Below are 144,179 nucleotides of genomic sequence, written 5' to 3' on the forward strand. Positions count from 1 at the left end.
TCTTCGTTGTTACAACAGGTATTAAAACATCCAGAGCCCTAGTGAGCCAAGAGCAGAAGAGATCATATCCCTCCTCTACGTTGTTAAATGGGCCCAGAGGTTCCATTGACAGGAGATGGTAAAAGTCATCCAGCCTGAGTTTACTCCAGGGTCTCCTGGGTACCTGCTTGGCTGGAGAGATGGAAATGTTGGAAGTCATAGGGCAGTAGATGGAAACCAAAGAATGGTCAGACCACTCTACAGGAGCCACCGACGTGACTTTAGCCTCGGTCAAGTTGGTAAAAAAAGGGTCAAGAATATGTCCCCCGGAATGAGTAGGCTGAGAGACCAGCTGTGAAAGTTGTAAGGCCTCTAAGTCCGTAAGAATACTACGCGCTGTCAGACAGGATGGGGCATCAAAATGCAAATTTAAATCGCCCAGAATGGAAAAAATTGGCACAGGCAGTGACCAAGGTGGCAACAGTGTCCGGGAAAGCATTCCTGAACGCTACATCACTGCCCGGCGGACGATACACCACCATCCCAGAGAATGTAAATTCTGGGCTGACAGAGACTTTAAATGAGGCGCTTTCGCAGCCAGCGATCTTAAGAATGGTCCACACACAGGAAAAGCTGGATCTCACTATCAGAGCTATACCCCCACCTCTAGATAGCCTATTCGCAGTATACATGGAGTAGCCGAGAGGGCAGACTAGATTGGGAATGGCAGTGTCGGCTTCCTGAAGCCATGTTTCGGTTAAAGTCAAAATATCCGGGGCTTCATTTTCAATTAGGTCATACACATTCTGTTGATGTCTAAGAATCGACCTGACATTAAGATTCAAAATCCGCAAAAAAGGCGGTAACCCTCTATTACGCCGAACGGCAGAGGGAAGAAGCCGAGAGAGAAGCAGCGGTGGATCAAGTGCCAAACCATTACAGGGACAGCGGTAAGGGCCGCATAAAGGATGAACAGGCTGTAGAGTGCAATGACCGCTCACCTTGCCGATGGAATACAAGCGCTCCCTGGAATAAGTAAGCATGGCAGCGGTATTGGATAGACGAAGGCAGCCCAGAGCCCGCCACGTCCAGCGCGTCCTTAGCGCGGACGGGCGCAGACGGGCAGGACTCTGGCACGACTCCGGCCACGCGAGGACACGCCCGCTGCGCGATCCCGCTGCGCTAGGGGAGGAGCATTAAATACGCGTTCCCCCGCTGGCGCATGCGCAATGCAGCGCTGTCCGATGTAATGGGCCACTCACCCCAGAGCAAGATGTCCGCCACCCCGAGAACCAACCCGCCAAGCGGCGGTGCAGGGACACAATTATTGTGCAGGTAAGGGGCTGAAGTAGAGCGAGGGTCAAGCGACCTAAAAACAAAACAAATTAAACAATTTCAGGCAATTTTAAAAGTAGCAGAGCAGCAAGCACCGTCACGCTCCTGTCTGCAATGAGCTCCGTGTCAGGGGAGAGAGAACGGGGACTCGCGTTAAATACGCGTTCCCCCGCTGGCGCATGCGCAATGCAGCGCTGTCCGATGTAATGGGCCACTCACCCCAGAGCAAGATGTCCGCCACCCCGAGAACCAACCCGCCAAGCGGCGGTGCAGGGACACAATTATTGTGCAGGTAAGGGGCTGAAGTAGAGCGAGGGTCAAGCGACCTAAAAACAAAACAAATTAAACAATTTCAGGCAATTTTAAAAGTAGCAGAGCAGCAAGCGCCGTCACGCTCCTGTCTGCAATGAGCTCCGTGTCAGGGGAGAGAGAACGGGGACTCGCGTTAAATACGCGTTCCCCCGCTGGCGCATGCGCAATGCAGCGCTGTCCGATGTAATGGGCCACTCACCCCAGAGCAAGATGTCCGCCACCCCGAGAACCAACCCGCCAAGCGGCGGTGCAGGGACACAATTATTGTGCAGGTAAGGGGCTGAAGTAGAGCGAGGGTCAAGCGACCTAAAAACAAAACAAATTAAACAATTTCAGGCAATTTTAAAAGTAGCAGAGCAGCAAGCGCCGTCACGCTCCTGTCTGCAATGAGCTCCGTGTCATCACACTTGCGATACAACTCCAGCAATGCGCCACCTTTACGGCACAGATACATCACGCATCTGTGCTGTTTTTGCCCCATGATGCGCCGCATTGTAAATGCAGCACACCATAGGTGACGGAACAGCGGCACAGAATGACTAACACATCCCTGGTGATGCGCCAGTCATCATAAATGTATCCCTATGCTTCTTATCTTGTTAGAGATGAACCGCCATATGTATCATCAAAGTTATTTGCATTTCCTAAATAGCGAACTTTAAGGAATAAATAGCGATTCTTTACCATTCCTAGTTTGCGATGAGCTATTTGCTAATTAGCCGAATGTAGCCCAATGAAGCCCAATGTAGCCCAATGTAGCCCAAAGATGGCCGCCAGACACACAAAAAAACAAATGTAGCCCAAATATCAGCCAGATGTAGCCCAACTATAGCCCAGTGACAGAATGACCAATCAGCTTCGCAAACCTCCGTTACGCGAAGCGGAGCGCTGTTACAGATATATATCTTTTTTTGAACGTTAATTTCTCAAAATCCACTGGAGCACATATATTGAGACCTAGCAAAGGCACATCGGGCTACCAGTCCCTAATATTTTGCCAAGTTTCGTGCAAATCCATTCAGCCGTTCAATTATTATTTTTATTTTTTTTTTTTGCCCCGCGGGGCCCTTTTAAAACCTCCACATCAAACCTAGGGGGTCAGCGAGGATCTACTATGCCCCCTTATAGTTATTTCCCCCTTTGTTTTGACCTCCTCTTGTCTCTCGATCCTACCGAGAGACAAGATGGCGGCCGCTACGGACTGTTTGGAATGTTGACAGACGCCGGAGAACCAATCAGCTTCGCTTCACAAAGCTCCGTTGCGCGAAAAGTCCGCGAACCAGAGCGCTGCCTGGTCCGCGCTTACAGATATATATCTTTTTTTAAACGTTAATTTCTCAAAATCCACTGGAGCACATATATTGAGACCTACAAAAGGCACATCGGGCTACCAGTCCCTACAATTTTGCCAAGTTTCGTGCAAATCCATTCAGCCGTTCGGGCTAAAAGTGAGGCCAACCGCCCTATGGAAAACTCAATGTTAAAAACACGTTTTGGGACCCCCCTTTTTTCTCGGCCCCCACTGGACGAACCCCACCCAAATTTTCAAGGGCTGCTCAGAAACAAAATGTGACATTTTCCTGAAAATTTCAGCCAATTCCGTCCACAAACGCCAACGTTATTAGACATAGAATTTTCAAAAAACCCATAGAGAAAAAATCCTAACTATATATACCTACTGGCGACCGCCAGTAGGTAATATATATATATATAGCCAAAATGGCCACCAAAATCATGTTGAAAACTTTAAAATTCAAATCTGTCATCATTTGATGTACATATTCATACTTATTGACATGTATTAACATTTATTAATATATATGATATTGTTCTTTGTCAGGAAAGCTCATCAGAAAGACTTATTAGCCCAGCAACTCCTACACGCAAACATTATGGGTCTGGGTATAGTGTTTTAGACCATACCCTGAAGAATTTCAAAGAGTAAGAATGCATTCCTATGAATATTAAACTAGAATTGTTAATGATGGTTCTGGTATTGAGCAGACGAACAATGCAGTATGGCATGAATCATATTTTAACAAGTGTGACAATCTAAAGCTGCAACATGATCAGAAAATGAAACATGGTGATGCGTAACTATATGTTAGCCTAGTTAAAGCAATTTTAGCAATTGCAATTCCAAATAAAATCCCTGGAAAAGCATGTTTCTTTTGCAACAAATCAGATACATTTGTATTGCATAAAGTGAAAACAGATGATGTGTATGCTGATGTTCCTCAGTGTGGCTAGTTAGTTCATGATACAGCACTTATTGCACATTTGGCTATGGGTGATATGCAAGTACAAGATGCTGAATTTTGCAGAGTACGTAGCACCAGTTACGTTACATGAGGACACACATTCATTTTTGTTAGGCACGGGGAGATTAAGTGATTTGCCCAGAATCACAGGATGTTTGGCGTCGTTACCAAGACTCGAACCCAGACCCCCAGATCCGAGGTCGAGCGCCTTAGCCGTTAGGCCAACTCCTCTATACATTTAAAAGGTAAAAGAACCGTGCCAGCAAAGTAGTCTCTTGTGGGCATGTCTGCGTTGTGCTGTGGGCGTGGGCGTGACTAACGCCGGGGGCGTGTGGTACGGCCATCACATCGTGGGCTGTGGGCGTGCGCCCTGGGTTTGACAAATGCTGGGGGCATGTGTCTGCCCTTCATGCCATGTGAGTCGTACATACAAGCGCCAATTACGTTTCTGCGCAGCATCAAGGGGCACGCTGGGGGCATGACACGCTGGGGGCGTGAGAAACGCTGGGGGCATGTGTCCGTCCTTCATGCCATGTGAACGCAATTGCGCCGCATCAAGAGGCACGCTGGGGGCATGAGAAACGCTGGGGGCGTGTGCTACGTTCCGCCCTTCATGCCATGTGGGTCGTACATTAATCAGAAGATCGTCTGCTGTGGCCGTGTGCTGGGGGCGTGACAAACGCGTTCACCTGGAGGTCTGGTAAGTAACGTTACTGCAGCCTCTCCTGCACGCTGTTACTGAACTCTACCATCAACCAGGGCTCTAGCCGGGCTCAGGCGGCGGATCAGTACACTAATTACATGCGCCTGGTAACATCAACCAGGGCTGCAGCTGGGCCTCAAGCGGGGGAACACGCACCTGCTAACATCAAACAGGCCTGCATCTGTGGAAAAGTAAATTTTGCCATGTTCTGTGTCCCTACGCCTCATCCATCATATGTTATGTGTGCATGACCAATATGCATATGTTGTTCCCCATGTCCGATTAATGACGCAATTACAGTTGTGTCCACCTCTAGTATGTCATTTTCCAGTCCTCGTGAATACTACGAATATCAGGCCTATGTAAAGTTATGTTGCCACGTTTCCCAGTGTGCACGTTATTCCATTATAAAGTCCCCGTTTCCAGGCCTCAAAAGGGCCCGGACATCAGATTCAGCTCCTGTCTCCTGAAAGCCTCGCTGAGGAGCGATACAGCCCCCACCTGTATCCTCGACCCTTCACTTACTTCCTGCCTCGCAGTGCCTGGTGCAGCTTGGCTCTGCCTCTGAGTCTGCCAAAAGTATGTTATAGTTCCAGTTATCAGTTCAGTCCTTCTTCTCTGCATTCCTAAGCTACTGAACTGCATCAATAGTTTCCGTCATTGTCTAGCCTTCTCGTCTCCATGTTAGAGAAATACTGTATTTAATGGTCATTTAGTATTCTTCATCACGCACTACATGTAGAATAATGCATGGTCCAGTCTTAGAGTCAAGTTAGCTTTTCCCCTCATGACTCCTAGTTTATATCAACATGTTCCCTAAACATCAGATACCAGATAGGGTTTAGGTACATGTCGCTCCGACCCTCCAGACTCTAGTCTCTGCTCCTAGCACAGAGTTCGTAGCCCCCAGCTTCTCCTAGTAATACGTCATTGCCAGTTTTCGCGCACCATTAGGTTAGAGGTCCCGGCTCCTTAGGTAGCCCCCTCCTATGTTTCCGCCCATTCATGACATATTCTGTTACGTTTGCATCACATGTCTATGTATACTCCCAGTTACACCTCTTTTTATTGTTATCTCTCGCGACTGCTACGCGTCACGCCTTCTGCTCCACCCACTGCTACGCCTACTGCAATGTAATGCTATGTGTTTGCGCTATGTATATAAGTCAATGTATTGTTATTAAATGTTAGCGCGCTCATCCCAGATCAAGCCCCGGCAGCTGCTGGGCCCCAGTTGTCCTGCTGGGCCCTGTCACCTCTGTTCCTATGCAGGTTGTCCTGATCCTGTCCTTATGCTGTAATAAACCTGCAGAAGCTCCTACTACCTCGAATCTTGACTCTTATTTATTGAGCTATCTGTTATGCTATATGCCTAGTCAAAAATAGGGTATTATTTATTTATTTACCACATAATGGCGCCCGAACAGGGACTTGCCCTTTCCCCACGCGTCGGTGAAGCCACGCCGACCCCCTGACCCTCTGCAGTCGTGACGGAACCATACCGTGCACTGGCAGATATTTCTGCTCAAGTATCCCTCAGGCCCACGGAGGAGACGGAGGAGGCGGTCCAGCATCCGAACGAGACGGTGGAGGAACGCGGCGAGTCCCGACCAGAGCCCAAGCCGAGAGTCCAAGGTCCGAGGTATCCGGAGGCCCACCTGTAACTGAAGTCCGAAGTTCGTCGTCCGTCGTCCAGTCCAGTCCGAGGCCTTCCGTTCCGTGCTGCCCGGTGAGTACCATTGCTGGGGTAGTATCTAGACAGGACCAATCTAAATTGACTCCTGGTCCGTGGGTTGGTGGTGCCCAGACTCACAAACGAAGTGTTCACCTAGGTGGATACGGGTCTTGATGCGTCCCTTTATGGGACCGGTATGTTCCGTACTGTTACAGCAGTGCATCCAGTAACTCTAGTCTGTTCCGTTCTCGAGAAAATCTGTTCTATTTCTGTTCTCAGTATTCCAGGTAATAATCTGTTCGAACTGTTATTTATAATGTTCTTTATGTATTTTACTGTTGTGGTATGAGTGCGACGTGATTTTGTGTTTTCATTGTGTATTGTATTGTGTCCAGATTACAGTTCAGTCATGCCGCTCTTTTCCAAGTTACGTCAGTTAAAAACTAGAAAGGGTCTGTTAGAGAAAGCGGTTCCTGTCCCGCCCAGGGACAGTCCAGGTCATTTTATGTATCAGAAACATGGCATAAGCGCCATATTGTATCTAGATTTATGGGTAGAGTATACCAAACAGTTAGAAGAAAAGTACAGATGGCCCGTATCGGGTACATGGGATGCCGAATGTATCATGCGAGTAGAAGAAGCATTATGGAAAAAGAAAGCCAGACAGTCACAGAAAGATGCCATCGAGTTATGGCGTAAAGAAGCGCATAGAAGAACCGAAAAGGAAGTCAGAAAGTCGGAGTTAAGTAGAGAATCCCAGGAACGAGCCCAAGAAAGAGAATTAATCGAGATAGGTGAACAAGTCAAAGCCGAACAGTCAGACAGACAGAGGCATGCCCTTATTAAGGGTATGTATCCTCTCCTTGCCGAAGGTGTGCCAAAAGCGACCCCGGAGGCATCTAGTAATTTCCCGCCACCATTAGTTCCGACCAAGCTACGTCACAAACCGACCGCAGCTGATATTTTTATTCCGTCCTATCTGGACGACACAGTCCCAGAATATGCAAATCCTGTTCGCGCTCCGCCAGTTCCTGTAAATCAGGCACTTCCTGCTCCTTCAGACACCGGGGTGCCCTTAACAGCTCCCCCGGTCCAGTCCGCCATACAAGTCCAGCCCACGTTACAACTACCGACCCTGTCAGCACGAAGAATGTCAGTCGACGATTCTAGTCTAGGGGCCGCAGGAGGAGGTCCTCCTCAAACCCCGCCGCCACACAAGCGTTTAACATTAGCCGAATTACATGCACAAGCATCACAGCGTACGCCTAGATATCAGTCTGTTGCAGAAATAAGAAAATCCCTTGCCGAATGTTGCTATGATCCAGTCCCAGGCGAGGATAATATGGTTTTATATTCATTCCGCGTAAGAAAAGTGACCGAGTATCTAGTCACCTTACCGAATATGAAAGAAGATCTAGACAGAATATATCGTTTCATCCGTACAGGGGATGATCCAGAAAGTATTGGCGAGATTATGTCTCAAAGGAAAGCCGAGATTCAGCTCATGATATTAAAGTTCCTGATCAATTGTCTAATAAGAGAACAAGATTACCCGTCTAAAGATCCCGCCGAAATGAGAATCCTGACAAGGTGGAGTGATAATATAGCCGAGGGTAAGCACAAGACCGTCGGTGCCATGGAGAGTATGTACAAAAAAATTCGTAAAGAAATAATAAGGTTACACGAACAGCGTAAAGCAGCACAAGTAAGCGAGAAAGAAAGTATCTCTGATCCTGAAGAGGAAGACGAGAATTCCGCCAGAATAGCGTATGTAGGAAAATCCAGATTTCCAGATCGCCATTTACGTCTAGAACACAAGTCTATTTTTCATCATTCAGCACCAGAACAAGGTTCTCTAGAACAAGTATTTCAAGCTACCGATCACATTCTGAAATCACGAATCGGTTATAGTGAATTAAGTACCATGCATGAACAAGAACTAGCCCGATCAGCAGTCCGATGGATTACTGATTCTACCACTTTTCCAGACGAAATAGTGGCAAAATGTTTCTGAAACTGCCCCCAGCCGAGCAACGACTGGTGGGTATGTATATGATCCAGTACCTCATTACTCTGTATGAGGGTCAACATTCTGATCCAGGCCTGTTACACGATGTCCTGAACGAGTTACTCCAGTATAGATGGAGAGGTCTAGGTACCGATTTAATTAGTGTCATTCTAGAACAGCGCCACAAATATAGAACGTTCCTGAACCCGCATTTTGTTCATGTCTCACCCCCAGAAAATAAGCCATTCTACATAGACAGACAGAATCCGTTACGAGAAGCCCACCCAGTCAGAGGGACGGGTGGCGAAATGCAACGAGTGTTTGTATACACTCCGATTTCAAAGATGGAACTTCTTGAAATGAAGAAATTAATTCCCTGTCATGACAAAGATCCAGCAGGGTTCCATAGAGAATTAAAGGACATGCTCCGTATGGGAGAATACACTTACCCAGATATCATTAAAATGTTAAAAGTCCTGCTGCCCGCAGGGGTCTATGAAAAGTTAAAGGAAAAAGAATGGGAGGTGGGAGAGAAAAAGATCGATTGGACAGCTCTAGAAGCTGAAGACAAGGCACGAGTACCAGGTACCGGTCTTGGAGATAAATGTAAAGAATTACCAGAATTATTGATTCAAGTTTTACCCAGATTATTGACAACGAGAAAAGAAGACTGGGATGCAATCTCAGCCTGTAAACAGAAACAAGATGAAGATATTAGTGATTTTTATTCTAGATTTGAAAAATGTTTCAGTATCAATAGTGGTCTCAAGACAAGTAGTGAGTCATACCCTCACCTTTTCGTAACTAAATTAGTCGAGAATTCAAGTCCACAAATTAAAAACCGAGTTTTGAAAGTCGAAAGCACCTGGCAAGCAAATACCCCGTCCCAGATGCTCCAGATGCTCCAGTATCACCAGAATAGAATCAGGGAAGAGCAAGAACACGAGAGAAAACGTATGAAAGACACGAAAATGAAAGTGCTAGTTGCACAATCTGTTCCTCAAGACAGTCAGAAGAGGGGTCCGAATCAAGCCAGTCATCCTGCAGCTCCCGTTAAAGGGAACTGCAATTATTGTAAACAGCCAGGTCATTTTATAAACGAGTGTGCAGTTCTGAAACATAACATAGCTACTGGTAAGACTAAAGAAAGACCACGTCCGCTTAGACAAGAACAAGTTTCACAGACTCCTCAGTCACAGAATGCACAACAGACAGTTACAGTACCGCAGCCTATTGCTGCAACACAGCACGTTACATCGCAGATGTACCAGTATGCACAGTCCGAGTATCCAGAGTACCAGCCATATTCATGAAACAGCCTAGAGAGGGAGGTAGGCTTGCCTCTCATCGAGATACCTGTAGATCAAGAAGGTCCCTATGTTCACAGTCAAGTATTAGGGAAAGACAGAAAGTTTTTGATCGATACAGGGGCAAGTAGGACCACAATTAGTCACGCCGAAGTTCCAGGGGCTCCGCTCTCAGGCTCAAGAAATGTTTCCCTTGGATTTTCAGGAAAGCCAATAGTTAATGAGATATCAAAGCCAGTCACTCTAGAAGTAGGTCCATTGTCCCGCACTACTGATCTGTTACTCACTAAGTCATGTCCAGAAAATCTATTAGGCATTAAGACACTGAAAGAATTAGGTGCAGTTATTTGCTGTTCCCCAGAGGGAATACGTCTGTTCCTACGTGACTTTAAGGGTCACTATGTATTACGAGATTTTGATTCCAGATTGTCTAATGTTCCGCAGCACTTATGGGCGCAAGGTCCAACTGATGTAGGTTATATGCGAATCACACCCCATCGTGTGACTCTCAAACCAGGCGTAGTGTTACCCCGAATCAGACAGTACAGATTGCCACCTGAGGCTGTAGCAGCCTTATCCAAAATTATTGACGAGCTCATGGCCCAGGGAGTAGTTGTAGAAACTGACTCCAATGTATGCAATTCTCCGATCATTCCAGTCATGAAACGTACTGATCCAAATGCACCCCCAGTATATCGATTAGTGATTGATTTACGAGAGCTTAACAAATGTATTATTCCTCAGTACCCAGTTGTCCCAGACATTTCTTCCCTGTTAACTGCCATTGATTCCGAAGCCACGTTTTTCACTGTCATTGACCTCAAGAATGCATTTTTCAGTGTTCCAATTCATCCAGATAGCCAGTTTCTTTTCGGATTTTGTTTAAATGGAAGGAGCTATATGTTCACACGCGCTCCTCAAGGTTTTACAGAAAGTCCTAGTATTTACAGTCAAGCACTTAAGAGACAACTAGACAACATTCACATGCCAACTGACACTGCCCTGCTCCAGTATGTCGATGATCTACTGATCACAGCCCGTTCTGAACGTGCCTGCGAGCGAGCATCACTTACAGTCCTGTATTTTCTAGCCGAGATGGGGCACAAGGTGTCACCTTCGAAGCTTCAATTCTGTGTCCAGCAAGTGGTATACTTAGGACACTTGCTGTCCAAGAGGGGTAGGCAGTTGACACCCGACCGTATCCAGTTAATAGCGAGTCTTCCCCAGCCCAGAACCCAGAAGGAGGTACGTGCTTTTATCGGCCTTACTTCTTATTGTAGACAATGGATTCCCCAGTATGCATTTCTAGCCAAGCCACTGATACAGTTAACGACACAGGAGGCAGCCGTATCGACTGTCCTCCCTTGGACATCTGAACATACACTTAGTTTCAACGAGTTAAAGAAAGCCCTATGTCAAGCTCCAGTTCTAGCTACACCGAACTACAGTAAGCCTTTTACACTTTTCGTTACTGAACGTGAAGGTACAGCATTATCTGTTCTCACACAAGATCAAGCAGGACAATACAAGCCCTGTGCTTATTTTTCGAGCACATTAGATCCAGTCGCCCAGGCGTTGCCTGCGTGCCTCAAGTCAGTTGCAGCCACAGCACTAGCTATCAGACAAAGTGATTCCATAGTTTTAGGACACTCCCTGACAGTACAAGTTCCACACTCCGTAGAAGTTCTTTTGAACCGAACACAAACTCAGCACTTGACAATTGCACGTTTAACAGGTTATGAATTGACACTGTTCCAGCCACACATAGAAATTAGACGCTGCAACGTCCTGAATCCTGCTACACTGTTACCATCAGTTAATTCAAATCCAGACACACATGACTGTGTGGAAGTAGTTAACATTACGACAAAGCCAAGACAAGACCTGACAGACATTCCGTTACCAGATCCTGACCTGACACTTTATGTGGATGGTTCATGTATGAGAACTAGTACAGGAGAACTAGTCGCCGCGTATGCAGTGACTACTGACACCGACGTTATTGAAACACACCGTATTGATACCCTGTCCGCTCAAGCAGCAGAGCTAGTCGCTCTGACACAAGCCTGTATACACGCCAAGAACTTGAAAGTTAATGTTTACACAGATTCACGTTACGCATTCGGAGTTGTACACGACTTCGGAGTGCTCTGGCAGGAGAGAGGTTTCATGACTTCTCATGGAACCAAGATTCAGCATGGTCTCCTTATTCAAGCCCTGTTAGATGCCATACATTTACCGACATCCATTGCTATCATGAAATGCAAAGCACATACGAAAGTTACAGACATTATTTCCCAAGGTAATGATCTAGCAGACCGCACAGCCAAGCTTACAGCACAGACTCCAGACATTCCAGTTAATCAGACACATACTCCAGATCCGACTACATGCATGACAGTTAAGGACCCTACTCAAGACGTCATAGACATACAGTTACATGCTACTCCCGATGAAATCAAGAAATGGTCTGAACAAGGAGGGGTCCAGACAGATCAAGGATGGTTAACGAAGGGTAGAGCCACATGGTTTCTCCCCGATTCTATGGTTCAAGTCATTATCAATACCGCACATAGTCCAGCACATTTAGGAGAAAAAGCTATGTTAGACAGTATCCAGAACATTTGGTTCAACAAGCATTTACGAGCTGCAGCCAAGCAGAAAGTCCGTACCTGTATGATATGTTGTCAGTTTAACCCAGGTAAAAGTGTCCCGGTGGAACAAGGTGGTTTCCAGCCCCCTGACCACCCTTTTGAGGTCCTCCAGATGGATTATATTCAGATGGAGCGATGTCGAGGTTTCAAGTATGTCCTTGTAGTTGTATGCGCTTTGTCCAGATGGACAGAAGCATATCCAGTCCCAGATTACACAGCCGCGACCACTGCCAAGCAGTTGGTTCGTGAATTTTTCCCTAGATACGGACTCCCTAGAGTCGTATATTCTGATAACGGTCAGCCATTCTCCTCAGAGTTAATGAAGCACGTTTCCCTTTTGTTAGGGTACCAGTGGAAGTTCCATTGTGTACGCCATCCTGAAGCAGCCGGTCTCGTAGAGAGACATAATCAGACTCTGAAAATCCGCATTGCCAAAGTCTGTAAAGAAAAAGGTGTGGACTGGTTAGTAGCTCTGCCAGTCGCTTTGTTTTATATGCGCATGGTCGCACATTCCAGATCAGGTCTGTCCCCGTATGAGGTCGTATTCGGCCGCCCCCCTAACATGTGGGGTACTCCTAGACCCCGAAGTATTACCGATGTTTCATGTAATATGCTGACAGATTACCTAGCTTCCTTGATGTCTGCCCTCAACTCATGTCGTTCACAGGTTGCTGCCGCCTTTCCAGACAATACCGAGGTGGCACCACATGAAATCGTTCCAGGCTCCCTAGTGATGGTCCGGAATTTCGATAGATCAAGTCCGCTGGAACCACGTTGGAAGGAGCCACGTCAGGTCCTCTTGACCACCCGTACTGCCGTCAAGTTGGAAGGCAGAAAAGGATGGGTCCACCTGTCTCATGTTAAACTTTTCAAAGGACTGAAATCCGTTTCTAAAAACATTTTCCAGGATTTGAAAGACTGCCAAAACATTGTTTTAAAGGACTGTCCCGCACAAGACATTATTACAACCCCTCCCTTGTTAGAGAAAACTCCGCAACAGGAGTATAAGTTAAAGCTCAGGTCTAGTAAAATAAGTCAGTCAGTTTGATTGTATAAGTCCTCCCCTAGGTGAAACGGTTAGACTGTTTCTGACATGTATAAAATAGACCCCCATAGTGAGAGAGTCAGTCTAAACGCAAACCGATGTATCGTTTTTCTGAGTTTCGTATTATTCATCAGCATAATGATTTCCTGCACCAGCTATGCATTCTATCTGTATTTTCCAGTTCCTCATGTAAATATGTCTGCTAATGCTACAGTAGAGCACACGTTTGGTGATCTGCCTCCTCACGAATATTCTTACCGCCTTGCTATGCGCAACAACACATTTATCCGTATGTTACATTATTCACACCAGACCAGCAATGCCACTAATTGTTGGGTGTGTGGTCGACTCCCCCCTTTCCAGACACCGAAGGGAGTTCTGCCACTTTTTCCTTATCCATTCTCACATAATGGTTCGTGTGGAGCATGGTCCACGATAACGTCATCCTCAACAGATATGTCTTTTCTTAACAGTACATGTTTTCCAGACAAGCAAGGTTTCCCCCACAGAACAGGTTTAGATCTAGAAAATGAAGTTTATAATTTAGGTAATTATTCGTCGAATTTCATGGTCCTGAATGTTCAGTCTGATACTACTCCAGACTTACCTGCTATTTCAGTACTACCAGTCAAAGGCGAATTATGTGTCCGTAGTTATGGTTCCGTACACGTAGGACATAGTGATTGTACTACTGTTATCCAGTATAGTGACAGTGGGAAATCTGTTTTCAAAGCTTCACGTCATTCTTATTTTATTTGTGGTCAAACTGCATATGTTCGTCTGCCCCTCGATTGGGAGGGAACCTGTTACATTGCTTTCCTACTGCCACCTGTTTTCCTAGCCCCATCTGATTATCACAGGAACACACATCTAGTACACATTAGACATAGAAGGGAGTCCCCAATTGTCGATTATACTGAAACTACTCTAGAACAGTATACAGATTTCAATAAAGGTTTTTTCTTCTTTGTAGGACCTGTCCAGAATAGTAAACTGATCCGTAGGTTAACAAGAACCCTTGAAGCTGTAGTAAATGAGACTGCCTCTGCTCTAGGTAACCTAACCGAAGAACAATCTGCTATGAGATTTGTCGTTTTGCAAAATCGTCTCGTCCTTGACGTCATACTGGCCGATAGGGGCGGGGCCTGTAGAGTCATCGGATCTAGTTGCTGCATTTTCATTCCAAATAACGCGCCGTCTGTTTATTCCGCTATAACCAGACTCCATAAAATTGCCCATCTGTTACATCAAGATCCAGGCACCTGGACATGGTCCGGTTGGTTCTGGAATATAATTTCCGCATGGGGATGGAAAGTCCTGTCCTTTCTAGGTATTGCAGTAGCGATCATATTCAGCTGCTGCCTCTGTATACAATGTGGCCCTGCGATTTGCGGCATTTGTGCTACCTCTTGTATTCTTAGTCCCAAGCCCCGTTCTAAATCCCGTTCCAAGACAATTCGAGACGAGCAAATGGTACTGTATGAAATGATAGATGGTATCATGAAAATTGATGTTTCCTGATGGAAACGTAGTGACAAGGAGGGAATGTGGAAAAGTAAATTTTGCCATGTTCTGTGTCCCTACGCCTCATCCATCATATGTTATGTGTGCATGACCAATATGCATATGTTGTTCCCCATGTCCGATTAATGACGCAATTACAGTTGTGTCCACCTCTAGTATGTCATTTTCCAGTCCTCGTGAATACTACGAATATCAGGCCTATGTAAAGTTATGTTGCCACGTTTCCCAGTGTGCACGTTATTCCATTATAAAGTCCCCGTTTCCAGGCCTCAAAAGGGCCCGGACATCAGATTCAGCTCCTGTCTCCTGAAAGCCTCGCTGAGGAGCGATACAGCCCCCACCTGTATCCTCGACCCTTCACTTACTTCCTGCCTCGCAGTGCCTGGTGCAGCTTGGCTCTGCCTCTGAGTCTGCCAAAAGTATGTTATAGTTCCAGTTATCAGTTCAGTCCTTCTTCTCTGCATTCCTAAGCTACTGAACTGCATCAATAGTTTCCGTCATTGTCTAGCCTTCTCGTCTCCATGTTAGAGAAATACTGTATTTAATGGTCATTTAGTATTCTTCATCACGCACTACATGTAGAATAATGCATGGTCCAGTCTTAGAGTCAAGTTAGCTTTTCCCCTCATGACTCCTAGTTTATATCAACATGTTCCCTAAACATCAGATACCAGATAGGGTTTAGGTACATGTCGCTCCGACCCTCCAGACTCTAGTCTCTGCTCCTAGCACAGAGTTCGTAGCCCCCAGCTTCTCCTAGTAATACGTCATTGCCAGTTTTCGCGCACCATTAGGTTAGAGGTCCCGGCTCCTTAGGTAGCCCCCTCCTATGTTTCCGCCCATTCATGACATATTCTGTTACGTTTGCATCACATGTCTATGTATACTCCCAGTTACACCTCTTTTTATTGTTATCTCTCGCGACTGCTACGCGTCACGCCTTCTGCTCCACCCACTGCTACGCCTACTGCAATGTAATGCTATGTGTTTGCGCTATGTATATAAGTCAATGTATTGTTATTAAATGTTAGCGCGCTCATCCCAGATCAAGCCCCGGCAGCTGCTGGGCCCCAGTTGTCCTGCTGGGCCCTGTCACCTCTGTTCCTATGCAGGTTGTCCTGATCCTGTCCTTATGCTGTAATAAACCTGCAGAAGCTCCTACTACCTCGAATCTTGACTCTTATTTATTGAGCTATCTGTTATGCTATATGCCTAGTCAAAAATAGGGTATTATTTATTTATTTACCACACATCTGGGCCTCAAGCGGGGGAACACGCAAATGAGCGTGCCTGCGGGGACAATTACTGCAGCCTCTCCTACTCTCTGTCACCCAACTCTCTCATTAAACGGATTTACCCGCGGCTGATAATTCTCTCATTCAACGACATTACACGCGCCTGCTAACATCAACCAGGGCTGTAGCTGGGCTCAGGCGGCGGATCACTACACCAATTACATGCGCCTGCTAACATCAACCAGGGCTGCAGCTGGGCCTTCTCCGTCCCTATTCTAATGAAACAAAAAATGTTGTCTACCATGAGATTTTTAAATAAATTGCCTTTGCCAAATACACACATTTACACACATTCTATTTCATACCCGGACAACGTCGGGACGGGCTGCTAGTATCATCATAAATGTCTAGCTGGACCCTATAACAGAGCACAGAGTGCACAGAAAATAAAAACAAATGACCTAGTGCGACCTCAGTAGAAGGAATAGCTGTAGCTGAGCTTGTATCTTAGCTAAAGGATTCACGAGTGGGAGATGTTAAAACAATTTTCAAACTCTGTGACTTAGTAAACCTTTACACAAACAGAGTAAAGCAGCTCAATTCCACTGCAGGTAAGGCTAGCTCACCAAGATTAAAAGAGAGAATTCTCCGAAAAACAAGATGTTTGAAGGCATACAATGATTGAAGAGATGTCCTGTTAGCTTTTGAAGATGACAAAGGAGCTGCATTAGTATTTGCCTGTGACAAGTCAGATTCTGATGCCATAAATATTGCTAATGCAGCAAGCATTGTTAGAAGGGACCGGATGCAGAAATCTGAAAACGTCTACCTAATGTTTGAGGATTATTGTAGAAACTGATTAGTTCCGGAATCACTTCTTGCCCTTGTTAAAATGATACCTGATGGATCCGACATAAGAGATCAGTATTCCTGTGAAACAGCCACTACCAATATAGCGTTGTCAATATCTGAAGTGCTGATGTTTAACTGTGAAAAGTATTTAATACAGACTCTTCTTTATTTCCTAGACATAACAGCAACAAAGAAATTCCTCTGTCTATATACATTGTTCTTTCTATCTAAACGGGAACTCAAGAACTTATAGACAAATGTCAAAAACTAGGTATTTGTATTTGATATGATAGGCTTTTGCAAATACCTGCTAAGGAAATACCATTTGCTCACTGTATGAAAGTGAACAATTTGTGTGTCCACCAAAACTGAAGTTGCTAGTAATCACCAGTAGAAATATTGATAACAAAGATCATAACCCAAGTTCCATAACAGCTAAAGACTCCTTCCATGGAACAGCAATGACTTTGACACAACAACCAGAACAAGAACTAGAAGGAATTGATTGTTGTATTGTGGTGCTTAATCATATTATGGCAAAGTCAAAACAGATTTCAAATCTTCCAGTACTGAATACAAATATTTAACCAGCTTCAATGAACAACATGGATTAGTTGACCTCCAAAGTGATCTAATTGACGCTGCAAACACCTATGAATATTATTGACTTTAAAGAGTGATGCGCAATATTGAGAGTGGAAATATTTCTTCTGATGAAAGCATATTTTTTTGGCAGCATATCATGCATCATTGCTACCATCTGTCAATAGACCACCGTCAACTACTGCATTGTTGCTGCTCTTCACAGAAGTGCTAATTTTAAATCCATGGTCTTGCATTGAATGAAAGTCATTAAAGAGTCTGTTCATTATCTCAATCCAGGACACACACTTATTATTTCAATAGAGCAAGCATTCTTCGCAAAATAATTAGTTGGGATGTACCACATCCATATGATGAAGATAAACATGTTGTGATGATGGGGGAACTTCATGTCAAAACGACTTCCTTTAAAGTACTTGGAGATTGACTTTCAAAGTGAATGTTAGTGCAAGGCTACATCACTACCAAAGGTATAGCTGATGCTATATTGAAGGTTTCCCCCTTAACTGCTGCACATCATGCTTATCAAATTACTGTTTACTGTGCTGTACATATTACAGAGGAAGGCTTATTAAAGTTATCTTGAATCTAGACAGTCCCATGAAGAAATAAGGGTGTTTTCTAACTGCATTATTTGTAAATCGAACAAGCACTCTCACTTCCAATTGTGGGCAATTGTTATGGATCTGCAGATACTTGCACTTGAATTTGCTCTTTCAATTAGAGAGAGTAACATTATTTATATTTTCAAGTTCTTAATCAGATGGCTCCAAGGCTGTTATACAAATCATATTCATTATTCCCAATGGTTGTCTGTCCAAATTTATGACATGATGACACTAGTAGAACGCCACCCACAAATACACTCAGAGTTTCATAGAAGGAAAGTTTGTTGTCAATAAAAGTAACCATGCATTCTCCTCAGTTGCTGTTGATCAAAATCATGATCAGAAAAATGCTATCATCAAGGGGAAGGGAGATGCTGTAGGCCTCACTTATAATCCAGGAGTTCTCAGAAGATGGATGATATCTGGGCCAAACATTTCCAGAGTTGTAATTGAATTGGAAAAAGACAATCATGAATGTAAAAAAAACAACCTTTGCCACCATGGACACATACCAAGGGTAGAAAATGCTTTTGCAAAATATGTCAAATCTCTACTGTACACAAAGGAGGAAGATGGTAATCCATTTATGGAGGAGAACAGGGATCTATTCAGTCTGGACTGCAAGAAAGGTATGCCTGCTACAGTTACAGCCCATGAAGTTGGTAGCGATAAATACTTTTTATTTGATTTCATAAAAAATCATAAAAGGGTGGGAAACCACCATACAGGAAATGTACATTTTGAAGAAAAACGCATAGAGGTACGTACTCAGCAATTCCGTTAAAAAAATATATATAAAACATACAGACGATACCATAAGTGGATTTCAAAACTGATTATGCTAAAACGTATTAATTTAGTTAATGTTTTCTTTTTTTTCCAGTTCTGTTGCCGCAGTTTTCAGGAAATTTATCGCTGTATGCGACAGTTGGATTAGTGGTCCTCCAAGGCATTGGATGATGGCTATTCTACATTACCTTATTTGTTCCTTCCTAAAGGCTTCTCCAAGGACAGTTTTTCGAGTTTCTGCCAGGAAGGGGCAGATGCATAGTGAATGTAGAAAAGACTCATCCCCTCCTCCACATAAGCGACTTTCCTTGGATTGCCAGGGGTATTTCCATTTTGGTGTCAGGTCTTTTGATGGAAAGACCCCAGCCGCAGTAACGTTAGGTAATGTTTTTTCTGCTTAGAAAAGTGGTCTAGCAGATATGGTTGGGGTTTCAGCCGCTGATAACCTTGGATCACGGCCCAGGAATATTTTTTTTTTTAAAAGGCTGTTTTGTCTATTAGAAAAGAGGTGCTTTTGATTGCCTTGTTGACTACAGTTTTTAAACTGGAATAGGTGGGAAGAGTGAGCCAGGCCTCTTCTAGCTGCAATGCTGCAAGAGAATCCTTCAGAACTCTGAACGTCGAGTTATTTAGCCTGGCTTGGGTTTCAATTTCCACCCAGCAGTGATGCGCAAGGGTGTTGTCCTCTGCATCCCTGATACTCCAGTAATATTTGGCTAATGCCCCTTGTCTGTCAGGAATCCGGTTTCTTAGTCCATACTCTAGTCGGATTTGCCATTGTGGAATGTATCGGGGGTTGATTGTACTGTATTTAGGGAGGTGGCATCTTTAAGGCTTATCATTTCTGAGCTGTACGAGATGGAAGGTAGTAATTTTGCTGAAATGGCTTTAAGCAAGTGACCTGTAGAACAACCTGTACGTTTTTTCTTTAGAACTCTGAAGTCAAGTCAAGTCAAAAAGGCTTTATTTCGATAAAACTTATCATAAAAGCTGCAAATAAATCACAAATACATCAGATTTTTTAGGGAAAAAAAAAAGAAATAAGAATAAACATAAACTTACAACAAATTTTCCTTCGGAAAAGAGAATTAGTTTAAAAGGTTTAAGAGTCTTTTAAAAAGAAATTCATTTAGCAGTCAATTTAAAAATAGAATTAAACAAGTAATTTTAGCCTTTTGGATCTAATGGTCCAGGCCCATGAACTCTGAAGGCAAACTGCAGTTGTTTAGATTTGGTAGGGCCTTGTCTCAAATGTGGTTTAAATTAAGTTTGTGGTCTATTTGTATGAGTCTACCTGGGACAGAGGTTGCTTGTCCAAGTGCCAGAGGATTTTAAAAATTTACCTTTGTCTTGACTCGTTTGGCGAAACACATCACCTTTGTTTTTTCATGGTTGATGGTTAATTGGGACGAGATGGTATAAGCTCCGAGTTTGGTAATGAGTCGCTGCAATCTTACAGGTGTTTGTGCGAGGATCACTCTATCGTCTGCATATTGCAAACTGGGTGTGGGAACTTTGCCCAATTTTGGGGGGTCAGATTGAATTGACCGTAGTTGTTTATCAAGGTCGGCAGTGTAGATGTTAAAGAGGCAGGGTGCCAGCACACACCCTTGTTTTAACCCATTAAGAATTTGAAACTCTTTGGTTATGCTGTGCCCGTCTCCTTTCCTGACCTGATCCCACACCTGGGAATACAAATTGATTATGGCGTCCAGGAGTTTAGTTGGTGCTCCCCAGTTTTGCATTTTTGACATTAACTTGGCTCCCGGGACTTTATCGAAGGCTGCTTTGAGGTCTATGAAGCATGCGTAAAGAGGCCTGGATTTTGCGAGAGCTTGATTGGGAAGCAGGGTGACCGCGGAGATATTCGTGAATGTGCCCATCCCTGCCCTGAATCCAGTTTGTGTGTAGGGAATGAGGTACATCTTCTGACCCAGTTCTCCAAGTCAACCAACAAGTTGGGTGCATACATTTTTGCCTCCTCATCAATTAGAGCTATCAGACGGTGGTTGGAGGGGTCACCCGACTTGTGTATTGGATTTAAAACACTGCCCCTCCAAGAGTTTGGGATGGTACAGGATGCTAGGATGGAAGAGAAAAGTGGCGTGAGGAGGCCGGACCAGAATGAATGATCGTGCCGAAACAAGGCGTTTGGCAACACGTTAGGTCCTGGAGCTCCCTCGGATCTCAGTTTTTTAATGATTCCTAGAAGTTGTTCTTTCCGGATTTGCGGGAAGTATTCAAGTGCTTCTGGGTTTGGGGTTCTTGACACGACCTGCAACGGTTGCCCCCTTGCCTGATTCAGAACCACAAGTTGCCGGACAGACAATTGACGTTTTATTGTATAGGGAATCGATGTGGGCTCTCCAGGAGTCCTCCATTATGTCTGAGTTGTAATGCCGGTTCTTGCCGTTGCTTAACTGGTTGATTATTTCCCAATTGAGCCTAGAATCCCTTTGTTTGCAGGAATGGTGGAGTTTGATCCACAGTTGTTCTTGGAATGTTTTTCCTGCCACCTCAGTGTCTCTTTTTAGATCTTTTCTAGTTGTGGTGATTAATAGCAAGAGATCCTGGCAGGGGGCAGAGCTCTGAGTGCGTAGTCTTCTGAGGTGTTTGTTCAATTGTTGCTTTTGGATCCTGAGAGTTTTTGTGAACCAATCAGCATGTTGATGTCTTCTTACTTTTTTGCCTGTATCCTGGTTCCAATTTTTTTGATTTAGTTCTAGGGTGAAGCGCTCTCATGCCTGTGTGTTTATGTGTTCGATTTGGAATCTTTCCAGGTGGTGGGTGCATGACCCCATTATGTTGCTGATCGAATCTGTTTTCCATGCAAGGTGTTTTAAATACTAGCATTTCGTTTGTTGAGATAAAACTTTAGCTGGCACAAGATTAATGATGTTACTTAACAATGTGAAGGATTGCGGTTGGTGGTCGCTTTCTGTCCTATCCATTATTTGGAAGTTTGTGATCGATGGGAAAAGGTCCTGATCAGTGAAAGTATAGCCTATGGTTGAAGCTGTTTTTTGTGTGATCCTAGTGTATACAGCAGGGCTGTCTGTCGGGCTGCTCCCATGTAGCATGCTCATTGAAAGATCAACCAAACTGGCCGCACATCTCTTTCCAAGGATGTCACGTTGTTTTGGGGCCTGTGTACGCTCCTCAGGGTTTTTGTTACCATTTTGCAGTAAGTTCATATTAAAATAACCTGACAGGATGATGTTTGCGTCCTGATGGGCAAGATTTAATGTTGCCAGTGTTAGTAGTAAGTGGTCAACTCTTGTCCTTTTTCGCTTGAACACAGGGTGAATATAGATGTTAAGAATAAGCAGACAAGTGAGGAGCGGGGCTTCCAGTTTGACGCATTGCAACCAAGAGAACTCAAGGTCTCTTGTAAAAACTTGCCATGGAATATCGATTGAAATGAAAATTGAAAGGCCTCCTTTGGCTCTCCCTAGGTTGGCGACTTTTTTGTCCGGCCTCAGAAATTCCTTCCATCCGATTATGGGTGTGGTCCTGATCAGTGAAAGTATAGCCTATGGTTGAAGCTGTTTTTTGTGTGATCCTAGTGTATACAGCAGGGCTGTCTGTCGGGCTGCTACCATGTAGCATGCTCATTGAAAGATCAACCAAACTGGCCGCACATCTCTTTCCAATGATGTCACGTTGTTTTGGGGCCTGTGTATGCTCCTCAGGGTTTTTGTTACCATTTTGCAGTAAGTTCATATTAAAATAACCTGACAGGATGATGTTTGCGTCCTGATGGGCAAGATTTAATGTTGCCAGTGTTAGTAGTAAGTGGTCAACTCTTGTCCTTTTTCGCTTGAACACAGGGTGAATATAGATGTTAAGAATAAGCAGACAAGTGAGGAGCGGGGCTTCCAGTTTGACGCATTGCAACCAAGAGAACTCAAGGTCTCTTGTAAAAACTTGCCATGGAATATCGATTGAAATGAAAATTGAAAGGCCTCCTTTGGCTCTCCCTAGGTTGGCGACTTTTTTGTCCGGCCTCAGAAATTCCTTCCATCCGATTATGGGTGTGGTGTTTGTCATCCAGGTTTCCTAAAAGAGAAGAATATTATACTTTGAGATGAATTCCATGAAGCCTGATCTTCTAGTTTAATACTAAGGCCGATGTTGCAGCCCAGGAGTAAGTTGGTGGCTCCATGAGTTTTTATTCATGCCATGTTTAGGGGTGATCCAGCCAAGATTAGATCCCGAAATCCGGGGGGGCTTAGTGGCCTCTGGATTAGCAAAGGAGATGGTGATTTTCTTAGTTGTGGACTCTTTCCTCTTTTGAGGGGTTTGGTGGTCTGGGCCTTTAGCTCCCTTTAACAGACCCACTGGTTGGTTGGGTGGTTGGAGCAGGTTGGGGTAGCAAAGGGGGGTCAGTCTTTTTTAACTTAATGCCCACTTTGCAAATTGGTCCCTTGCTGCCAGATTTGTTAAATAAGAGGAGTGGCTGAGAACGAAGCTGTGGTTGTTTCTTGGCCCATGAAGTGCGAGTTCTGTTTGAACGCTATACTAACAATGTCACTAGTGGTTATGTGGCTCAAAGGGGGCAGTGCTTGAAAGAGTTTAAGCAGGATGCTTCTGTTTAAGATGTCATGGTTTCCCCTTGAGACATAGTGAGGTATGAAGTCCAATTTATTGGTGTTTGAAGAGGAGTCCCACTGCGACACTAGATGTGCAAACCTTACTGATGCTTATTCGGCCGGTATTGGTGATTGTTGAAGGTGTGGTTGGAGTAGCGTCTGTGTTGTTTTGTGTTAATCGTTTATTGACCTTTATCAAAGTTGATTTATTGCTTCCCGAGTTTACATTACGGGTTAAATCTGGGTGCCAGTTTTCTTTCCTCTCGTTGTCAGTAACTGAGTATACTGCACGTGGGCTAATTGTACTTATTTCTTTCATAACTTTCCTTGGTGCCGTTGGGGGGTTCTCAGATTGTGTTGCATGGGTGGATGAAAGGTGTTTCACTTTCCCAAACTGTGGTAGTTCCCTTTTGGTGTTGTTTAGACAGCTGGTAAAAGTAGGTAGGGTGGTTCAGTTGATCCTTATTTGTAATTGTGTCCGGAGGAAGAAAGGCCGCATCATGGTCCCTCTGTTTTGGTCCCTGTTCGGTGTTGACGGGAAATAAGTTGATTGCTTGTCTGTGGGTGCCTTCTGTTTCTTGTTTTTCTTAGACGTTTTCTCTCCCGATTGGTTAATATCTTGGTTGCTGTTAATAGCTGACCTAATGCTAGTTCACCATTATCAGTTGATTGAGGAGCTGAAATGTTTAGATTGACCATGGTTTTTGCTGGACTCGATGCTGTAAAGTCTGTTCCACCCCCTGAACGTGGATTGCTAGGATGTTTAGGAGGTCCACTTGGGTGTCCAGCTTGGTAAGACATTACTTTGGCGATTGTGTCCTTTGTTTGTAACAAAAGCTGCCAGGCTGATGGAGCTGGAAAACTGCCTGGTTCAGTTGGAGATACCTGGGAGTGGTGTTTCCAGATTTTTAGAAGACCCGGGGTCCTGCTGAGTTGTTTCCTTGTTTGGGAGGATTGCAGCGAGTAGGTTGAACCATGCATATCAGGGAAAAGAAACCGCTCCTCCTGTAGATTTGCCTGGCGTGGGGTCTGGCCCTTTCGTTGTTCTGCTTGCGCTTCCGACAAAAACGAGGAGAAACCAGGCTTGTCATGATTGTTTTTGTTGGTATTGAGAAAGACAAACTCCTGAACTTCGATGTTTTGAGCGCCCTGAAGTGTTGTCTCGTTCCCTATTGAATTCCTGAATAACTTTGAGATATTTGTGGTCGTCTGGTTGGCAGGGGCCGCTTAATTAACCCTTTGGCGTCTGTCATTACCTGGTGAGGATGAGTATAGTACTGTTGATTGAGATGATCGACAGAAGCAGGGGTGCTGTATTTGTGCCTCAAAGACTTGGTTGTTTTGCTTTTGTCTGAGCTTTAACACAATGAGAGCTTTGGATGATAAGAGTTGGAGGCTTAGAACAGCGATGGTTGCTTCGAATGGGGTTTTCATCGATGAGGTGACTGGGAACTTCTCCTCCCACACTCCCAGCTCGTAGTTTTTTCCCCACTGGGAGTGCACGTGGTGGCCTCGCTCACTGAGGATGAGCTAATACTGGTGTCATCTCTTATTTTGAGGGCCCTGGGGTCAATACAGTGTCGATTAGCCAAGGTGGATTTTGTTACAACTTTTAGAAAGTCCGAGATCAGTGCCCGTTTGCTGCTGTTTGGTGCTGAGTGGTGCCTGAGTGGGACAGCAGAAATAACTTTGGTGCTGCCACCCCGTTTTGCTGCTGCAGTCACCACTGTAGGTGTTTTTGGAATGGCTTTTGGCCAGTTGCTTGCGGTTGTTACCTTTGTTGGCGTTGAGTCTGTTGAGGCTCCCGGTTCTAGTCATCTGTGTTTTTCATCTTTAACAGAAGGACAGGGGCCTGGGGAATTCATACCTAGAAGATCTTTGGCTGTAGCCTGTTTGACCTTCTCCTTGTCCTTTGGTGGAGGTGCACTTCTGACTTTCCCCAACCGCATCCCCCGTTAAACAACCCCAAAAAGGGAGGATGAGTATAACTGCGATTGGGGTGGGGTGGAGGGGTGATTCAAAGTTGCGTGGAGCAGCTGTGTTCCCGTCTCAGGGTAGCAGTAAGAAGGGGGAGGAGGAGTGAGAGAGCCGGGCTTGCTGGAGGTTGCAACCTAACCCAGCCTAGCAAGGCCACCTCCGTAAAACTCTCCTGGGCACTTCACTCTGCGGCCTCCCACTAAGGGGGGGCGCGCTCTCACACTCGCACACTTGAGTCCCACCAGTGCACCTGCCTGCTTGCCTGCTTCATTGCACCCCCGTCCGGTCCTTGCTCCGGTCTGCACCTACGGTCTGGAATCGCTGTTGACGCTCAGTACCACATGGTTTTCTGGAGTCTCCCACTGATCTGCTACGTGGGGACAGCTGCTGGCTACAGGCTACGGGAGGAACGGGTAATCGAGAACCGCGAGCAGTTCGGCGTGTCGACCGCCGACTGCTGCCGCTGTTGCTGCGAATCAGTCTGAGCAAAAACGCGGAATGAATGGTGCAGGTAGAGACCATGGGGTAGGCTAAGTTGGTAGGTCGCAATATAACTGCAATTTTCATGAGGTGTTGTAAATGTGTTCGAAGCCAATAACAGATACAATACCAAGGAACAAATATCAACCAAAGACAAACTATCCTCATTTAAACGTCACTGCAATCTGCTAGATTATATATTGGATGTCAGGCAGCAAATGGAAAATTGAAAGAATTTTTCAAGCACAAGAATCAGTCTTTTCCATTGTCTATGTCTGTGACTGGACAACTCATACAAGGAAAGAAGTCCCAGCTATTACACTTCATGGCTGGAAGTGCTACCATACACAAAACTGCTCCAGAGGTGAATGTAAGTATATATGAAATGGTGTACCAATAGTCATATGCTACCTCCCAATTCCTGTAAAACATTTGAGGATTTCACTTCAAAAGTTTTTATACCCTACATAGAAACTCAAGCAAGGAGTGTGAAATTATTGGATCTTGTGTGGGAAATATATATTACTGTAAGCATCAAGCAAAGTGTTAGAGAAAAAAGAGGTGAGGGTCTTCAAAGCATGCTGAATCTTGTAGTGTAGTTCCTATATTCCCAATAGGCTCTGTGCATTGGAATAATATAAACAGCAGTGTAGACGTAGGACTGAGGTCGACTAGGTCTCTACTGACTATATTAGACTTAATTAGTTTTGCCAGCTAGCTCAGAGGTCACTAGAAACTTTCTCGAATAAACAAGGAGGAGTTTAACTTCCCTGGATAGACAAGAAGGGATTAGCTTCTAACAACCATAAAACATGACAACTTTGCTCCCTCAGAATAAGAGTGTATCTCTAGAGTCGTGTGAAAACAATAGACAGCTATTTTACTCAGTCAATTGTGCATACTTAGTTTCACCAGAGTGCAGAGAAATAGGGAGACAGGCGTTTTCAATAAAAGGTGTTATTTATTGAGCAGTCTTCTTTCTCATGCAAGAGAAATGAATTGCCACAATTGCAATACTTAGTATAAAGTAAAGTGCGTACAGTAAAAGGAGTATTATAAAATAATACTGTAAAAGCATTGATATGGTTTCTTAGCCGTATGATACTTTAAAATAGATAAAATATATTCATACATAAATACTTTGACTAACGTACTCAACTGGTGCTTCTAAATACGCCTAACCCGGTGTACCTGACCTAAGCCTAATACGAGGGAAGGAGTAAATAAGTAGCAGTTTAAGTTAAGTTGGTTTTGCCAAGAATCTGAGTCAAGAATTCTCTTTAAGGGTTTAGTCAGCTCCGTACCTGGGTGATAGAAAGCAGGAGGTCTGGTATCTCTTTCTCAGGACTCAATATCCCAGCAACCCGCAAGGGCGGCTGAAAACACCGGAGCTGTTTTTTCTCGGCCTGAGAAAAAAAGACAGCGTCTCTCTCAGTGCGTCAAAGGGGAGGGGCGGTGTCTGTGGGCTCCGCATCAGCTGGGCTCTCGGGCAAGTAGATAGCTGCTTTGCTCCAAACCACCGTGTGTTTGCTTAAGGCAACGTTGGTATATTTATACCTGAAAGGTGCCGGGTTTGACGTAAGGTTGGACATAAGATGTCAATAAAGATGTCACTATGAACTGGCCGTTCTTTCAGTGCTCACAGGAGTTCTAGGACAAATCAAAACAGAAGCATGGGGATTTCCCAGGTTGCTGGAGGTTTGCTTTGTTTAAACAACGCGTTGTACTCTCTAGGAGTCTGGGGAAGTAGTCCTGCTTAATTTGACTGCATGGGCTACAACTAAATATGGATATGATTCTTATGCCTTTATAAGGATATTATTTATTATAGCCATACAAGGGCATACATTAGGAATATTGAATTAGGGTCCTAGATAGAAATACAACAATCTAACTCTCCAGTTCCCAAAGATTGGCATAGTTCCTTTAGACGAGATGAAAACAAGACAGAGTTTTGAGCTATGGTAACTCCGGATACAATAGTAAAAGCTGATGCTCAGAGAGTACAACAATCATACTGGGAGGTAGTCTTAACTCAAACGTGGGTAGTGCATCAAACCAATACCATCACTGGCAACTTACTGAACCACAAGTGCATACCTGGGTTCAAACCATATTTGAACAGGATGCACCCATACCAATCAAAATGTTTCCAATACAGGTGTGGGGTTCTGCCCCTCAGATCCCACACTTCCAAATGGGCTAACGCTTCTCCCAAGATTAACTCCTGCCCATACTGCCCAAATGTAGACAAAACAGAGACCCACTTTCTTTTATTTTTTGCCCCCTATATAGGAATGCCCAAAAAAATGGTTGCAGGCCATTTGCAAACTCATGGGTGCAAGACATTACTGGGAAGCGGAAAGACTATTTAAGAGTGACACCAGACAACTACTAGCTCTTGCAGTCTCACGGTACCTGCATATTGCTTGGGTATTAAGAAGGAAGGCTATTCTCAATCTTGTAGCTTGACAGAGAGTTGATAAAATGTCTGGGCAGGATTTCCTGCCCATACATTGGATTGTTTTAATTTCTTATTCATTGCACCCCTTTTTACTAACTATTTATAGAAATATGGCTATGAAAGAAAGTACATAATAATATATACACGCTGTATTCCTTTTTTCCTTCTTCTCTGTCTAAATCTTTGATGATTTCCTATTTGCACATATCCCTTGCTGTAAATATATGAACTTCTTTTCCTGTTGCATCCTTAGGCATTCAAACCAGTAGCTCAGATGTTGACTTTTTCTCTCTTGTATTGTTGATGTATTGTTTTTAATTTGCTTTTATAATATGATATTCGAGCCATGATCTTCTTACTTCTTTTACTGTAAAATGTTACAATGATCTAAATGAATCACCTATGTTATATTGATTGAATGTGTTTTATGGGCTGTGCCTGAAATAATAAACAAGACAGAGTTGTTCAGTTTACTGAGTACACATGTGCAAATTATTAATATCGAAGGGAAGCAAGTAATTGCCACCTGTCAGGATAAAGTTGCAAGTTCCACACTAGTTATGCATTTCGAAATGATATCGCCTTGCAATCATGAGGAAGCAGACACATGAGTTATACATCATTAATTCCATGCAGCAACTGAAGGTCATTCAAAATAATGATTCAAACAGTATACCAATATAGTTGTTCTTGCGATTGCTAATTTTAAACACATTGGATAACCAGAATTGTGGTTAGCATTTGGTACAGGAAAAAAGTTTCATTACATACCAGCTCATGGTATTAAAGCAAGCATAGATGTTGAAATATGTGAATCTCTGCACTTTTTTCATGCTGTTACCAGTTGTGATACCACGTCATTCTTCATGGGAGAGGGACGAAAGCAGTTTATGACACCTGGATGGCACTATCTTCTTCTACTCCCGCTTTTAAATTGCTGTCAGATCGACCAAGGTCTGTTGAGCCTGTTCAATTCAGAAATGTCAAGAGATTCATTGTAATAATGTTTAGCCACACTTGTCCATTCCATGAACTAAACAGTACTCTCCAATTCATGTTTGCAAGTGGCAACAGAACTTTTGAAAACATCCTACCTACACAAGACACTTTTATTCAATATGTTAAATGATCAGTGCACAAAAGGGGTCATGTTTGTGGTCAGACGTTGGTGCTGATGCCAAATTTAAATGATTAGGGCTTGAAGCAGAGTGATGAAGTAATGGGATCACATTGGACAATCATTCCAGAGACATCGAAGGCATGAAAATAACTTATTTATTGTGGGTGGACAAAGTTGTGCTTAACTCAATGCAAATGCTCACAGACCTTTGCTTTTGAACTGGAAGCTGTTAACAGGATTTTGACTGTATGCAAACTTGAATCATCGTTTCATATTATAGAATTGTTATCAGGGCTTAATATAGTCTTGTATTGTTTAATTAAAATGGAAACATTATCCACATGTTCATTGTATGTGTTGTAAGGGTGCAAATTATGCACATTATAAGTTTACTTTGCCAACAGTGTGTGTTACTTATTCCTGGTGTCCATATTGGTGTCCACTTTGGTTTTATATTCATGACATCACAGTCTAGATCCAATGTATGCATGCACATGGTATGCACTGATGGGTACACATGAACGTTAGTGCCAAATTTGACACAAATAGGAAGATGTTACATTATTTTTTATATTTGTCTGCCATCTGCCACTTGGGGGTCCTACTTATTTATGATTACTATAATAAAGATGAATGTCAGTACCATTTTCAGCTTTCGATCACAAAGTGATGATTTTTCAGTTTAACAGCTATACTACAATGAAGGAGTGAAATGGATGGTCAATAAAGGACATATGGTCTTTGTTGGCAAATACATTCAATGGGATCTCATTGCTTTCTTGCCATGCTGCACTGTCATGTAAACTGCTGATTTACTGTAGAAATGAATGATAACACAACATTTGGGTGAGGGGTCCATGACCTCTCTCTCTGTTTGGCTGTTTGAGCATGAGCAAGAAAGCCTTCTCAACAAACATGTGTGGTGAAAAATTGCTCACTTGAGCCTACAATCGTCACTGTACCAAAAATCTGCTCTCTTAGTCTTACAGTACCACAAGACATATAAGGGGAGAGATAAAGCTTACTAAAAAGAAGAAACCTACACACGAAAGAGAAAGTCAGCTACAGAAACATGAAATATAGAAATAAGCATAATGTAGGGATTACAAGAATTTAACAAAGATTAGAAGGAGGAGTTAAAAAAAGGAGAGCTGTATAAAAAAACCACACAGCACATTTTTTCAACTAGGGGGAGAGGTAAAAGTTAGCGAACTATTAACAAGACTTACTGGGGCCAGCAGAACCATCTGCCATGGCGCTGGTGGTGGTGGTGGTTCCTCCCACAGGCATTGGTGGTGGCAGCTAATTCACCCTGCTCTAATGTTGTCCTCTTGATCTTGGGTAGTGATGATAAGAAATAAAGAAAGTAGAAAAAAATTTGGTACAGATAATCTATTTTGACAGGCATACGCAGTTGCATCATACTTTTCTAAATCAGATAGCCTACCGCCATGTTCCTAATTTCTAAACCTCAGCCTTATTCATCATTTCCATTTGCAATGAATGATCTTTGGTTTTCCACACCATTTGACGGGCCAACCCAGTCTCCTTTTTCAATGCATACTACACATCAATGGGATATTGGGACTGTATGCGATACATGAAGAAAGGCACTGAGAAAATTAACTCCTGCTCAGTAGGAGGGTCCGGATCGGTAAGCATTTAAAAAATCACTGCAGTGTATGGCGAATTCTGCACCTAAGTCCAAGAAAGATGTAATCCCAAAATCACCTATTAGATCATCTGGCTGCTTAATTCCAAGCTGGGTCCAAGATCCAACATAATAAGAGGTAAAGCAATCAGGAATGTCAGGATTATCTAGTAGCCGTGTATAGGTGCGGAGATGCAAAAACCTCCTCATATCAGTCCATATTTTTCAAGGGCTATCGTGGTCTTTAGTCTAGATTCTTTGAATAATGTACTACTTTTGAATTTCATGCTCTCTACTGCCAGGATCCCTTGTAACTGAGATGATGTGAAGCCAATTATCCAGAGGAGAATCATACAACATAGGAAAAAAGATAGCCCAAAAGTAAATACGCCAGTTGGGAAGTGCCCACCCTCCTTCAATTTATAGATGCTTTAAAGTGGGAGTATCAACATCACTACTCGGTTGACCCCGGCTGACATTGCACAATTGATGTTCAGTAATCATTCATCTAGGATTTCGGAAAAGTACAGTTGTCTGGTTCAGTATTTTTCCAATGATCTGGAAATAAGGGCTGATAAATGGACCCGAAGTTTAGACGAGGTGATCTCGGTGTAAGAACTCTCCAACATACGCGATTCTGCAGGTTTGTCACTTCATCTAGATTGAGAGGCAAGATGTATTTCATAATGTTTGATATCTTTATTAGTCCCTCTAACCTGTGCAAATGGTATAAAAGTTTATACAGCTGCCTACACTGCTTAGTCGAAGCAGCCTATATGTATGCTATATGTCCTAAACTCACATAATTTTAGTCCTTTTTCCAGCACCAAATATCTATGGTACAACCTCACAGAGGGATACTTACTCCAAAAATGATGCTGCTGGGCATAGGGACTACTGATAGGGTCTTTTATAATCTTTCCATTGCTAGACTAAATATTGCGGGAAATTGGACATCTGAATTTCCTCCAAAGTATGACGAAAGGTGCAAAGAAGTAATGGAGGTATACATATTTTAATGCCAGATAGCTAAGGTCAGGGGTTCTACTCTGAAATTCCATCGCATTTGAAACTATGCGAGAGATTATTTGGTGTCAGATTAGATATTGTTGATTATTGTACTTATGTTTATGCTTATTTTTAAAGATTTATTAGAATTTTGTAAGGTGTTTATGATATATTTGTACATAATGAGTTTATATTCTCCTGATCTATTTAATATGATTAAAGGGAATCAAGTCAAGTTTATTTGCATAGTTAATTAAAACCATAACTCCATGATATATTACTATCTTAGTGACAGGACAGGAGTCTCTATCACTTTTTAAATAATCAGCCCCGGCAAATGCCAAGTAGGTAGCGCCAAACTCCAGGCTAGCTCGAGCTGGATCAGATGTTATTCATAACGTAATCTGAACTTACCTCTGTATGTGAGCAGTAACAAAAATGAATCACTCACCAAGCCCTGCAAATTCGACACCAAGCAGTTCGAACAGGTCTTGTTTCCTATCAAGTTAGTCCACCAGTCGGAGCGTCAGCTGCTGTGTAGTTACCTGCACTCCGGTACTGCGGCACATGCACTGGCGCACTCTCCCCCACAGCAGCCCTCTCTCAGGCCTACCATCTGCTGCCAGCGTGGAGGGGTGGTGGCACTGGACAAAAAAAAAAGAGCTGCCACCTCCAGAGACAAAATGATTCCCACCTTAAATGCTGAAGAAATGCCCATACAAGTTATTTCTACGGCATGACGCAAATCACTTTTTATCCTGGGTAACTAACAATATATACCTGATGCATTACAGCCAGGACTTCGTCAGGGGTAACTGCAACATAAAAAGAGCCCATCAGCAATCTTTAATATCGTTGTGACTGTAGATAAATGATTAAACACTGTATGACATGCACTTCATGAAGATATTACCACCACCAAAACATGCTGCATTCAATTTCATCTGAAAATGCGCACTATGACTTAAAAGAAGCAAAATCAATTATTCTGAAAATCAATAAAAACAAGTGGTCAGTGCCAAATATATCACCTATTACAACTAAATCGCACAATGTGCCCCATGGTAATCATAATTGTGTTGAAACAGGGGATATATTTAACACTGACCACTTGTTTTTATTGATTTTCATAATGATATTGTTACAGTTAACCAGTATGAAACATGATTTGCGTCATGCTGTACAAATAAGCTTGGATGGGCATTTCTTCAGCATTTCAGATTGGAATCATGTTGTCTCTGGATGAACTTTGAAACATCTGAAGAAACTGGAATCAAACTTTGATTACTATGGATTACTTGGTTAAAACTCATCTTATGATACAGCCTGTCCGTCTCGGGTCTGGCACGCTCTTCACGCACAAGCTAGTTCATTGATTATTAATTGTCCTTGGGACAGAGCACAAGCCGAGTGCTGCATGCCAAAATGTTGTTTGTGAGCATTCAAAAACTATTACATTGTAAATTAGGTGTGCATTCGACCAATTATTCAGTCAATCTTTAAATCTAGCCACATCCTCAACCACTTGATTGCTATACTGCAATAGGCTGATTTTACAGATGGTTTAAACTGTACAAAATACTTCTTGGAATCTGGAGAATGATATTTGAATCTAATCTAAGCATTGTAAAATGCTAAATAAAACAATAAACAGCCACTTCTTAAACCAAATTTGATTTGGACTGGCACAAATATTAATCCTGGCCATCAATGTACAAGGGGCCTCCCATTAGCAAAGCATATAGCTAAAAAATTGGTAATGTCAGGGAAATCAACATTAAAAACTGTCCCACCCGATCATAATACCAGCTCACAATGATTGAAAAAGGACTCATACCCTATCTGTCAAACCAGCCCATTGGGAAATGCCTGATTGCTCTATAGGCCAGTCCAACTCTGTGCCAGATAAATGACTTTTGAGCAGCATTGTAAGGCCCCAATCTTTAATCTACTTTATCACTCTATATACACCTTCCATGTGCTTGTTGTAGTGTAGAATGCACCGCGGTGTATGCACTTCTGTTACTTGAGTCCAAGCACCAACAGATGCAATATTTTCATCATGAAAAGCTGTTTCTGTCTGAGAATTTCAACTTGAGTAGTTCATTACTATGCAAGGCACTGCTTTATTCTCTGAAGTTTCTTACATAGGAGCTCTCCATGGTAACATTTATAGTAACGCTGGGCAAAGCACTACGCTACGCTCGCATAGTTTGCGAAGTTTGCGCTACTTTGCACTACGCGAACTGCACGTAGCACAGTGTAAACACGCGAAGCGTAGCGTAGTGCAGCGGTCATTTTGTGCTTGCTCGCGGTCGCCAACTGGACGAGAAAACTACATCCCGGCGAGATTTTTTCCTCATTCGCGATCGGCAACATGAAGTTGCCAATCACAAACGTGGAAAATAAACCTCCTGGTGATATTCTCAGCGCTGGGAGTTCAGGTTTCTCATTGCGAGTGGTCGCGTATGCTCGCGACCAGCCCTTTCAAAACTTCAAACCATTTTTAAAAATAATAATGCCACTTCTGAGCAGACATTATAGACTATGAGGTGGTAATTAAAAGTTGGATATGTAGAAAATGTAATTGAAAACATGTCCTTATGAAGGCTAGCTCCCAAAAACTATTTTCACTTTAGCAAGGCTGAGCTGTTGAATAGAGAAACACTGGGATGCAATATCAACTAGGAAACAACTAGAACATGAATTCCTGGATGCTTTGTAATTTTTATTAAAAGCCCAATTTACTTGTGGAGTCAAAGGAAAGGTGCATTTAGAAAGCTACCTTTCCCAGCCTAAAGCCTCTGGATGCTAATTTGCATTAGCCTCCAGCTGCGGCCCACTGAGGGGGCAACCCTGAATGAGGTGTAAAAAATGCACCCCAAGCGCAGACAAAGGTTTGCATGGTGGGAGGTGTTCCTAATCCTCTGGCAGGATGGCCATTTGCTAGTACCCAGGTATTTAATTAGCTACAGATTGACCTCCACTGTCACAGGCTGATGCAAGATGGTACCTGCCCATACCCCATCTTTGCTCCCCTAGGTAGGGAGGCAGGCACCAATACTAGTGTGGAGAAAGCTATCCTCAGAACTGGTTTCAAGTGAGCACAGAAAAAAAGTTGCTCATTGCCCTTGCCACACCTCTGGGGTGGGCACACAGGTTATGCAGAAGCAGGGAAGGGGTTCACGATCTTGAATGTAGACATTGAGGGGCACTGTGGGATTGTTTGTTGTAAGGTACCCCATAAATGCTGCAAACCCGAAAAGGTTTATCCCTGGAAACTGTTATCCTATTGTTAGGGAGGAGACAGGAGTCACCCCAACCCACAAGTTGGTGCCAGGCATACATGTGGCATCCTCATTACCCTCCTCAAAATACTATTGGACCTGCGGAAATTCATAAGAGAACTGAACCTGCTGTCTCACTTCTAAGAAGATCACTGATAGACAGTGCCTGCTCTCTTATACCCAGAAAAATATTTACCGGACACCAAGGGTCATGAGATTGCTGCAAGAGATTCCTGCAACTGCCCAGCTGACCAATTCCAAGTGGAAATGCGCTTGGCCCTACTGTTGGCCTCTCCTGGATTGAGTCCTGACACGCCAAGTACTGTTCCATAGGTCCTGGCCACTCTTGGTGTATTGCTTCGCCCTCCGAAAAAATTGAAAATCCACACAGAGGCGCACATATGACAAAATAATAAAAACACCAGGAAAGGAATTTCACTCTCATAAAATGAGGCACATCAAAAGACAGTTTTCAGAATGAAGCATGGGGTATTATATGTGCAACACTCTCCAACACAAAGACTTTCCCCGATGTCAAATCAACAAAACACACATATATTCATATATACATTACCTACTGGCAGTTCCAAGTAGGTAGTTATAATTATGACCTATTTTCCATTGGAAATCCGCAACATTCTATTTGCAATAAGTTTGGCGCCGGTTGACAAATGTTCGCGAAAATGTCAAAACTCGTGGGGCGCTCCGGTACGCTCCTATCCTGAAAGTTTGGGGGTGATTCGTCAAGCAGGAGACAAGAAAAAAGGGGGGTCCCAAAATATGTTTTTCCAATGCAATTTTCCATAGGAACCTTTAGCCGCAGCTACAGCCCGAACTGCTGAACGGAATTATACAAAATTTGGCATAGAGGTAGCCCTTGGTTCAGACTTGTGCTTTTTTGTTAACCCCTTCGACGCTCATGACGAGCTGGGCTCATCATGGCGTAGCCTCCTCGCACGCTCATGACGAGCCCAGCTCGTCACGTAAAGTGCGCTTTTTAAAAACCCAGCGTACGGGCGGAATTCCGCCCGCACGCATGCGGTTAAATGGTGTAAATCCGTTCAGTAGTTGCTGAGAAAATTAAAAGTAAAATCACATATATATCTATGGCCGCAGTGGATCTGCGCACCCTGTGCGCACACTGCGAGCACCCTCTGAGCACCCTCCCGATCACGAGCTGCATGCTAATTGGCTGTCAACTGGCTGTCAACACTCCAAACGAGGAAGTGTTGGCAGCCATTTTGTACCCGAGGCACAAGAAATCAGTGCAACAAGTGCGCAAAACGTAAAAAGGGGGCAGGGTAGAACCACCCTGACCCCCTAGCCCTGCTTAGGGGGTCCCAAAAGTGTTTTTTTATTTAATGGCAAAATCTGTGCAGGGTGCGCGGATCCTGCAGTGAAAAAAATAATAAAACCGAAGTGTGGGCTCCCGCACTTCTTTAAAAATTAGCCCCTGGGGGGCAAAAAATCCAATGTAATGAGGGGCCCAGAAGGGCCCCCCCACCCCCAGGGACCGCCCCCCTGGGGGCTACAAAATAAATGGGTGGGGGGGCTCAAAGGCTCCCCCCAGCAAAATAAATGGGTCGGGGAGGCTCACAGGCCCCGCCAGCCCCGGGGACCGCCACCCCCTGGGGCTTTCATGTAAATTGGTGGGGGGGCTCAAAGGATCCCCAAGCCCCCGGACCATGAACCCCTGGCCTTTGTACATCCTGGAGCCCTCAAGGGCCCTAGGGACCGCCACCCTCCAGTGCCCACCCCCGGGACACTGCTGTTTGCTTTGGCAGGGTGGGAGCTTCGTGGCTCCCGCCCTGCCATAGCAAACTTGGTTTGGATTTTGAAACATAGAGCAGGGAAACCTATTCTCTCTTTCAAAATGCAAACCAGATTGCTTTTCCACACGGGGAGCTGCATGTTAGCAGCTCCTCATGTGGAAAAGTAATGCAGGCTCCCAAAGGACGCGGGGAGCCGGCGGGACCATGGGGGCATTACGCCTCCCCCCACGGTCCCCAACATTGTATATAGGCCCCGGGGGATGGGGTTCCCGGGGAGAATATAAATTAGAGGTAGGTGCTATAAAAACTGTTACAGTACAAGTAGTCGCTTACCCAGTGCGGCGCTCAACACGGCCCCCTGGTGTGAAAGCGTTGAGTGCGTGACTCCCAGTGCGGCCAGCTGGTGTGAACGCGTTGGATGCGCAACTCCAAAACACGCTGGGTGCGCGTATCCAAGCAAAGGAGAAATGTAATATTCTTTAAATATACATGAAGCTTATGTGTTTAGATCTTAGGTGGCTTTAAAAAGAGCCCCTGTGTTTATTGAAATATTTTAGTACCAATAAGTAAGTACCTATGCAGAGTCTAAAGTTGTTGAGGAAGACTCTGTTACCCTCATCTATTAAATGTACACCATCTCTCCTATAGATGCCATCCATAATAAAACGCAGATTGTTGTTGTAAATGGACCCCATCCTATAATCTCTGAGATAAGCAGAAACAACATTATTGACATGTTTCCTAGCTGTCTGAAATATGTGGACAAAATTGATTGGACCAGTTCTATTTCTGTCTTTCACATATGTTAGAAAAGACAAAGGCAGTTTGTGGGAAAAGTGACTAGTGAATCTCGTTTGCTAAAGTCCAAGGAATAGTGTTGCTTGTCCAGAATCACACTGTAAGTCTCTGTGCATATGGGCAACCATCGTGAGAGAAGCATTTGGTTACTTCATGTATTTGCTAACATATAACTGCTTAAAAACCTATCCTGTTGTCAAGTTTTAGTAGTATTAGAAGCCAGTCATTGCTTATTCATTTGCAGAATGAGTCAGGTATTCACACTGGAGTGCAGTAGTGAAATATGTAGAATGTGTGCAGTCATCTTACCCCTTCCAGACTAGGGAGTCTGTTTTGCTAAAGTCAAAGGAATAGTGTTGCTTGTTTAGAATCACACAGTGAATCTGTGTGTATTTAGGAAACCATTGTGAGAGAAGCATTTGGTTACTTCATGTATTTGCTGACACATAACTGCTTAAAAATCTATCATGTTGCCCAGTTTTAGTAGTATTAGAAGCCAGTCATTGCTTATGCATACGCGGATTGAGTCAAGTATTCTCACTAAAATGCAGTAGTGAAATATGTAGAATTTATGCAGTCACCTTATCCCTTCCAGACTAGAGAGTCTGTTTTGCTAAAGTCCCAGGAATAGTGTTGCTTGTCTAGAATCACACTGTGAGTCTGTGTGCATTTGGGCAACCATTGTGAGAGAAGCATTTGGTTACTTCATATATTTATTGACACATAACGGCTTAAAAACCTATCCTGTTGTCAAATCTATTAGTATTAGAAGCCAGTCATTGCTTATTCATTTGCAGAATGAGTCAGGTATTCACACTGGAGTGCAGTAGTGAAATATGTAGAATGTGTGCAGTCATCTTACCCCTTCCAGACTAGGGAGTCTGTTTTGCTAAAGTCAAAGGAATAGTGTTGCTTGTTTAGAATCACACAGTGAATCTGTGTGTATTTAGGAAACCATTGTGAGAGAAGCATTTGGTTACTTCATGTATTTGCTGACACATAACTGCTTAAAAATCTATCATGTTGCCCAGTTTTAGTAGTATTAGAAGCCAGTCATTGCTTATGCATACGCGGATTGAGTCAAGTATTCTCACTCAAAATGCAGTAGTGAAATATGTAGAATTTATGCAGTCACCTTATCCCTTCCAGACAAGTGAGTCTGTTTTGCTAAAGTCCCAGGAATAGTGATGCTTGTCTAGAATCACACTGTCTGAGTGCATTTGGGCAACCAATGTGAGAGAAGCATTTGGTTACCTCATGTATTTGCTGACACATAACTGCTTAAAAACCTATCCTTTTGTCAAGTTTTAGAAGTATTAGAAGCCAGTCATTGCTCAAGCATTTGCAGAATGAGTCAGGTATTCACACCAGAGTGCAGTAGTGAAATATGTAGAATGTGTGCAGTCACCTTACCCCTTCAAGACTAGTGAGTCTGTTTTGCTAAAGTCTAAGGAATAGTGTTGCTTGTCTAGAATCACACTGTGGGTCTGTGTGCATTTGGGTAACCATTGTGAGAGAAGTATTTGGTTACTTCATGTATTTCCTCTGACATAACTGCTTAAAAACCTATCCTGTTGTCAGGTTTAAGTAGTATTAGAAGACAGTCATTGCTTATGCATTCTCAGAATGAGTCAGCTATTCACACTAGAGTGCAGTAGTGAAATATGTAGTATTTGTGCAGTCACCTTATCCCTTCCAGACTAGTGAGTCTGTTTCGCTAAATTCCCAGGAATAGTGTTGCTTGTCTAGAAACAATGTGAGTCTGTGTGCATTTGGGCAACCAATGTGAGAGAAGCATTTGGTTACTTCATGTAGTTGCTGACACATAACTGCTTAAAAACCTATCCTATTGTCAAGTTTTAAAAGTATTAGAAGCCAGTCATTGCTTATGCATTCGCAGAATGAGTCAGGTATTCACACCAAAGTGCAGTAGTGAAATATGTAGAGCCTTAGTGCAGAAGCAACATGGCGGACACTGCTGTGTCCGAGTGAGCTGGGCTAAGTCATTCCCCATGCTCTCCCCCTGATCTTCACTGCTCGCGGAGTTGTTGCAGAGGTGCCGAGGTGAAAACAGAGATGTAGCATGGTGGCTTCGTGGATTTGTTTTTTAATTGCTATATGGGAAAAAAAAGCGTATACATAGAACGCAAATCCTACCTGTTTCATCAAGCTAATACGGAACTGCGGAATTAAAGCGGGACATCTGTGGCTGCCTCATAGATTGCGCTGGGGGATGCTGACGCTGCTGAAGTTTCTTGAACTCTGTTGGAATAAACGCCGCCTACAGTACCTGTTGTCAGCGGAGAACTGGTGTCGGACGACGCTAGCCGGGGGCGCTGGCCTCGTAAAAATCGGTCGGAGGTCATCGAAGTCAGCGGAGGCATCCTGCGGAGTGACGGCTTCACCGAGTGGGGGCTGGTCCTGTGTACACGAGAAGGAGGAAGAAAGGATTGAGGAGACACGCGAGTTAGGAACTCAAGATCCCTGCCTGCAGCACGGATGCTGCATGCAAAACCCGGGGCGGAAGAAGAAGCAGCGCAGGATGGGGCAGAAGAATCCAAACACAAATGTGGCAGCTAAGGGAGCAACTACAAGGGCTGCAGCGGCGGCGAATACCCCTATAGCTGCACAGCATGTTACTCACAAGCAAGTAGCCCGTGGCAGCACTGAGAGAGATCCTGAGTCTCAGCAGATAAATCCGAAAACAAAGAACTCTGGTAAGCCCAAGAATGGTTGCAGTAAAGCTGCTTCGATGTGTGTGGCGCCTGGTTCTAAAAATGATTGTGACTCTAACATTTCAATAGCTGCCCCGAAAATAACTATACCAACAATCTTTAATAAAAAATAACTGTGATATTAAAGGAGCCCAATGCACAAACTGTGTCCCTGCAATCTGCTTCTGGTGCCAAGCCGACGGTTTTGGTGAGAGAGGTCACTCATAATGCTCCAAGCTTGCAAAGTATCCCTTCAGATGAAACTCAGAAATTCTTAGCGAGTACTGCTATTAGTACCCCTGAGGAAGTGCATGGCCAGCCTGGTTTTGCACCTGAATTACTGAATCCTGGAATGGGAACAGAGTCCCTGAATGACCAGGGCTCGAGTGGCTCAGGGGGAAAGTTTTATTCCATGTCTGATGTTTCAGTGGTATCAGAAGGAGAGGAAGAGGGCAGTGCAGAGTTGGACTGGGCAGACGACAGAAGTTTATCCAGCTCTATCAATATTGAAGAAGAGGCAAATCTCTCTCCGGTGTCAGAGGTAAACGGCACAGTGCTAAATCCTCAGGAGCGAAGTCAGTTAATTCCTCCCCAAGATTTTGATAGCAATGATTCGCCACATCAAAGACCGGTATCAAGCGCAATCGATGCTGAGTTACAAGCCCCCTCGCTAACTGGTGAGACGGATAGTAGTATCAACTTGTCCACAATATATCAGGCCATCATGCTTCACCGGGAAGAAACGAAGGCAGAGAGCTTGCGTATACATGGAGCTGTGCGCAAACTGCAGAATACTGTAAGGCGTGTAGCTAAGTCTTGCTCCGAGCTCTCAGCAAGAGTGGGAGAGGCCGAAGGGAGGATCTCTGTTATAGAGGATGACTTTTCTACATGTAAGACTGAGGTAGCTGCCCTTCATGCAGGCCGTGAAGATGTGAACAGGAAACTTGTCGAAATGGAAAAAAGGGCGAGAAGAAACAATCTCCGTATTTTAGGGGTCCCTGAAGGTTTGGAGGGGAAAGACATTCGCCAATTTGTGACTGAGCTATGTGTAGAAGCATTTCCGGAACTAGAGGACTGGAATTGGGAGCGTGAGCTCCAAAAAGTACATAGATTCCCTTTCCAAACACGTGGTACTACAGCTGATAAAACTAGGGCGATTCTTATTTGCCTTAATAATTTTCTACTCGGGGAGAAATTGTATGATCTTGCTCCCCCAGACCGTAAGAGAAAGGCTAAAGGGTGTGAGTTTTTCGTACGCCCTGATTACTGTCAGGTCACTGTTCAAACCAGGTGGCATCTCCGCCAGCTCACTTCCCCCTTTCAAGGAAAGGGGTCACAAGCTTTTTTATTAAATCCTGCAAAACTAAAAATCTTTTTTAAGGATAAAACCTTATTCTTTTCATCGGAAAAAAAGGCAAAGGATTTTCTAGAAACACTGTAATGTGCTAAACTTGGAGAGAGGTGGAGTTCACTTTTCTTTATGAGATTCTTTGCAGTCTCTACCTAGATGCTTTCTTCATTTGGTTTTTACGTTTACCTTTTTTCCTTTATGGATAGTAAAGATAATGAAGATCGGGGGGTGGTGGGGGCACCCAATTTCATCTCTCCATCACATAAAGGGACTGTATAGTCCCTTGGCTTCGCATGGGTGGGGGTAATGGGGGCGGGTCGGTGTGTGTGCAGGGTGGGGGGTGGGTGGGGGCAAGGAACAAGCAAAAAGAGCAAAAGTCAGATCATTCAACCGGGGTATCAGATTCGGTTCATTTGGAAAAATATTTAAGAAATCTACATTAAAGGATCGTACAGCTTAATTTCACAATGTACATTTATAAAAGTCATATTCGCCTCAGTGTGTTTGATTACTTTTTCTGTGACTTCTCTAATAGCTAAGAATGGGTAAATTCACCATTTGTTCGTGGAATGTGTGTGGGCTAAACAGTAGGAAGAAAAGGGGTGTCATGGCCCTAATTTTGAAAAGTATGGGGGCAGAGGTAATATGTGTTCAGGAGACCCACATAGCGTGCAATAACAGGGGATGGTTGAGTGAGCGGGGGTACAAAGTCGTATCATGTACACGACAAGGAACTACGACCCGTGGGGTGGCTATCCTAAAGAAATATGGGTGGGGAGAGGCCATTCGCACAAAAGCAGATCAGCAGGGGCGATGGGTGATTATAGAACTAAGGGCTGCATGCTTTCATGGTACAATATGTACACTATATGGATCCAACTAAGACAATGCATATATGATTAACGAGCTTAGCACTGAGCTCGCTTTGTGGCCTGCCCCACTTATATTGTGTGGCAATTTTAATCTACACTTAAGTGGAGATTTCGATTTGTGTAATAATGCGTGATATGTCGGGAGAAAACATAGGCTTTTTAAGGCAGTCAAGGGAATTGCTAAGGAGTTTGGGTTGGTGGATGTATGGTGGTATAAGAACTCGCACCTTCCGGGGTTCACGTATTAGTCAGCGCCACATCAGAAGCATGTGCAAATTGACTACTTTTTTGCCCCCATGGAATTGCTATCTAAAGCTAAAATAGATATCCTACCTAAGATTATATCGGATCACAATCCCCTTATATTTGAATTAAAAATAGCAACCCAGATGCAAAATGAAAGGAAGCCATGGACATTTGAGCGGCAGCTTTTGGTAGACCAGTCGTATCTAGAGCATATGAATAACTGGATTCCAGAATTTTTTGAGTTTAATACTGGGTCTGCTTCAGCTAGAACGGTGTGGGACACGTTTAAAGCAGGTGTTCTTGGGGAGACCCTCAGTTTCTCCATCAATAAGCAGCGTAAGATACGTGAAGAGCAAGATAAGGAGCTGGGCAAATTACGTGCTTTAGAAATTGAGCTAACGGATACCTGTAGCTCTAGTCAGGCATTTGAACAGAAGGGGGAGGCTTTAGCAATTCAAAAAAGGAAAGTGTACCAAAATTTTGCTAGCAAGCTAGCCGCCCTGGTGGCTGTATATCGTTCTGATCTCTATGAGGTGGGTGAGAATTCGGGAAGGCTACTGGTCAAAAGGCTAAGGCAGAGGGAGGCCGCTAGAAGAGTGGAATCCATACAGGACTCACAGGGTATAACACATACTGATCCCAACAAGAGTTTGGATACCTTTAGCAAAGTTTATCAAGATCCCTATTCAGATGATTTGGAGGAAGATTTAGATCTAGAAGGCAAATTTCATGAATTTTGGGGGGGCAGGAACTGTCGAAGCTTACAGTCAATCAGAGGGAAGAATTGGATGCAGAGATTACTTCAGAGGAACTAGAGTTAGATATTCTAAAATTAGCAACAGGGAAAGCAGTCGGTCCCGACGAGATTCCATTAGAATTCTTTCGTACTTTTTTCAAGAAAGTTAAGGACCAATTTTTGGAGGTTTGTCTGGATTCGCAAAAGGGCCTGCCACCGGTTTCTTGGCAGAAATCAATAATAACGTTTTTTTTTAAATACAGATAAGTCCCCTCTTTCACCTGCCTCATACAGACCAATTTCATTAATAAACGCCGATAGCAAGGTGTATTCTAAAATTATTGCTACCCGGATATCTTACATCATTAACACCTTAGTATCTCCCTTACAACATGGCTTCATACCCGGCAGGGATACGTCTGATCATGTGCGCCGCATTATCGCGTTGATGGACTGGGTGGCTTGGCCCTATCTGTGGATGACTTTATCTTTGAAGGGATTTGGACCAGTGATGCTCCAAAATATAAGAACCTTGTATAATTCTCCCCATGCAATAATACGCTTAGGGGGCAGAAAGTCTAATCCGTTTGCAATCTTACGTGGAACTAGACAAGGCTGCCCGACGTCCCCGTTATTATTTGCTTTTTATATTGATTTTCCTTTGATAAAACTCAATCAAGTGGTTAATATTTCACCTGTCACTGTCTGCAATATTGAATATAAGGCCCTAGCGTATGCTGATGATATTGTGGTTGTAACAACTAACCTCGTTCCTGCTTTCTCTGCAATTCAAGATCTAGCCTTACAATTTGGCTCTTTCTCAGGGTACAGGCTCAATGTTACAAAAACTCAGATTTTGTATGTCGGGGGCCCTCCACCTAAAGATATTACTATAGTCTCAGAGGCAACATATCTAGGAATCAAGCTTACTACACCAGTATCTAAGATTCCTGAAATCAATTTTAGTCCAGTTCTGGATAAGGTGAAATCTACTTTGGAGCGACTGAACCATCTTCATTTATCTCTTTTCGGGCGAAAAAATGTGTTGAAGATGATGGTGCTCCCCAAATTTTTGTATATTTTTAGAACAATCCCACTGGAGTTTCCACTTAAATATTTCAAGTGGTTGGAAGGTATATCAAGCAGATTTTTATGGGGCTATAAGCGGCATAGACGTGCACATCCAAAAATGGTTATTCCAGAAGATAGAGGTGGTTGGGGTGCCCCATATTTTCTATTTTATTATTGGGCCGCAGCACCGCAAATTATATTTCCTCTAGTGGTTGGTGAAAGAGCTAGGTCTCCAATGCACTTGAACCCTTCAATATATAACTTTGGGATAGGCACAGAGGCAAATAATTGTTTTCTAAAAATTGTGGAACCAAGGTATTAAAAAAAACAAATTTAAAGTTCTCAAGGCAGCGTATTCTATCTGGAAGTACTTAAAGAAATATTTAGGTATAACTAATATAAATTATTATACTCCGCTTGATGCACCCGGTATCTTGCCTTTGATCTTTAGGGATCATATCACAATGGGCTGGCGTCAGAAAGAGATTAGCCGCTTAGGGCAGCTAATTCCGGATTCACAGTTCTTGTCCTTTGCAGAAATGCAAGAAAAATATGGTATACAACAGGATTTTTTGAAATACTTACAAATTCGCAGCTTCTGTAACACGTCTGTCCAAAAAATTATGCAGTTCAGCAAAAATTTGTTAATGGAGGGGATGGGTAGACGAAATTCGATTGGTTTTTAATATAAAATCTTAATGGAGTTGATGCCAGATGATTTAGAGACCCGCCAGGATAAATGGCGGGAGCTTCTTAATGTTCCCGATATCGAGATAAATACATCTATTGTTTTGGTAAAAGAGGTTTTTGTTATCCGACAGAATGAGGGAACAACATTATATGGCCCTTTATGACTTGTATTATTCACCAAAACAAGTATCAATATGGAGTATAGGAGTAGGAGCAAAATGTAGCAGATGTGGCCTATTCGCGGCAGATGCATTACATATGTCCAAAATTAACAGAGGTCTTAACTTTAATCCAACAATTCTTGATAGAGATAATGGGCCCACCAATTGCTATTTCGGGTGAGATGGTAATGTTAGGAGTGGAGTCCAATACTCTAGGTAGACCTAGACAAAAGGTATCATTTCTCTTTATTTGTATGGCAATCTTTCGTGCTTGCATCACGAGGGAATGGATCTCTCCAGATCCTCCGTCATTTTTTTCCTGGAGAGCACAGCTCCTCGCTACATATAATATAGAGGCTGCAATTTATAAGACTAAGAATACCTGCAGAAGGACTAAAGGGCTTAAAATATGGCCTCCAATTATAGAATAGATATAATGTACATATACTTTGATTTATGTTGTCTTCTTTTTTTTTTTTGGCTTTGTCTTTATTTTTTCTTTTATTCTCTAGCTGATGTAATTTTAGTTTCATGTAGTTTGTCAAGAAAGGAGCCCGCTATATCCATACGTTTTTTCTTGTATGAATGAAAAAATTTGATTTTACTGTATAACAACCTTCTGTGGAATTGTAACCTTATTTTGTTCTTTGATATTGTATTGTTTATGTCTCGAGTGACTTGTTCCTTGCAGAAAATAATAAAATTCTAAAAAAAAAAAAAAAGAGGCCAGTCATTGGTAATGCATTCGCAGAATGAGTCAGGTATTCACAATAGAGAGCAGTAGTGAAATATGTAGAATGTGTGCAGTCAGCTTATCCCTTCCAGACTAGTGAGTCTGTTTTGCCAAAGTCTCAGGAATAGTGTTGCTTGTCTAGAATCACACTGTGAGTCTGTGTGCATTTGGGCAACCAGTGTGAGAGAAGCATTTGGTTACTTCATGTATTTGCTGACACATAACTGCTTAAAAACCTATCCTTTTGTCAAGTTTTAGAAGTATTAGAAGCCAGTCATTGCTTAAGCATTTGCAGAATGAGTCAGGTATTCACACCAGAGTGCAGTAGTGAAATATGTAGAATGTGTGCAGTCACCTTACCCCTTTCAGACTAGTGAGTCTGTTTTGCTAAAGTCTAAGGAATAGTGTTGCTTGTCTAGAATCACACTGTGGGTCTGTGTGCATTTGGGTAACCCTTGTGAGAGAAGTATTTGGTTACTTCATGTATTTTACCTGACATAACTGCTTAAAAACCTATCCTGTTGTCAGGTTTTAGTAGTATTAGAAGACAGTCATTGCTTATGCATTCGCAGAATGAGTCAGCTATTCACACTAGAGTGCAGTAGTGAAATATGTAGAATTTGTGCAGTCACCTTATCCCTTCCAGACTAGTGAGTCTGTTTCGCTAAAGTCCCAGGAATAGTGTTGCTTGTCTAGAAACAATGTGAGTCTGTGTGCATTTGGGCAACCAATGTGAGAGAAGCATTTGGTTACTTCATGTATTCGCTGACACATACCTGCTTAAAAACCTATCCTATTGTCAAGTTTTAAAAGTATTAGAAGCCAGTCATTGCTTATGCATTCGCAGAATGAGTCAGGTATTCACACCAAAGTGCAGTAGTGAAATATGTAGAGCCTTAGTGCAGAAGCAACATGGCGGACACTGCTGTGTCCGAGTGAGCTGGGCTAAGTCATTCCCCATGCTCTCCCCCTGATCTTCAATGCTCGCGGAGTTGTTGCGGAGGTGCCGAGGTGAAAACAGAGATGTAGCATGGTGGCTTCGTGGATTTGTTTTTTAATTGCTATACGGGAAAAAAAAAGCGTATACATAGAATGCAAACCCTACCTGTTTCATCAAGCTACTACGGAACTGCGTAATTAAAGCGGGACATCTGTGGCTGCATCATAGATTGGGCTGGGGGATGCTGACGCTGCTGAAGTTTCTTGAACTCCGTTGGAATAAACGCCGCCTACAGTAACTGTTGTCAGCGGAGAACTGGTGTCGGACGACGCTAGCCGGGGGCGCTGGCCTCGTAAAAATCGGGCGGAGGTCATCGAAGTCAGCGGAGGCATCCTGCGGAGTGACGGCTTCACCGAGTGGGGGCTGGTCCTGTGTACACGAGAAGGAGGAAGAAAGGATTGAGGAGACACACGAGTTAGGAACTCAAGATCCCTGCCTGCAGCACGGATGCTGCATGCAAAACCCAGGGCGGAAGAAGAAGCAGCGCAGGATGGGGCAGAAGAATCCAAACACAAATGTGGCAGCTAAGGGTGCAACTACAAGGGCTGCAGCGGCGGCGAATACCCTTATAGCTGCACAGCAGGTTACTCACAAGCAAGTAGCCCGTGGCAGCACTAAGAGAGATCCTGAGTCTCAGCAGATAAATTCGAAAACAAAGAACTCTGGTAAGCCCAAGAATGGTTGCAGTAAAGCTGCTTCGATGTGTGTGGCGCCTGGTTCTAACAATGATTGTGACTCTAACATTTCAATATCTGCCCCGAAAATAACTATACCAACAATCTTTAATAAAAAAATAACTGTGATATTAAAGGAACCCAATGCACAAACTGTGTCCCTGCAATCTGCTTCTGGTGCCAAGCCGACGGTTTTGGTGAGAGAGGTCACTCATAATGCTCCAAGCTTGCAAAGTATCCCTTCAGATGAAACTCAGAAATTCTTAGCGAGTACTGCTATTAGTACCCCTGAGGAGGTACATGGCCAGCCTGGTTTTGCACCTGAATTACTGGATCCTGGAATGGGAACAGAGTCCCTGAATGACCAGGGCTCGAGTGGCTCAGGGGGAAAGTTTTATTCCGTGTCTGATGTTTCAGTTGTATCAGAAGGAGAGGAAGAGGGCAGTGCAGAGTTGGACTGGGCAGACAACAGAGGTTTATCCAGCTCTATCAATATTGAAGAAGAGGAGAATCTCTCTCCGGTGTCAGGGGTAAACGGCACAGTGCTAAATCCTCAGGAGCGAAGTCAGTTAATTCCTCCCCAAGATTTTGATAGCAATGATTCGCCACATCAAAGACCGGTATCAAGCGCAATCGATGCTGAGTTACAAGCCCCCTCGCTAACTGGTGAGACGGATAGTAGTATCAACTTGTCCACTAAATATCAGGCCATCATGCTTCACCGGGAAGAAACGAAGGCAGAGAGCTTGCGTATACATGGAGCTGTGCGCAAACTGCAGAATACTGTAAGGCGTGTAGCTAAGTCTTGCTCCGAGCTCTCAGCAAGAGTGGGAGAGGCCGAAGGGAGGATCTCTGTTATAGAGGATGACTTTTCTACATGTAAGACTGAGGTAGCTGCCCTTCATGCAGGCCGTGAAGATGTGAACTGGAAACTTGTCGAAATGGAAAACAGGGCGAGAAGAAACAATCTCCGTATTTTTAGGGGTCCCTGAAGGTTTGGAGGGGAAAGACATTCACCAATTTGTGACTGAGCTATGTGTAGAAGCATTTCTGGAACTAGAGGACTGGAATTGGGAGCGTGAGCTCCAAAAAGGACATAGATTCCCTTTCCAAACACGTGGTAGTACAGCTGATAAACCTAGGGCGATTCTTATTTTCCTTAATAATTTTCTACTCAGGGAGAAATTGTATGATCTTGCTCGCCCAGACCGTAAGAGAAAGGCTAAAGGGTGTGAGTTTTTCGTACGCCCTGATTACTGTCAGGTCACTGTTCAAACCAGGTGGCATCTCCGCCAGCTCATTTCCCCCTTTCAAGGAAAGGGGGCACAATTAAATCCTGCAAAACTAAAAATCTTTTTTAAGGATAAAACCTTATTCTTTTCATCGAAAAAAAGGCAAAGGATTTTCTAGAAACACTGTAATTTTCTGTATGAGATTCTTTGCAGTCTCTACCTAGATGCTTTCTTCATTTGGTTTTTACGTTTACCTTTTTTCCTTTATGGATAGTAAAGATAGTGAAGATCGGAGGGTGGTGGGGGCACCCAATTTCATCTCTCCATCACATAAAGGGACTGTATAGTCCCTTGGCTTCGCATGGGTGGGGGTATAGGGGGGCGGGTCGGTGTGTGTGCAGGGTGGGGGATGGGTGGGGGCAAGTAACAAGCAAAAAGAGCAAAAGTCAGATAATACAACCGGTGTATCAGATTCGGTTCATTTGGAAAAATATTTAAGAAATCTACATTAAAGGATCGTACAGCTTAATTTCACAATATACATTTATAAAAGTCATATTCGCCTCAGTGTGTTTCATTACTTTTTCTTTGACTTCTCTAATAGCTAAGAATGGGTAAATTCACCATTTGTTCGTGGAATGTGTGTGGGCTAAACAGTAGGAAGAAAAGGGGTGTCATGGCCCTAATTTTGAAAAGTATGGGGGCAGAGGTAATATGTGTTCAGGAGACCCACATAGCGTGCAATAACAGGGGATGGTTGAGTGAGCGGGGGTACGAAGTCGTATCATGTACACGACAAGGAACTACGACCCGTGGGGTGGCTATCCTAAAGAAATATGGGTGGGGAGAGGCCATTCGCACAAAAGCAGATCAGCAGGGGCGATGGGTGATTATAGAACTAAGGGCTGCATGCTTTCATGGTACAATATGTACACTATATGGATCCAACTTAGACGATGCAGATATGATTAACGAGCTTAGCACTGAGCTCGCTTTGTGGCCTGCCCCACTTATATTGTGTGGCAATTTTAATCTACACTGAAGTGGAGATTTCGATTTGTGTAATAATGCGTGATATGTCGGGAGAAAACATAGGGTTTTTAAGGCAGTCAAGCGTATTGCTAAGGAGTTTGGGTTGGTGGATGTATGGTGGTATAAGAACTCGCACCTTCCGGGGTTCACGTATTATTCAGCGCCACATCAGAAGCATGTGCAAATTGACTACTTTTTTGCCCCCATGAAATTGCTATCTAAAGCTAAAATAGATATCCTACCTCAGATTATATCGGATCACAATCCCCTTATATTTGAATTAAAAATAGCAACCATGATGCAAAATGAAAGGAAGCCATGGACATTTGAGCAGCAGCTTTTGGTAGACCAGTCGTATCTAGAGCATATGAATAACTGGATTCCAGAATTTTTTGAGTTTAATACTGGGTCTGCTTCAGCTAGAACGGTGTGGGACACGTTTAAAGCAGGTGTCCTTTGGGAGACCCTCAGTTTCTCCATCAATAAGCAGCGTACGATACATGAAGAGCAAGATAAGGAGCTGGGCAAATTACGTGCTTTAGAAATTGAGCTAACGGCTACCTGTAGCTCTAGTCAGCCATTTGAACAGAAGGGGGAGGCTTTAGCAATTCAAAAAATTAAAGTGTATCGAAATTTTGCTAGCAAGCTAGCCGCCCTGGTGGCTGTATATTGTTCTGATCTCTATGAGGTGGGTGAGAATTCGGGAAGGTTACTGGCCAAAAGGCTAAGGCAGAGGGAGGCCGCTAGAAGAGTGGAATCCATACAGGACTCACAGGGTATAACACATACTGATCCCAACAAGATTTTGGATACCTTTAGCAAAGTTTATCAAGATCCCTATTCAGATGATTTGGAGGACGATTTAGATCTAGAAGGCAAATTTCATGAATTTTGGGGGGGCAGGAACTGTCGAAGCTTACAGTCAATCAGAGGGCAGAATTGGAGGCAGAGATTACTTCAGAGGAACTAGAGTTAGCTATTCTAAAATTAGCAACAGGGAAAGCAGTCGGTCCCGACGAGATTCCATTAGAATTCTTTCGTACTTTTTTCAAGAAAATGAAGGGCCAATTTTTGGAGGTTTTGTCTGGATTCGCAAAAGGGCCTGCCACCGGTTTCTTGGCAGAAATCAATAATAACGTTTTTTGAAATGAATGAAAAAATTTGATTTTACTGTATAACAACCTTCTGTGGAATTGTAACCTTATTTTGTTCTTTGATATTGTATTGTTTATGTCTCGAGTGACTTGTTCCTTGCAGAAAATAATAAAATTCTAAAAAAAAAAAAAAGAAGCCAGTCATTGCTAATGCATTCACAGAATGAGTCAGGTATTCACACTAGAGAGCAGTAGTGAAATATGTAGAATGTGTGCAGTCAGCTTATCCCTTCCAGACTAGTGAGTCTGTTTTGCCATAGTCCCAGGAATAGTATTTCTTGTCTAGAATCACACTGTGAGTCTGTGTGCATTTGGGCAACCAGTGTGAGAGAAGCATTTGGTTACTTCATGTATTTGCTGACACATAACTGCTTAAAAACCTATCCTTTTGTCAAGTTTTAGAAGTATTAGAAGCCAGTCATTGCTTAAGCATTTGCAGAATGAGTCAGGTATTCACACCAGAGTGCAGTAGTGAAATATGTAGAATGTGTGCAGTCCCTTACCCCTTCCAGACTAGTGAGTCTGTTTTGCTAAAGTCTAAGAAATAGTGTTGCTTGTCTAGAATCACACTGTGGGTCTTTGTGCATTTGGGTAACCATTGTGAGAGAAGTATTTGGTTACTTCATGTATTTTCTCTGACATAACTGCTTAAAAACCTATCCTGTTGTCAGGTTTTAGTAGTATTAGAAGACAGTCATTGCTTATGCATTCGCAGAATGAGTCAGCTATTCACACTAGAGTGCAGTAGTGAAATATGTAAAATTTGTGCAGTCACCTTATCCCTTCCAGACGAGTGAGTCTGTTTCGCTAAAGTCCCAGGAATAGTGTTGCTTGTCTAGAAACAATGTGAGTCTGTGTGCATTTGGGCAACCAATGTGAGAGAAGCATTTGGTTACTTCATGTTTTCGCTGACACATACCTGCTTAAAAACCTATCCTATTGTCAAGTTTTAAAAGTATTAGAAGCCAGTCATTGCTTATGCATTCGCAGAATGAGTCAGGTATTCACACCAAAGTGCAGTAGTGAAATATGTAGAGCCTTAGTGCAGAAGCAACATGGCGGACACTGCTGTGTCCGAGTGAGCTGGGCTAAGTCATTCCCCATGCTCTCCCCCTGATCTTCACTGCTCGCGGAGTTGTTGCGGAGGTGCCGAGGTGAAAACAGAGATGTAGCATGGTGGCTTTGTGGATTTGTTTTTTAATTGCTATACGGGAAAAAAAAGCGTATACATAGAACGCAAATCCGACCTGTTTCATCAAGCTACTACGGAACTGCGGAATTAAAGCGGGACATCTGTGGCTGCCTCATAGATTGCGCTGGGGGATGCTGACGCTGCTGAAGTTTCTTGTACTCCGTTGGAATAAACGCCGCCTACAGTACCTGTTGTCAGCGGAGAACTGGTGTCGGACGACGCTAGCCGGGGGCGCTGGCCTCGTAAAAATCGGGCGGAGGTCATCGAAATCAGCGGAGGCATCCTGCGGAGTGACGGCTTCACCGAGTGGGGGCTGGTCCTGTGTACACGAGAAGGAGGAAGAAAGGATTGAGGAGACACGCGAGTTAGGAACTCAAGATCCCTGCCTGCAGCATGGATGCTGCATGCAAAACCCTGGGCGGAAGAAGAAGCAGCGCAGGATGGGGCAGAAGAATCCAAACACAAATGTGGTAGCTAAGGGAGCAACTACAAGGGCTGCAGCGGTGGTGAATACCCCTATAGCTGCACAACAGGTTACTCACGAGCAAGTAGCCTGTGGCAGCACTGAGAGAGATCCTGAGTCTCAGCAGATAAATCCGAAAACAAAGAACTCTGGTAAGCCCAAGAATGGTTGCAGTGAAGCTGCTTCGATGTGTGTGGCGCCTGGTTCTAACAATGATGGTGACTCTAACATTTCAATAGGTGCCCCGAAAATAACTATACCAACAATCTTTAATAAAAAAATAACTGTGATATTAAAGGAGCCCAATGCACAAACTGTGTCCCTGCAATCTGCTTCTGGTGCCAAGCCGACGGTTTTGGTGAGAGAGGTCACTCATAATGCTCCAAGCTTGCAAAGTATCCCTTCAGATGAAACTCAGAAATTCTTAGCAAGTACTGCTATTAGTACCCCTGAGGAGGTGCATGGCCAGCCTGGTTTTGCACCAGAATTACTGGATCCTGGAATGGGAACAGAGTCCCTGAATGACCAGGGCTCGAGTGGCTCAGGGGGAAAGTTTTATTCCATGTCTGATGTTTCAGTGGTATCAGAAGGAGAGGAAGAGGGCAGTGCAGAGTTAGACTGGGCAGACGACAGAAGTTTATCCAGCTCTATCAATATTGAAGAAGAGGAGAATCTCTCTCCGGTGTCAGGGGTAAACGGCACAGTGCTAAATCCTCAGGAGCGAAGTCAGTTAATTCCTCCCCAAGATTTTGATAGCAATGATTCGCCACATCAAAGACCGGTATCAAGCGCAATCGATGCTGAGTTACAAGCCCCCTCGCTAACTGGTGAGACGGATAGTAGTATCAACTTGTCCACAATATATCAGGCCATCAGGCTTCACCGGGAAGAAACGAAGGCAGAGAGCTTGCGTATACATGGAGCCGTGCGCAAACTGCAGAATACTGTAAGGCGTGTAGCTAAGTCTTGCTCCGAGCTCTCAGCAAGAGTGGGAGAGGCCGAAGGGAGGATCTCTGTTACAGAGGATGACTTTTCTACATGTAAGACTGAGGTAGCTGCCCTTCATGCAGGCCATGAAGATGTGAACTGGAAACTTGTTGAAATGGAAAACAGGGCGATGGGTGATTATAGAACTAAGGGCTGCATGCTTTCATGGTACAATATGTACACTATATGGATCCAACTTAGACGATGCAGATATGATTAACGAGCTTAGTACTGAGCTCGCTTTGTGGCCTGCCCCACTTATATTGTGTGGCAATTTTAATCTACACTTAAGTCGAGATTTCGATTTGTGTAATAATGCGTGATATGTCGGGGGAGAAAATATCGGGTTTTTAAGGCAGTCAAGGGTATTGCTAAGGAGTTTGAGTTGGTGGATGTATGGTGGTATAAGAACTCGCACCTTCCGGGGTTCACATATTATTCAGCGCCACATCAGAAGCATGTGCAAATTGACTACTTTTTTGCCCCCATGGAATTACTATCTAAAGCTAAAATAGATATCCTACCTAAGATTATATCGGATCACAATCCCCTTATATTTGAACTAAAAATAGCAACCCAGATGCAAAATTAAAGGAAGCCATGGACATTTGAGCAGCAGCTTTTGGTAGACCAGTCGTATCTAGAGCATATGAATAACTGGATTCCAGAATTTTTTGAGTTTAATACTGGGTCTGCTTCAGCCAGAACGGTGTGGGACACGTTTAAAGCAGGTGTCCTTTGGGAGACCCTCAGTTTCTCCATCAATAAGCAGCGTAAGATACATGAAGAGCAAGATAAGGAGCTGGGCAAATTACGTGCTTTAGAAATTGAGCTAACGGCTACCTGTAGCTCTAGTCAGGCATTTGAACAGAAGGGGGAGGCTTTAGCAATTCAAAAAATGAAAGTGTACCAAAATTTTGCTAGCAAGCTAGCCGCCCTGGTGGCTGTATATCGTTCTGATCTCTATGAGGTGGGTGAGAATTCGGGAAGGCTACTGGCCAAAAGGCTAAGGCAGAGGGAGGCCGCTAGAAGAGTGGAATCCATACAGGACTCACAGGGTATAACACATACTGATCCCAACAAGATTTTGGATACCTTTAGCAAAGTTTATCAAGATCCCTATTCAGATGATTTGGAGGAAAATTTAGATCTAGAAATTCAATATATTCTGAGAACATCAAAAAAACAAAGAAAATAATTTATATAATGCTAAAATTATGTTGTGCTTTAAAAAATAGAATATTATATATTATAACTGTATTTTTTCTTCTCTTTCACAGATCCTAATGCTAAAATATGAAATTTTCAGAAATGTAAATTATAAAAAACAACTGAAAAAATGTTTAGTGTTTTTATATCTATTACTGTGAAGGTAAGGCTACGTATTAAAATGCACAATGGACTGTTTGCACACTGGTAAAGAAAGGGGGGATGGACAGGAGTAGATAGTGGAAACACGCTCTCTGGGCATTTTAAGTTAGAGGATAAAGTCTCCTTGAATGCTGAGTGTCCCTGGGGGCAAAGTATTCCACCAGATATGTGCAGAAAGTGCCAGAGAGTTGCATTGCAGAGAGGTGCAAAATGGGCCATGGCTTCGGACCACCTCTTTGCAATACAGCTGTAAGGTGTATGGAGACAGATGGTGGGCTAGTAGTACCCAGGATCTTTCAGGATTAAAAGATACTAAATTCCTCAACTTAAAACATGTCACAGAGTGTGTTTGCAAATGTCACATCAGGCCCCATCCCTTCCCTTCACCACTCTATAAACATGTCCTATCACTTTGACAAAACCTAAGTACTTATAAATGTATCTTGTACTCTCTTTGCAGTACTGAAATTACTCTATTTATTAGTCATATATTTAAGGATTGCCCTAGCCACTAACCCTAGTACAAGTAAATGTCTTTATATACTATGCATGCAAACCGCCAAGAAGCTACAAAGTATTAACACACTCTTCAAAATACTCAGTTTATACCTATGTACTTTTGGAATCTCTCTGTCATAGGATCCCATATGACCTGAAAAAAAAAGATTTATATGGTTCATAACATTTCCCATTGTACCTATTGAAGGACTGCAACCATTTCTATCATTCTTCTTTGAGCATCTTTGGAGAGATAACTCTGTGCTTACCTCCTGTCACTCTCATGTAATTTTTCAATCAATCAACTAGAAATATGTTCTTATTGTAACTGTCTGCCAATATCTAAGCACCTATGGAGCAAATTTAGAAGCATCCTGTGCCAACAATCTGTCACTTTTTGTAACATACTGATGGCGCAAGACACTCTTTCATATTTACAAGAAGAGGAAAAGGCACTCTGTGTAGCTTTTCTTCCCCATGTAAATACGACGTAATCATACACACCACTTTGCATTGAAGGGTCGTTCTATAGGTGTTGCTGTGGTTGTTTGCACACAACACTCATTGAACAAGACACATCTCCGGGTTTATCAGAAATCTGGACATGTGTGTGAATGCTGCACCATCCTCCAGTCGGTGTAGGAAGGCACAACAAGGAGAATTGTTTTCATTTCTCCTTATTTTTTCTCTTTCAATGTATGCTGCATTGCACAGTATACATTGAAGGAGAAAAATGCCTTCACTGATTGTTTTTGTGCAGGAAGGTGTGTCTTCCTGCACAAAAAAACTCCGCACAACACAGATATCCTTGCACCATGGTGCTAGGGTGCCTGTGTCACCGCATGGCTGCAGTTTAAGCAGCAGTGCAGAGGGAAGCATTGACTTGCAACATATTTATGTACATATGTTGCATCCCTGTGCTTCGGCAGTACCACAGCACGTTGCAGCTAAAGAGCTTACAGTATCATGCTGCAGCACTCCCTTATAGTTCTGTATTTATACATTCACCATACATTACTAATGCATTCTTTCAGTCAATTATGCACTACTCATACATTCAACCAAACATTCACACACTATCATACAAATATAGCTCTTTTTTTAACTAGAGAAGTTAGATCTGAAAAGAACTTTTATTTTTTTATTTTTCGTTTTTTTTTAGTTTTTTGACCGATTTTATTTTTTGGTTTTTTTTCAAAAGAAAAAAATGTAATATGACAATAAAAACAGTCATCTTCAGGAAAAAAAAAGTCTAACAGCAGTGATTCTTCTGTGCTGTACAGACTAGATCCACAGACTGCTCTCCGTAGCAGAGTAGTTGGTTGCACTTGGTGCAGTGGATCTTTAGTTGACCAAATTCTGGACGTATGTCCGTACATGCTGGTGATGAAGATGTACCAGAAGTACTAGCCACAGCAGGTGGAGGGTTATCTTGAAATCTTCTGCACTCCTCCCAAGCCAGATTGACATGGTGCAGAGTCTTGAGGTGCTTGTACATACTAGCTGTACCGCAGGAATATTTCTTGCAGGGATTCCCTCTCGAAAGAACTCTGGCACAAATTTTGCAAGTGACTTTTGTTGCATTCACCTTTTTTAGGCCTTCTGGGATGGAAAAAATTCCACACCACCGATGTAGGTCTTTGAGGGCGTGCAGGTTCAGGAACAAATTATTCTTCCAAAGAATGCTCAGAGTTCTGTCCTGGCTACTGTCCTGAAGCCATAGTGTGCAGATCTGACAAAATAGCACAGAGGAAATCAGCCAAAAAAGTGTGAGAGATGTGCCTCCAAAGAAGGTCTAAGAAGAATGATTGAAATTGATGGGGTCCTTTAATGGTTACAATAGGAAATGTTATGAACCAATCAAATCTTTTTTTCAGGTCACATGGGGTCCGTGCACCATGCGCAAAGGCAGCATGCACCCAACGTGAATTCGCGAAATTGCATTTAAAAGTAATATAAGTTTATTACAAGTAAAAATATATCATAGCTTAGATAATGTCTAGCCCTAATATGTATATTTAAGACATATATATATCATTTTAGACAATAAAAATGTTTGCGGGTCGCACACCCACCGCGTCCAACACGTATATGACTTCACGTGGAGCATGTCACTGTGCAAGCGTCGCGTCCAGTAATGCGCATGTGTCGTGAATGCACGGGAGCAGGAGTCGCGTACTGGTCGCATAGCAATCATGCACGAAAATATGCACCCGTCGCACACCCTACGCGGATCCTTAACAACATTTCTAATTAGCATTTAAAAAACCTTTAAAATTCACTGAAAAACTTAGGTTTCAGACATGTTATAGTTAGGAATTAGCATTTAAAAAAACCTTAGAAATTCACTGAAAAAAACATAGGTTTCAGGGGTGTATAGTTAGCTGGAAATTTCAATTGTACAAAACCATTGAAATTCCTCTGTTATAGTTAGTTCTACTAACTATAACTCGTGCGCCCGCAATCCACTGCTAATGATGTCACATATTATATCATTCATTACTTGGTCAGTGACATCACTGATGACATCACTGATGACATCGCAAATGACATCACTGATGACATCACTGATGACATCATCCATGTGACAATCTGATACACCTTATGACACAGTAGTATAACCTTTAATCACTTATTATAAAATACAAAGTACTATTTTTGAAACCATTGACACACCAATACAAGTTTGTAAAAACCCACTCAGTGACTCCTAGGTCTACACACACATCTAAACACTCATCTATAAATTAACTCATACAAGATGGTCCAAATCAATAGAACACTATCAAATGCACTTATACACCTATATCAACATAGACACACCAGCACACATCCTACTCAATTATACAGTCATCCTACTCACTTATGTAAACGATTGATCACACTTACATATACTCAACTACACACTTATACAAACACTACTTCATTTATTTATACAGATAGTAACTCGTACTTAGGGGGTCATTAGGATGATGGGTGGACTTTGTCCGCCCGCCATCCTGTTGGAATTGGGACCGCCCGCCATAAGGGCGGGGGTCCCGTGGGGGGTATTAGGATGTGCCCGCCACAGTGGTGGGCACATCCTGCATTTTAAGCATTGTGGCGGGAGGTGCTCTCTGCACCGACCTCTACAATGCTAACAATGCATTTCAGCATTTGCATTAACAAAGCGGCAGGCACCACGTGGTGCCTGCCGCTTTGTTAATGCAAATGAAGGGGGCTACCACAGGTACTCCCCGTGTGCACCCCCCACCTATACTTCACTCTGGGGGCCCGCAGGGGGCCCCGAGAGTGAAGACCTCATGCCTTTCCGTGGCGGAATCGCCGCTGCAGAAAGGCACCTAAAGACAACCATCATAATATGGCTGGCGGTGTCTGATAGACACCGCCACCATATTATTCCTTTTCTGCCCCGGCCGCAAAGCGACCGGGGCGGAAAAGCGGCAGACGGTCTTTCCGTCCGCCGAGGTCCCCCCGCCATACTAATATGGCGGGGGGAACACGAGTGTGGATGTCGGGCGGATTGCCCCGCCAGGCTGGCGGATTGCCCCGTCAGGCTGGCGGTGGCTACCGCCAGCCTGACATCATAATGGGCCCCTTAGTGTCTTATAAAATCACAATTACAAATATACAGTCAGTTGCACAATCGATGACTCTTCTGTATAGATTTTTTATATACAACATACCCTGCCTTTTATTTTTCTACCTCGTTGCACATGTATCACTAAGAGATATATTTTCTCATCAACACAGTCATAAACATACTCACATACTTTCCACACACACTCTTAACCTCTTAACCTCATATACCTAGTGAATCAACTATTCACACATCTTTGCACAATCACACACACATTCACTGTCCCATACAAATACTCACCTAACTAATCAATATCTAATATATACTTTCATGTAGCTAGTAATCAACACTATAAATTAGTCCTTAAACATTCAATCACACTGCTACTAAATCCTCCATCTAGATATTTATATATTCACTCATTCTTCAATGCAGATTGCTATATATATATAATACATATTTAAATATCAAACCAACCCAGAATCACTGGATGATGTCATTAGTGATGTCATTTGAGATGTTATCAGTGATGACATCAGTGATGTCACTGACCATGTCATGAATGATGTAATATGTGACATCATCAGTAGTGGATTGCTGTCGCGCGAGTTATAGTTAGTAGAGCTAACATAACGGAGGAATTCCGATGGTTTTGTACGATTAAAATGTCCAGCTAACTATAACACCCCTGAAACCTATGTTTTTTTCTGTGAATATTTATATATGTGTGTGTGTGTGTGCATATATATATACACACACACACTAAATACATCAGATGATTATAACCACTGGAGACCTGAATGTGCACACACACACACACTCACACATCACAATGCCAATAATCAAAAGAAATACATCATCGGTCTCTCTCTCTCTGCATTCTAGTCAACTTGGTTGGAGGAGCCATTGGCAGCCAGGCAGAAGCCTCAATCAGGACCCTGAAAATGTTCCCTGTGGCAACACAGCTGCCTCAAAGTGAGCTCTCTTCTGAGCGCCGAGATTTCCCACCTTTAATACCTTTTACTCTACCTGAGGAAAAGTTTATAGAAACCTCGCCCCCATTCTTGTTCTATGAAAACCAAGCTGACTGTACTGGTCTGTGTCAGGGTCAAGACAGAAGCTGGCCAGTCCACTGTATTTCGACTTTGAGACAGAGCTATACATTCCACACATTTCTCTGGCAACAACAATCTCTGCTCTAAAAGGTACCAAGCATGCATTCCACACATTATCTCAGTGAAGCTTTCAAAAGTCTCCAAAAGTACAGAAAACAACCTTGGACGTGCATAGCTTAAACAACTTGGGTAATCTGGGTGCCTGCCTGTGTGTGCAAAGCTCAAGCTAGACAAAGTAAATATTTGAGATGGCATGAGGGCATGTCAAAGCCAATAGTAAGAACTTCATAACACTTTCCAATGTACAACACAATGCACATTTGTGCACCACTCCCCATAGCACTAAACACTTCATCTCCCAATGTACTACATAATGCACATTTGAGCATCACTGCTAATAATACTACACTCCAAAACCGAGAAGTACATTCTACAACTTTCTCTCTCTTATGCTTTCCAATGCACATCCCACACGTTCTGTTCCTGGCAAGGCTGTAAAAAGCAAACACTCTCCATCTGAAACTACGAGGAGGCACAAAAGAAAACTTCAAGGAAAAAAGGAACATGCAGAAAAAAAGAAGCTGTGCATTCAAGAAAACACCTAAAGTCAATGAAAACAGTGGAAGTCAAAGGTCATCACGTGGTCCCAATATATGGGTATGCCTTTGGCACTACACTTGGCTGAGACAGGCTGGACTTCTGCTCCCACCCCTGAAAGACAAGGTCTTGGAAATGTTTTGGTTTAAAGACCTTTGCAGGACCGGTACAAACCTGCTGTGCTGATCTGACTGGGTGTATTGCCCCTTCTTTTCAGCAGAATCAAATCTGATTCAGCAGGACCTCACAGAAAAGGTATTTGGCTCTCTTCATGTACAGCCTGCAGCCTTGTCCCGCTGGGAGAATCCAGTCTCCAAAAAGTTGCTAAGTGCCAAGAAACAAACCTTGACTGGATAAAGTCACCAAAAGTATCCAGAAGGTGAAGGAACTTCCTTGGTTGTGAAATTCAAATTTCTGCTGCTCAGAACTTTCTGCCAAAAGCCAACTGCTTCACCTTAAATTCACCTGGACCTCATCCAACAGATATCTGATGTTGTGGATCCATCCTCAGCCAGTTTGCCACCTTGCCCTTCTGGAGATTTTTAACTTCCATTTCTGCAACTAAGGGCCTCACTTATACTTTGGCGGATGGGATACAGCATCACAAAAACGTGACAGATATCCCTTCCATCGTATTACAGTTACATTATATATTGTAATACTGCAGACAAGATATGTGTCACATTTGCGACAGAGTATCTTTTCAATCAAATCAAAGGCTAAATCAGGGTATAAGTCCCAAGGTAAAACTTCCGACCCAGCCAAACCTGATTTCTATATCTGACCTGCCCTCCATCTTGGTCTACCTGAAATCATGCTTAGTGCCATCTAATGCAACCAGTTGACCACTGTTAGTGCTTATTAACTTTTGCTGCTTTTTTGGTGTCATTTAAGTTATTAAAATTTAATTTTCTAAATTGATTTGGGACTTTTCTTGGGTTCTATTTTTACTACATCACTGTTAGGGTACTACATAAATACTTTCCTCATTGCCTCTTAATAAGGCTTGTCGCTGCCATAGATATCAAGAACCTGAACACAGGTTAATGTATTGGCTTTAAGAGTTGATAAGGTTGGTGATCAGCAGTGGGATAAAAGGACTTGTGTTTTGCAGTACCACTCAATGATTTTAGTTTAAATTAAGAATCAGTTAGAAATTTACAGTAAAATATGACTTTTGAGTTGTAATTAGCACTTCATTTTTAATTAGACACTTTTGATTTTTTGAAATTCCTTCTTTTCGTTAATTTTTCCACCAGTGGGTTTCTGAAAGCATGGAGGTAGGACTTGAGCCGCATGGCAAGGCTGAGAAATATGTGCTAGGAGAGGGGGCTAAGACTCAGCTGAGAGTTGAAGAAGGCTAACTAAGAGATTGCCGTTAGAGCTTCTCAGGAAGTGTGCCTGTTGCATTCCATCCCACAGGAGCAAGAGGATGAGGAGAGGTTGGAGGAGGAAGTTTGCAATGAGACTGAGGAGGCTCCGATGCCACTGGGTTGAGTGACCCTAAGCACAGCATTATCTGCATTATCCAGGGGAGGGAGCAATATGTCGGTCCAGAGTTTCTCCCAACCTGAACTGGAGATCATACAGACTAAGAAGGATTTAAAATTACATTTGCCTATCCTTGTTTGGAGGAGAGAAAGCTGACTTTGGCTGCTGAGGAGAAGGCACAGCAGCACAATTGGCATTGGAGGAAAATAAGTTAACTCTAGCTTTAGAGGAGAAGAAGGCCTTGCTTGTCCAAGGGAGGAGCCAGTATAAAATCAATGCAAGATCGCAGAGGGTCTGTAAGTCCATTGAGGAGGGTACCAGTCACATTGAAGTGCCTAGGAGAGGTAAATGAATCCACATCCTCAAAGATTTGGGGCCAGATGTAGGAAGGCTATTACCGGTCGGTAACGGCCGAAATCGGCCGTTACCAACCGGTAATAGACTTTTTTGATGTAGGTGGCAAATTTACCGATTCGGTATTTACCGAATCATCATTTACCGATTCGGTATTTACCGAATCGGTAAATGACATGTAGGAAGCACTTTGAAGAGTGCTTCTGTGATTAAAGGATTCGTTATTTACCACCAACTATTAGTTGGTGGTAAATAAGGAATACCTCTGTAAATGCAAATGTGTGCATTTACACCAGTGCCATGTGGCAGACACACATGCCCTTAGGGAATGTATGTATGCCACATGTGCACACCAGCACTATTCAGGGGTGCATCAGGGTGTCAAAGTGACACCCTACCAGCCTTGACTCTTTCCCTATTTTACCGAATCGCTATTTACCAATTTGGTAATTGACATTCATTCCTATGGGCCTCCAGGCCCATAGGAATGAATAGCAATTACCGAATCGGTAAATACCGATTCGGTAAATACCGAATCTTAACGATTCAGTATATTTTACCGATTTTTTACCCACATAGCATTTACCGATTTGAAAATACTGAATCGGTAAAATTAGGTATTTTCGGAACAGTACATTTCAATTACCTACATCTAGCCCTTAGTGTCTATATAAATTGTGGGGGGTGGCATTGATAAGTCGTTTGCAGTACATGAGGTGGCCCTACGTATGCATTGACCAAATCTGTTGAAGCACATGCCCATTGAAGGGCGGTATAACTCACTGGCCTTTGAAGTTGTTGATCAGATGAAATATGTTCCCATGAAGAAAGATGTATTGCCTGAATTTCAGGGATAGCCAGACGCACACACACACCAGTAATGGGTAGATTGTGTATTCGTCCAGTATGGCACTAGATGGTTGGTTGAATGGCAGAAAAGTAATAAAGTATGATGGGCTGTACATTTTCATAATGAGAGAGCACATTTTAAGTAATTATTTTACATAGTTGTGCCAGCCTCTGGTAGTCACCAAGCTCACTGTATCCAGAGAGCTTGGAAAGGAAGCTGACCTCTGGAGAGGAAAGGAGGGAGTCAAACATAATCAAAGAATGTTCTTCTCTAAAGGCCCGCAAAAGAGTTTCCAGTGATGGGAGTTCCATTCCTCTTCAGGTCACAAGAGGGGGTTTCAGTGGGAGGAGAACCATGGATCCCTTTCAGCCCTGGTGCTATGACTCTCCCCTGTCAGGGCATAAGAAGAAAAATGCCATTCAACTCAAGAAGAACCCCAATACTGGTGAGCTTACACCACCCATTGGCAGTGTCGAGCTGAGGAAAGAGACTGGCTCAATTAGTTTTGGAAATAGTACAGAGCAGTCTTCTGCACTGCTACTGATAGCTCTCCAGCTTCCTGTAAGTAGCCCTCCTCCGTCCAGCCCAACCTACTAAATTAGAAGATTTGAATGGTTGAATTAATATACATACATGATAGTGTATTTGAGACAAAAATATGTTTATTGCAGGACCTCATGAGGTGATAGTTGAAGAAAAATGGCTGAATTTCCAAAATATATTTGATCTAATATTTGAGCGATAAGTCATGTGGTACTGTGGAGACTTTTTGCAATACCTTGGCACCAGATGCATTGTTACTATGACTGGTATGTATTACCCATGAAGAAGCATTCCATTCTGGCAAAGTCTTTTTAACTGCTAGCAACCAATCCTGATGCACTGTGGTGATCACCGGTAGTAATCCTGCATATGCTGAGTACTACAATAAACTTATCAGATGTGGTAACTATTACAATACTAATAAAAGCAGTAACTCTAGAATGAGTATCACAGAAAACATTGGTCATAAGGAGATGGTAACCGATTTCATATGCCTAATAATACTAAGTAGTACAGTCACTGGCTTACTATCAATGGGTAGAGGGTGGAGGGTATGTAAGAAACAGGAGTCAACAGTTCCTATGAATACAGTCATTTAGTATCAAAATTATAAAGAAATATAATGCTCTTAAATCTTCTAATCTAGATAAAATGGCTCACTCATGAAATTAAGTATTATATGTTACATTAAACTCTGATAAATGGCAAAACCTTGGCTTCCTACATAATTTTTGTATTGCAGGTTAAGTTATTGTTTTCTTGACGAGTGAACAGTGTCACCATAGTCAGTGTCATGTATGAAGTGATATGGAAAGTTGGTCACCCTGTTACTATGCCTTTATCCTTTAGCGTTCATGTCTAATTCCCTCACTTCCGATTTTTTATTTTTTAAGCTCTTTTTTATTGACCAGAAATGGAAAAAAATGCCAAAAGAGCAGGCTAACGAGAAATATACAATGACTATAAAAAGCAGATACAAGGTGACGTAGTACATATTGTAGATTAAACAATGTTGCAGCATTCACAGATATACCTAGGCATAGTATAGAGAAGTCAAGTTTTTAAACATAGATGTAAAAGTGCAGCCGTGCCTATAGTAAACATTTCAATTACAAAAGGAAGACTATAGAAAACATGGTAGTAAAAAGTGCTCTGACAATAGTCTGTAAACTCACTCTTAAGATCGTTACTTTCTGCTCCTAGACAACATATATGAAGATGGACTGCTGATAGCATCACAAAGATACATGGTGCATATTTCACGTAGAGCAGGTTCGCAGCCTACACATTCCTACCCAAACAGATTTAAAACAAGTCTTAAAACCATTACTTTCTCCTTTTAGTCAACATAATAAAATAAATATGTAGATAAACTGCAGCTAGCATCCATAAAATAATGTGGTGCATATTTCACATAAAGAAGGTTAGCAACCTATACTCATATCCTAGCAGCATAAAAACATGTCAATTTTACGAAACGAAAGTTAAGGTACAACCATGCTAATTATGAACATTTCCATCGCAAAGAAAATGCTCTAGGAAAGTTCTGGTGCATAATACTATAACCAAAGTCAATACATTGACATACCTGATTATACTACATAGCAAGGTAGAGTGCAGAGCTTCGTAAACCTAGATATAGTTTAGTTAAAAACACTCAGCGTTATTCTATTTGAGAAGCATATCCCTGGTTGGTTTCAATAATCTCTAAATGATGCCATATGGCTACAAACCTTTCCAAACCAACCACATGCTTTGCATATGCCTCTTCCAATGCCCTGGATATGTTTCCCTTCTGCTCTGTAAAGTTAGAACTAATCATGTTCTCCAACTTTGGACAATCAATAATTGGCTATTGGTATTGCAGTCGATATAAAAAACTGCTCCCCCATTGATTCCCTGATTCACCTATGGAGGCTCCAAATAGCACTAGACTTGCTTCAGGAGCTATCTTAGTCTGTAAAGTCTGGATAATAATAGCAAATATTCCTCAAAACTTCCACTGTTTTGGACATGTAGAAAATGTGTGAAGCTAATCCTTTTTGTTGACAACAAAAGTATTGGTCTGAAACTGTCGGATATAATTTATGAAGGACTGTAGGAGTATAGCACGACATCCATCGGACGTTCTCCTAAAATTTGCCACTCTCAAAGTCTTTTACCAAACTCCAAGATGACATGGTAGTCACTTTCAGATAATCTGCATTGCATTTGTTCTTGAATTTTACCCCAAAACTGGTAATTTGGTACTGGGTTGAATGGGTTGTGTAAGAGCCTGTACCAGTTGGCCACACTCGTAAGCTTAGTTTTTGACTGGTGAGCTTCTTCACTAATTTCCTGGCGATTGATACATATAAATGGGTTATCTGTTGAAAACAGAAAAAAAAATTACACCGAGGCCTTCACCTCGAGGTGAGATACTCTCATGTAATGTGCTTGCCCCCAAAAACAAATCACTTAGCACCTTAATGCCAAAGGAATTCCAGAACCGTGTCTCAGCTCTAGATACATTCAGTCCTACAAATGGCTCTCCTGTAATTTAAAGGTACAAGTAGCCCTCTGGAATCTGATGCCATTTACGTAGAGCTTTCATCTGACTGCCGAACACCTGGAGTGTCTTGTACCTGGTTTTCCTGGGGAAACAACCTTTACAACGCAACTTTTACAACACACTACCATTACAACGCAGTCATTACAACGCAACATCCCGTACAACGCATGCCATTACAACGCAACCATTACCACGCATGACACTACAACGCATACAATTACAACTCATGTCATTACAACGCAGTCATTACAACGCATACAATTACAACGCATACCATTACAACGCATAGTACCCTTACACTATCCAACACTTACCCTACTGTTGCACCCCCTGGAGTTAGAATAGTACATTTTACCCCTACACTATCCAACACTTACCCTACTGTTGCATCCCCTGGAGTTAGAATAGTACATTTTACCCCTACACTATCCAACACTCACCCTACTGTTGCACCCCCTGGATTTAGAATAGTAATTTTTACCCCAACACTATCCAATACTTACCATACATGTAATGTAATGTTATGCGTTGCAATGGTATGCGTTGTAAAGGTTGTATGCATTGTAATGGAATGCGTTGTAAAGGTAGTTTTTAAAAATTAGTTGTAATGGCATGCGTTGTAATGGAATTCGTTGTAATGGATGTTGCATTGTAAAAAATGTGTTGTAAAGGTATGCGTTGTAAAAGTATGCGTTGTAACTTCATACAACCATCTTCTTGGATAGTTTTGCTATTTTAATTAAGGCTGGTAGACATGTTACAGATTCCTGCACCATTCTCTCTAAAAAAAGTAATCTTGTATGCCTCTGCCTTCCAATAATCTTGCCATAATATCTATTATTGCCACTTGATAAGATGTCTGCATATGGTGGAGTGCCAGACCTTCCTCAGCCTAATTTAATTGCAAAACAGAGTATTTTACCCAAGGGGCTTTCTTATTCCCAAAAAAACACCTTATAGAATAGAACAATCTAGTTCCTGAAAATAGCGATTGCTGATTTTTATTAGTACGTTGTAAACGAGGAATCGACATCTTAATAAGAGCTACCCTCCAGATCACTGTCAGAGGAAGAAGGGACCATCTGTCCTGTAACCCGAGGATCTTTTTTTAGCATTACTGTGTAATTTAACTGAAAACTAAACAACTAAAATTGTTAGTTACATATATTTCTAAGTATTTTATTGGACTTGGCCAACTCCCTTGCTGCTGTAGGGAAGCTGGAAGATCAGTAGCCTATACATTGAAGAGCATTAACTCTGTTTTAGTTTGATTAATCCCATACCCACCAATACTCATGAATTACTCAATCATATCTAGAGCCCCCTGTATATTCTCATTATCTGGTTTTAAATTCAATATTATTTCATCAGCAAATAGCTTCAACTTGGACATCCCCTCCAATGGTGCACAGATTCTCCCATTGCCACATATTTGTACTGCTAAAGGCTCTATAAAAAAAAGTAAACAATATTAGGGACCAAGGACACCTCTGACAGGCGCCTCTATTGATCACTACCATACCAGTCATAGTGGAGTTAACGATTACCATGACCTATACCCCTTGATATACATTTGTAAGCATCGAAATAAATTGTGATGGGAACCCAAATTTACAGCTACAAATCAGAGCCTGCCAATTGACCAAATTGAACACTTTCTCATCATCCATCATTATTATCACTGCACTAATTTGATTACATGAAAAAAAGTTTATTGCTAGTATTGAAAAATTACTGTTTGCAGTCATAAAATGATTGGAAATAAACCCACTAAGTTCAAATGACAACTGACCAGCTGGAATGATTTAGTTACCCCATAGTTTCATCAGCAGCTTTTAATCCGCATTGAGAAGGGTAATCGGTCAAAGGGACTTTCCATTCATAGTGTTTTTGTCTTTTTTTCAAAAAGCTCACCATGTTGGATTCCTTTCCCGCCTTCCTATATAAAATTGAATAAATCTGTTAAAATAAGGTACTAATTCTGTACTAGACAATGAAACTAAGTACTTATTTTCATATAGACTTCTATAGTGCTGTAAGAAGACCTGAGCTGCTTCATCCCGCTCTGTTGCCATCCTATGAGTAACTGAATCCTCAATTTGCCTGACTATTATTTTATCCTGCCTGATTCAGGTAGACCAGTCCAAGAATCTGCTGGCTCTCCTCATAGAGTTGCAGCTGATACGCTTTGGAATTATTTATTTCTTCCAGCGTAACAAAATACCTAAGATTTTGTTTTGCTTTCTCCAATCCATTCCCAAAGGGCCCAAAACCTGCTGACATATTATAGGCCCTTAAGGCATTAATCACTGCAAGTTGTAGTACAACTATTTGCCAAGCCCAGTCTTTATCTTGATTTGCTTTATATGCAATAGTATGCCCTCATGCCGTGACCTTAATAGCCTTGCAGACTGAAAATAGTAAGACTATCAATGAGAATGTACTTTTGTCAGATCTTCCAATCGTTTGTCAGAAGGGTCCTATCCATCTGTCACCTAGGCCTTTCTCTAATAGTTGTTTTCAAATCCACACAGATGGATATCACTGAGTTGTCAGAAAAGGCATTCCCCCAAGCATCTAACCCTACTTTTTTAATTGTCTGGGAGACTAAAAAGAAATCTAGGCGCGATGCAGTTATGAAGAGGTGCAAAAAACATGTATACTGAGGAGACCCTGGTTGGTCTAAGCGCCAAGGATCTATTAATTGAAAATCCTGTTTCATAATATTTATAATTTTCTGTGTCTTGGGCTTGAGATATGTCTTTGCTTTATTTGATGTTTCCAATATCAAGTCCTAAGTATAATCGAAATCCCCCAAGAATCCTTGGCTTCTCTGCCCACATAGCTTTATGATGGATCTATAATAATGATTCTGTCTTGGCACTGATAGGGCCATATTAATTAATCAATCAATCAATCAATCAATCAATCCGAGTACTTGTAAAGCGCGCTACTTACCCATGAGGGCCTCAAGGTGCTGAGGGGGGGGCGCTACTGCTGCAAGAGCCAGGTCTTGAGGAGTCTTCTGAAGGCGAGTAGGTCTTGGGTCTGCCATAGGTGGGTAGGGAGGGTGTTCCAGGTCTTGGCGGCGAGGTAGGAGACGGATCTGCCGCCGGAGGTTGTGCGTTGGATGCGGGGGACAGCGGCAAGGCGAGACTGGTGGAGCGGAGCTGGCGGGTAGGGGAGTAGAAGCTGAGCTTGCTGTTCAGGTAGGCTGGTCCGGCGTTGTGGAGTGCCTTGTGTGCGTGGGTGAGGAGTTTGAAGGTGATCCTCTTGTTGACAGAGAGCCAGTGTAGGTCTCTCAGGTGGGGGTGATGTGTCTGCGGCGAGGGACGACGTTTTGGATGCGTTGTAGTCGTCGTAGGTGTTTGGCTGGGATTCCAGCGTAGAGTGTGTTGCCGTAGTCCAGTCTGCTGCTGACGAGGGCCTGTGTCACCGCTCTTCTTGTTTCGGAAGGGATCCACTTTTAAATCATGCGAAGCATGTGGAGGGTGTTGTAGCAGGAGGAGGAGACGGCTTTGACCTGTTTAGACATGGAGCGAGAGGAGTCGAGGATGAATCCGAGGTTGCGTGCATGGTCGGTGGGTGTCGGTGTGGTTCCCAGTGTGGTCGGCCACCAGGAGTCGTCCCAGGCTGAGGAGGTGGGTCCGAGGAAGAGTACCTCTGTCTTGTCCGAGGTCAGCTTCAGATGGCTGTTCTTCATCCAGTCAGTGACGGCCTTCATTCCCTCGTGGAGGTTGGTTTTGGCGGTGTCCGGGTCCTTGGTGAGGGAGAGGATGAGCTGGGTGTCGTCGGCGTAGGAGATGATGTGGAGGTCATGTTGGCGGGCCACTTGTGCGAGGGGGGCCAAGTAGACATTGAACAACGTCGGGCTGAGGGATGAGCCCTCGGGGACGCCGCAGATGATGTCGGTGGAGTCTCATCGGAAGGGAGGGAAGTGGAGGCTCTGGGTTGTGCCGGAGAGGAAGGACGTGGTCCAGTCAAGGGCCTTCTCTTGGATTCCAGCTTCTGGGAGGCGTATCTTTAGAGTGCGATGGCAGACCGCGTCGAAGGCGGCTGACAGGTCCAGGAGGATGAGGGCTGGTGTTTCGCCATTGTCTAGTTGGTGCTTTATGTCGTCTGTGGCAGCGATGAGGGCGGTCTCGGTACTGTGGTTACGTCTGAACCGGGACTGGGACGGGTCCAGGATGTTGTTGTCTTCCATGTGGTGGGCTAGTTGCACGTTGACGATTTTCTCGATGATCTTCACCGGGAAGAGAAGCAGGGAGATCGGCTGGAAGTTCTTGAGGTCCTTCGGGTCCACCTTGGGCTTCTTGAGGAGGGCGTTGATTTCGGTGTGTTTTCAGCTTTCCGGGAATTTCGCTGTTTCGAAGGAGATGTTGATGACCTTCCGTAGTTGGGGTGCGATGGCAGCGTCGGTTTTGTTGAATATAAGGTGTGGGCACGGGTCCGACGGGGATCCTGAATGGATGGAGTTCATGATCTTGTGAGTCTCGCCGTCGTTAACGTTGGACCAGGAGGACAGGCGGTTGGTGCTGGTGGTGTTCACAGGGGGGGTGGGGTCTGGCATAGTCGGGGCGGTCATGGTGTTGGAGCTGTCATGGATGACAGCGATCTTGCGGTGGAAGAAGATGGCCAGCGAGTCGCAGAGTTCTTCTGAGGAAGGTATGTCGTTGGCGTTGGCGCTGGGGTTGGAGAGTTCCTTTACGAAGAGCTCTTTGAGGGATCTGTTGGGTGCGGTGGTGCGTGGTTGGTTTTTTGAAGTGAAATGGATGCAGCGGTAGTCGGTCCAGTGGAGTTTGGTGGTGTGTTCAAAGGCAACGTGGGTGCCTGTAGAAAAAATCGGGTCCTCTGTGTGGCCAGCGGCGTGGGTCTGTGCATTGACGAGTTGTCTAAGGCCGCGGTTGGCGAGGTTGTCGATCAGGGTGGCAGAGTTGGTGTCGTTGTTGTTCTCAACGTGGACGTTTAGGTCCCCGAGGAGGATGTAGTCCGTGGAGGAGAGTGCGTGGTGCTGGCGAGGTCGGCGATGGAGTCGCTGAACTGAGCCCGGGGTCCGGGTGGTCTGTAGATCAGTGTTCCTCTGAGGGTGGTGTTGGGGTCGGTGTGGATTTGGAAGTGCAGGTGTTTGGCGGTGTTGAGGGTGTCGTCTGCGTGGGTGGCGACCTTGAGGGTTGACTTGTGGACGATGCCTATTCCTCCTCCGATTCCGTTGGTGCGATCCCTGCGGGTGATCTTGTAGCCGTCCAGGATGGCTATGGCGATGTCGGGCACCAAGGAGTCGTTCCACCAGGTCTCGGCCAGGAAGGCCACGTCTGGGGCGGAGGTGTTGAGCAGATCCCAGAGCTCGACGGCATGTTTGCGTGCGGAGCAGGTGTTGAGGAGTATGCAGCAGAGGTGGTTGGGTCCAGTCTTTGGAAGTTTGGTGGTTCTGTCGCAGGTGAAGCTGCAGCTGCAGCAGGAGAAGGGTCGGTGAGTCAGTTTCGGGGCAGCCTGGAAGCAGGTGTGATTGCGGCCGCCGTTGAGTGCATGGAGGGTGCTGGCATCGTAGCGGAGTCTCTGGTGTTTTGGTGTTCGCGGGGGCCAGGGGTTTTGGCGCTGGGCGCGGTCCAGGCGCGGACGGGCGCAGATGGGCTTGCCTTTGGTGAGCCTTTGGCACACCAGCGGCACGCCCTCTGCGCGCGGCCGCACTGCGGCTGCCATATAAAGGCGAGGAGGGAGGGAGGAGCAGCTGGGAGGCGGGAGGGGGTGGCGAGCGGGCGTGGCCGCAGGGGCCACCGGTGGGAAAGCGGGGACCAGGAGCAAGAGGGAGGGGGTGGAGGGGAGAATGCGGGGCAAGAGAGCGCAAAAAGCAGTGAAAAAAGCCCAGTAATGCAAGGATGGAGATCCAAGGATGGATTGAGGAATGAGAAAACAACCACAAGGCACAGCGGTGATAGTGGGGCACAGAGGAAAGCTGGTGCAAACTCGCACTCGAGGCAGCAGCGGGCAGTGAACAGATGGAGCTGTTCGGAGGTGGGGGAGACCTGTCCTGCAAGCAGGGTCGGGGGTCACTCCTGCTGCCGCGTAGCGGGTGCAATATAAAGGCGAGGAGGGAGGGAGGAGCAGCTGGGAGGCAGGAGGGGGCGGCGAAGGGGCGTGGCCACAGGGGCAGCGGTGGGAAAGCGGAGACCAGGAGCAAGAGGGAGGGGGTGGAGGGGAAGATGCGGGGCAAGAGAGCGCAAAAAGCGGTGAAAAAAGCCCAGTAATGCAAGGATGGAAATCCAAAGATGGATTGAGGAATGACAACCACAAAGCACAGCGGTGCTAGTGGGGCGCCAAGGACAGCTGGTGCGAACTTGCGCTCGAGGCAGCAGCGGGCAATGAACATATAGAGCTGTTCGGCAGTGGGGGTGACCTGGCCTGCAGGCAGGGTCAGGGGTCACTCCATATAAAGGCGAGGAGGGAGGGAGGAGCAGCTGGGAGGCGGGAGGGGGCTACGAGGGGGCGTGGCCGCAGGGGCAGCGGTGGGAAAGCGGGGACCAGGAGCAAGAGGGAGGGGGCAAGAGAGCGCAAAAAGCGGTGAAAAATGCCCAGTAATGCAAGGATGGAAATCCAAGGATGGATTTAGGAATGAGAAAATAACCACAAGGCACAGCGGTGCTAGTGGGGCACAGAGGACAGCTGGCGCGAACTCGCGCTCGAGGAAGCAGCGGGCGGTGAACAGATGGAGCTGTTCGGCGGTGGGGGGTGACCTGGGGGGTGAATTAAGAGGGGCTCAAGAGGCAAGAGGTTTTAGTCTTAGCACCTATCTCAGGTGTCCCTAATTAATCTCCTTACCACCCAATCAATGCCACTCCCTAAATAGATCCCCATGAAAGATGCATGTTGCTCTTGAGTTGGGTCTTTTGCAAAAAAACTTAGCTCAGGATTAAATGACCTCAACCATTTTATCAAAGCTCCATACTTACGCTTATTTATAATTGCCATTGGCATTGCATGAAATCAACCTAACTTTATGCATAACTGAATAAGTGTGTTTTGCTGCCACCTGCAATCTTCATTTTCCCCTCATTGACTATTTTAAAGCCTGCTTTAGTCCTGCTCCTTTTTACCAAATGTGCTCTCTTCTACTGCTCGAACCCCTGACACCCTCCCTCTAATAACTCAGTAACCCACACTACTAGTAAACCCAATGGGGGAGGAATTGCCCTCCCTACCCCACATCCAAACACACAAGAAGAGGTGTCTTGTTCCTGCACGCTGCTTCACTTGCGACCCGATAAAAGGTGGCCACCCACCCCCCTGATTTAGAAATCTGTCCCATAATATTTTTCAGCTTCAAATGCACTTCTCTACTAAGAGAAAAGTTCAGCGAAGATGAAGGAAAAAAGACAAAGAAACTAAAAAAAGTAATCCAGCTGCAGAAACTCTTAAACCTCTCCAGAACTAGTAAAAAGATGGACTTCAATTTGGAATGTTGCACAATTTATGCCTGGGCACCCTGAGGCCAAAACATGTCTATTATGCTTACAAATTCTCTTTTGGTGGCATTCCGCAGATGTTGACATGTCTGAAAAAATTGGGAACTGGATTATTTCCAGGGTCAAGAAACTTCTCTTCTCGATTGCCTTGGTCAAGATATGCTCCTTAATGTGATAATCATAAAATGTCACCAGGATGGTGCATAGAAATGTAAAGCTGGAGGAGCATTGAGTCAGGACTCCTACTTAATTTGAAGAAAGAATATAAATCTCTAGTAAGGAAGCAGAAAAGGATCTATAAAGAAGAATGTTGGAGAAGCCTTCTAGAGACAATTGAAAATAAAAATATAAAAGGTTTCTGGAGGTTGATACAGGAACCGCAGGAAGGGTGCCGGGTGCTATGAGTTGTGTTGTGGAAGAGGCGGCATGGGTAAACTATTTAAGTGACCTATATAAAGCAAATAGGAGCGCGGAAATCGAGATGAATAGACCAACTTGGACGGGGGATATAGGAGGGATAAAAGCTGGTTTCTCTGTAGAGAAAGTAAAAGAAACAATTAAGAAGTTGAATTTATCACGTGCAGCAGGTCCCGATAATCTTCCCGCCGTCTTAATTAAAAATCAGATAGATTGGTGGGCAGGATTTTTAGCCCATATGTTTGTTGCAATTCTGGATTCAGGCCACTTCCCCAAATCCTGGAGAGGGCCCATAATTAGACCCTTGTATAAAAAAGGGGGAAAAAGGACCCCAAAAAGTATAGGCAGATTAACTTATTGGACATTGGGGAAAAGGTCATCTCAAAGATAATCCTTGGCAGCTTAAAAGAGTGGGCGTAGCGGCAGTCAATAGTTCCAATAGAGCAGGGAGGCTTTAAGGAAGGACATTCCACTATTGATCACTGCTTCGCACTATGGGCTGTAGCAAGGAAGTCCATGGAGCTGCAAGGCAAACTGTCTTGTTGCTTCATGGACTTTCGCGCAGCTTTTGATTTGGTGGACAGGGACTGTTTGTGGGAGACATTGAGAAGGTATGAGGTCCCCGCTGATCTCCTGTGGGTAATCCAGGAACTGCATAGCCAAATTTGGGCACAGGTGATTAAAGACACCTCTGACGGCCTTACAACGGAAATAGGGATAAATAACAGGTTGAGGCAAGGCTGCTTCCTGGCCCTGCTGTTTTTTGCCATATTTTTAGCAGACTTGCCGCTTCTCTTGGGCACAGCCAGAGGTGCAAGCCCAAAAATAAATGGTAGGCACCTGTCATGTCTGATGTATGCTGATGACCTTGTAATAATGGATCAAACTGAGGTGGGGCTTCAGAGGAAGCTAAGTGTATTCAATGATTATTGCACTGCTAAACGACTTACAGTAAATATGGACAAAACAAAAATTTTGTGTTTTGGGAAGAAGAGGACGAAGTTTAGTTGGCACTTGGGCCAAACTAAACTGGATACTGTAAGCGAATACAAATACCTCGGAATATGGTTTACAAGAACACTGCAGTGGGGCACGCATTTGGAAGCACAGAAATTGAAAGCTCACCTAGCTGTATGTGGACTGAAAAGATTTAACCATAGTTATGGGGATATGTCCCACAAACCTCTATTGACAGCCTTTAAGGCCATGATCCCCCCGCAATTCCAATATGGGGCGGAAGTACTCTGCATTGACGGTAAAAGCTCCTGGGACATAGAGGAGGGGAAATGTTTAAAAGCCCTACTGTCTCTACCTGGGTCGGTAATGATCCAGGCAGTCAGACTAGAATTAGGCCTAACCGCATGGAATGTGCAGGTGCAGCAGAACTTCCTCAGATTTTGGAATCGGTTGGGGCAGGGGGAAGTTACAAAGGTGTCTCTCCTGGCCATTTGCGATCACCTAAATGTGAACATTGACCCTAGGACACTCCAAATAATGTAATAAAGAGAGTGCTTAAAGCGCAGGGTAAAGACTCTTCAAGGGTAACTGACCAAGAGTAAGACGGCGGGAAGATTATCGGGACCTGCTGCACGTGATAAAAAGAAAGACTCTGTCAAATGTATGTGCTCAGGCTGGGAGAAAGATGTAAGCTTTCCTTATATAGATTTGTTACCGAACCGTTGGCTAAGAATAGAAGTTTTTAAGCTAAGAATAGGTATTAACCCGATATTTGCAAATAGGGCAATAAAAGCCGCCTTAACGCATTCGGATGGCAAATGTGTTTGTAAATTAGAAAAGAAATGTAATATTTTGCACATTTTATTGGATTGTTATATATTTTTTAATTTACGTGAACAGTTTCTGTGACCGATATTTTTAAAATATGATGTTAAGGAGCGTTCACAAGCACGGGAGCTACTAGTCGATATGGAAAACTTAGATATCGCGATAGCTATCGGGAAATACATGCAGGGTGTGTATAAGTTCCCTGAAAGATTGGAGGCTTAAAGGTACCCAGTAGCTCCATAATCCAAATGAACTTCTGATTTTAAAGTGTGATAAATTTAATTTTTAGGATAATATGACTTTTTTTTAACTGTTAAGAATATGAATTTGTAAGATGTAAATTGTATATGACGAACTGTGGTTTATAGATCAATGGTCTAAATAAACTTTGTTTTTGACTTTGACTTTGAGTCAGGACTCTCTGGACCCATGTGATAGTCAAATCCCCTGAAAATTCAGGCAATACATTTGTTTTGATCAAAGAGTCCACCTATTGGGGTACTTGCTGGCCTTCACCTCCCTCTGGTACTCCCATCATGCAAAGATTGGAGCATCTTATGTAGGTCTCAAGCTCTTTAATCTTATTTTCCAGGAATTCCTTCTTTCTTTCAAACTGGCACACTTCCTGTAGTATAGATATCACTCTGTCCTCAAGTTCAGATATTCTAGATTTAGCTTCGTTCAGTCACACATGGAGCTGTATCATACTGTCCTCTATCTTTGATAGCTCTCATGGAGAACAGAGCTCTCATGTGCCTGATAAACCTTTTGGTCCATTATCTCCAACACGATAATCTCAAGCGTGCTCTTGATGAAGTGATCCTCCCTACAGCAACTTCTCTCTTGTGTTTATTGCTGCACTTGCTCCCCTGGTTGTACTCTCAATTCAAAAGAAACCTGAGCCTGACTATTGCAGAGCTCATCAGTTAATTCAGAAATCAAAGGTGAAGACACCTGTATAAGGGGAGCAGGAAGCTCAGTTGCTGCATTGCATGGACTTACTACAGGTGGTATCAGATGAGTCTCTGATACAATTTCCGCTATTAGGGGTTCGCTTGATACTATTCTGACCACAGCCGTAGATTTCCGTTTGCTTAAAAAAGAATGGATATTCCGTGGACCTTACTTGGCTTGGAACAAACTCCACTGTATTTCCTCCTTGCGTCTCCTTGTTGTGGTCCAATGGTTCCAGCACTTAGAGGGAGTGCCCCACAAAATTCATCACCGGTTCTGTAATATTAATCTCACTCAGATGAGCCTCCTTCACGCTCCACTCTTAAATCCCACAAGCACTGAACAATACTGCGGCTAGGGAGTGTATTCTTAACTGCAGACTGCGATTTGCTCGGGGTGCTGCTGACTGCAGAACGCATCCTTTTGTTCTCTAAGCAGGGGTAGGTGACACACTAGCAGTGCTAGTGTTGTTTGCTGCCTTGTAATGTTGTTTCCTTATATTTAACTGATTGCTGTGGCAATAATTCTGCTTTGTCGCTTACCTCACCTTTCGGGCTTCCTCTCTTTCTCTTCTCCGCTCTGTCCTCTCCTTAATCCACCAGTTACCTAAAAACTATTTTTCCTGTGTGGAGGCGGAGCTAGCTCGCAACCAAGATGGCTGCCTGAGCCAAGAGCTCCCCCGACTCACTGCATATACTTAAATAATACTGCGTTCATACCTCACAGCAACGGCCTCCGTCTCGCATCCCGTGTTGCTTACCACTTGCTGAACCTGGCTGGCGTGAATTTGGCCTCGGTGACCGCCAGCGGCCCCTGTAACGGGCTCTGCAGTCTGGAAGCACGGTGGTGATGCCGAGAGCGGCGGTACCGCGCTGGACGCAGGGGGGCAGAGACGCAGACTCACCCGTTGTACTCGCGGCTTGGCCGTGGAGGAGGGCATCACCACGCTTGACAAGAGGGTCAAGGAGCTCCTGGCCATCGATGTACCTGAGGAGTGGGTGCGACACTGCATTGAAGGAGGCCTGGAAGGCGGCGGCACTACGAAAGGAGGTGAGCGCGGTGGAGGCTGGGCCCTGCAACGAGTTCCGCTGCGCACGTCCCCCTGATTCCTCCACCCAGCGGTGCAGATCACTACATCCGCGGTCCCCCGGCCCTGAGGGGGAACCCCCTGCCGACGATTGTTGTCCCGACAGACTGGGCCGATTGCAGCCACTTTGCGGCCGGAGGGTACGAAGGGCGCTGAACTGCACCACCCGATCCTTGGCTAATTTCAGCTGCCCGCGCCCGAAGCTAAGGGGCGGGCGCCTGAGGGCTGACTTGGAATGCCGTGAGCCTGGCAGTGTCTGGGGACTGGGCCCGGAACGGAGGGCCGTGCGTTGAGACTCCTGTGGGCAGCGCTTCGGCCTAGCTTGCGGCCTGTTCGGGGCCTTGGCGCCTGGGGGAGCCTCCAGGGCCCACGCTGATATGCTGCGCTGGATTGAGGAGACACTTGGCGCTGTTCGATCCCCCCGTGGTGGTGAGAGTGGGATGGCGCTGTCGGGGGTGCTCTAAGATTGCGGTGGAGACAGCCCACGGATGGTGATGCTAGCAGAGGTAAGATCAAGACCGAGGCAACCTTTGGAGTGCTTGAGATGTGTGTTGCTACAATGGAGGTTGAGGGGCCCCTGATGCTTTGACTTTCCCCCTGGGACCCACCGTGATACAGCGGGAGCCTCTCTGCGCTGTCTCCCCCGCCTTCCCCGGGCCGTGGAGCTATCTGCCCGCACCTGCTACCTGTTGCTACATTCTCGCCCTGTTGGCTAGCTCTCGGAGTCCACGAGAAGACGGTACGTCTGGGGGGTCCCACGCCAGCTACCCCTTGGTAGGGAATATTGTATGCCGGGAAGTGACTGACACTGATTACACAGGTCCGTGATACGACGAGGCACACCTACATCATTGAGATGCCCGCGGGGCACGACTGCCGCACTCGGTGCTATGAGGATGTGGCCTAGTCAGTGGTGAACTGTGCACCCCAGGCATCACCCAGCTGCATGGGAGCACCTGAGCAGCCAGAATGGGGCATACAGATAGAACTCAACCAAAATTATCGTTTGGCCCCAGGGTTTCCAAGGCCGGTGACGCCACAGAAGGGACTGAGATGGGGAACGAGATGTGGCGGAAGACACCCAGCAGCAGGACTTGCGTGGGTTACTAATAGCCATGGAAAAGAGTCTTCAGTGGGGATGACCACGTTGGGGTCCAAGCTAGATGCGCTCACTTACCGCATGGATCGTATGGAAGAAAGACTGGACAAACAGGCGGAACGTATAGACATGTCAGAGCGCCGCCTCACTGAAGTGGAGGAAGCACAGACCTCTCTAGACACCGAAAACAAACAGATGAGCAGGGTCATGCAGACACTGCTAGACAAGACTGAGGATTTAGAGGCTCACTCTCGATGGTGCAACCTCCGCATCACGGGCCTGCCCGAGAAAACTCAAACTTGAAATATGGAGATATTCGTGGAGAACCTACTTAAGAAGCTCCTTGGCGACACAGTCTTTTCGGTGATGTTTGTGGTGGAGAGGGCCCACCGATCTTTGGGCCCAAGGTCTAGGCCGGGGGCGCCGCCAAGGCCCCTAATCGCTCAACTACAGGGATCGGATGTGGCACTGAAGCTGGCGAGGGACAAACAACCACTCCAGTACGAGGGCTCGGTTCTCTCACTATTCCCGGACTTCACCGCTAGGGTGCAGAAGGCACGGAAACAGTTTGCACCGATGAAACGACAGCTACGAGAAATGGGCGTGGACTACACAATGCTATATCTGGCGAAATTCAGGATCAACAGGCAGGGGAAATCTATGATCTTCATGGACCCTAAAGCTCTACAGAAAGCCCTTAAAGAGTGGCGGAAGGAGAATCGATCTCCCCCGAGTGAAGAGGCTGGCGCAGCGGGCGGCTCCATGGACGATCAGGACTGACTGGGTTTTGTACAGATAAGCCGCACAAATTAGAATGCATGAGGTAGCATGGGGTGGGAGGATAGGGGGGACTTAGGGGAGGGGTTGCATAATCTCTAAGCGGTACCCCATTACACTTGTATGATTTACGCGACACAAAATGAGGGTTGGCTGTGGCAAGTGGTAATAGCCGATAATAGTCACTAATTGAGTACAGGTGGTCATCCATGGGCGGCTCGAGATATCAAGTTATGCACTGTGTTGATATATTCTATAGCTCACATCTTCTCCCATCTACTAGGAAAGCGCTGTTGTAATGACATGAGAACAGGGGATAGATAGCACAGTTGGATGCAATGCTTGTCCCTTCATCACACGGGGTTTAGATGATTATTGTTTATTTGCCAAGGGACGGCTGGTTAGAGCTGATGGTTACACGCATAATATTTTAGACCTGGGACGGAGGAGTGGCCGGTGGCAATGTAAAGATTTTCTTGACTGAGCTTGCACATTGCGGGCTACCTTTGCCCTTGTGTGATACCCACTGAGTTTTGATGCAGGGGGGATGGGAGGTTTTGTTCTTCTATTATGGGTTTAGTTGCTCCTGGGTTGGGCGGGACATCCTGGGTGAGTTCTGTGGGATGGAGGGAAGATCGCGGCCTAGTTGGGGATGGGCAGGCGTGAGTGGTTGAGGGATGGGGGATGGGCAGGTGTTTGCGACACCTGGAAGGCGTGTAGTGGGGAGAGTTTGAATTTTGAGGGAATGTTTCATGAGATTCTATATGTGGCAATAGCAGAATACTTTGGTAGGAGGTTTATCTGGACACTATTGGTAGGAGACCTATACAGTCTGCTGCAGACGGGATGACTCGGGAGGGGGAAGCCTTAGATATACTGACATTGGTTACCTGGAATGTACGCGGCCTAAACGACCACCGAAAGGTTTGAAAGATTTTACAATATTTAGCTAGACATGGTGTGGATATAGCCCTATTACAGGAGACGCACCTTCCCCCAAACAGCCATATATTACGCTACCGGGGCCTCATGGGCAACGCCCACGCGGCTGGGTTCACAACACATGCAAGGGGTGTCCTTACATGGGTCAATCCAAAAGCCTTACTGACGATGACGCCGCTTGTGACGGACAGGGAGGGGAGATACGCAGTTACCAGGTGCAGCGATAAGGGCATGGAACTATGTATAGTGAATACTTATGGCCCTAACTACGACCATCCAGATTTTTACACAGAGTTAGCAGCTAAAATCCCGACAGACTCGGAGGGGGTGGTCCTTTGGGGAGGCGATTTTAACATCACAAGACAACCATGCATTGACAGGTCAGACGGCCCTGACCGCCGCCCATCGGCCTCTGCTAGAGTACTAGAGAAGCAACTTACTCGTCTGGACTTACGTGACATTCGGAGGCATAGACACCCTACACTAGGAGGCTATACACACTACTCGGCCCCACATAATATGCACACCAGAATAGACTATTGCTTTGTCGCATCTCAATTAATCACCAGCATCCAGACCTGCACTATACTCCCACATACATACTCGGACCACTCACCGATATTTCTGTCGATGGCTACACAAACGCGACGCATTCCACCATTTGCATGGCGGTCCCCCCACACTCTTTGTTAGATACCCTTTTTAGGGAGGAGTTGGGTATGGCCATTGAGACGTTCTTCGAAGCCAATGTGGGCTCCGTTGACTCATTCTAGAATGTTTGGGAGGCGTTCAAGCTGTATATCAGAGGCATCACTATATCCAAACACTCGGGGGTCCTGAAATTGATTAGAAGCAGAATACAGGCATTATAAACTAAACTCAAAGAACTGCAGCACAAACGTCTCCAAGATAATAGCGAGACCCTCACCCAGGAACTTGCTAAGGTCCTACAGGAGTATAACGAGGAGGCAGATGCTGAAGTCAAACACTTAGGTAAATATGCAACGGCCCGATCATACTGCGAGGGACAGCGACCGGGTGAGGTTCTTGCGTGCATAGCTAAAAGAGGCAGGGATAGAACGAGTATACCAGCGCTGAGGTCTGCAACGACAGACGAGCTCCTCTCGAATGCTCAGGTTGCGGAGCGCTTTGTGAATATTACGCAGCATTGTAGGCCCAATTCCGGAGGAACACATTCTGAATTACCTCTCTCATATAGAGCTGCCCTGGCTCCCTGATCTACACTGCGAGTTTCTAGTGCGCCCGTTTGAACGGGATGAAATTGTGTTGGCTTTGTCAACAATGAAGGCCGGGAGTGTGCCGGGAAGTGATGGCCTCATCGTCGCCTTTTGCAAGGTGTACTCAGATCTCCTGCTAACCCAATTACTCACCCACTTTGACGATATGGCGAATACAGGCACTATGCCGAGAACAATGTGAGAAGCAAATATTGTCGCGATTCTTAAACCAGGCAAAGACCCTGGTGACTGCGCTTCATATCGCCCCTTGTCACTATTGAACGTCGATGCGAAGATATTCGCCAAATTGATCTCCAATCGTCTTAGCCCTATGGTTACCTTATTAGTGGCATCAGAGCAGGCCGGATTCGTTCCCAGTCGCAAACTTACATATAATCTTAGAACAGTATTTGCGGCCTTCCAACACACACGACCAGAGGTGCCTGCGGTAGCGGTCTTCGAAGACATGGAGAAGGCCTTCCATTCGGTCGAGTGGCCTTTCCTAAGACAGGTTCTGAGTCGGCTGGGAATGGGACAGCTATTTCTACAACTTCTAGCGATACTGTATACTTCCCCCATGGCCCGCATACGCATAGGTTCGCTCGTCATGGATCCCATTGTGATTGGTAGGGGTACGAGACAGGGCTTCCCCCTCTCTCCCATTCTATATGCGCTTGCAGCAGAACCATTAGCATGCGCTTTGCGTGAATACCATGGCCACAGGGGCCTCCGATTCCCTTCATACAATTTGATTGTATCCACATATGCGGATGACACCCTTTTATATGTCAGGGAGCCAGAGACACACCTATCAAAGGTTCTCCGTGAAGTGGTATTGTTTAGCTCCCTCTCGGGCATTCACGTCAACTGGAATAAATCCATTATGTTTCCGCTTACCCCTGTTACGAGGAAATTTGATCCTCAATACCCCATACAATGGACGACAGATGCGGTATGGTATCTGGGGATTCGTCTCCATACAGATTCTGAGGTTGTCCTGTGGGAGAACTATGGGGTGGCTGTCTCCAAGTTGGAGGAGAATGTTGAAAAATCGATCACCCTGCCGCTGTCCTTGTTGGGGCGTATTTCCCTCATGAAAATGATTGTACTACCGCGTTTTTTGTTCCTGTTCAGTAACATTCCAATGGTCTTATCGTTCCATTTCTTCAGACAATTGCAATCTTTAATGATTCGACTTGCATGCGCTGGGAAACAACTCAGGGTGGCGTGGAACATACTTATTTGTCCGTACGCGGCGGGTGGCCTGAATGCTCCAGATCCGGAACTCTATTATCGTGCTGCACAGAGCGCGCAAGCCTACCATTGGATATATGGTCCAACAGACATCCCTCACATACGCATTGAAACGATTGTAGCAGATCCAACTCCTTTGCCCGCGCTGATGGCAAAACCACCACACCGACGGACGGACCTCCTTGACTCTCTGAACGCGGTCATGCATGCTTGGCACCACATTATGGATATCCAAGCGTGCAACCTACTGTATGCTCCAAAGGCAGCTCTTGCTTGGTGCGCCTGGCTGACCGCGTGCATGGATAAAGGAGTGCTGGCGGCACTGAGAGTGTTGCATATGCACAATATGAGGGACTTGTTTGATGTAGGCACTGCCCAAACTTGGGAAGAGATTGAAACTGAAGACATAACATATCCACAGTTGGTGCGCTTTCAGTTTCATAGGGTGAGACATGCGCTGAAGGATCATTTGGGCAACGACATGGAAGAGCCCACGGCTGCTGCGGCTTATGATTACATGGTCAACGCTAAGTCGCCGGCTAAATTAATAACAAATCTGTATCGAATAGCTCTCTCAAACAGAATGGCAGAATATGCAAAGCCGAAGCTAGCATGGCAGTTCGATTTACAAACGGAGCTGCAGGAGGAGATGTGGCAGTATTCACCAGGAAGATATCCCTCAATAGCCGTCATAGATTACTCCATTTTAAATACCTGAATAGGACCTATTATACCCCCGAAAGATTATATAGGTATAAGCTGCGAGATAGTCCAAATTGCGAGAGATGTGGAGCCCAGATTGCCGACTTCTTACAAGTAGCTTGGTCCTGCCCGAACGTTCTCTCTTCCTGGCACGCTGTGTATAAAGAGGTTAATAGGATCACGCAGCTTACGTTGATTCCGGACCCTCTATTGGCTATACTGGACTACTCGACGCCCCTACGACCAGCGCACAGGAGACTTGTAAACATGGCTTTCCTCCTTGCTAAGTGATTCATTGCGCGCACCTGGATGAGAGGTCCAATTCGTACACTTACATTGTGGTCCAGGGAGATGACATGTTGTTGCACACAATCAGAACTTTACAGCAACTTTCTTCCTCCACGCAATAGACCCAAGAATTTCTGGTCCATGTTTCTGGAAGGGAGACAGGCGCAGGACACAACAGAAGACGAGAGCACTAACAATCGGGCGGGCGGAGATGACTCGAACAGAGACACGGCATCACCTCATGATGCAGCCTCCCCTGATGTATAGTAGGTGATCGGACGACATGCCCTGGGTGGGTGGTTTGGTCGGGGGCCCTGTGCAGGACAATGGATACCAGCATACCTCCATGTGAGGATTGTACACCATGCAGTTTTTGGGGATTGTAGGTCTCGGTAATGTATAAGAGATGTTCCTCTCCCCTTAGACCCCTACCAATCTTATCTTTGAACTTTGTGTTATCCACCAATGTATCTATGAATACTTTTTGAACTTCTGCTGCCACTGATTACTGTCAATGATTTTGATGATTGCTTTTTTGTTTGTCATTTCTTGAAATGCTAATAAACAAATACAAAAAAAACTATTTTTCCTGTGTTTCTTTTAAAGTTTTTATAGAAGGGCCTTAGTGAATCACAGAGTCTTTGAGACATGCTACTTCAAAAAACTCTTCAGAGACTAAACAATTAATATAGGAGAGGAGACCCTCTGCCAAGAATGTCCTTGGCCTCAATCCTCAAGTTGCCTGGTTTCTGCTGTACTAATTCGATTTTTCTTTTCACTGTGCTTCCAGCTTCTTCATTTTGCCATTAGGACCTGTTTGCCACACCCTCGTACACTCGACAGCAGCAAAGACCATGGAGGCAGGTGCTAACCTTCCCCGACTCCTCGCGGCCAGCCTCACTCACCTTCACTTGTCAGGATTGCACCTGCAATGCACTGCTAAGCACTGTTAAGGAGGCGAAGGTGTACTACTGCTGAGCATTCCATCATCCACCAGATTCACTCATATGATGTTTTGGCATTTTGAAACACCATCCAGATACTTAACAGCTTAGCATGCCTCCTTAGCTCCTATGTCTGTAGTTTCAACACCTTGATTCATCATCATGCTTATATTGTAAAAATTAAAGTAAATCTTATAAACGTTCCTTTTTATTGTCCCGTTATATTTGAATTTTGGAGAAAGGTTGGGCAATTACTTGGCATTCTGCATATCACAGATACTATGGTCCTCATTTAGACCTTGGCAGATGGGATACTCCGTCATAAACGTGATGGATATTGCACCCCCCATATTACAAGATCATTAAATCCTATATCACTTGTAATATGAACGGGATGTTCATCACATTTGTGACGGAGTATCCCTTCTGCCAAGATCTGAAGCTGGGCCTATATCTTTTCAAACAGTAATTTGTAAGTCTGTGGTAATTACTTATTTGGTAATGCAGACTTGGGGCCCGATGTAGGTAGGAATCATTTACCGATTTTTAATTACCGAATTTTACCGATTCGGTACTTAAGAATCGGTAAATATGAAGGGTGGACATGTAGGTCCATCCAGATGTTTTTTTTACCGAATCGGTAAAATTCTGTATTTACCGATTCGGTAAATACCGACCGGTAATGCTCCATTCATTCCTATGGGCTTTGAAGCATTGGGGCATTACCGGTCGGTATTTACCGAATCGGTAAATACCGATTTTGACAAGGGTGCAGGGGGTGTCACTTTGACACCCTCTAGCACCCCCAAAAAAGGTTCGGGGGCCATGTGGCAGGCATACCTGCCCTAAGGGCAGGTCTGCCTGTCATATGGCACAGGTGTGCATGCACACCTGAATCGGTATTTTAACATCAAATTGAATTTGATGCTAAAATACCGAATCGGTAAGGCTTGTGGGACTCAGAAGAGTCCCACCTACATACCAAATTTACCTAATCGGTAGAAATACCGATTCGGTAAATTTACCGATTCTGTAAAATATGTGTCCCTACATACCAAAGCTCAAATACCGGTCGGTAACGGCCGAAAATACCGATTTTCGGCCGTTACCGACCGACCTACATCGGGCCCTAAATGATTTGCTTAACTTTTTCCTAGTGCTATTAAATATTTCTCCTCTAATTGAAAAAATGCTATTGTTTTAAAATGTGGTTAATTTTTTATTTAGGAATCCCTCATCTACTTAAATATCTAAAATAGTTATTAAGAGTATGGAGAATTGTTTGCTAATTAGTGTTCTTATAATATGGATTATGTTTAAACCACCTTTTCTATTTTCGTTTCTTTTCCTTTCAGATAGTAATATGGTTATTGCATGCAGATTTTGGTTGTTATTATAGTTTTATAGTGTATATTTGTTGAATTCTTGTTTTCTTTTGTATAAAAGTAATAATAATAATAATAAAAAAATGTGAACTTTAAAACAAAAAACAAACATGTCCCTAAGGGTAAGTTATGTTATAACACAAGATAGTGTTTCATGTACAGTCGTTTTGAGCGAATTGACTCTCAGAAAATGTGCAATGCATTTCTATGATTAAAAAGAAAATGTACAAAGATGGTGAACTTCAATTAGTTGTTTCACACAGAGTATGTCTCCAACTGTGGTTGTACAGAACATTAAACACTACCACAGATTCAATGTCTGTGAATTATATGTGCTATAATCGTCAAATCAAATGTAGGGAGTTGCAAATGCAAATTTTCCGATGACTGGCTGTGTGCTGTAAAATCTATAATTTTAATCTGTTCTGTTTTAAAATTTTGCTCGCTCGTACCACTCACACATTTTCATCAAGGCTACACTTTCCTACCCACCATATTTCGAAATCCACCAGCCACCACTGCTGCATGAATGTGCTATGCCGTTATTAATGCTGTTTGACTGCATTCAAGAATGATTTGAATAGCCTGTGCTGAGTGCACTGGTTTATTCCCTTGACATATATGCAATTTCCGAAAATGCAATTGCTTACAAAGAGCTGGATTCCAAGAGGTGTGTCGAGCACAGTATGGTGTTGTGGGCCCTCGGCCCTCATGCTGCTAAATGATTGATCCAGACACCGTTAGTGTAGTGATACAGCTGGGCCCCGGGCATGTGCGTCTGGTCCCTTTTATTGACAGGGTCACTTGACTGGTGACGCCTGTGGTGGGTGGGTGTCTAGTGTTAGTTACATCAGCAGTAGAACACCAGAATGTATCCAGCCGGAAACGACATCCTTCCCAAATTTTAATGAAAAACAAATGCGAGTACAACCTGTAATAAAACACATAAATAGCACATAGCACCAAATGAGTCTATACGGGCCGTCAGCCAGGCAGCGTTAAAGCCTCGGATCGCATGGTCGGGATGCCTTCAGTCGCTTTTGTGATGTTTTTTAGACTGGTCTGGTCTTACGGTGTAGAAAGTCTATGTATTAAAAGTTCAGTGTCGATGCATCTGGAGCTGTGGTGAGATCCACATTGGATTTGCAGATGATCCCTGTGATTGAGGCCTTCCTGTAGAGTGACGCACTCAGTGACCCTCCTTGCTCCTGACTGCTGAGTGACATTCGACTTACCTCTCCCGCCTGGACTCCTCTGCCACTGAAGTCTCTTGGATGGCTTTCCTTGCTGGCTGTCATGGGACCGTGTGGACCGTGTGGGGCTTCGCGTGAGCCGCGCAAAGGCGTCGCTGAGGAACTGCCAACGGATTTACAGCCAAGTTGCTTATGTAGCCTCTGAGGGTGGTGTCGTTGTCTGGGCGGTGTCGCCGTCTGGACTTTGGTTCTGTGCCTTCCTCTGGCGATCTTGTGGGTGACCAGTCTTCCGCCTTGACCTTTTTGTTTCCTGCGCCTGGCATGGAGCTGCTGCCGACACATCTCTCCTACTCGGACTTCCTTCGCACAGGAACTCCGTTGAGGCCCTTGTCCCCTTGACTGCCACGTGACCACGTGGGCAGTGCAGGCCGTCTCATAGGCCACGCTTAGGGGTCGCTGCAGAACTCCCGACAGGGCCAAGGCCAAGTCTTGAGTAGTCATCAAGGGCAGATCTTCCAATGGCCGGGTGTGCTAGACTTCGACAGGCTGTAGGTTAACTGGGTGATTTGCATCCTTGAGCTCCAGTTGTTTGGGGTGCGTGTGGATTCACTCGGGTGGTGCGATGCTCCTTGGTAATGATGCACCTGGGAGGTGGTAACAGAATGTTAGCTTTCTTCAGTGGGCAGACAGGCGGTGATCTTCTGTCTGGGTGACCTTAGGGAGTGAAGAGGACTCGATAGACTTTGTGGCACTGCTCCATTGTCTGCAGGCAGGTGCACTGCGAGGTGTGGTGCTATCGATACCAAGCAGCCGGTGACAGGTGAGAGGAGGGTCGAACTGCAAAGCGTGGGGCCAGGATGCAGATTGTGCTGCTAGCGGCTTACTGTAGGTCCTCCCGCGGAGCTGTCTCCAATGACGTCTCTGCACCCCGGTGGCTAGCTTGTGGGGGATGAACACCTTCCTCAGTGCTGGTGTGAGTCCTTGGTCCTGTCGCTCTTCTCTGTTTCATCTTGGGCGCCTGTGGTGGTTGTCTGCCCTGTGGTGTCATGCCACTGTTCTTTACCCCTATGCAGAGTGGTGTAGTGCCACGCTCTTCTCCTTCTTCTGACCAGGTTTTTCATTGGATGTGGTGTCATGCCACCTGTCCCATGTTTGCTCCACCTGGACATAGGTCTCGTCGTTCTTGTGACGGTCTTTCCTTCCCTTGTGCAGTCCTGCTGCAGGCCTGTCCTGCCCGTAGGACTTGCATGTGCTTCTTGGGAACTACCGTTGGCACCATCCCCTCCTCAGGGATTTAATGGGGTCACTCTGCTTGCGCCTCGAGGCTGCGCCGTCTTGGCAGCTGCTTCTTCCTTTCTCACCTGTCTTGGGTCCCTGCGACTCTGTCTTGAGGAAGTGCGAGGGAGGAAACTTATGTTGTCTTCGGCCCACTGCGGGGCTTCGCTTGGGCGGTGGAGACATGGATGCTCTCCACCCTGCGTTCAGTAGTGCTTCCTTGTAGAAAATGTCTATGTCTCCTGGGCGATCGACCATGCATCAGGTTCACTGGCGCTGCCCTCTGCACGCACCTGACGTGGTGCGCTCTGTCTGCTTCTGGCACTTGGTGTGCCTGGGCATAGCTTGCAGAGGTGCCTGTACACAGGGAGGAGCAGATGGCGCGATCTCTGCTCCGGCGATGGCGTTAGGCAGCCACGTGTGGTGCATGCGCTGCACTTTTCTTTTCTGTGCTGGTCGTTCACTCTTGCTAGTGGGTTTGGTATGCCTGCATTTGTCTGGTGCATTGGGCTTGCTGCATAGGGACTGACACTGTAGGCTTCTCATGTGCCTTTCTCTTGACGGGCAGCTGGGTGCAATCAGTTCTTGTACTGGCTGTGCTCTGCAGCCTCAGGTCCCTTTGAGCGATGGCAGTGCAGAGCTGTAGAGGTCCCTGTTTTCATCCGTTATTTTAGGTGGAATTTGATACTATCCTCTCTTGGCGCGCTTCCCTTCCACTTCCTGGGTGCTGCGTGCTCAGGCTGTGCTGCTTTGGGCCTTTGGTCACGCTGTTCTGCCAAGACTTTTCTTGGCGGCGCAGGTTTGGGCTTCATGCAAACTTCCTGTGGGGCTAACAGTCTCTCTATGTCAACCTGACATGCAGTCCATGGGGCAGGTGGCACTATTCTGATCTGTCTATTGCTGTGACGTCTAGACCATTGCTTAGTGTCTCCCAACTCTGTCCTGTTCTTATGTTTGGGCTGTGCCATGTCTCTGGGGTTTGGCGCGTGCTGTGCTCTGGGGTTCTGGTGGTGTATTAGCTGTGCTGTGGGACCTGCTATCCTTGGATCCATTTTGGCCTCTTGGCAGATTTCTCTGCTGATGCAGCTTTGAGCTTTTAGGTACTCTCTGCTTGGGACTCTCTGCTGGATGCATTAGTCCCTTGCTGCCGTATGGCCTTTCTTGCTGGAGTATTGAGACTTTCTTCCCCTTTGAAAACTACAGGTAGACGACCGGAGGTGTGGTGCACAGTCCTCCTCTGTGTGTCCTATGGTGGGGGCCGTGTGTGTGAGTGCAGATTCCCTCTGTTCTAGCGTGCTTGGTTAGGGCGGTTGCGGTATCGCTGGTGTCCACTACGTGGGGGTGCAGCGCTTATTTTTAGCAGTCCTGGCATTCATTCTTTGTGGTCTGCGGGGGTGCAGCTTCTGCCTGCGATGTGGGGGGACTACCTTGTATGCTGCACGTCTTCTGTGGTGGTGGATGGAGCGTTCACCTGGTCGGAGTGCAGGGCCCCTTTGTCAATTGATGTCACATCAGTGGGGAGACCGCTGGTGCCAGAGGTCTCTCTTTGGACTCCCTGGGCTGATTGTGGGCATAAAGCGATACAAAAGGGGATGATGGACGGAGCGTTTGAGCAAATCAAACACTCACCCCCAGTCAACTGATCTGGGTTTAATCCATCACCATTCTTTAGTTCACTCAGCCACCCCAGTTCAGACATGGCTATATGCAAATCAGTCTGACCCTGAGCCTCATGGGAACAGTCCAGCCCGAACTGCCAAGCCATGTCTTCCCTGGACCGGAAACAAGCATCCTGGGACCGGTTTCGGATTCATAATCCTCATCAGCCAGGCTATCTTGAATCCAGTGACCAAGTGAACAAGGGACTCACGTCTGAGCATACCCTGCCAACTTAGGGCGAACAAAGCGATACAAAAGGGGATGATGGACGGAGCGTTTGAGCAAATCAAACACTCACCCCCAGTCAACTGATCTGGGTTTAATCCATCACCATTCTTTAGTTCACTCAGCCACCCCAGTTCAGACATGGCTATATGCAAATCAGTCTGACCCTGAGCCTCATGGGAACAGTCCAGCCCGAACTGCCAAGCCATGTCTTCCCTGGACCGGAAACAAGCATCCTGGGACCGGTTTCGGATTCATAATCCTCATCAGCCAGGCTATCTTGAATCCAGTGGCCAAGTGAACAAGGGACTCACGTCTGAGCATACCCTGCCAACTTAGGGCGAACAAAGCGATACAAAAGGGGATGATGGACGGAGCGTTTGAGCAAATCAAACACTCACCCCCAGTCAACTGATCTGGGTTTAATCCATCACCATTCTTTAGTTCACTCAGCCACCCCAGTTCAGACATGGCTATATGCAAATCAGTCTGACCCTGAGCCTCATGGGAACAGTCCAGCCCGAACTGCCAAGCCATGTCTTCCCTGGACCGGAAACAAGCATCCTGGGACCGGTTTCGGATTCATAATCCTCATCAGCCAGGCTATCTTGAATCCAGTGGCCAAGTGAACAAGGGACTCACGTCTGAGCATACCCTGCCAACTTAGGGCGAACAAAGCGATACAAAAGGGGATGATGGACGAAGCGTTTGAGCAAATCAAACACTCACCCCCAGTCAACTGATCTGGGTTTAATCCATCACCATTCTTTAGTTCACTCAGCCACCCCAGTTCAGACATGGCTATATGCAAATCAGTCTGACCCTGAGCCTCATGGGAACAGTCCAGCCCGAACTGCCAAGCCATGTCTTCCCTGGACCGGAAACAAGCATCCTGGGACCGGTTTCGGATTCATAATCCTCATCAGCCAGGCTATCTTGAATCCAGTGGCCAAGTGAACAAGGGACTCACGTCTGAGCATACCCTGCCAACTTAGGGCGAACAAAGCGATACAAAAGGGGATGATGGACGGAGCGTTTGAGCAAATCAAACACTCACCCCCAGTCAACTGATCTGGGTTTAATCCATAACCATTCTTTAGTTCACTCAGCCACCCCAGTTCAGACATGGCTATATGCAAATCAGTCTGACCCTGAGCCTCATGGGAACAGTCCAGTCCGAACTGCCAAGCCATGTCTTCCCTGGACCGGAAACAAGCATCCTGGGACCGGTTTCGGATTCATAATCCTCATCAGCCAGGCTATCTTGAATCCAGTGGCCAAGTGAACAAGGGACTCACGTCTGAGCATACCCTGCCAACTTAGGGCGAACAAAGCGATACAAAAGGGGATGATGGACGGAGCGTTTGAGCAAATCAAACACTCACCCCCAGTCAACTGATCTGGGTTTAATCCATCACCATTCTTTAGTTCACTCAGCCACCCCAGTTCAGATATGGCTATATGCAAATCAGTCTGACCCTGAGCCTCATGGGAACAGTCCAGCCCGAACTGCCAAGCCATGTCTTCCCTGGACCGGAAACAAGCATCCTGGGACCGGTTTCGGATTCATAATCCTCATCAGCCAGGCTATCTTGAATCCAGTGGCCAAGTGAACAAGGGACTCACGTCTGAGCATACCCTGCCAACTTAGGGCGAACAAAGCGATACAAAAGGGGATGATGGACGGAGCGTTTGAGCAAATCAAACACTCACCCCCAGTCAACTGATCTGGGTTTAATCCATCACCATTCTTTAGTTCACTCAGCCACCCCAGTTCAGACATGGCTATATGCAAATCAGTCTGACCCTGAGCCTCATGGGAACAGTCCAGCCCGAACTGCCAAGCCATGTCTTCCCTGGACCGGAAACAAGCATCCTGGGACCGGTTTCGGATTCATAATCCTCATCAGCCAGGCTATCTTGAATCCAGTGGCCAAGTGAACAAGGGACTCACGTCTGAGCATACCCTGCCAACTTAGGGCGAACAAAGCGATACAAAAGGGGATGATGAACGGAGTGTTTGAGCAAATCAAACACTCACCCCCAGTCAACTGATCTGGGTTTAATCCATCACCATTCTTTAGTTCACTCAGCCACCCCAGTTCAGACATGGCTATATGCAAATCAGTCTGACCCTGAGCCTCATGGGAACAGTCCAGCCCGAACTGCCAAGCCATGTCTTCCCTGGACCGGAAACAAGCATCCTGGGACCGGTTTCGGATTCATAATCCTCATCAGCCAGGCTATCTTGAATCCAGTGGCCAAGTGAACAAGGGACTCACGTCTGAGCATACCCTGCCAACTTAGGGCGAACAAAGCGATACAAAAGGGGATGATGGACGGAGCGTTTGAGCAAATCAAACACTCACCCCCAGTCAACTGATCTGGGTTTAATCCATCACCATTCTTTAGTTCACTCAGCCACCCCAGTTCAGACATGGCTATATGCAAATCAGTCTGACCCTGAGCCTCATGGGAACAATCCAGCCCGAACTGCCAAGCCATGTCTTCCCTGGACCGGAAACAAGCATCCTGGGACCGGTTTCGGATTCATAATCCTCATCAGCCAGGCTATCTTGAATCCAGTGGCCAAGTGAACAAGGGACTCACGTCTGAGCATACCCTGCCAACTTAGGGCGAACAAAGCGATACAAAAGGGGATGATGGACGGAGCGTTTGAGCAAATCAAACACTCACCCCCAGTCAACTGATCTGGGTTTAATCCATCACCATTCTTTAGTTCACTCAGCCACCCCAGTTCAGACATGGCTATATGCAAATCAGTCTGACCCTGAGCCTCATGGGAACAGTCCAGCCCGAACTGCCAAGCCATGTCTTCCCTGGACCGGAAACAAGCATCCTGGGACCGGTTTCGGATTCATAATCCTCATCAGCCAGGCTATCTTGAATCCAGTGGCCAAGTGAACAAGGGACTCACGTCTGAGCATACCCTGCCAACTTAGGGCGAACAAAGCGATACAAAAGGGGATGATGGACGGAGCGTTTGAGCAAATCAAACACTCACCCCCAGTCAACTGATCTGGGTTTAATCCATCACCATTCTTTAGTTCACTCAGCCACCCCAGTTCAGACATGGCTATATGCAAATCAGTCTGACCCTGAGCCTCATGGGAACAGTCCAGCCCGAACTGCCAAGCCATGTCTTCCCTGGACCGGAAACAAGCATCCTGGGACCGGTTTCGGATTCATAATCCTCATCAGCCAGGCTATCTTGAATCCAGTGGCCAAGTGAACAAGGGACTCACGTCTGAGCATACCCTGCCAACTTAGGGCGAACAAAGCGATACAAAAGGGGATGATGGACGGAGCGTTTGAGCAAATCAAACACTCACCCCCAGTCAACTGATCTGGGTTTAATCCATCACCATTCTTTAGTTCACTCAGCCACCCCAGTTCAGACATGGCTATATGCAAATCAGTCTGACCCTGAGCCTCATGGGAACAGTCCAGCCCGAACTGCCAAGCCATGTCTTCCCTGATTGTGGGCATGCCTGTGATTGTTTGGGGGTGCTGCGACCCTGATCTTCATTTGCTGCGGGGACTGGCAGAGGTTGTTGGCCAGGGTGCGATGTAGCATGTTAGTTGGCGCTGCAGGCTCTTTAACGTGGGCTGTTTCTTCCTCTGGGAACTAGAAGTTTTCACGGAGCACTGGTGGGGCAATGCTGCTGATGTCTCTCTTGAGTTTGCCGTGTGTGCTGCGAGTCCAGAGAATGTCGGTGTGGGGTAGTATTCGCCCACCACTTTCCTCACAGCTCATAGTGCAGCTTTCCTGCTGACCGCCAGGTAACACAGATGCATCACACGCGACCACGGCGGCCTCTCTCACTCTATCGGCCTTGTAGTTCTGTGGACGCTGTAAGGATGGATGCCAGTGCGAGGTGGGGTGCGGCAGTGACAGTAAGTGTCCCTCTATTTTCTTGGTGCTACTGTCCGAGGGAGAGCTGCGGCCTTACCGGAGGTTGGGAGCTGGACCAACTGGCGGACGGGTTGCTCTCTCCCAAGGGGTGGTTGCATGGGATTGCTGGCCTCGTGTGGGATGTCAGGACAGGGATGGCTCCACTTTGTGCTGGTTGGTGCGACATTATTCACTTGATCCAGGCGGGTAAGATGCATGAGTGTGAGAACGGGGTAGTGGGGCGTTTATGCTGTGCTGCTTCCCCCCGTTGTCCAACAACGCAAGCGGCCTTGGCCTCAGGCTGCTGCTGTCGGCACTAAGGTTGGTCGCGTCCCTTCTCCCTCTGTTGTCGGCACAGCAACAGGCTATGGAAGCCTCAGGGCATGGGTGTGGGTACTGTGAGGGTCTGAGCCCCAGGCACCTCCCAACCAGCGCTGGCAGAGGCAAGTCTCTTTAAGTCTGTCCACCTTCTTGGCCACTGACCTTCCACTGTCTGGCTGGCTGACATCAGGGCTCCAATGGCGGCAGTGTGTGGGCGCTTGCAGGCAGCTATCTAGACTTCCTCCGTAACACCGAATCAGGGACTGGGCGGCGATCCCGGTTCTGGGTGGCCTTTCCTCCCCCTCAGCATGGCCACGGCTCTTGTGCTGGCAATGGGTATGTGTGAGCCACCGTGCAGGCACCGCCACTCCTCTCGGGTCTAGGATGTGGTGACCGGGTGATACGAGGGGCTCAGTTCCCTCCGCAGACACGGGTGGTTGTAGACGGCTCGCCACGAGGAACGATGAAGCAAATTGTAACGCAATGTTCCTCTGTTATAGCACTCTCATACCTACGGGTCTAGCCAGCGCTTTATGATCCTTTTGATGTACCTTCTAATACAACGTTCCGCTGGTTATTCGCTCTGATACCTCCGGGCTGAATAGCGCTATATAACCTTAGCAATTCAAATAATCTAAAAACTGTTTTTTCCTGAACGCTGAGGCCTGAGCAACATAGCTGATGACCGGTGGGGCTGCTTGACAGCTAATGAGGAGATTGGCCCTGGTTTTCCCCCTTGACCGTCACCTACCCAGCCAGACATTGGGCATTGTTCCTCCTCGCTTCCCTGCTATTACTCCTTCCTCCCCTCCCTCCTACGAATTATTGAAACATTGTTTATGTGTACTGTACCTATGCTCTTGTATCTTATGTAACTTGTAACGCTACGATCCTAAATGTAAAGTGCTCTGATACCCTCTTGGGTCAAGTTTGCGCTATATAAAACTTTATAAATAAATAAATAAAAAAAATAAATTAAATAAAGAGCAGCAGGCATACGGGGTTAGGTACCCCCCTCATCACCAATGTAGTGTCATGGGACCTCGGACCTCATGCTGCTAAATGATTGACACAGACACTGTTAGTGTAGTGATAAAACTGGGCCCCGGGCACGTGCGCCTGGCCCCTTTTACTCACAGGGTCACCTGACTGGTGACGCCTGTGGTGGGTGGGTGTCTAGTGTGAGTTACATCAGCAGTGGAATACTAGAATGTATCCAGCCGGATACTACACACAGGACCTTCATATGTGATGAGACAGAAATGAGTTCTTTGAGTATTAGACTACAGTACTGTGGTAGCACTTAAATCAAATCGAAAGTGGCCTCAGTGTTCAGTTGTTGTATCTGATAAATGTCTGCTTATGGTTTAAGAAGTACGTTTTATTATAATGTGAACAATTCTCTACTTCCTGCATTGCTACTGCACTTTCTCTGCCTTCAACCTCCTCCTCTTCTGGATCATGAGCAGTACTGGCTTGATGATAATGGAGTGTGGATATCAAATTAGGCCTCTAAAAAAAATCCCTTTATAGACTCCATCTTCACATTTCAGGTGTACAAATCAGGGTTTATTTAACTTTTCTCAAATAGTTATGAAAATCTCTATGTTTGTGGATACTAAGCAGTGATTTCAATTAGTGTTTTTGTACTTGAAAATTTAGCAAAGCTGTGCAGAGCAATTTTCACTTTTTATAGGTAGATCCTTTAGTTCATTGCTCCTGTCTTCTACAAATGTGAAAAACTGTAAAAAAGAAGTAATATTTGCAACTGCTATATAAGAACTAGCCCCCAGATTCATCAACAAACAAATTTGCGATTCCTTAATAGCGAAAATTACCGATTCGCTATTAAGGAAAGCAAAATGCTATTCATCAAGAAATAAAAAAAAAAAAGCGATTTCTTCTAATTCCTTCCTATGGGCCTAGAGGCCCATAGGAATGAATGGGAAGACAATCTCAATTTGCTAATCGCAATTAGCGATTCGCAAATTGAGATTGGAATTTCAAGGGTGCAGGGGTGTCCAAAGGACAATTAAACAACAAAATGTAGCAGTGGGTCACAAAAAGAAATGACTAACTAAGTGTCTGAAAAAGGCAGGAGAGAGAACCAAAATTAGTGGTCAATCTAAATCAACTTATTACGTGACTAAATAATATAACACTAATCAAAAAAAGGTTGGCACTCTTTTCCATGTGAAAAAAATACCCATCAGTTGTCGATCGATACCGCCCTGTTCATCATCTGGGATCCTTCACACCAGCAAGGTAAGATTTTGTACCCACTGCAGATGAGAGAGATGTATACAACTCATCTGACCAGCGAAGCCCAGTGTTTTCTATAGTGTATCTAGTTGTAAAGTGACAACTGTAGAGCAGTGCACAAAAAAAAAGTGAAACAAATAACAAGTGAAAAGAAAGTGTGCTTCATTATCTAAAATGTGATAGTGAAGAGGCTAACACAATTTAATAGACACCTCCTCACTCCCAAATCAATAAAAAGAGTGCAACACTAGTAGTTTCAATAGATAGCTACTACTTAATGTGTGCGGTCAACATGTTTCTGCAGACTAAACGGAGCCCTGAGGGTATCCTGCTGCTTTCATCAGGACCATTATCGCTACTGCTCACTTTTTAGGTGAAAAAGAAAAAGATTTATCACCTGGGTATTAGATCGGTCAGCTTTCTCCTGGCTTTAGGTCCCCAAAACATCAAGCAAATAGGAAACACACAGTCAGATACATAGGAAGACAAACAAACAACAATTAGTATCAGTTTGATTATAGGATCAACATAATTTATATCAAGTGATCCAATTCTAGGCAGATTATATGCCTATCTAGCATATTAACAAAGTATACCGTCTCACTTACCAAGATGGCAGGAGAGAAAAACTCCACCTCACCTGGCCACAGCAGAGGTAATTGGAGCACCGCTCTGGTGGACGAAAACATTAAAAAAGAAGGGATTAATATGACACGTCAGTAACACTGACATCATAAAATTGGTCAAAGTAACAGAGTGAAGGGAAGGATAGTTTCCATGTGCGCCTGAAATGCTTTCGCTCCAGCTCACAAACGAACCCTTAGGACCCCAATAAATTATTTAAGACTGTGTGCATCTCAGTGCCCGTGCATAGGTGACACTAACTGCAGGTTTATCAAACCTCGTGGTGCACGGGGCCTATTGTCGGCTGAAAATTAGCAAAGTAATCTTACACGCTGACATGTTTTACACATCTACTGGGTATCATTAGTAACAACATGATATTTTCACATTCAGTGGGATGCCTAGTTCGTCTAACAGACCAAACCACATCACGAGACCGCCCCATACTCAAAAGACAGAGGAGCAGAGACGCGCTGGGTCAGAAACTGTTCTCTTTTAGGCACGAGTCTGGGGATTGCTACTCTTACCTTCCTGTCGGTACTCCAGACGTCCTTCTGGGCTGTCTCGGGGAGGTACCGACACGGAAGAGTCGCCCCGCATTTGACCGCATTGCTTCAAGGCTCAGATCGCGTCATGTACGTCATCACATCGCGTCGTGCAAAGACGCTTGGGAGTTGTAGTTATGAATATTATCTCAACCAAGAACCCATTTTCTTTAATAATAGATAGCGTTTATATTTCAAAGTGCCTGCCTCGTTTTTTTAGTTTATAAGAGGTAAAGTTAATTACCAGTTGTATAAGATAAGCCAAGGCAGGGCCATTATATGTCACACAGTTTACTGGGAGATTCTGATCAAGTCATGCGCGTCATTGAGCCACGTCTTTGCTAAATTACTTGGGAATTGTAGTTGTTAGCATTAAATAGCATTTTTATTTGCACTGGCTGCCTCTTTTCTCTAGCTTATAAGAGATGAATTTAGTTATCAGTTGTTTAAGATAAGCCAAAGGCAGGACCAATGTTTACTGTATAATTTGATGCAATTTCATACCAAAATAAGATCGTATCTTGCACTTAGTCTCTCTGTACCATTGCTCAAGTCGCGTCAAGCGCGTGATCATCATGTTATTTTTTACTAGAAGGATCTTATCAATGTGCGTAGTCTCTCAGCGCCATTGCTAAAGTGCTTGGAGATTATAGTTATTATTGGTAATTTAGGGGTGAAGGCAAAACTTGTAATTATAAGACTCAAGGTGTCTATAATTTATTTATAGGAGTGCCTGGCGTATAAACGTGTTCTTGATTACAAATAAGCCCAGGCAACAAATATATATGTGCTATGAGCCCCTCCCTGTATATAGTTCAGTTGTACAAATGCACTCTCTCCCAAAGCAAATCTCAGATCCCATCAATTGATTGTTTATTTAGTCCGTTTTTAATAAATGGCATAACCCAGGATCATAACCTACATTACATTTTGGCGAATACCTACTACTACAGAGGTGGAGTGATGTGAAAGGATGTGTTCTCTGGAGAGTATGGACACAGATTGAGCTATTCAAAATAGGTGCCCCTAAGCAATTTTCTCTCGGACCAGGCACCTCTTTAGTAAGTTTATAGCTTATGAGCGTGGGTTATGCCATTTATTAAAAACGGACTAAATAAACAATCAATTGATGCGATCTGAGATTTGCTTTGGGAGAGAGTGCATTTGTACAACTGAACTATATACATGGAGGAACTCATAGCACATATATATTTGTTGCCTGGGCTCATTTGTAATCAAGAACAAGTTTATAAGCCAAGCACTCCTATAAATAAATTATAGATACCTTGAGTCTTATAATTACAAGTTTTGCCTGCCCCCCTAAATTACCAATAATAACTATAGTCTCCAAGCACTTTAGCAATGGCGCTGAGAGACTACGCGCATTGATAAGATATTTCTGGTAAAAAATAACCTGATGATCACGCGCTTGACGCGACTTGAGCAATGGTACAGAGAGAGTAAGTGCAAGATACGATCTTATTTTGGTATGAAATTGCATCAAAGTATACGGTAAACATTGGTCCTGCCTTTGGCTTATCTTAAACAACTGATAACTAATTTCATCTCTTATAAGCTAGAGAAAACGAGGCAGCCAGTGCAAATAAAAATGCTATTTAATGCTAACAACTACAATTCCCAAGTAACTTAGCAAAGACGTGGCTCAATGACGCGCATGACGCGATCAGAATCTCCCAGTAAACTGTGTGACATATAATGGTCCTGCCTTGGCTTATCTTATACAACTGGTAATTAACTTTACCTCTTATAAGCTAAAAACGAGGCAGGCACTTTGAAATATAAACGCTATCTATTATCAAAGAAACTGGGTTCTTGGTTGAGGTAATATTCATAACTACAACTCCCAAGCGTCTTTGCACAACGCGACGGGATGACGCGCATGACCTGATCTGAGCCTTGAAGCAATGCAGTCAAATACGGGGCGACTCTTCCGTGTCGGTATCTCCCCGAGACAGCCCAGAAGGACGTCTGGAGTACCGAAAGGAAGGTTAGAGTAGCAATCCCCAGACTCGTGCCTAAAAGAGAAGAGTTTCTGACCCAGCGCGTCTCTGCTCCACTGTCTTTTGAGTATGGGGCGGTCTCGTGCTATGGTTTGGTCTGTTAGACGAACTAGGCATCCCACTGAATGTGAAAACATCATGTTGTTACTAATGATACCCAGTAGATGTGTAAAACGTGTCAGTGTGTAAGATTAATTTGCTAATTTTCAGCCGACAATAGGCCCCGTGCACCACGAGGTTTGATAAACCTGCAGTTAGTGTCACCTATGCACGGGCACTAAGATGCACACAGTCTTAAATAATTTATTGGGGTCCTAAGGGTTAATTTGTGAGCTGGAGCGAAAACATTTCAGGCGCACATGGAAACTATCCTTCCCTTCACCCTCTTGCTCTGACCAGTTTTATGATGTCAGTGTTACTGACGCGTCATATTGATCCCTTCTTTTTTAATGTTTTCGTCCACCAGAGCGGTGCTCCAATTACCTGAGCTGTGGCCAGGTGAGGTGGAATTTTTCTCTCCTGCCATCATGGTAAGTGAGACGGTATACTTTGTTAATATGCTAGATAGGCATATAATCTACCTAGAATTGGATCACTTGATATAAATTATATTGATCCTATAATCAAACTGATACTAATTGTTGTTTGTTTGTCTTCCTATTTATCTGACTGTGTGTTTCCTATTTACTTGATGTTTTGGGGACCTAAAGCCAGGAGAATGCTGACTGATCTAATACCCAGGTGATAAATCTTTTTCTTTTTCACCTAAAAAGTGAGCAGTAGCGAAAATGGTCCTGATGAAAGCAGCAGGATACCCTCAGGGCTCTGATTAGTCTGCAGAAACATGTTGACCGCCACATTAAGTAGTAGCAATCTATTGAAACTACTACGGTCGCCCTCTTTTTATTGATTTGGGAGTGAGGAGGTGTCTATTAAATTGTTTTAGCCTCTTCACTATCCAATTTTAGATATTGAAGCACACTTTCTTTTCACTTGTTATTTGTTTCACTTTTTTTTCTGCACTGCTCTACAGTTGTCACTTTACACCTAGATACACTATAGAAAACACTGGGCTTCGCTGGTCAGATGAGTTGTATACATCTCTCTCATCTGCAGTGGGTACAAAATCTTACCTTCCTGGTGTGAAGGATCCCAGATGATGAACAGGGCGGTATCGATCGACAACTGATGGGTATTTTTTTCACATGGAAAAGAGTACCCTCCTTTTTTTGATTAGTGTTATATTATTTAGTCACTTATTTAGTTGATTTAGATTGACCACTAATTTTGGTTCTCTCCTGCCTTTTTCAGACACTTAGTTAGGCATTTCCTTTTGTGACCCACTGCTACATTTTGTTGTTTAATTGTATATGTTTGGGGTTTGTAGCGGTGTGTGGTCGGTAAACATCCCCGTGGACCCTTGCTCGTGTCCAAAGAATACCCTGTTCCACCCCTGAAATTGATGTGTGCACATATGTTGCGCACAGGGCATGTGTGTGCGCAACATGAAACTTTGAAAAATGCACTTTAGTGCATTTTTCAAAGTTTTTGCTACTTACCACATAGTTAGACTTCGCGGTAAATAGCGGCCCCGGATTGCGAATTCGCAATTTTAAAATGGGTCATGAATTGCATTTAATGAATCTCTAATTGAGATTCCTTAAATGCAATTAATCGCAATTTAGCGACTTCTAGAATTGCAATTTTTGCATTTGGATGATGAATCCCAAATGCAAAAATAGCGCTCGCAAAGGGCCAGATTCTCAGAATCTGGCTCTTTGCGAGCCGATTTTCCTTTGATGAATCTGGCTGTAGGGGCCTTATTTATGAGGCCTTGCAACAGTTGAGTGACTTTTTGTGACGCATCAGCGGCGTAAAACATACCTCCTGTTGCACTCTATTTACAATGTGACGCTTTGTAAACCCCTGCGCTACATTATACCTGCGTCGGGTATAATGTATGCAGGGTGGGCATTCCCACGTAAGTAAGCCTCATAAAAGTGACACAGTGAAATCTACCAGAATTCACTACGCCACTTCTAGGGTGCTAATGCGAGAATATCTTACGCCTGCCTCACAGCAGGCGTAAGACTGATGCAAGCCCTTTCACATGGGGCTTGCCCCATGTGTAAGGACAGATTGCTGGAATTGCGTCACTTTTGTGACACATTCCAGCAATGCGTCACTTTTGGGCCATACTGATACGTCAGAAATACTGACGTATCTGTAACTCGTTGCAACATGATGTGTCAAATAGTAAATATGACGCATCAATTATGTCGCAAGCAGGGTGCACTGAGAAGTGACACATCGCTGCTTCCACGCAGTGATGCGTCACTTCTCATAAATGAGTCCCAAAGGGTGAGCTGCACAAATGCATTTGCAGTTGTAAAGTGTGAGATTCACAAAATTATAGGATTTGCAACCGGAAAGGTACATTTTCAAATGTATTACACCCCTTTTGTGAATCACAATGAAGTGACGGTGTGTAAGAGACATTGCCTCCTAATCGCAATGAGATGTGCCAATGCAGTTGCAAATCTTTGAAAGGTTCCAGACATGTTATAGGAGATGGTAACTCATTTGTAAATGGGAAATTGTCTCGATTGGGCAGCTTCTAATTTTGAGAATTGTGCGAGTTTGGCTTAGGGATACCAGACAGTGGTCCACTGCGGTTAACAATAATGTGACTTCCCCTCCGGAGTGCTTCTGGAAGCACAGTGTGTAGGGGCAACAAGGAGGTTGGATAATGGTATTGCTGGCATCTGCATCTGAATAAAAAGGCTTTGTATTGATGTTTGCAACTAGCTAACTTTAACATACTTCACATCATGAACGTATTACTTTTGATATGTCATCTTTTCAAAGTAAATTTACATTGATGTGTTTATTATGGATTAATGAACATATGTAAAGAGCATGTTCATGTTTCTGATGAGCAGCGACACTACTTTGACTCATAAGGAATTGAGCACAGAAAAGTGACTCTTGCACTGTCGATGAAGTAGGATAAAGTAATGAAATACAAATAATGAATTAAATTATAATTACATTTGACGGATTTGCACAACATTTAGAAAACCTATCCGCAATAACTCCTGACTCCTGATAATTGTTGGATGAAATGATTAGTTGAAATGTTTCTGTCGATGAGAACAGAACTCAAGCATGTCTTTGTTTTGAATGCCTTTTAGGCCCTAATTATGATTGCTAGAAAGGTCGATGGTATAACAAAAGGAATTTCCAAGTTGATGCACTATAAATTTAATTTCAGCTTATTGTTTTACTTGAGATTCACGTTGCTGAAGAGAACCATCAACACTCCTTAAATAGGATTCAGCCCAACTGGAGAGTTGAAAAAAGCAATATAGAAACATGCTTTTCTCAATATTCGAGGATTCTTCTACCTGATTACATCGTGGGTTTTTTAAATTAAATACAATTAATTTAGTTTTTTTTTATAAAGAGTGCATATACCAGAAGGCGTCATGGCACTGTAACTACTAGAAGCCACCTGACCCTGGACAGTCAAGGACAACCAACTGGGAAGACCGTAGGTCCCTACGGAACACAGTCAGGTTTTAAGACCATTTCTAAAGACCAAGTGATTTTGTGATGTTCTGCACAGATCTTTATGAGGTTTCGTTCATGCACTGTTTTGGAATTTGGATTGCCATTTTTTTTTTGAGACATGGAATTCTAGCCTTTCTATACCCTTTACTCTCACTTATCAAATTATCCAAACACAAAGTTGTGTTCTCCTATTAAAGAAACTGCAGTACATTTAAAGTTCTCCTACTCATGAATTTATTTGTCATTCTGGTGTGGAAAATTAACCACGAACATTACATTAGTTTGCTCATGAGGAAATACAAATGTATGAAACATAAAAGCATGATGCTTCGAGCCTGGTAAATTGTTCAATTGTTTTGGGTCTTTGGAAAATTCTTCATTGCGGCCAGTGGAGAAACATAGGCATGAAAGAAATTGAAAGGATGTCTGGTATTACCGCCATAGAGGGAACAACATGTGTTTTGGTGTAGATTGCAGCAAAGACTGTACCCCAAGTGTCGCAGTCCTCCAGGTGTGGTGCAATCCCCATTGGTAAGCAGATTGTTAAAATACTGTGTTTCTCATGACGGGTAGTATCAGGAACTACTGCCTCGATTTGAGTAATTTATTTAGCTATCCTTTTTGCAGGTCATTTACCAATGACTGATTGTATAGTCTGTGGTGTGATTTTATTTGTGTTCCCCTGGTAAGGGGTGTGTTGTGGAATCCTTATAAGAGGTTGGACTGTTAGACTCCGCATGACATATTGAACCAATTGTCTATGTATTATTATTAGTTGTTTTAGTTGAACTAATAATTCTTCACCTGACATTTCTTCAATGTCAGAATGTGGTGTATAGCTGACCAGTACCGGCAATGTTGCTCCTGGTCCACATAGTGGACTGAGCCTGGTAATGTGATTTTGATGGTGTAGGACGCCTTTAAACGAGAGTGCATGCTCTTGGTAAGTAAGAAGTAAGTAATTCACTTCATTGCATGATTAATTAAAACGTTTGCAAACAAATAAAACATATGTTTAAAAAAACAAACAACATCATTGGTAATGCTAGAATTTGTTAAGTGCTTTTTAAAAATTACAGAAATTCCATAAAATTGCAAAGGAATAAAAACTGGTGTGCAATACAGTCAGTAAGGAGGATAAGATAGTGTAACATCAAGCATTTATCGGAAAACTGGGGGCTCCTGTGTAGTCCAGGTTCCTTTGAAATTAGTGTTAAGGATTTTGATCATGATAGTGTTTAATTTGAATTTTGAATTTAAAAGAATTTATAAAGCGCACTTTTACCATGCGGTTTCATGGCGCTAATAGGAAGCTGAGGTTGCTGTGGGGGGGCAAAAGGCTTTAGGATGGAAAGGCTTGGCGAAAAAGATGGGTTTTAAGCATCTTGCGAAACTCAGTGTAAGAGGAGGCAGATCTAACAGAAATAGGGAGAGCGTTCCACAAAGTGGGGGCAAGTACAGAAAATTTAAAACCACCTGACCTGCTTTTCTTAAAGCGAGGTACAGTGAGAAGGAACTTGGTGGAGGAGCGTAGCTCTCTGCTGGGACAATAAGCAGTGAGGGCAGAGGAAATGAACGCAGCGGCAGTGCCAGCTAAGGCCTGGAAAGTTGTACAGCCCAATTTAAAAAGAGACCGTTCTTTGATGGGTAACCAGTGAAGGGATTTGAGTGTGGGAGTGATGTGGGAAGATTTGGGCAGCCTAAAAATCAGGCGAGCTGCCTGATTTTGCACCAACTGGAGGCATCGGAGGGCACTGGCAGGGACTCCGTTATATACGAGGTTCCCATAATCCAGTCGCGATAAAACCATCGCCATTAAAATCAGTTTTAGTGCAGGGGGGAAAAAACGGGGAATTTTACGAATGATACGGAGGGCAAAGAAACAAGAAGAGACAACCGAGCTTATCTGGGTGTGAAGAGTGAGGTGTTGGTCAACCGTGATCCCCAGTGTTTTGGCAGAGAGTGATGGTAATGGTGGGGGACCTAAAGAGGGTGGCCAAAAGGAGGGGGACCAGGGACTGCAACTGCCTCCGGTAAGAACCAGCTCGGTCTTATCCGGGTTTAGTTTTAAATGGTTGGAGTTCATCCAGTCCCTGATATACAACATTATGGATTGGAAATTAAGAACAGAAGTAGGGGAGTGAGAAAGATTGAAAATGAGCAGGAGGTCATCGGCGTAGTTGTACACCGTGACCTCCATCTCCTGGAGCGCACAGATGAGGGGAAGAATGTACAGATTAAATAATAAAGGGGATAGAGAAGATCCCTGGTGGACACCGCACTGGACCTTGCGTGGGGAGGCAGTATAATCAGCCAGGCGGACCGCTTGGGTGCGCTCACTCAGGAAAGAGCTGAGCCAGACCAACATCGTGCCCCCTATGCCCGCCGCCTTGACACGGGAAAGGAGGATGGTATGATCAACCGTGTCAAAGGCGGCAGATAAATCCAAAAGGATGAGGGCCCGAGGAGTGTTGGAGTCCAGCCCCTCTCTTAGTTCGTCAATGACTGAGACCACGACTTTCTCCGTGGAGTGTCGAGGTTGGAAGCCCGCCTGACATGGCGCAAGGTAAGCGCTGTCTTCAATAAAGGAGCTGAGTTCCTTGGTGACATAGGACTCAAGAACCTTGCCCAGGAAAGGGAGAAGAGAAATGGGACGATAGTTTAGTGAGGAAGAGGGGTCGGCTCCAGGCTTTTTTAGAATGGGTATGATGGTGGCTGTTTTGTAAGTGGCGGGGACAATGCCCCGCCTAAGTGAATCATTGAGGAGGGTAAGAGGGGGTATGTGACAATTCGAAACGGCCATACGTAATACGTTGGCCAGACAGGGGTCAACGGGAGAGCCAGACTTGACCCGAGCTAACAAGGAAAGAAAGATTTCTTTGATCAGCGGAGGTATGTGGGTCAAGCTGGACTTGTTGAGCGGCGACGCAAATGCTCGGAAGGTAGGGGAAGGAAGGGGTATGTTGGCCTTAATTAATGCGACTTTCTCGATGAAGAAGTCATTGAGTAGGTCGCAGAAAGATTGGGACAGGGGGGTCTTAAAGGATGTCCTGTCGGAAGACGCCAGCTCTTGAACCGTGGCAAAGATTTCTTTTAGCTGGTTCTCAGCAGCAAGGATCCTGCCCGAGAAGTATTCGGTCTTGGCGGCAAGAATGGCTCTTTTGTACTCGTTAAGAATAGACGTGTAGTGGGTTTTAAGGATAGGACAGTAGGCCAACCTCCAAGCACGTTCTGCTCGGCGTGCTTCAAGTTTTTTTCCTTTAAGTTCGGGGGTGAACCATTTAATGGCCAGGTGGGCCCTTCTAATAATAACACGCTTCATAGGAGCCACCTGATCACTGGCCTTCAAAAGCCAGCCATCTATGATGGTAGTTTGGGATGGTAGAGTGGAACCTTCCAGATCAGGGCAGGTGGCTAGCAGAGAGGCGCACAAGGAAGGGACATCTGCGCCATTCCAGTTCCTAGCCCAAATATCTTTAGGGTGAAAAGTGTTTTTGACAGAGCTAAGGTCCAGGAAGAAGGAGATCATGGAGTGGTCCACGAAATGGTGCCACTATGGGAGTAGTGACTGGGACGTTGAGAGTCCAAATTTGGTCTAAAGTGTGACCTCGAGAATGAGTAGGAGTATGGACCTGAGAGACAAAATTAAGACCAAGAAGGAGCTGGGTGAAGTCTCTAGACATAGCGTCTTCCGCTGGGTCATTGGGCCAAAAGTTAAAATCCCCTAGGACCAATACAGAGGCATTATTAACGACTAGAGTAGCAAGTAAATCTTGAATAGCAGGGATAAAATGAGGGCAGGGTTGCGGTGGGCGATAAAATAGCACACACGTGATCGGGGTCTGAAAAGAGGTAGTGCGTACCACTAAATAATCCACTGCAGGTATGAGGGGAGAAGGAAGTACCTGAAAGTGAAGGTTATTACGAGCTATCAAGGCAGCTCCACCCCCCGTCTTCCCCTCGGGTCGATCTGCTCGGATGATAAAGTAGGAGGGGGGAAGCGCTGCCAAGATGCTAGGGAGAGAATCAGTGCGGAGCCATGTTTCTGTTAAAAACAGAAGGTGGGGATTATGTGACTCCAAAAGGTTAAACAGTTCAAGCTGATGCTTGACAGCTGACCTTGTATTCAAAAGAAATACTAAAGTGGTAGGTGTAAGATTAGTTGAGCAAGTATTTGTAAGGGAGGCGGGTAAAGAAGGGGTAGGGGAAGGGAGAGTAACAGAAACAGAACAAGGCGAAATTTCCCGAGCCAAACCGAGTTCAAGGACCCGTGAGAGGGCGGCTGGGTAAAGAGGCCAGGAGGCCTGGTAAGAGCAAAGTTGGGCAACGGAATAAGAAATAAAATGGGCATAATGCATGGCCCATGCCCCTGGCCGGCCACGGACGGGCGCAGACGGGCTTGCCTTTGGCGCGCCTTCGGTGCGCCGCCGGCGCGCCCGCTGCGCGCGTCTGCTGCGCGTGTGCATGAGGGGGGGCTTATGAGGTCAGAGGCGCCAAAAAACTAAAGCGCTGACCTGGGAGAAAACTCCCAAAATGGCACCCAGCAACCCCGTCAGCCCACCGATCAATCGGCACAAGCCGTGTCGGTCCGGGGCTAGGGGAGTGGGGGCCAGACAGATACACAGGTAAAAATGTACAGCAGTTAAAAATTAAGTGCAGCTCAGAATAAGCACCGCGCCCAACACACACGCAACTGGCCTAGAACCCTCTGCCACCGGGTTCGCAGCTTCCGCTGCGCGTGCGCATGAGGGGGGTCTTATGAGGTCAGAGGCGCCGAAAAACTAAAGCGCTGACCTGGGAGAAAACTTCCAAGATGGCGCCCAGCAACCCCATCAGCCCACTGATCAATCGGCACAAGCCGTGTCGGTCCGGGGCTAGGGGAGTGGGGGCCAGACAGATACACAGGTAAAAATGTACAACAGTTAAAAATTAAGTGCAGCTCAGAATAAGCACCGCGCCCAACACACACGCAACTGGCCTAGAACCCTCTGCCACCGGGTTCGCAGCTTCCGCTGCACGTGCGCATGAGGGGGGGCTTATGAGGTCAGAGGCGCCGAAAAACTAAAGCGCTGACCTGGGAGAAAACTCCCAAGATGGCGCCCAGCAACCCCGTCAGCCCACCGATCAATCGGCACAAGCCGTGACGGTCCGGGGCTAGGGGAGTGGGGGCCAGACAGATACACAGGTAAAAATGTACAACAGTTAAAAATTAAGTGCAGCTCAGAATAAGCACCGCGCCCAACACACACGCAACTGGCCTAGAACCCTCTGCCACCGGGTTCGCAGCTTTAGGTCTGTAGAGGGTGACAGAGAGTTTGTTGTTGACGGTAGCAGTCTGTAGTTCATCATTTCATTTTTTAACAGTTGTTAAAAAATGGTAGCATGCATCAGGAAGGTATAAGAAAATAATCAGGTTTCCAAAATGTCAACATCCTGATGTTACATAAAAAGTTAATCTTAGTGGCATACTGCTCAGGTAAAAATGTATTTGTCTTCACATCATGTGTAACGTTATCACTTTGATGTTAAGTGCCTCCTGCTTACCGATTATGCAGGAGAAATGAGCCTCACCTCACCTGGCTGTGGCTCAGGGAGAGGAAGCACCGCTCTAAAAACAAAAGAGAAGAAGAAGGGAAGTACTCTGGTGGCGGGGCAGTTCTTTTTCTGTTATGTCCACAGGTCCAGAAGTGAACTGATGAGTGGCTCAAGAGGTCCAATCTTTAAACCTGGTGTCAGCCTTTGTGTGTTGGAGAACACCCTGTACTACGCTAACATCTGGCTCTGGAATGTTCTTCCCTTCCCTGGTCAAAGACTTCAAAAGTGGCAATAGGCAATGTCAGGGTCCTTTGTGTGTGCTGGAGGCAAGTCCTTTGATGTGTAATGGGGAAAGGCACAGCCCCACCATGATGGTTATCCCAGCAGGATGGCCCATCCTATCTACACCTAGTTCCCTATGTATCACTGTTTGGGAGGAATACACAAACCTCAACGGAAGAGACATTCACAGTCAAGTGGCCCAGAACACTGGATGAAGGCACTAATGGTTAGCCCAAGAAAAATGCCAACTTTCTAAAATGCTTTAAAAAAAATAATTTTGACTTAAAATCCAACATTTGTATTAAAGATTATTTTAAATTACCATTTGTTTGAGCACAAAAAGCATATTTCTATCTCCTAACGATCCAAAAGTTAGCACTTATAAAATGCAATAAGGTTACCCAGGGTAAGCCAATACAGTAGTGAAAAGCAGATTAAGGAGTTTTCAGTATTAAGACATGTAAAACATAAACCCAGATGCCTAATATTTGTAAAACTTTGCACCCTGCCTTATGGGATTTTAGGGCATACCTTAGGTGTGACTGATAAGTACTAAAAAGGAAGGTGTTGGGCCTGGCAAAAGGTATATTTTGTCAAGTTGAAATGGCAGGTTAAAACTACATTACAGGCTGCAGCGGCAGGACTAAGACATGTTTCAAAGGCTACAGTAGTGGGTGGCACAAGACGTGCTGCAGGCCCACTAGTAGCACCTAATGCATAGGCCCTAAATACATGTAGTACCATTTAGTAGGGACATTTATGCAAATTAAATATACCAATTAGGTGTAGGCCAATTTTACCCTGTTTTAGAGAGAGAGAACAAGAGCTTTAGCACATTAACGGGGAAAAAGGTATCTAATGCAACAAAAAACAGTTCAGCAAAAACAGGGAAGTGAAGGAAAAGAGTGTAGATGAATACCAAGCGAAGAATGTAATGTCAGGTCTAACACTTATCTGTTAATCATTGCATGATTGATTGATGGTCTCTAACATTTGGAAATTCAGATTTGTTTCTCATATCATACATATATAGTTTTTAACAGTGAAGTGTAGGAGATGAGAAATATATATATATACCAAGATGTACTGGTGAATCAGTGGGTGTGTGAGTGCCTGTATGGATGGTTCAGTGGGTGTTTGATTGACTAAATGAATGAGTGATTAGGTGTCTCAGAGAAAGTATGAGTGAGTGACTGGTTGTGTGAATATATGTGTCAGTTGTTGTCTAAGTGGCTGTGTGGGTGTATGTGTGGGTATGTGAGTGGCTGCATCGGTGAATGATTGGTTGTCTGAGTACCTGTATGGGTGTTTGAATGTCTGCGTGGGTTGGGTGAGAGTGTTTGTGACTCCCTGCATGGATGAGTGGGTGGGTGAGTCAGTGGTTGTATGGGTTAGTGAGTGCATGTGTGAGGGGCTGTGTGAGTGAGTAAGTGTTAGTGGTATATAGGTGAATAACAGCATATGTGAAAGGCAGTATAGGTGAGTGCTGGGGTATATGAGTGACTGTGTGGGTGAGTGAGTGATTGTGAGAGTGGCTGTATGGGTGAGTGTGTGCATGTGTCAGGGACTGTTAAGGTAAGTGAATACATGTTAGTATATCTATGAGTAAGTAAGTGGGTGTTTTGTAAGTATATGGGCGAGTAAGCTTCTGTGTGATTGACTGTATGGGTGAGTAAGTAGATGTGTGTATAGATCTATGGGTGATGGACTCAGCATGTGAGTGGCTTTATGGGTGAATGAGTGGATATATCAGTGGCTGTATTAGTGAATGAGTGGGTGTATGAGAGGCTGTATGAGGTAGTGAGTGGAAGATATTGCCAAATTTAGTGTATGAAAGGTTATATGGGGTGTGAGTGGGTGTGTCAGGCATTCTGATGATGATGTCATCTGTGATGTCATTTGAGATGCCATTAGTGTTGCCATTGACGATGTCATCAGTGATGTAATATGTGAGGTCAACAGTGGTGGATTACAGTGAGGCACGTTATAGTTAGCTCACTAACAATAACGGCTGAATTTCACTGGTTTATACAAGTGAATTCTGAGCCCAACTATAAGCTCCCTGTAATCTTTGGGATTTTTATGTGAATTTTTAAGGATTTTCAAATGATAATTCCTAAGTATGAGGTCCTGGTAATTTTTGTTTTTTTGTGAATGTCTAAAGTTTTTAATTGTTAATTCCTAACTATAATGTCCCTGTATCCTTTATTTTTTCAGTGAACTTCTGTGGATTTTTAAGTAGTAGTCATGTTTGCAGAGTGGATGAGAAAGGCGGGTGGGCCTCCAAACAGCTCTCTGGAATCCCACTGTGTAGGACTTACAGGAGGCACCAGGAGCGCGTCTTGGCCCCCAAAGGTCCCTCAGGAGTAAAGTGGACTTTATCCCCGAACCAGTAGTGTACCAAAAAGTCCATTGACAGATTGGAGGAGAAAGAGGGCATGGCCTTCGAACACCTCTTTGCAATCCCACTATGAGAGACTAACTGCATGTGACTGGAGGGGTAGTTGGCCCCCAAAAACATCCTTGGGGGCCAACTCTGCTTCCTGTTACCTCAAGTAAGTACCACACAGCAGGATTGCTTAGAGTTTGTCAGATTCCAGGCCCACTTTATCCACCACTCTGAAAACGCACCTCTTGGTGCACTACTATTAAGGGAATTAAATCCCTTTGGCTACTGAGTGTCCCCCGATGAGTTTGCTGCAAAATTGGAATACCATAATTGCTTTTTATCCCTGTGGCACCCCCCACCATATCTGGGGGTCCAAGGAATTCCTACCCTGCCCCCTTTACATTCTTTTTTACTTTTTTTGTGTGACTCAGCTTCCTGGTTGGAGTGGATTTACATCAAATTACAAAAAGCACGCTTTTTGGACCAATATCTATCTCTCTGCCAAATTTGCTGCATTTCTGTTCAGCGGTTCGGGCTGTAGTTGTGTTAAGATAATGAAAAATCCCCATAGACATAACATGGGGGAAAATTTAAATAACAAACCAAACCACATTCCCTGGATGATGTCATCAGTGATGTCATTTGAGATGAAATCAGTGATGTCACCAGTGATGTAGCTGACCATGTCATGAATGATGTAATATGTGACATCATCACCAGTGGATTGCGGGCGAGAGAGTTACAGTTGGTACAACTAACTATAATGGGGGAATTTCAATGGTTTTGTACGAGTGAAATGTCCAACAAACTATAACACTCCTGAAACCTGTGGATTTTTCAGTGAATTTCTGAGGTTTTTTTTAATGCTAATTCCTAACCATAACTTGTCTGAAACCTATGGTTTTTTCAGTGAATGTCAAAGGTTTTTTTAATACTAAATCCTAACTATAACATGTCTGAAGCCTATGTTTTTTTCAGTGAATTTCAAAGGTTTTGTAAATGACCATTTTTTTTAAGTTTGAAAGCTTTATTGAATCAACAGGATTTAAAAAACATCAAGGTGACATCAGTAGGAACAAAATGAAATAAGACAAAATAGGAAATAAAAATGAATACTAAACTACTGGTGACACAAAGAGAAAATCCAAGTATTTTCTAGTTTTTAAGGGGGGGAGGGAAGAAGGGGAGGGAAGAGGGGAAATAAAAAACCATGTTAACAGCAATCATATATATATATATATATAAGTATAGGAATAAACAATTATCGGCAAGGAAACGCAAAAACAAGTGCACAATAACTAAAAGCAGAAGTAACAATTATAACTTGAGTGAAAAACCTAAATTGTGAAATTCAAGGAACGAAACTGCAGGCAGAAGTACATATGTTCAAGGGGGCTTAAAATTGTCAGAGGAAAGTGGAGTATAACCTTTGTTGAGAGACTGATCTAAATACAAAGTAAGGGGTAACCAATAAAGCTCAACATTGCGAGGAGGTTTACAAGAAGAGGCAAAGGCAACATCAAGTCTATGGTATTACACAGGAGATTCCATCAGCAACGGGTGGAGAGATTTGTAAGGGTCTTCCAATTGGAGGCAATGTGTTGAAAAGCGTGGGCTAGCATGATGACAATTTTTAAATGTATTTATTCTTTTATTTATTTTTTTATACTGATTTACTAATTTTTTTTAAACTATTTATTTTTAGGTATTTTATTTTTAAAATTACATTACATTGTGTCACCCCCCCCCCCCCCCCCCTTCCATTTACTTTTTTTGGGCCCTGGGGACCCCAACCCCCAGGGCCTGACCCGCAGATCTAAATGTATTCATTTTTTTTTTCGTAGGAAGGGGATTCCTATAGAAGGAAATACAAGTTACTTATAAGTATGCTTAGAATTACTTTTCAGGGTCAGTGCTGGGCTGAAAGATGCAGCTCTGGGTTTTCTCCGGATAACAGGTGAGTAAATTGGAATTCGTTGTTCGGAGGTTTTTAGGTGAATATTTTAAAGGTCCAAAACTCCACACCTAGAAGAATTTCTAAGTGAAACCGGTCAATGTTAGCGTATGGAAGGAAATTCACTTAGCAGGTAAGTAGTGTTATCGTTACCATTTCTTACTCAGTGGTGGATCCTGGATCCAGCACTGCTGCATCTCCTCTAAACAGTTGAATGAATGCAAATTATGAAAGACACGCGGAAGCCCACGTTTCTTTTTAAAAAAAATATCTCTAGAATGTGCGGATCATACGCGCACCCCGCAATTTCCCCCCTCCCAAAAAATGTTTAGGAGACCTAGAGGGCCAGGGTGTGTCTACCCTCCCCCTTTTCACATTTTAAACACACATTTCACAGACTTCTTCAGCCTTCATTCTGCTGCGGCGTAAAATGACTGCCAACAGTTTCTAGTTTCGAATGTTGACAACCACTTGACAGCTTATGGTACGATGACAATTTTTTTAATGGGAAGAGACCTGCGTGGCCCCCCTCCCGTGGCAATTCCAGGCACCGGGGACCCCATCCCCAGGGGCATGGCCAATAATCTTTTTTGTTTTTTATGGAAGAGGTCTGCATAGCCCCCCTCCTGAGGCCTCTTCAAGGCCCCGGAGAGCCAATTCTCCGGGGCCGGCCTATTTAAAAATTTATTTTTGTTAATGGGAGAGGCCTGCGTGGCCCTCCTCCTGTGCCACTTGTAGCCGCAGGGAGACCATCACTCGGGGCTGTCCCTCACTGTGGGGGGTCTCCAATCCCCCCACTGTCCCGCCGGCTCCCTGTCTCCTGCGGGAGCCTGTGTTCTATTGATATCCGAACCCCATCTGTGTGTGTACCCCCTAGAAGTTGCCTTGACGTTGCGTCTGCATGTTTGTGCTAGCACATGCGTGTTAATGTTGTGCATGCGCACAATACGTCCCACCATCTGTCCGTGTACCCCTAACGTATTTCATTTTATTTGCGCATGTTCAATTACAACATGCCCAATCATAGCTCTCACACCCGGTGACATCATGCTCAACCAATCATCGTTCTGCAAAGCATTTATAACCTTCCAACTTTCTCGAACTTTTTCTATGACGCAGTCACAGCCATTGATAGTGTTCGTATCCACTTCTTCGTAGGAGCACTTTTTTTAAGGATAATTAAGTTGATTAATAGGAAAAATCTTTAAGTACCGTGTAAATGCAAATGTTTGTTCGATATGGCAATGTTGTTTTTAAGCATGCTTTCCTGCTTTTATTTATCGTTAAAGTTGACTTAGTAAACTTTGTTTCTGTGCAAATCACTTAATCCTGCTGCATTTCTTTAATTTGCCAAGTGCCACGTGGCAGTTCCCGCAGCAGTGTGCTACGTACTGTTCAAGTTAATGCGATGTCATTTTTCTCATGTAAGTAGTGCGTCACGTGCCCCATGCATTGCAAAAGTGATGTTTTCTGCAATGGTGTATTTTAGCACGGTTTCCAGCTTTTGTACGTCGAATAACTTGCATTGGTAGCCGATGTTTCTAGGCTAATCACTTAATTCTGCCGCCTTTAATTTTTTAAGTAGTGAGCCACGTGTTGCTTCCTCCCCATGTACTGCACATGTAATCGATTGGTCAATGTTGTATTTTAGCACTCTCTCCATATTTTTTAATAACGTTAAACTTGATTTCTTATCCTTTGTTCTGTGCTCAATCACTTACTCCTGCCACTTTTCTTTAAAGCGCCACGTGGCCGCTCCAGCAGCAGTGTGCTACGTGCTGTTCAACTTAATGCGATGTAGTTTTTCTCGTGTAAGTAGTGCGTCACGTGCCCTATGCATTGCAAATGTAATGTTTTCGGCAATACTGTATTTTAGCACGGTTTCCAGCTTTTGCATGTGGAATAATTTGCTTTGGTGGCTGATGTTTCTGGGCAAATCACTTAATTCTGCCGCCTTTCATTTTTTAAGTACTGCGCCACGTGTTGCTTCCTCCCCATGTACGGTACAAAAGGGGGTGGTGATGGACGGAGCATCTGAACCAATCAAACACTCACACCCAGTCAAAAGATCTGGGTTTGATCCATCACCGTTCTTTAGCCCACTCTGCCACCCCAGTTCAGACATGGCTATATGCAAATCAGTCTGACCCTGTGCCTCATGGGAACAGTCCAGCCCGAACTGCCAAGCCATGCCTTCCCTGGACCGGAAACAAGCTTCCAAGGACCGGTTTCTGGCATTCCAGCCGTCTTCAGCCCGGCTTGCTTGAATCCAGTGGCAAAGTGAGCAAGGGACTCACGTCTGAGCATACACTGCCACACTTATGGCGGCCAAAGCGGTACAAAAGGGGGTGGTGATGGACGGAGCATCTGAACCAATCAAACACTCACACCCAGTCAAAAGATCTGGGTTTGATCCATCACCGTTCTTTAGCCCACTCTGCCACCCCAGTTCACACATGGCTATATGCAAATCAGTCTGACCCTATGCCTTATGGGAACAGTCCAGCCCGAACTGCCAAGCCATGCCTTCCCTGGACCGGAAACAAGCTTCCGCGGACCGGTTTCTGGCATTCCAGCCGTCTTCAGCACGGCTTGCTTGAATCCAGTGGCAAAGTGAGCAAGGGACTCACGTCTGAGCATACCCTGCCACACTTATGGCGGCCAAAGCGGTACAAAAGGGGGTGGTGATGGACGGAGCATCTGAACCAACCAAACACTCACACCCAGTCAAAAGATCTGGGTTTGATCCATCACCGTTCTTTAGCCCACTCTGCCACCCCAGTTCAGACATGGCTATATGCAAATAAGTCTGACCCTGTGCCTCATGTGAACAGTCCAGCCCGAACTGCCAAGCCATGCCTTCCCTGGACCGGAAACAAGCTTCCGAGGACCGGTTTCTGGCATTCCAGCCGTCTTCAGCCCGGCTTGCTTGAATCCAGTGGCAAAGTGAGCAAGGGACTCACGTCTGAGCATACCCTGCCACACTTATGGCGGCCAAAGCGGTACAAAAGGGGGTGGTCATCCCCTTTTGTATCGCTTTGTTCGCCCTAAGTGTGGCAGGGTATGCTCAGACGTGAGTCCCTTGCTCACTTGGCCACTGGATTCAAGATAGCCTGGCTGATGAGGATTATGAATCCAAAACCGGTCCCAGGATGCTTGTTTCCGGTCCATGGAAGACATGGCTTGGCAGTTCGGGCTGGACTGTTCCCATGAGGCACAGGGTCAGACTGATTTGCATATAGCCATGTCTGAAATGGGGTGGCTGAGTGGGCTAAAGAATGGTGATGGATTAAACCCAGTTCAGTTGACTGGGGGTGAGTGTTTGATTTGCTCAAACGCTCCGCCCATCATCCCCTTTTGTATCGCTTTGTTCGCCCTAAGTGTGGCAGGGTATGCTCAGACGTGAGTCCCTTGCTCACTTGGCCACTGGATTCAAGATAGCCTGGCTGATGAGGATTATGAATCCGAAACCGGTCCCAGGATGCTTGTTTCCGGTCCATGGAAGACATGGCTTGGCAGTTAGGGCTGGACTGTTCCCATGAGGCACAGGGTCAGACTGCTTTGCATATAGCCATGTCTGAAATGGGGTGGCTGAGTGGGCTAAAGAATGGTGATGGATTAAACCCAGTTCAGTTGACTGGGGTGAGTGTTTGATTTGCTCAAACGCTCCGCCCATCATCCCCTTTTGTATCGCTTTGTTCGCCCTAAGTGTGGCAGGGTATGCTCAGACGTGAGTCCCTTGCTCACTTGGCCACTGGATTCAAGATAGCCTGGCTGATGAGGATTATGAATCCGAAACCGGTCCCAGGATGCTTGTTTCCGGTCCATGGAAGACATGGCTTGGCAGTTAGGGCTGGACTGTTCCCATGAGGCACAGGGTCAGACTGCTTTGCATATAGCCATGTCTGAAATGGGGTGGCTGAGTGGGCTAAAGAATGGTGATGGATTAAACCCAGATCAGATGACTGGGGGTGAGTGTTCGATTTGCTCAAACGCTCCGTCCATCATCCCCTTTTGTATCGCTTTGTTCGCCCTAAGCGTGGCAGGGTATGCTCAGACGTGAGTCCCTTGCTCACTTGGCCACTGGATTCAAGATAGCCTGGCTGATGAGGATTATGAATCCGAAACCGGTCCCAGGATGCTTGTTTCCGGTCCATGGAAGACATGGCTTGGCATTTCGGGCTGGACTGTTCCCATGAGGCACAGGGTCAGACTGATTTGCATATAGCCATGTATGAAATGGGGTGGCTGAGTGGGCTAAAGAATGGTGATGGATTAAACCCAGATCAGTTGACTGGGGGTGAGTGTTTGATTTGCTCAAACGCTCCGTCCATCATCCCCTTTTGTATCGCTTTGTTCGCCCTAAATGTGGCAGGGTATGCTCAGACGTGAGTCCCTTGCTCACTTGGCCACTGGATTCAAGATAGCCTGGCTGATGAGGATTATGAATCCAAAACCGGTCCCAGGATGCTTGTTTCCGGTCCATGGAAGACATGGCTTGGCAGTTCGGGCTGGACTGTTCCCATGAGGCACAGGGTCAGACTGATTTGTATATAGCCATGTCTAAAATGGGGTGGCTGAGTGGGCTAAAGAATGGTGATGGATTAAACCCAGATCAGTTGACTGGGGGTGAGTGTTTGATTTGCTCAAACGCTCCGTCCATCATCCCCTTTTGTTTCGCTTTCCTCCCCATGTACTGCACATGTAATCGATTAGTCAATGTTGTATTTTAGCACGCTCTTCATGTTTTTTAATAACGTTAAACTTGATTTCTTATCCTTTGTTCTATGCAAATCACTTAATCCTGCCACGTTTCTTTAATTTGCCAAGCGCCACTTGGAAGTTCCCGCAGCAGTGTGCTACGTGCTGTTCAAGTTAATGCAATGTAGTTTTTCTCGTATAAGTAGTGCGTCACATGCCCCATGCATTGCAAAAGTAATGTTTTTGGCAATAGTGTATTTTAGCACTGTTTCCACCTCCTATACGTCGAATAACTTGCCTTGGTAGCCGATGTTTCTGGGCAAATCATTTAATCCTGCCGCCTTTCATTTTTTTAAGTAGTGCACCACGTGTTGCTTCCTCCCCATGCAGTGCACATGCAATCGATTGGTCAATGTTGTATTTTAGCACGCTCTCCATGTTTTTTAAACTTGATTTGCCGCCTGTTCTAGCTCATTATACAGATGTCTCAACCATGAGACATAATGCTCGCTACAAGCTGTTTCTTCCTGCCCATGCACTATCCCAGGTGGTGGTCATCAAATCGACACACCAGATCCACTGACTGGTCTCCATATGCTATCAGCCGAAAATTGCAATGGACCTATTGGAGTTATCAGGTTTGACTTTTCAACATTTCATGATAGAAAGGCATTCTGAGATAAGCATTTGTGTATTTTATGTGTTTGCAGACAGTTAACTGTGCTGTTGTCATGTTTTGGTAGAATTAGTTGGCATTCTAGTATTAACAAAATGAAAAAAAACGCATGTCCTCTCGATTTTATTGGCCAAATATGTCATTTGAAATTGAACGTGAGTTATAATTTTTCTTGCTTCTATAAATATTTTTATAAAATGTAAATCTCCATTGTGATAGTCTTATAGACGTTTATTTCTGAAACCCATATGTTTCTCATTTAAATGCTCGTTACACATTTTCAGTGAAAGTAGAAGATGAAGAATAGAGGTAGAACGTTATATCTCAAAGTGCAAAAAAGGATAAAAAGGGTGGACCAAAAGTCTGCATTTGCAATGGCCAGTGGAAGCGATTTGAGAGGCTGGGTTTGCAAATCTGCTCCATCTATAACTTTCTCTCTTTCACAGTTTTAATGTTGTTTTCTCTATCTTTCTCTCTCTCTCACTCTCTCTCACATCATTTCTCTTTCTCTTTTAAAGTTATGGACGCTGCTGTCCACTATGACGTGTAGAACCAAAGCGGAGTTGAAGTTGTGAACTCTGTTGGTCACAGTGTTTACACAAAGTAAGCAGAGCGGCCTAGATATACAATACCTCCGATTAAATGCATTAGAAATAAAAGAGCTTATTTACAAACCCCTTGCAACACTTTTGAGTCACTTTCAACATGAGAAAAGCAACACAAAAGTGGTGCAAGAGTTTTGTAAATAAGCCCTAAAGAATATTGTCCTGCATAATGACTTGATCTCTCACCTAATTCTGTCTCATCTCTGAATCATTTTAAAGACCTGTTGATCTGTAATGTAACTATGACGCAGTAGGCACTTCTATACAGATACCGCTTGAACGCAAGCCTATAAGACAATTGAAATGTATCAGGTACACTGCACACGTAACAAAAAATCATCAAGTGTTACTTTGACTTGTAATGTTTCACCTCATTTAGTCACATTGATCTAATTTTAAACACTAATTTTCTTTTTTGTTTTGCAGATTACCTACCGCACTTCTATTGGAGTCCATACTACATGTTGTTTATTATGTTGTTTTGTTAAAATTATGGTTGTAGTTATTTATTGGATTGTTATCTTTGTGGGGGTAGCAGTCCCCAATAGAAATGATATTTATAATTTGAAGTTCTGAGGCTAACTCTTTACCAGATCTTTACCAGATTCTATTGCTACAACTAACGGTTCCTACGGAAAAGTTTTAAAACTTCAACACCATTAGCAACTTAGTGCGGTGAACATCTAACCTCTGTGCTCACTTAAGTGTTCCATGAACTGTTACTATGGTAACAGGCAGTAAGCAGTTTGGGAGTAGGGTTGAAAGGTACTGCCTGTACAGAAAACGTTATATTTACCCAGGATCATCTACATGACAGAAAGGGAAGCAAAGTAAAACAGAACACTGTGTACCAGATTTACAACCCCCTTGCGCCACTTTCGCGTCCAACCCCCCCTACAAATTTAGAAGTGTGTGGGCCTGAACAACCCCCCTCAAGCCCTGGGAAACACCACCCCAGGAATTTGTGTATTACGGGAGGCACAGTGCGTGGCCATCTGCCTGGTGCCCTCGAGGGCCCAGGGTACCGCCACGCCCGCCGGCCAACTCCTGCAGTGTCCTGGGTGCCTACACCCGGTACACTGCTGTTTGCTTTGACAGGGCGGGACTCTCACATTTCTCGCCCTCCCATACCAAACTTAGTTTGCATTTTGAAAGACAGAGCAGTGAAATCTGTTCTCACTTTCAAAATCCAAAGCAGATTGCATTTCCACATACAAATTAGCATCTCCCATGCGAAAAAGCAATGCCGGCTCCCGAAGAATGCAAAAGTTCATCACACAATGTTGCTAAATAAAACAGCAAGTGTGCTTGACTTCTCAATATAGCAGCTTATCCTATGTAATGTTATTTTCAATCATGTTCTGATAACCAATAAGATTCATGCTTTTAAAAAACAGAAACATGCACCCTAGTTTTTAGTGTAGAATGTTGTGAAACAACCAATCATTTCTTTTCTGTTTTTCAACACTGCATCTTATCCACCATTTAAAAAAAATATTAGTTTTCAAACTGCCATTTCATTTACAGAGATCATCTGAGTGCATCTAGACCTCCTTTCAAGATGCTTAGAGTGTGAATTGTGGGACTCAACTATATTTTCTTGAGCCAAAGAGACTATAGAATGGGGTCCATTTACCACAACAATCTGCGGTTCAATATGCATGGCATCTATAGGAGAGATGCTGTACATTTTACAGATGAAGGGAACTGAGTGTTCCTCATGAACTTTAAACTCTGCATTGGTACTTACTTGTAGGTACTAAAATCTCTCAATAAACACAAGGGCTCTTTTTAGAGCCACCTAAGATCTAAACACATAAGCTTGATGTATATCTCAAAAATACATGCTTTGGTTTTTTTCGGCAGCGAAATGCGTGGATCCTAAGTGCATTACGCGACTTTAAAAAATATATATATTTTCTTACTTTTTTTGCCCTACAGGTCCTTATGGGACCCCCTGAGCAGGCCTAGGGGTCAGGGTATGCCACCCTGCCCCTGTTCACGTTTTGCACACATATTTCACAGACTTCTTCACCCTCGCTTCTACCAAAACACAAAATGGCTGCCAACAGTTCCTGGTTTCAAATGTTTACAACCGCTTGACAGCCAATTAGAATTGAGCACGTGGACGGGATGGTGCGCTTATGGTACGATGCCAATCCTCGCACAGTCCGCAGATCCACCGCGCCCATAGATATATAAATGACATTAACTGTAATTTTCTCAGAAACTTCTGAACAGACTGACAACATATAAGCAAAAAGCAAAAGTTGGAACTGAGGACTACCTCTCTTCCAAATTTGATGTAATTCCGTGCAGCCGTTCGGGCTGTAGCCGTGTCTAAAGGTCCTATGTGAAATTGCATGGGGAAAACACGTTTTGGGATACCCATTTTTTCTTGGCCCCCGCTTGACCAATCATTCCCAAACTTTCAGGGAAAGAGCAGAACTGAGCTGGCCAAACGTTTAGAAAATTTAAAGAAGATTCATCATTCGACGCCAAAGTTATTGCCAATAGAATGTTGTTGTTTTCCTATGGATAATAGGTCCAAACTATAACTACCTACTGGCGTCCGCCAGTAGGTAATTATATATATATATATATATATATATATATATCTATATATATATAGATATATATATATATATATATATATATATTCACTGAAAAAAATATAGGTTTCAGACATGTTATAGTTAGTTGGACATTTCACTCGTACAAAACCATTGAAATTCCCCTGTTATAGTTAGTTCAGCTAACTATAACTCGCGCACCCGCAATGCACTGCTGATGACGTCACATATTGCATCATTCATGCCATGGTCAGTGACATCACTGATGACATCACTGATGATATCTCAAATGACATCACTGATGACATCACGGATGATATCATCCAGTGACTGTGTGTTTCTGTAATGTTTGAATTTGTTTTATATATATGCCAAGCTGTATTGAAGAATGAGTGGGTGTATAAGTATCTGTATAAAGGATTTAGCAGGTACATGACTGACTGTATAAATGAGTGATTACATGTGTCTTACTGAATGCATGAGTTAGTGACTAAACTGTGTGAATGTCTGTATCAGTCTGTCTGTTGTTGTGTAACCTGCTGCATGGGTTGCTCAGTAGCTGCATAAGTGTCTCTATGGGTTATTGATTGGTTGCCTGCATATTTATATGGGAGAGTTAATGAGTGTGTGGGTGGGTGAGAGGTGTCTGACTCTGCGCATAGATGTGTGAGTGGTTGATTCACTGGGTGTATAGGTTCAAAAGTGCATGTGGAAACAGTAGTATGGGTGGGTGAGTGTGTGTATGAGTCTGTTGATAACTGAATGAATGTCTCAGTGGTACATGAGCAAGTAACTACATATGTAAAATACAGTGTATGTGAGAGTTGAAGTATATAAATAACTATACATGAGAGTCAGTGATTGTGAGAGTGACTGTATGGATGAGTGAGTAGTTGTATCAGTGAGTACATAAGAGTCTAAGTATGCGTTACTATCTGTATAAATACGTAAGGTTGTGTGTGTATAACTGTATAGGTGAGTACATGGGAGTGAGATTGATTCTTTGCATGACTGACTAGGTGTGTGAATAACTCCATGGGTGATTGGCAGTGTGTGAGTGTCTGTATAGATGTATGAGTGCATATGATAGTGTTGTAGTCATCAGTGACTGCATGTATGAGGGAGAGTATGGGTGAATGAGTGGATGTGTGTCTAGACCTAGGAATCAGTGAGTGCGTATGTAGTAACTGGTATTGGTGTGTTGATGGTTTTGAAAATGATACTCTATATTTTAGAGTGGATGTATCAAAGGTTATATTAGAGTGTGAGGAGATGCATCAGATTTTCACGTGGATTATGTCATCAGTGATGTCATCAGTGATGTCATTTGAGATGTCATCAGTGATGTCACTTACCATGTCATGAATGATGTAATATGTGACGTCATCATCAGTGCATTGTGGGTGTGTGAGCTATAGTTAGCGGAACTAACTATAACAGGGGAATTTCTATGGTTTTGTACGAGTGAAATGTCCAACTAACTATAACATGTCTGAAACCTATGTTTTTTTCAGTGAATTTCAATGTTTTTTAAATGCCATGACCTGCCACAAATGCAGAGGCTCATGGAGGACATGCTGTGGATGGTGGCATTAAGGATGGCACCCACCTTTGAACATGAAATGTAGCTGGGATCTACCATGCCCTTCAAATCCTCATCATGGCATTGCTGCCACAAGGCATGGCTCAGATTAATGCTGCTGCCCCACACCCTTCATTTCTCTGCCCCTGGTGTGTTAGTGCCTCACAGTGCGGGAGGCGTATCCACTGCGCCCCTGAAGTGTCAGTGGCACACAGAGCGGAAGACAATCCATCACCGTCCACTGATGTGTCTGTGGCACACAGTGCGGAAAACAATCCACCTTTGTCCACTCATCTGTCAGTGGCACAATGTCCCGCAGCTAGTACAGAATAAGCCACAGGTGGGGCAGTGCACACATACGAGGATGAGGATGGGTCTGAGATCAGAAGAAGGAACTACCTTCAATATCCGCCACCTGGCCTGTTTATCCTTGGTGCCACACATGGCCCCACGACCTTCCATTGCCCCAAGTTACACTCTGATGCACTCATCTTGGTCCATGACATGGCCTGCCATATCCTCTTCAATGACCAATGACACAGCGACCTTGCCGGGGACTGTACCCTTCCAGTTCCGTGGTACCTGTCATCCCGGATGGACTCTGGTTCACCCTCCAGGAGCCCAAATTGTGAAGTGTGCTTGTCTTGTCCCTCTAACGCTCCAGCTGCTAAACTCCACTGGATGTCAAATAAACATCCAGTGATGCATTGCTGTGTTATGTCCTACCTAATTTATGTATGAATATGTGGAAAATGTAGAGACAGTGATTCACCTTATGTCAATGATGCTCATCTAATGGGATGCCAATCACATAATGCTACTCAGCCTATTGTGTTTCTGGTGCCGTAAACAATATAATGGGGACACAAGCATTAGTCACTTCCTTGTCCGGACATGTACTGAACCACGCCCAGAGCCCCAGAGTCATTGTGGCTTTCCCTGCCCTGTTCTGTGGTATGCCACGCCACGCCACTCCGATTTCGTTCCAACGTTGGCCCCACATAGCTGCCTGTTGCAGGCATACTCGCTGTTGGTGTGCAGGTCAATAGTCTAGTTGTCAACATGTCACAGCCACTCCCTGAGGGCAGGGTTCCACACACACCACATCCATCTGGCATATGCGTCACAGATCATGTAACCAAGCAAATATAATGGATCGACAACGTATTGCTGGTGGTGACTGGATGGCAGACCCGCCATGGGTCTGAATCATAAAGAGACCATGAAAGTTGAGCAGAGGGTTAGTCCCACCCTAAGCTGTATCGCCGTCATGGGCCTACCACCACGTGGCACTGCCTTAATTTGCAGAGGGTTAGTGCCACCCGAAGATGATATGGCCATCAGGGGCCTACTACCACGTACCGCAGACTAGAGTTGCACAGGGTTAGTGCCACTCGAAGCTGATGTGGCCTTCAGGGGCCTACAACCACTTGGCGTGGACTTGAGTTGCACAGAATTAGTCACACCCTAAGTTGTCTGGCCGTCAGCGGCCTACCGCCACTTGGCGCTGACTTGTATTGCACAGGGTTAGCAGCACCAGAAGCCGATGTGGTCTCCACCATTGATGACTCAGGACTCAATGACATGTGTGGGATATGCTCGGCCGCGGAGTGGGTCCAAATAACGTGCACCAAGGCATGGTGGCAGGACCAGGGACTGGAGCTTTCACGGCTTTCACAGCCACATGGAGTGCCCACTGGTAGACACGCCAGTGGCAGCAGGTAAATATTTGTTCAAGGATATTTTTAGATTGCAAAACTTCTCTCTATTGGTTATTTTTGAGTTTTCCATAAAAACTGTTTTTTTAATATTCAAGGACACCTAGAAGTCAGAAGTGCAACGTATTCTATCAACACACTTTCTAGAATATTCTACAACACATGCAGGTTAAAAGTTCATCATTTTTTTTAAACCTAACAATATTTATTTGCAACATTTTCTCGAACATTTCACGGCACATGCAGGTTAAAAGTTCATGATTGTTTTAAGTTCGAACAGTGCCTTCCAAATGCAAGTAGCAGGTGCGGTTGAGTTGAGCACATTTTATCCTTTGATATGTACTCCATGTTTAAACTGCTTTTTCTTAACCAATCACAAAGATGCTTTTCCACAGAACGAATGTGCACCCTACTTTTAAAAAACAAAGCTTTTCATCTCCCAATCAGTTATCGTTTTGTATGGGAAACAAAAGTAGTTCCCCATCTTTAAACATTTCTCTTTTTCTATGAATGGACTGCATGAGCTACAGATGTCTATCCATACCTCCCAGCCATACCTTCAAAATGCTAGTGTGGATCGTATGACATTTCTATGTTTTCTGGTGCAAGAGGTGTGCAGAACAGAGACGTATTGACCTAGACTTAGGTTTACAAAATGTCGACATTAAATGTTTTGCACAGAGAGCATTGAAGTGCCACCAATTGTTGCCTTTGGTTAAAACCTGTTTGCATCTCCAACACCCTGACCTCATGATTGTGTTAACGCGGGATTTCTGGTCTATTGTTATAGATCTAGATCCCGACTCCGGTCGACTGAACCGTTGGTACCTGTCATAGAGTAAAAGGCAATCCACTACTAGGTCAATCAGTTAATGACTTACTCCACTCTAAAGAACCACTGAAGCTTAAAAAGTTTAAAAGTTTATTACAAAGCCAAACTTAACTGGAGATACAAACATCTCAATATAAGGTTCAAAAGATATACGGGTATCAATACAAACATGAATTTTCTAAATGCTCTTAGTCGGCAGAAGAATATTACCAAAACCAATTCAAAAATCATCAAAGTTGCAAGAATAGACACAAGCTGCAGCTTATGAGTCATTTACAGAAAGGAAAGAAATCAGATTAGACTGTCCCTACACTAGACTAAGTGACATCCCTACTTAGCAAGATCTTAACCTAAAAAGGTGTCAGCAGTGGTGACTTCCAAAGAAGATCACACACTTCCCTTAGTCTTTGTTCCAAAAACGATGTCTCGCAATTCCCTATCTGCCTACCCATCCGCTCTCTTAGGTTCCTCAGATCATCTGCCTTAACTCCACCCAGGGGTGCTGTCCCTAATACAAAATCACACTTACAATAGGAACGCCCTTTGGAGACACCCCTCAGCGACGCCCCTCACGTGGTGTTGGTTCTGGTATGTTCCATGCTGGTACTCCTCTGGGCCCATCGTTAGCGTTGACCTTGCTTCCCAGGCTCCTCTCCAGCAAGACGGTACCCCCAGGAAATTCCTGAAGACTCCTCCAGGCCTGTGCCTGGCTCTCTTGAACAAAAGTCTATTCATCACTCTCTTGATTAAAACCTCCTCGCACCTGCAAACAGACACTTGTACTGTGGGCCCCAAATTCTGGCCTCCACCATATCTTTAAGTCGTAAACCATTCAAACAGGCTCCACAGTTTGTGCCTAACACAGCCTTTCTCTAACGAGCACATGCAGATCAAAAGAAATGACTTTTGTCTATTCAGGCCTATCTAGAATTACATGAACGGGCCTGTGCACTCTGCAAAACATTTAATTCTTCTAAACAGCATTCTAACTTATTACACACAATGATTATATGAAACGTCTATAAAACATATTTCAGTTCTAGGATCAATACTACTTTGAATTACAATAACATCAAAATCCACCATCGTGTAAGAGTGTAACAGCATCTTGTACTCTATGTGAACTGCCATGTGGCCTACACATTTCTACGTTTAGCAGCATTACATTTTCCCCTACCACCGCCACATAACATGGGATTTCAACATCATTCTAACATCACTACAAACATCTACATTAGCTTTTCACACTTGATATAAGTATTCTATTTTAATTAAACACTATTATATATTTTCACTCTATAAATTCGACACTCTTATATAATGTTTACTAAACTAATACAACGTGCTTGTAAATATGGTGCACTTGTATATTTTCTTGATTTGCGCTCTCTCAATCCCCCCTTTGATGACTTTTAGTAGTCATCATCATTACAACACCATCCCTGAGGTAAGGTCTGAGTCAAACTGAAGTCGTTGCAGTACCCCCTCGTTTCATCATTTCTAGAGCTTTTAGACTCCTGTACTGGTTATCCTGCATCGCAGTCAATCTCCTCTCTTGCCTTCTCATGGTCCTTTGCAACCTGTTCGATCTATACCATTGGTAGAGCCGCACCAATCCCCACAAAGCGATTATACAAATCACTATTATGATGATAGGTTTCAGTATGTACCAAATAATATTCTTTCCTAGGCTGGCAAACCAACCTCCAACTTTACCCATTCCTTGACCTACCTTTTCCCACACTGTTACCTTTGTCAAATCCTCAATTTCATGGTGTATTTCAGTAATGTTCCGAATGTACTTTTCTAAAGGTTTTGAGTTGTCTGGAATGTAAGTGCAACATTCCTGGACCTTCAAAGCCTTACAGACTCCTCCCTCTTTGGCTAACAGAACATCTAGAGCAAGTCGGTTCTGAAGAACCATTGCCCTTATCGATTGCATTTCTCCCTCCACCAGCATTAGTGACCTAGCAGTACTGGCGGACAACCTATCTACAACTGTTGCCAATCTTCTAATCTTGACATCATTTAGTGCTATCCCTAAAATAGGAAACATAGCACCAAATACGTCTCCAACTACCTCCTCAGCGCTTACATCCCTTCTTCCTCTAGCTTGAGTTCCTCCCTCTATAATTTCCAAATCCTCAGCATGGTATATTTTGGGGAAGACAATTGCCAAATAACATGATCCATACCAATTATCTGGTAGTTTCACGTATGCATTTCTTCCACAGACAAAATATACATTTGGGATCACCTGCATTTCTTTCAAGAAGTCCTTCGAATAGTATTCTAATTGGAAAGCATGTTCACAACTCACTTTTCCCACAAACACATTCTCATAATAGGTTTCACCCCTATGTATACATAGTTTCCCCTTTTTCTCTCGGTCTAAAGCTATTGGACCATTGCTACCCTTTCTTTGGTGTGCCCTTTCTTCCTCGGTCCAATCTGTTTTCCACTGTCCTGAAGCTTTTAAGATCTTCTGTCTCCTGTATCGATCATCCACCTGCCCTACAAACTTTTTCTCAATTTCTGACACTTTACAAGTCAAATTATTTCTTCGGGCATGTGAAGTATCTAATGTTTTCCAGGGAAGGAAAAATGTCTGTAATCTGTCTTCACTCTTATAATAATCCCACTTATTTAAATGCTTGAAGTTCGGTACTTCAGGTAAAATAGCATCGAAGTTTGAAAAATAGTATTCAAACCCATCACGTTCATAAAATATGCTCAGCAAAAAACTACATGTGATTCCATAAGTCAATGGAAGATGATGATATCTGATACCTTCGTCTACAGAGGCTGGCAATTTCATGCACACATAGCAATTCTTAGCCTCCATGGCATCAATATACTCATAAAGCAATTTAGCATGTGCATTTGATTTAAAGTTCCCCTGTGATTCATCTACATGTAACCTACGAGTCTCAGCTGCTAGTAAAGCTTTGTCTTTCTCTGTATTGTCCCCCTTTTTACCAACAATAGTAGGTTTCTGTGTCAATAAAATTTTTGCTTCCTTTGCAGCCTTTTCTTCATTTTCATGTCCCACTATATATGATATAGTAACTACTAAAGCTATAAGAAAAATCATTCCCACTAAAAGTGTGCCTATTATACATTTGGCCCTGCGGTTCGGGTTGCCAACCTCCATGATCTCAAACAGTGTAGTTCCAGTTTTCTTTCACAGCACAATGTCTCTTTTCGAACCACACCTGGAAGCTGATAATCTTCTCCACAAAATCAGTCTTTGTGTTCTATAGCAACAGACACCCCTAGCCCTTCTCCGTCCTCTAAATGGAAGTCCCTAGTTTCTTCTTTCTTCCACTTGGCGCTAGGTTATCTCTCAATTTGTTTATTTGCAAAATCTTTCACACAGTCCTTCAGCAATCCGAAATTATACGTGTTCCCGCGACTCTAATCACAGCTTCTAATATTTCCAAACGAAGAAGGACCTCCCCAAGTATTGACCTCCTTGGACAACAAGTCGGGAAATCTATTCTGTTTAAAACCAAGTATCTTATTCCACTCAGATAAGGAGGATAGGGGATATTGAGTGTCAGCAACCCTTCGACTTCCACTCCCGGTATCAACAACACTATTGCCACTGTTATGATGGGGTCAGTGCTGTTCAGGGTCACTTCCCTCACCCTCCCAGTTGCCTGTACACTGGACATCTGCAGCGAGGTAGGTCCACTCAGGAGTAGCGTATCTTCTGCTAGGCACTCGCACCCTCCTCGATCTTCTCGGACCTTCCTGTTCCTGTCCTTGTGCACTTTCGTCCAAATCCGAGTCTTCTGATACCTGGGCAAGAGTTTTCTCTGGAGCTGGCTTCAAGCTTGGCCTCTTCCTTCTTTCAGGCCAACTATCTTCTCCACGCCTTGTTCTCCTGTATCTCGTTCTCCCATTCAGTTCTTGATCACTCTGGGCTTGATCTCGGTCTGAGCCGTATTCACAACAACTTTCTCCCTCTGTGGCAACTTCAGTTTCACTGCCGTCCTGTCCTTCTTCTTCTTGTTCTGTAGCGCTCCCAACTTCTTCCGACACCCCCACAGCTTGACTGATCCCCTCTAGTGGTTCGCCGTCTACAGCTGGTTTTTCATCTGCGAGAGGAGCTGTTTCTTCCAGGGGTGCTGGAACTCTTTGAGTATGGGAAGCGTGAATCCAGTTTGGCAGCCCTCCACACTTCACAGCGGTATTCGTTGTCAGGATAACTTGATAGGGCCCCTTCCAACGCACGTCTAAGCAGTTCTTCCAGACGTGCTTCTTCAGCAGGATCCAGTCACCTGGGCACAAGTCGTGACATAGATCTCTTGAAGATGGAACTTCAGCAGCCTGCACCTGAAGAGACACAGAATGAATGGCGTCAGACAGACCCTTGCAGTAATCCAGGATCAGGTCATCTGTAATATTCAACAAAGCTGTAGTTGGTACAGATGGAAGTCTCATTGCCCTCCCCATTAAAACTTCGTGTGGAGAGAGACCTGTCCTCCTGTCTGGTGTGCTACGCATACTCATGAGTACCAAGGGCAGAGCATCAGGCCAACTTAAGGAAGTCGATGAACATACTTTGGCTATTCGGGACTTCAAAGTGCCATTGATCTGCTCCACGATACCTGAAGCCTCTGGTCGATAGCTGCAGTGCAACTTCTGATCAATGTTCAATGCAGAGCAAAGCATTTTCACAACTTCACTGTTGAAATGAGTTCCTTGATCTGATTCCAGGGAGGTCGGCACCCCGAAGCGCAGGATCAACTCTCTAAGCAACAACTTTGCTACTGTGAGTGTGTCGCACCTGCGTGTAGGGTATGCTTCGACCCATCTGGAAAATATGCATACAACCACCAGAACATACCTGAGGCGGTTGCTTTTTGGCATCTCAATGAAATCTAATTGCATTCTGTTGAAAGGCCCCCCAGACCTGCCAATGTGACTCATTGTAACTGGTGTTCTTTTCCCTATGTTCAGTTGTTGACAAGTAACGCATCTCCTACAGACTGCTTCTGCTGCAATCCTAAACTTAGGGCAATACCAAGTCTGCCTAAATACCCTCAGCATGGCATCTCTTCCTAAGTGTATTGGACCATGTATCTGTCGTGCCATGGGATTCGCAAATTCCTCAGGTAATACTGCCCTACCGTCTGCTGAAACCCAGAAGTCCATTTCACTTTTCACACAACCTGCTGTTTCCCATGCGTTTTTCTCAGAATCAGGTGCATTCTCTTGCATCTCTTTTAAATCCTCCCAAGTATCAACTGTTTCTAGCATCATATTTAACTCTGTCTTTTCCTGAGCCCCACCTACTTCCACCTCCGTGAAAGAATATCCGTGCTCCGCACAATAGCGGGCAACTTCATCTGCATATCTATTACCTTGTGACACAAAAGCTGTATTTTTGGTGTGGGCTACGCATTTGACGATTGCAATTGCAGCTGGACCTTGTAATGCTTCTAACAACAGTCGCACAAATTCTCCATTTCGAATAGGCGAACCAGAGGAGGTCATGTAACCTCTCTGAGACCACAACTGCCCAAAATCATGAACTACACCGAAACCATATTGGCTATCGGTATAAATGGTGACTCTAATTTTGTTTCCTGCTATACAGGCACGTGTCAATGCAATGATTTCTGCTACCTGAGCGGAGTGTACTCCTTCCAGGCAAGCGGCTTCCACAACTCCAGTAATGGTGCAAACAGCATAAGCTGCTCTCAACCGACCAGTATCGTCTCTTAAACATGAGCCATCAACAAAGAAAATTTCATCAGGGTCGATCAACGGCTCATCCACGATATCTGGTCTTGGCTTCGTGCATAGTTCCGTCACATCAAGGCAGTCGTGATCTTCACATTCCTCGCCTTCAATATCATTAGGAAGTGGCATCAACGTAGCAGGATTCAAAACCGAGCCCCTCTTAAGGGTCACATTCTCCGCAGCAAGTATAACTTGCTCGTAGCGCGTGAGCCTACTACTGGTCAAGTGCTGTGTCTTGGTCCTGGTCATTAACAATTCTACAGAATGAGGTACATACACCACTAACTGGTGTCCCATGACAATATTTTCACACTGTTCAATGCTGACACCTGTTGCAGCAACGGATTTGAGACATCCGGGCAACGCTGCGGCTACTGGATCTAAGGTAGCCGAAAAATATGCAACTGGTCTACGGGCATTTCCATGAATTTGTACCAAGACTGACAAAGCACAGCCTTCTCTCTCACAGCAGAAAAGTGCAAATGGTTTTTCATAGTCAGGCATCCCCAAAGCCGGAGCACGACACAAGTCCTCTCTCAGCTGTAGAAACGCCATCAAACAATCTTTGTCCCATGGTACCGGATCACTCACCTCCTTGTGCGTCAGTTTTTGCAAAGGTTTTGCTTTCAGTGAAAAGTTAGCTATCCACTGTCGACAATAACCAACCATTCCTAGGAACATCCTAACCTCTCTCTGTGTCGTAGGCGCGTTCATCTTCATTATCGCCTCTATCCTATCTGGTGACACTTTGCGCTTTCCTTTTTCTATCCGGTGACCCAAGTACTGTACTTCTGTCAAACAGTACTGCAATTTGTTCGGAGATACCTTATGCCCATTTTCAGCTAAATGGTTCAGCAAGGCAATGGTATCTGTCTTACAAGCTTCTTCCGTTTCTGACGCAACAAGTAGGTCGTCTATGTACTGGACCAGAACCGAGTTCTGCGGCAGTACCAGACTTTCAAGATTTTTCTTCAACAGCTGATTGAAAATTGATGGGCTTTCTGTATACCCTTGTGAGATACGACACCATGTTAGGACACGATTCTCCAGCTTAAAAGCAAAAAGGTACTGGCTCTCCTCATCCAATGGGATTGAAAAGAAAGCCTGACAAAGGTCTATCACTGTGAACCACTCAGCTTGGAATGGTATCTGAAACAATATTACTGATGGATTCAGTACCACTGGACAACATGAAACAACTATGTTGTTAATCTTTCGAAGATCCTGCACTATTCTAAATTTCCCACTAGGTTTCTGCAAACCCATAATCGGGGAGTTGCATGGACTTCCCACGATTTCCTTCAGTATTCCCTGTTTTATCATAGAGTCGATTACAGGTTTTATTCCTGCAATCGTCTCCGGGGTCAGTTTGTATTGGGGCGTTCTTGGATATTCAGCATTTGGTTTAACCATAATCTTCACTGGTTCTACTCCTTTGATCAGTCCTATCTCTTCTCCAGTGAAATCCCATACCTCTGATGACACTGCCTCTCGTAAATCCCCTGGGAGCTCCTCCACTGTCAGGGTAGGATACAGTTCTATGCATGTTCTCGAATTTACAACTTTGAAGGTAGCGTCATCATCTGTAGTCTGTACCTCTACTCCCTGAGGTGTGCAGTATATTGTGCAGTTCAGTTTGCACAATAAGTCCCTTCCTAACAGACACACAGGACTAGAATCACATACCACAAACTGATGTTCATCCGTGTAGTTTCCTATTTTCACAGATACTGGTTCCGTCAAGGGGCTATTCATTCTCTTATTTGCAACTCCTACCACCTGAATCGTTTCCCCTGACATTGGTAGATCTGGAACCACTGCCGATCTCAAAGTTGATCGAGTAGCTCCAGTATCCACCAAGAATGTTGTAGGACACCCTGCCACTTCTGCCTCAACAAACGGTCCTCTTTGATCCACTTCTAGAACTGCCCCGAGGGTACAGTCCTCCTCTCTACTTACACGTCGTCCCGGGCGTCAATGGATCAACGTAGTAACACTCTTCTTTACCTGTGAACAAAGGCATTTGTCTATTGACCTTCCCTCCTGTCGTAATCTTTGGTGGCTGAGGGAACTGAGCTCGTGGAGCCGAAATCCCCCCTTTGGCCACCTTACCCTTTGTCACGGTCACCCTTTGGACTGGAACTTCCTGAACTTCCCCCTCTAGAACTTCCAGTTCTCCGTTTTCAGGGTTATAGGGACACTCGCGTCTCCAATGTCCCACCTGGTGACACTGGTGGCACTTTGTAGTTTTTTTCAATGTAGCAAAGTCTAGTCTAGGTCTCGGATTTTCCTCGTTGTCCTTATTCTGATTGTTTGATTTCCGTCCCATTGTCCCTGTTCCCTGTTGCTGCTGTCCTCCCTATCCAGCTGACTGCATCTGCACCATCATCAGTTTCTCCTTTAATTTCTTTGCTTTGGACTCTATCTCATCACTGCAGTAGCTTGCGTATCTCAAAATCTCATCCAATGGTTTGTTTTGCCAACAAATCAAATGCTGCTGAATCATCAGACAAATATCAGGTCTCAACCCCAAAACAAACTTTGATACAAACTGTCCTATATCCTTAGGGTCCATTACATCTAGTCCACTGTATTGTTTGAATGCTTTCAACAATCGCTCATAATACTCATGGACTGTCTCCTTTGGTTCCTGTCTTGTTCGGTCTATTTTTACCCAATCTATGTCTTGCGGCGGCACCTTCTCCTTCAGCCAGGTCATTACCCTATCGTATTTTAACATTACTGTTTCTGACGGTCCATTAGTACGAGTATCCCTTGCTGGTTCTGTAGTTGGCCACTCGACACTAACCTTGCATGCTATCCACAGGTCTCCTGGGACCACAATGTCAAACAAGGTGTTCAAATCAATCCACAATACTTTTGAGATCTTCACAAACCTCTCTTCTTGCTTGTATCACTCTACAGGGTTCTCCCTTAACTTCGGAAATGAGTTGGTAAAGGCAGCCAAATCTCCCCTACTCCAGGGTACGTGTACATAATTCCCATTCGCTATTTCTCGCAAAGGGAATGCCTCCATCTGCATTAGTCTTCCCTCCGGAGACATCACATTCGCCCTCCGCCTAACAGTGCCCTTTTTTGACCACCTCTCTTCCCATTTGTCCAGATCTCTCCATGCTCTTATTCCTGTGATCAGTTCCCTTATGTGTGTTTTTAATCCTGTTATCCTCCTCTCATCTAGGTCCTGATCCGAATAATGCAACCTGTGGTTACCCTGTAATGCCTTGGTTCTGGACAAATCTACCATATACTTGTCTGCCAGTTCAGACAGTTTCTCATGAGTTGCTCTGGCTTTTCGAGTGATGTCCTTTGCTATAAACAGCAGCTCATCTTGTTCGTACATGTGAATCCTTTCTATCGGCACTATACCATCTATTATCTCGTCCAGGTTAGATTTTAAACTGGACACGTCGAGTCTTTTGGCTTTTATTACAGCTTTCAATATGCCATTTCTAGAGAGTCTATTTACATCTCTCCCATCACAGCTCTGAGTCCTACGTCTAGGCTCAGGCGAGTTATGGGGAGTCCTCCCTTGCTCCCATCTCTCCAGGTCCCATGCAGTTCCATCCTCTCTGGGTGTATGTTGAAACACTCCTCTATTTCCCATGATCACATATTTCTCATTCTGCATGGTTTCTCTAGGTGTATGGTAAGACATTCCGTTATTCCCCATTTCTTCACCATTTGCCGGTGGTCTCTGATCAGTCGGCACATGGCAAGATCCTTCACTGTTCCCTATGCTCCCACGACTCCAGTGCTGTACATTATCATTAGGTGCATGGTGAGTGCACCTAAACCTTTCCCTGTATTCTTGGGTCCTTTGGTCTCCCTCGCCTTGGATGAAACAAGATGTCTCTCCACACTCCGTCCTTCTGCCTCTTTGCTCCTGCCCATTTCCTCTGTCTGTATGACGTGTAACTCCTCTACTCTCCTGACTTTTACCTTCCCACTCCTGACTGCTTTCGCTAGCCCCACAGAGAGATAATATCCCATTGCCTCGACTTCCCCATTCTGCTTCTGCTCTTGACCTGTTGCTCGGTGCTTCTGTGGACCCATCCCATTCCCTCAAGTCAGCCCTCAACTCCTTGTAGGATTTCGGCCGTGGTCCCCTCAGGTCCATCGGTCCTCTCTGACCCCCCTGTTCTGTTACGGGATCCACTACTGACTCCAATGGGGTGCTCCACGTTATCGGTCCCGGCAATTGCCTCCAGGCATTTGTCGTGTTATTCCTTCTTTCCATCTCAACTCTCTCTCTCTCCAGCCATACCTGTTCTTCCTTTCTCCATTTCTCGGGGTGGTAAACCGACACTACAGGACCTATGGTGACGGGTACTTGAAGAGCATCTGGTAATCCATAAGAGTCAACCCTTTCTGTTGCTGGCGTCTTCTGCACCACAAACCTTCCGACTACTCTCTGTACAGGACTATGTTGAGGTGTCTCCTCACCTTTGGTAGGTACCCAATCCGCTATAGGGAGTGGCCTGTTCTCTTCTGTGTCAACCTTACCTTTCCTTGAGAGCTCAGTACCCTCTATCTCCCTATTGTCCGGAGGCGGTTTATCTATCAACAACCTATTTATTAGGCCGTCCTCCGACTCGCTCTCATCATCCTCTTCTATGGGTTTCTTCCCACCTGTAACTTCTCTCATTGGGTACAACTTATCCACCTCAATCACCTGTACCCTCCACTTCTTAGCTTCCGCATCCCATTTGGCATCTTGCACTGCCCTTACTGATCGCCGTACCCTTTCTTGGCGTCTGTGCTGACTCCTGTCGTGCGCCGCCCTAATCCATGCATTAAGGGCCTCAAACTGTGTTGGTCTAGGCAAAGGTCTCAAGGAGGACATAACTGCTTTCAACTGATTTAACACTTCTAATCTAAACGTTCTGTATTTTGGAAAAGTCAGTTCCTCATTCCCATCTGTAATCTTACTCCAAGTCCCAAGCCACAGTATAGTATGCAACCCAACATTCGTTGCCATATAGTGAGCTGGTGTACCCTCCGGCGGTGCCTCTTCCCCGGAATAAGATTCTCTTCTTTTTCTCTTAAAAATCCCTCTCAAACATTTAAAACACTTCATGTTCAAAATCTACGAATTTCTACTTTCTCCGCGTTCGTTTACTTCCTGATGACAATCCACCAATCTCAGCGCGGTTTTCGCTAACTGGCCTATCACTGCGCGGCTCTTTGCTGACGTCACACCAACCGCCCTATCACAGCGCGGCTTCACACCAACCGGCCTATCTCAGCGCGGCTCTCGCTGACGTCACTCGTCTCAGCGCGGCTTCACACCGACCGACCTATCTCAGCGCGGCTCTCACTGATGTCACTCGTCCCCCTTTCGCAGCAGTTCCCCTCCTTTCTCCGCTCGTCTCCCGGTCATGCATGCGTCCCATTCATACTCTGAAAAATTATTACTTCCGACCAAGCGATCACTTTCCTTGACTGTACGTCCACAGTCTAACTGTAATTGTCACCTTAACTGACGAAATGTCTTTCCGTGTACGTCCAGACAATCGCCTTCTCTGATAGGTTACTTGCACACAGTAACTTTCGACCTGCGTCCGTTACCCACACACTCACTCTTGCATTCCCCCTATCTCGGTCCTGCGGGCGATCAATGGTACCTCATGACCCCCTTTTCTCTGGTCGACAACTACTCTGGATGTTCGATACACCCGAACCACTTAAGCTCTTCCCCGAACTTAAGATTTTCACCAGTTCACCGGTTCCCCCGTTTCCCAGGTTACCAGTTTACCAGTCTGTCAGGTTGCGCGCGCTCACAACCCTCTCTCATTCACTCTACAGGCATTCAACTCCGCATGACATTACACTACAAATACAACAAAAAACACCGCAATCTGTCCACGCATGACCCTTGTTATACTCACTCTCGTCCGATTCTGCTGCTTTTCTCTCGCGCCGTCAGCACCCTCTTCGGCGGGCCACCTCTCGATCTCTAGGGACCTTGGGGTAAACTTAACCTAGTCTAGATCACCTTCCTCAAGAAGGTAACCATCCTCACTCTGCTACCAACTGTTAACGCGGGATTTCTGGTCTATTGTTATAGATCTAGATCCCGACTCCGGTCGACTGAACCGTTGGTACCTGTCATAGAGTAAAAGGCAATCCACTACTAGGTCAATCAGTTAATGACTTACTCCACTCTAAAGAACCACTGAAGCTTAAAAAGTTTAAAAGTTTATTACAAAGCCAAACTTAACTGGAGATACAAACATCTCAATATAAGGTTCAAAAGATATACGGGTATCAATACAAACATGAATTTTCTAAATGCTCTTAGTCGGCAGAAGAATATTACCAAAACCAATTCAAAAATCATCAAAGTTGCAAGAATAGACACAAGCTGTAGCTTATGAGTCATTTACAGAAAGGAAAGAAATCAGATTAGACTGTCCCTACACTAGACTAAGTGACATCCCTACTTAGCAAGATCTTAACCTAAAAAGGTGTCAGCAGTGGTGACTTCCAAAGAAGATCACACACTTCCCTTAGTCTTTGTTCCAAAAACGATGTCTCGCAATTCCCTATCTGCCTACCCATCCGCTCTCTTAGGTTCCTCAGATCATCTGCCTTAACTCCACCCAGGGGTGCTGTCCCTAATACAAAATCACACTTACAATAGGAACGCCCTTTGGAGACACCCCTCAGAGACGCCCCTCACGTGGTATTGGTTCTGTTCCATGCTGGTACTCCTCTGGGCCCATCGTTAGCGTTGACCTTGCTTCCCAGGCTCCTCTCCGGCAAGACGGTACCCCCAGGAAATTCCTGAAGACTCCTCCAGGCCTGTGCCTGGCTCTCTTGAACAAAAGTCTATTCATCACTCTCTTGATTAAAACCTCCTCGCACCTGCAAACAGACACTTGTACTGTGGGCCCCAAATTCCGGCCTCCACCATATCTTTAAGTCGTAAACCATTCAAACAGGCTCCACAGTTTGTGCCTAACACAGCCTTTCTCTAACGAGCACATGCAGATCAAAAGAAATGACTTTTGTCTATTCAGGCCTATCTAGAATTACATGAACGGGCCTGTACACTCTGCAAAACATGTAATTCTTCTAAACAGCATTCTAACTTATTACACACAATGATTATATGAAACGTCTATAAAACATATTTCAGTTCTAGGATCAATACTACTTTGAATTACAATAACATCAAAATCCACCATCGTGTTAGAGTGTAACAGCATCTTGTACTCTATGTGAACTGCCATGTGGCCTACACATTTCTACGTTTAGCAGCATTACATTTTCCCCTACCACCGCCACATAACATGGGATTTCAACATCATTCTAACATCACTACAAACATCTACATTAGCTTTTCACACTTGATATAAGTATTCTATTTTAATTAAAAACTATTATATATTTTCACTCTATAAATTCGACACTCTTATATAATGTTTACTAAACTAATACAACGTGCTTGTAAATATGGTGCACTTGTATATTTTCTTGATTTGCGCTCTCTCAATTGTGCACTGTGGTGGAAACGACCTAGGCACATTGACTGGCGTAGGTTTTGAAATGCTTATGAAGGACACCTTTAGACAACTGATGTTGTTTCCCTCAAACTGTCTTTGCATATTCCAATATATGCCAAAGACAGAAGTAGAAATGGTCAAACCAATTGTGTCCTCAGATTGAAAAATCTAGGAAGAATGTTAACAAAGCTGTGTCTGCACACCTCAGAGACCATAGAATGGGGTCCATCTACAACAACAACTTATGTTTTGATATGGCTCATATCTAAAGAAGTGATAGAGTACACTTCACAGATCAGGGAAATCGAGTTTTTCTGAATAACCTAAATCTGTGCATCCACACTTATATGTATCCCCAAATTACCCCAATATCGGTTTGCAGACTGACAGATGCGATCTGGCTACAACAGGGAGACCTGCCGGCCGTTGAGCAGGCTTACAGAGGGAGAGCTGTGGACCGTGGGCTCGCCTCACACAAGGAGAGCTATGGGCCGTCCGCTCATAAACCCACAGCAGCGTGCTGGCTGGTAGAGAAAGAGCTCTGGTCTAACTCGCAAAGGGACAGCAACGGGCCAACTGCCCTGCTAGCAGAGACACACCTATGACCTACGGACTGGCTCACACATGTACAGCTGTGGACCTGACGGCTCACAGACGCACAGCTGCAAGCTGACAGACTGGTACTGTTTTATGGTTCAAGGTAGTACAGTGGTGTTTGTGTACTGTGATGGATTGTGCTGCGCGTAGTGTTTTAGGATTTAGAGTAGTGCAGTGTGTTTGTGTATTGTTTGAAGGTTCGGGCTGGAAATAGTGTTTTAGGATTTAGGGTAGTGCTGTGGTTTTTCGGTAGTGTAGCGGATCGTGCTGACAGACTGACTCAGAGAGCTCCGAGCTGACTCACCGGCTTGTAAAGGCATAGCCGCACCCTGCTGATGTAGGAAGAGGCAGCGTGAAAAGGGTATCTCACACAGACACAGATACCATTGTTGCTTTGCAGAGGTAAAACTACGAACCCGATGGCTTCTACAAGGGGTGATTGTCAAGCGGGGGCCGAGAAAAAAGGGGGGTCCCAAAACGTGTTTTCAAGATGTAATTTCCCATAGGAAACTTTACACACAGCTACAGCCCGGAGTGCTGAACGGAATTTCACCAAATTTTGGAAAAAGGTAGCTCTTGGTTTAGAAAGATCCCTTTTTGTTAAATGGTGTGAATCCGTTCAGTAGTTGCTGAGAAAATCAAAAGTAAAAAGTTTCGATATCTTTGGCCGCGGAGGATCCGCAAACCCTCCCAATCGCTAGCTGTAAGCTAATTGGCTGTCAACAATCCAAACCAGGAAGTGTTGGCAGCCATCTTGTGCCTCAGTAGAACCGAGACCTGGTTAGGGGGTCCCACCAAAAAAATTCTGAGGTTACATGCGTGCAAAAACGCCCTGTGGCACGTTTTAAGTTGAGGCCAAATTCCCCTTTGCAACAGCAATAGACGGTCGTACATCTAGCCCATAATGTCCAAACAGTAGGGACTTGGGTTGGGTAGAGAGTTTTCTTTATTGTAGAAATACATAGTTTAGGTATTTTTCAGTAACTGTATGTTTCACAAATAAATTGACACAAATGAAGAAGACACAGAACTATTTATGCACTCAATTTGTGTTCCATTGATACTCTTAACAGTTACTATGATGTCTGCATATATATTTAAAGGATAGTGTGAGTAATACTCACTAATCAAATCTGTTGAAGGGTTTCTATGTACATTTCTTTAAACAACCGGAAACATAGCCCTGTTTCTGTTTTTCAGGCCCAAGAAACCTGTCTTGAACATTGCATTCATCTGGCCGACTTACTGTCGCACACATTGGAAGTAATTATGCCCAATACAGGCCAGTTTATGGGACTCCTGCGCTATGTAATACTTGCTGGCTTTTTGAGAGACATTAATGGTGTAGACTATTCTAAATTTAGCATTTGCACCACCCCGAAGGGAACTGTTTCCTGCCTAGACTAGGTTACAGAAAGATATGCGATTTTAAGATCTAACCAGTTACAATATTAGTGCACAGTCTAACTGTCTGGGACAGACTTTTACGTACGTACCTACTTTTAGTCCTCAGACAAAGCAGGACTGACTTGTTTTGTATAATATCTAAAGTACATTACTTTTCTTGTATAAAATAAGGGCTGTACTTGTGCTCATTTATTTTATGAGACTTGGGGCCAGATGTAGGTAACTTCAATTTACCGACTCATAAATACCGAATTTTACCGATTGGGTATTTATGAATCGGTAAATTTGAAGGAGGGAGATGTAGGTAAATTTAATTTTTGAATTTGCTGAATCGGTAACATTCGGTATTTACCGATTCGGTAAATACCGATTCGGTATTGCCCATTGATTCCTATGGGCCTTGAAGCCCATAGGAATCAATGGGCAATACCGATTCGGTATTTACCGAATCGGTAAATACCGAATCCTGCAAGGGTGCAGGGGGTGTCACTTTGACACCCTCTGGCACCCCAAGTACGGGCATGTGTGACATGTGGCACACATGCATGCCCTAAGGGCATATCTGTGTGTCACATGGCACAGGTGTGCATGCACAGATGTGCATGCACACCTGAATTCGGTATTTTACCACCCAATAGGATTGGGTGGTAAAATACCGACTCTTAAGGGCCTGTGGCACTCTTAGGAGTGTCACCTACATATGGATTTACCGAATCGGTAAAAATACCGATTCAGTATTTTACAGAATCGGTAAATTTACCGATTCGGTAAATTTACCGATTCTGTAAAATAATGGCCCCTA

The 144,179-nt window shown here is 44.5% G+C and overlaps 1 long non-coding RNA gene across 2 annotated transcripts; it reads right to left on the minus strand.

The window, feature by feature from the left end:
- Positions 1-26,880: 26,880 nt before the first annotated feature.
- LOC144761331 (uncharacterized) lies at positions 26,881-99,717 on the minus strand. 2 transcript variants are annotated; one of them, XR_013595672.1, is made up of 5 exons: positions 99,632-99,717; positions 99,089-99,152; positions 98,878-98,908; positions 30,753-30,859; positions 26,881-29,368 (listed from the first exon to the last, which is right to left on the minus strand). It is a non-coding gene; the product is annotated as an uncharacterized LOC144761331 (long non-coding RNA). The 2 variants fall into 2 exon arrangements; XR_013595673.1 differs by lacking the exons at positions 26,881-29,368; positions 30,753-30,859 and adding an exon at positions 65,922-66,037.
- Positions 99,718-144,179: the final 44,462 nt, after the last annotated feature.

The sequence above is a fragment of the Lissotriton helveticus genome, chromosome 6, assembly GCF_964261635.1.
Source record: "Lissotriton helveticus chromosome 6, aLisHel1.1, whole genome shotgun sequence".
In the NCBI taxonomy this organism is placed as follows: Eukaryota; Metazoa; Chordata; class Amphibia; order Caudata; family Salamandridae; genus Lissotriton; species Lissotriton helveticus.